The sequence below is a fragment of the Juglans regia genome, chromosome 7 (assembly GCF_001411555.2).
Source record: "Juglans regia cultivar Chandler chromosome 7, Walnut 2.0, whole genome shotgun sequence".
In the NCBI taxonomy this organism is placed as follows: domain Eukaryota; kingdom Viridiplantae; phylum Streptophyta; class Magnoliopsida; order Fagales; family Juglandaceae; genus Juglans; species Juglans regia.
This window is the reverse complement of record NC_049907.1, coordinates 13,417,912-13,554,684: the sequence shown is the minus strand read 5'-3', so window position 1 is coordinate 13,554,684 and position 136,773 is coordinate 13,417,912. Positions and strand designations below refer to the sequence as shown.

Sequence of the window (136,773 nt, the reverse complement as noted above, 5' to 3'; positions counted from 1 at the left end):
TTCTAACTTGAATGATTTATATAATTGCACCATGAGTAATATAGAAATGTAATAGATCTATTTGCTAATGGTAAATGAATTGATATTGTGTAAAGGCAAATGACACTAAATCAACATGCTAGAATTGCGAATTGTAATAAGTTAGAGGAAAAATTTTGCATGTTGTATGTGTGACTCATACGTAAGGTAGAGGACACAATATTTTATAATAGTAAGCGTGACAATATGTCAAAATATACTGCTGAAGCCTAATGTTTAACACAATCTTACATTTACCTATGATTTGTAAAGGTACATGTGGTTTTAAGATAGAGTTAGCAATTATAAATATGATGTTGATGGCTCACAAGCTATTTTAAACACACAAGCTGCTTCATATTTATATGGTACATGGGTTTATAACGGACTATAGGTAAATATAACTCATATATGGTATATGAGTTATTAACAATTGTGGCAAATAACAAACCAGATGGATATCATGGGTTTTTAACAAAATTCCATTGATAGGCTAACTTTGTCTTGGATTGAACCAAGAAAAATCATCGTCGGATAGTCACAAGTCAACTCTCTCGTGCTTATAATGCATTTCATTACATGCTACACCATAAATACATGAATTATGCAACACATGAAGAGGCACTGGTTAATGGAGACATGTTGGTAGAGAAACCAGTTTGGGAGTGGCTATGCAATCGGTGGGCGAGTGATGAATTTAAGGTAAGGTTCACAATTTTCTGCTCAAATTCATTGTACAACTAATGAATGAAGTTAAACCATTTTGTTGTTTGCAATTGATCACGATATTTAGAATTGAATATTTTTCTGTTATATTGCAGAAATTGTCCACCCAAAACAAAGAAAATAGGCATAAATAAAAGGGTCAACCACACAAGCGGAAGGACGTCGTTTGTTGTACTAATGGAAAGGAAGGTATTGACATTGTTTTCACATCGTAGATGTTGTCAAACACTAGTTATATATATATTATTCTTCAATGCAACTAGGTGGGTAATGTGAATGGTTTGCCAATGTTCATGTAGAAGGACAAGAATCTTATTTATTTCTACAAAGATGTGCATTGGTTGAATAAAAATGAAAGACTTATCACACCAACTACAGAAGATAATTATGTGAGTTTCCATTGTTTATGTATTATTATCTGGCACTTACATAATATTGAACTGTTTAGTGTATGGCAAAAGAATATTCTCCAACCATGGACATTTATGAGTTCAGAAATTGGTAGGGTTTATGCCCAAAAAAACCCGAGAAAAAGAATGTTTTGAAGTTTGTAATATTTGCATTAATCATTTATGTTTGAGTAATGATTAGGTAATGAAGTTGTGAACAATTTAAGTCATTTGAAAATGAAAAATGTTGTGTTTAAGTGATATTGAAGAGTGAAGTCACACGAAACTTTGAGAATTATGAGAAATTTTGGAAATTCGCATCTCTCTCAAACCTTGCTGACCCCTTATTTTGAACACTAAATGATAGATTTTCATATAAATGGAAAAACGCATAAGTCATATCCTTGATTGGACAAAAACTTGTTTAGTTTTGTGATACCATTACTGCTATCAGTTTCATCTTTAACTCAAAATTAAGGGTTGGCTCTTGAAGGACATAAGGGATCTTAGCCTTTGACTGTCACAATCAGAACTTGGTCAAATATATGTAATTATGCAATTAATCTTGGAAAAAGTATATTAGATGAACTTCAGAGAACAACTACATGTTTTGTTTTCCTGATTCAAAGATTAAGAAATAAAGCCAATGCATGCCTACGTCCGATAGTGCTCCGTAATTCTTGGAGTTCCATTTTTTGTATCTTTTTCGCTTTTAGTGCCTAGGGCACACCCATAGCGGCACCCCAACCCCCTCCCATGTCCTTGACACTGTCAAGGGACTTTGCTGGTGGGGTGGTTGCTTACAAGTCTTTTGTGCAAACGGTTACGAGGCAGGAACAATCTTCTTTCAAACTTTCTATGAGGTACTTGGTGGATGTAAACGGCGAACCAGGATTTGTTCTTACGAATTCTGAGATGACGAAAGCCACAGATGATTTCCGGTTTGCACTAGTGTTTAAGTGTTCGCGCTCAAGGCCATCCATTGACAAGATACGAATGCATGTGATGAAATCCTGGGGTCTAATGGAGATTCCTACTATTAGTTTTATGGATGCATACCATGTTCTAATTCAAATGCAATCTGAGAAGGACTTTGTACATGCTTAGGCTTGAGAGGGCAGAGTAATTGATGGTTATGTATTCAGGCTCTTTCGGTGGACAAAAGATTTCGATCTTCACGTGGAATCTTCTCTGGTGCCACAATGGATATTTCTACCAGGTTTACCGATGCATATGTATAGAACTGATTGTGTACATATCCTTGCTACTAGGTTTGGCCGGTACTTGGGCACAAACAATGCAATGTTGCACAATATAAGGGCTACGAGGGCACGTATATGTGTCGAGGTGGATCTGAAGGAGGAACCGATCCAAGGTTTTCCAATTGTTGTGTTTTCAAACAGGATAATCTGGCAGCAGGTACGGTACAAAAAACTTGGTTTCTATTGCTGTAGGCAAGGTCACACGAAGGTGGTTTGTCAGATGGGGGAACCTCGGCGTAATGTAGGTGGAACAAGGCATCGTGTGTATCGGAGGAAAATTTGGAAGGGAAAAACAATTGAAAAGGAGGGGGAGAAGGTGCAAGATGCGGAAGGAGTTGGTCCGTCTCAGCCTGTTTCGTCGGAAGTTCCCCTACTTCAGATTAAAGCGGCTAAGAAAGTTTTGGTTTTGACAGATGCGGACGGAAGTTTGCTGAAACAGAGCAAGGAGGAATTGGTTAATTTGCAAATTGTGAGTAACGATAAGGTTGTTGAGACGAGGCCTATTGAAGAAGAGCCTAGCACTACTTTGAGTCATGATGTGCCTGTTGTGTGTCCAGATGAACCTAGGATCGTGGAGGAGAGTTCGGCCTCACCTGACGTGGAAGGAGGAGGAAGTGCAGACCGTGGCATTATGAGGAGCCCTATGGTTGATCTGCTATCACTGGACAACGTACTCATTAGAGATGATTTTGAGGGGGGGCAGAATGCTCATATATCTGAGCTGTTGGAGTTGGAATGCAGGTCCAAAATGGTGGTTGATGATGCATACGTTTCTGGGGATGAAAATGAAGTATCTCTTTTGGATACTGAGGATGGTGGCAGGCCGTTAGTTCTTGCTCAGGAAAAGAATTATGATTCTAATCCAGGAAATCATGAGACGTGAGCGATGACATCTGAGACAAAGAAACACACGGTGAGACAATCATAACTAGTTTTATCCCAACCCTCTAAACTGAATTTATGATTGATAACATATTGGTGTGGAATTTGAGAGGGCTAGTCGATCTAGAAGTCGATTAAAACGGTTAGTGAAGAAGTATGGTGTGAATATTGTGGGGATTTTGGAACCTTTTGCTGATGTTGGAAAAATGCCTTGCTTGGCTTGCTCGTTGGGGCTTCCCCATTATTGTAGCAATGATGTAATGGAAGGTAAACTGTGGATTTTTTGGAGTGACGTTTACGAATGGAAGGTGTTGTCCATGACTAATCAGATGATCACTGGGTGGTTTCTGATTGGTGAGGAAAAGTTCCTTCTCACATTTATTTCTACAAAATGCAACCCACTAGAATGCCGTGATCTTTGGCATAGTCTAGAGGGAACTGACCCCAATGAGTCACCGTGGCTTGTTGTTGGGGATTTTAATATTATCAAGGCCAATGAAGAAAGAATTGGTGGGAATCCAAGGGCTTTGTCTTCTATGGAGGATTTCAATGCCTATATTGACCACTGCAATTTACTGGACCTTCAGGTTGTGGGATGTAGATTTTCGTGGTGTAATGGCCATGAGGGTCATACTCGTAGTTGGGCTTGGCTTGATAGAGCTCTTATTAATATTCCGTTTGCTTCTCATTTTCCTCGCGCTTTCTTTAAATATCTTAACAGGAAGTCGTCTGATCATTGCTCGATGCTTATTCATTTCCAAAATAAAGTGGTAAGCTACGGCCCTCCTCCTTTTCGATTTCAAAATATGTGGTGTTCTCATGCAGATTTCAAATGTTGTGTGGAAGACGCTTGGAAGGTTCCTTCTCAAGCATTGGGCCTTTTACAATTGGCGAAAAAATTGAAGAGAACTAAATTGGCTCTCCGAGCATGGAATAAACAAGTTTTTGGGCATGTAGGCTAGACTATTAAGGAGTTGGAAGAGAGACTGGAGGTCTTAGAAATTCGTTTGCAAGAGAGTTATGATCCTGAGGTTGAATGTGATTTTTTAGTCACTAAAATTGAGATGGACACTTGGGAACAACGAGAAGAAACTAGACTTGCTCAGTTGGTGAAAAGGAAATGGCTGATGGAAGGAAATCAAAACGTCAAATTTTTTCATGCTGTTGTTAATCAACGAAGGAAAAATAATGTTATCTCTCACATGCAACTAGAGGATGGCACGATACTGGACACTCCGGAACAGGTTCACCAGGGAGCGTTTAACTACTTTCAGAATTTTCTTTCAGCTCCATCTTTTGTTGAACAGGTTATCTTTCGCATCTAATCCAGAGTTCTATCTCTGAGGAGGATAATTTGTTGCTTGGCCTTGATCCTACTGCTAAAGAGATTTTTGCAGCCTTGAAGTTTATTCAAAAAGAGAGTTCGCCTGGACCGGATGGGTTTGGTTCAAGTTTCTATCTAAGTTGCTGGGATATCATTAAAGATGATGTGATAGAGGCAGCTACGGATTTTTTCTCTGGCTCTCCTTTGCCTCGCTTTTATACGGCCTCTTATATTGTCTTGATCCCGAAGGTGGAGGACCCAAAGAGTTTTGACAAATTTAGACCTATAAGTCTCTATTCCGTTGCTTATAAAAATGTTTCTAAGATGCTTGTGCAACGTATGACTCATCTTTTGCCTTAGTTGATTTCTCCTGAGAAGGGTGCGTTTATCTCGGGCCGCAGTGTTTTTGAAAATATTACTTTAGCACAGGAGTTGGTTCACTCGCTGAACATGAAGATGAAGGGAGGCAATATTATGGTAAAAATTGATATGGCCAAAGCCTATGTTCGAGTGGATTGGTCTTTTTTGTTGAAGGTGCTAGAATTTTTTGGTTTCTCATCTCGGTTTCGCAACTTAGTGCGGGAATGTTTTCAGTCTCCATGGTTCTCCATTATGATGAACGGAACTTTTAAAGGTTTTTTCCAACCATCCCAGGGACTTCGGCAAGGTGATCCACTCTCGCCCTGTTTGTTTATTCTTATGGAGGAGGTTTTGTCTAGACTTCTTCGTAAGAATTTTGAGGAGGGTCATATTGGGTGTTTCTCTCATCCCGTGGGAGCGTCGTGAGTTTCCCACTTGCTTTATGCGGATGATCTCTTAGTTTTTGTGAATGGGGGAAAGCGTTTGGTACATAGGTTGATTAAAACGCTGGAGGTCTATGAGAGGTGGTCTGGCCAATTAATTAACAAGGATAAATAAGCATTGTTTTTCTCCAAATCCATTACCTCGTCTAGGCATCAAAATCTGATGCGCTTAACTAATTTTGTTGAAGGTAAGTTCCCGGTCGTCTATTTGGGGTGTTCCCCTATTTCAGGTAGACTCACCGCGAGAGACTTAGAACCTCTTCTTGCGGAAATTCGAAAGAAGTGGCAGGGTGGAAATTGAAGCTTCTTTCCCAAGGTGGTAGACTCACGTTGATCAAACATGTTCTCTCATGTATGGCTACACATCTCTTGGTAGTTTTGAGCGTGCCATTGAAGGTTTTTAAAAAAATCAACTCTCTTCTGTCAACATTTTTTTGGGGTGAGATTAATGGGAAATAAAAAATAAAATGGTGTGCTTGGGATAAAATGTGCAAACCGGTCAAGGAGGGGGTCTCGGACTGAGAAATTTTCATGAGGTTCAAAAGTCTCTCCACATGAAATTTGCATGGAAATTGCTTTCAGTTGAAAATCAGTGGACTCAATTTTTTCGGGCTAAATATGCGAAAAAGGGTCACATTATACAAGCTGAAGCTCGTAGTGCTGCCTCTCGGTTTTGGCGTTCAATTATGTATGTTCTTCTAGATGTGGCTAACAACGTCAAAGTGAAGGTAAGAGAAGGGGGTCTTCATTTTGGTTTGACCGTTGGTTGGAGAATGGGCCGTTTTGTGTTTATGGGAATGATGAGCCAGCTGATTTTCGTATACATGATGTCTGGGTTGATGGAACCTAGGATGAAAATCATCTTGTTTAGCTGGTTGGCACTTAAAAGGCTAGCGAGATCATGTTTGGAATTGTGGCAGGAAGAGAAGGAAAGGATATTACAATCTGGAAACCATCAGGGGATGGCCTTTTTACTTCTGCCACGGCTTGGGATATCATTCGTATAAAAGGGACAGAACTAAGGGGGATGGCCTAGATTTGGCATCATCTTTTACCAAAAAAGATGGTTGTTTGTATGTGGAAAGCAAGATTTAATGGCCTGGCTGTCGATTCTCGGGTGCAGTCTATGGGAATTCAGTTCTCCTCTAGGTGTGATTGTTGTGCACGGGGTCAAGCTGAATTCCAAGGATGACAGGAGCTTGGTAAATAGTGGAGGTTGACTGCTGCATATCAAGAACTATAAAATCCACTGGGTAGTAAAATTTGTCCACCTGGACCAGCACATCCTCAACAATACCCCTTGACACCTTAACTGATCTGTCAGCCAACTATAGCATGATGGAGGTCTTTTTCAACTCACCCAATCCCAATTGCTCATACACAGAGAAGGGTCGCAAGTTCACACTACTCCCCAAATCAAGTAAAACTCTCCTAATGCGTGACTCACCGATCAGAATGGAAATGTTGGGAGAGCCGGGCTCTCCGAACTTCTGAGGAGTCTCGCTCAATATCAATGCACTAACTTGCTCCGTTAGGAAAGCTTTCTTCTTTATATTCGGCTTCCTCTTCACTGTGCACAAGTCATTCAGAAATTTTGCATATGAAGAAACTTGTTGCATGGCATCTAAGAGTGGAATATTAATCTTTACTTGCTTGAAGATCTCTTGAATCTCAGTGTGGTATCTGTTCTTTTGGCTAGCTGCCAATCTCTAAGGATAAGGAACCACAGGTTGGTACCCCCTACTAGTTTTAGCATCTGCACTCACAGACTTCTTCGACTCTGGTCTCACTATCTCCAGTTCTTTTTTAGCTTCATCAGTCTCTGTTGCATCTTTAAGTGTAAGAGCAACTACCTATCTGTCAATGGTCATCTCTGGTTGGGGAACTTCCTTTCCACTTCTCAAAGTAAGAACAGTCTTCACTGCCTCAATAACATCCCCTGAGATATTATGTACCTGTAGTGGTTGTTGCCAGTATTCTTGAGGATTAGGCTGAGGCTATGCTGAAAATTCCCCTCTCTTTAGAGTGCTCAATGTGGTGCTCATCTTATTGATGGTGCCCTGCAAGTCATTTTTGGCCTGAGTGTTTTGATTTGTTTGTGGTGGCCTGAATCTACATGAATTACTGAAGTGTATTGGCCATCTGTGTCATACTGTCATCTAGAGACTTCTTCGTAGATGATTAAGGTTGAGAACTCTGTGCAGCTACATGAGGCTGAAATCCTGGAGGTGCTACAAAAGGATAGCTCTAAAAACTCTGATATGGCTGATATTGGTGCTGAGGAGTAGCCTGATTAAATGGCTGTTGAGAAGGTGGCGGAGACCGGCCAGGCTGATCATTCCTCCATGAGAAATTTGGGTAATTCCTCCCCCCCAGATTATATGTATTGGAGAAAGGCTCATTTTGTGCTCTATTTACCTAGTTCGCTGATTGCATTTTTTCAGACCCATTCTCCTGAAATACTAGCATAATTGGGCATTCTTGGGTCTTGTGGTTTGAATCAGCACATAAAGAGTATGCCACTATTGCTTTCACGGCCTTCACTTTTTCCATCTCCATGACCTCTAATCTTCTGATCAATGCAGTTATTCGGGCTTGAAATTCAGTGTCTTCCTTAAGCTCATATTTGCCCCCACCATCAATAGCCCTCAGTGGCTATGCTGTCAAAGAAACACGATCAGTCTGAGTGTGACATTGTTGTGCGCTCTCGGCAAGATAGTCAAATAATGATAATGTTTCATCAGGTTCCTTGCTAAAGAATTTTCCATTGCGCATAGTCTAAACAAACTGCTTGCATTCTGGAGTGAGACTAGTGTAAAAATAATTCACTAGCCTCTAAGATTCAAAACCATGAGTGGATGTTCACCAAATCCTTAAACCTTTCCCAGCTGGCCTGGAAAGTCTCATCAAATTTTTGATTGAACTGGCTTATCTGCTTTTGTAAATACTGAGTTTTTTGAAAATGAAATTTTTTTTGTAAGAACTCACGTTGCATATCAAACCAACTAAAGATAGAATTAGGTCTCAAAGAATTAAACAAAATCTTCGCTTTATCCTTTAAAGAGAAAGGAAATAAACGAAATCTAATAAACTCATCAGTAGTGGCTCTATTGATAAAAGTAGTACAGGCCAACTCAAAATCTGTTAGGTGCTGATAAAGACTCTCAGAATTCATCCTGTGGAATTGAGATATCACTGACATCATGCCATGCTTAATAGAAAAATTAGGTGCGTTATCAGGTAAAATAATGCATGATGGTGTAGTGGTGCGTGTGAGCTGCAAATAATCCCTAAGAGTGCGTGCTGCAAGTGTAGCCATGGTTTGTTCAATTTGAATGTCCTCGTCTGTAGAAAAACCAGAAGAACTATCTATCTTTAGACTGTGTACACTACTCTCAGTACTCGATGTAACTCTAACCAACCTATTTGAATTGTCTCTCACCCATGACAATGACATGAAACATTAGTCCAAATAGTATAAGTAAAGTTCAAGGGACTGAGTAGTAGGTGACAAGTGAAATAAGTAATCAGAGATAAGATAGCGGAAGAAACATTTGAGATAAAAATAAAAATAACGAGTTTAAATTTATGTCAAGCAACTATTCATCGGCAACGGCGCCAAAAAATTGACTCATTAAAAAAATGAGTAGCACAAAGACTGTCTCAAGTGCAGGAGGATGTCGCGTAATGATTAGGAATAAATTCGTAGATCGTCTCCTCATTAAAAGTTACTTGAAATCAAACTCGTTTAAAATTGTGAAAATATTCACAAAGAGAAAATAAAAATGGTGATATGTGCAATGAATAGAAGAATGCAACGGGAATGAAAATGGCACTAGTCATGGACTAGATTCATACTTTAAGATTATTTTGAGTGTCGAAATGAAATGTAAGAGACTAACAAATTGAAATTAACAATCAAGGAATCAACAAAACTAAACAATCTCAATTAATCAGAAAATTAATTAATAAAACTGAAATTAATTAAGTCCTAATTAACCTAATATGTAATGAAACTAAAAGATTAACAAAATTAAACTAAGAACTAAGCTAGATTAGAAAATAATTAACATGAGCTGAAAATTGAAAAGCTCCAAAATTAAAATTCTATGGTTCATCCTTGCATTTAAATCATAAATTCTCAAAATCAATCCATAACAATTGTAATGTATATTTAATGGAAGCTTAAAGAAGCAAGAAAAATAACTAACATCAAGGAAAATAAATGGCAAATAAAATGCCCAAAGGTCTAAGCCAAATATCTCAAAAATACATCACAAATTTTAAACTAAAATTAAATAAATAATAGAGTGGAAAGAGAAGGCCAAATGAATGGAGATGAATGTGGAAAGTCGTGAAGGAGGCTGAAGAAACTGCAGTTTGGACCCCTCGAGGTTCTTCAAGCCTAGGCGTTCTTGCCTCTGTGCGTCCGTTTCTAGCGAGCTGTTAAAATAATTTCCTCTCGTTCGTGTCGTCCAAAACCCCTCACTAAAAAAAGGGATTCTTGCTTTTTTTTCAAAATGCTCCAGCGTCTAGCTCCGTTGCGTGCATTTCTTTTTTTTTTTTCTCTTTTCTGTGTGTTGCCCAACGTTCATTTTCAGAAAAAACCAAAAAAACTTTTCCTTGCTTCCGTCCAAACACCAAGAGAAAAAGATATGTTGGGTCCCTTTTTGACTTGCCTTTTGGTGCCTTGACTTTTCTCATGCTTTTACATGGCTTGGAAGGAAAAATAAATAACTAAAATAGAAATCAGGAAAAAAGAAAAGAAAATAAAAGGAAAAAAATAGAATATAAAAAAATGTGTTGTGCACGTGAAGAAATATTATCCAATTAAATCACAAATTATAAAATTAAGCATAAACTATACTATAAATCAATTTAAATCACAACTCGGATTTATACATCTTAACCATTTTCCCATCTAAAACCAATAATAATATAATGAAATAATTAAAATATATTAATTCTAGATGTATAAAATATGCAATAACTGAGCTCAATCAGGCATACACTTCCCCATCTTGTTCGCCTTATTCTAAACCTGTTACAACTTCTACCCTTCCAGGAGAATGCTAGTGGAATTACCACAGTGAGATTTTGAAAAATCTCATTAAGTTATGCCACAAACATACACAAAGATAACATAAGCATGTGTAAAGTAAACATGAACATGAATGCATGAGCATGAACATGCACTTTCATAAACCATATTTTTCTCCCATCTAGATTCCTTGTAAAAAAACATATGAACTTGTAATAATATAACTTTACACAAAACTTTTACTTCTTCTTCATTCATTCATGTCGTCTTATATTATTCAATACAAACACTTATGGATACCTCACGGTTTCCCCTAAGAGCCGTGTGCACCTACTAGTTATCGCACCCCATCACAGGCCTTTCGACTAGGTGTGAATAGGTCATAGGAGAGACACTCGGGCAGGTCGAGACACCTTCACATGAATTACCATAAACTCTTCGATGATCTTATTGCCTTCACCAAAATTCCATATCAAGTATGGCAGTTCATAATCCCTTCACTGTACACATATCATTTCGCACCCACTAGCGTTAAGCACTACGACTTTGTTCTGGAAATCATTTTGTCTCATTCGAAGTCTGTGGATGGTACTTTGTCAACTTAGGGGCATACCACTCTATCTTTAATCATTCCAAAGTGGATAGAGGAGTTCTACTAAGATATTCTCTCATCCTAGCATTGAGATCGTGTCAAAAATTTATTTAATGCACAACCCATAAAAATTTGCATGAACATGAGATAATAACACACAATGATCATAGCATGACTTGTGAATGACATGCAACATGGAACATGGCATCGTGCAGAAAGTTTAAAACAATTGGAATACATCATATAAATATGGCATGTAATATTTCAAAACATATGATATAGGCATGATTTGCAACAATCAAAACATATCACTTTTGCATGATTTGAAATAATAAGAGCATATGATATGGACATAGCATGGAAAAATCCAAACATATTTATACACAAACACAATCAAAACATATGCAAAGTTTACAGAAAAACATAAGTACATTATCCAAGCATAAGTTAGAGTTAACTTACAAACTTCCGAGTTATCAATAAAGTGCCAGGCGAACGAGCTGAAAAATATTTCTAAATATTATAACTATTTCGTAAAATCCTCAAATCCACCTAACTAATCCATGTACTTGGTGGATCTTAGAATCCACTTTCTAAATGTTCATAGACCTACTCGGCTGTGATAGCTAATAAACACAAATCTCTAAGTTGTAGAGATTATATACAGGGGCGGAACTATGTTGTAGGTTGGGGGGGTGCCCCCCCGCCCCAATGAATTTTAATTTTAAGTGTAAATATTTTTAAAATATTTAAGATTGCCCCCCCAACACTCAAACACATAGTATATCACTCAAATATCTTTAAGTCTATTAAAATAATAGTCTTGATTTGACATCTCTATCTCTCTTTATTTACCTTTGGTGTGCATTGTGCAGTTTGTTTAGTTTCATATCAATGATATCATATAAGTTTTTCTTGTCTTTCTGAGCTTACATATATAGTTACACAATTTTTTTATTTTTTATTTTCCATTTGGATCATTCTCGACTTCATTAAATTTCTTGCGTATCACCTATATATAATCTTCCTTTACAACCTTTGAGATCTTTTTAACCACATATTAAGCAGTTAACTAGTTAGAAGTTTCAAGAGAGTTTATCTAATAGTTAAAACAAATCTGGAAGATTCTTGCATATAAGAGGCAGAAAATTTAACTAGCTAGATGATTGATAAGATGTTTCTGGAGAGATAGAGAGTATGTGAAGAATTTATTTTCTTTTGTAAAGAATTTATTAGTTATTCACATGCTTTTTTTTGTTCACTTATTAATAGCAATACTATTATACAATAAAAAATCTAATGACTTTTATATTATTAGATATTTTTTCAAGTTTATCTTAATCTATAAATTTTTTCTAAAGCTTAAAAAAATATGAATAAATCGAGAAAAATTGTATAATTTTATGACGTATAATTATTTTTTTATATAGTTACGTGCAAAAAGTACATATTACTTATGCTGACACATACCGCACACTTTGCCGATCGCCCCCTGACACCAAATCCTAGTTCCGTCTCTAATTATATACTCGGGTTACTTGAAAATGCATGGAGTTAGAAATCCTAATGGGATCTGAAATCACATATTCCACCTAAGGTTGCTCCTCAAACATTTCTCACTTAGAATCATATTCGAGAAACTCCTAAAACATGAGACTAACACCAAAATGCATGTGAATTCGATCCAAACAAATCTAATATTTCAAGGGCCGAAACTTACTTAGCACATGGGTGATTCTTAGGTCAATATCATAACATACTAAGCATTCCTAAATATTAGTCTAACTTTGGGAATCCATATGGATTGAAGTACTCTTATAATCTTATGCCACGAAAATAGAAAAGAAGCTAGAAGGGTTAGGGTTTTCCTTACTGAGATACAAATCTCCTTGAGTGCCTTGCTTCAAAAATCACAATCCTAGCCTTCAACTCCTAGGCACGGGTGTGGTTGGTTGTGCTTGTGTTGTGTTTAGATTGAAAAGTAATGGTTGAAACTCCTTGGAAGTGTGCATGAAAGGAGAGAAGAAAAGGATAGGGGAATTTCAGAAAAAATGAGCCTTTTCCTTCTCTAGCATTTGTACTCGTGGACCATAAATGCTGGGGTTGTAAATAACCCATCCCGATTCTCTCTCTCTCTTCATTCCCCTCATCATTGCTTGCCTCAGAATACTACGGGACAACTGAACCTATTTGTGCATGGATGCCAAGTGGCAACCTTCCTCGAGCTCATTTCTCTTCCTCATTATTGTGCTTCAGAAATCTAAGGGGCAGAACATTAGTGCATGGGTTCCAAATGGTGACTTGGACTGCCAATCTTGAGTCCCTCTCTCTCCCATAATTGCTCAGGTACTTATTTCCAATATTCCTTCATGATTTAAAGCCTATTTTTGAGATTTCTTATGATTTCAAGCTTTGGGAGACTAAGAGTCCCTTAAACACTTTGTGCATGAGGACAAGTGACATGGTGTGGTAGAAAACTAAAGTGCATCATAATTACTCATTCAGAGTACATATCATCCAATAAATGCCCTGACAACATCCACTCAAAACGAATGGTAGATCATATTGGTTCAAATGGGTGGCAAGTGCATGCTTTGCAGTTTCCTTAAGTGGCTCATAAATGCACTGTAGTTTTCCACGAATTCCGTAATGGCTCCTCATTAAAGGTTCTAGTAATTACTTAAACATCAAGTAATAATTGATAGAGTGTCATTGCTGGTAAGTGGGCGGCAACATTAAAGAGACTAGGATGAGAATTTCGGCTAGCTCCTAATTTTATCTTTCCATGCAATCATCATCTCACTTTCTTACACTCCGAAATAAAATTTGATTTTCAATGATTGCCCTAACCTGTCATTATTAGCCACGAACCAAAATCGAATCATTAAACCTAAGGGTAGCATGGGCGGCTCAATCAACTACGCATGGGGACAAATATGAAGATTCTTCGTTGAAAATGGTTCGCTTACCAAATATCAAAGGAAAAGTGATAATGGATCTAAGGTGACTTAACCCTAGGTTACAATATCCAATAGCTTTTGTTCAGTTGGCCATAAATGATTAGAAATCTCAAAATGAAGTGGCATAGTGGTCTGCTACAAGTCTACTTCGAATTGGGCCACTCAGTCGGTTGCCTTGACCTTTCTTAAGCCTAAATTTCACTCCTTGCACAACTAATCTATCCCTAAATCAATGAAAACAAATTTCTAAGTTCTTTTTTTGACTTGGGGTATCACAATTATTATTATTATTATTACTATTATTATTATTATTAATGGATGAACATTTTATCAGTTTAGAACTTTGATACAATTAATGCTTAGTCTCTGACCAAACCTTTACTTGTTATGCTTCAACTTATTCCACTTATCGTGTATTTGATTCATGATTGTGCTTAGATCAAATAGTAATACCGGAGTGTTGCTGACTGGCTGGCATCCCTAGCACCACATATCCTCGTTAGGCTCTTTACTGAGGGATAGAGCGCCATATCTAGGATTGCAGTGGATACTATAATTTCTAGCTTTAGGACTTTTAGTTGTAAAACTTAAGTAATAAGATGTTGTTTATTGTTTGGTAACTATATATCTAAAACACTTTTAAATATGTTACATTTATTTGGAAACAATATAAAAATATGCTTTTTGAAGTAGAAACAATCTAAAAGTTCATTTAATTTTTTAAAGATTATGATCATATCTTTCATAGAAATCAAATCTTATAATCAAATAAGAAAAATAGTAATACAATTACGCTCAATATTCATAGGGCAAAGGGCAAAGCTATTATTATCTTAAAGTTGTATGGATATTTTCATCCATTGACAGTCTTCCTTATAACTCGAACTATGTTCCGCATTATTTGAAAAAGTACGTTTGAGGAAAACTTTTCCTGAAATGTACTTGTTAGCTTTTAGATTAAAAAATACTTTAATATGTATACAATTGTTAGAACTGCATAGTGTAATACCTGAACCAATTAGGAAAAAAAATCTATATCGAACAAATTATTTAGATCAATTTCTTTTTGTTGTATTTTTAAGTTATGAGTTTTCATTATCATGATTTTTAAATATCCATTCTTTTATTCATAAAATGACTTTATGTCGTCTTGGAATTTATTTTAAAAGCTCCAAATATATTACTTTTGTATTAAAGGGAAAGTACGACGAAATGTAGCAACTCATTCCATCTCTAAGAAGGGTTGTTACAAGTTTGGTTTTAGAGAAAAAAAGGTTAATGAGTTCTATAGCAAGCCCAAAAGGGGTTTTTCTTACTATGAATCATGTTTTATGTTAGAATGATAGTAAGTTATGCGTTTTATTTTTTATGTGAACCGATTGCTAATATCACTATCACACACGCTTCAAAATGCCACCATCGAATAATAAAAAGTAGAGCAAATGTCTAGGGCAACCCTGTATGTGGCCCCTTGTTCCTCAGTAAAGGATATGGCAATGACCCATGGTGTCAAGGGTCATAGTAGAGAAGACTATTCAAGGTTATAGTAGAGTTGCCTAGACCCAAGATTGTTCAAGATATCAGAAGCTTCCTTGGACTCGCTGGATATTACAAAAGAGTTGATTCTCTCACATTACAACTCCTATCACTAAGTTGACCATGAAGAATGATAAATTTGTGTGGATAGCTTAATGCAAAGCGAATTTCAAGAGCTGAAGACTAGAGTCATGAAAACACTTGTTCTTACTGTGCTTGCAGATACCAGCGTATTTGTGATTTACAATGATGCTTTACACAAGGATCTGAATCTATTCTTATGTAGCATGGAAGAGTTGCAATGTATGCCTCGCATCAATTTAAGGAGTATGAGCACAATTAACCAACTCATGATTTAGAACTAGTTGCAATGGGTTTTGCTTTGAAGATCTAGCAGCATTATCTTTACGGGGAGCATTGTGAAATGTATCCAAATCACAAAAATCTCAAATACTTCTTCACTCAAAAGGAGTTAAACATGAGAAAACATAGATGGTTAGAACTACTAAAAGACTGTGACTATAGTATTAATAGTCATAGCCTTGTTGTAGATGCTCTAAGCAGAAAAGTTTCTTCTGGCACTCTTGCTACTATGTATAATCCTTGGAGACATATTTTATTAGATATGGAAAAGCTAGCAATTGGAAAGGTACGAAATGTACAAGCAAAGTTTAGTAGCCTAATTCTTGGTCTGATAGCACTATATCATATTAAGACTGCTCAATTTGATGATACTAGTCTTTTGAAGATTAAGGAGATACAAGAAGGGAAGCAACTTGACTTTATAATTTCTGATCATCGATCCTTGTGGTTTAAGGGTAGGTTGTGTGTGCCAGGTAAGAAGGAAATACGAGATTTGATATTAAAGGAAGCACATAGGTCTCTATACACAGTACATCCAGGTAGAACCAAAATGTATCGAGACCTATGACAAGACTATTGTTGGAGTGTAATTAGACGGGATGTGGCCAACTAAGCAGCACAGTGCTTAACATGTCAACAAGTCAAGGCCGAACACCAAAAACCCTCAGGAACCAACTATTTTCAATCCTAGTTTGGCCATTGAATGAGATTAGCATGGATTTCATGATGGTTTTTCCTAGGGTACCTGGAGGACAAGACTCAGTATGGGTGACTGTTGATAGATTGTCAAAATCAACCCATTGTATACTGATTCAGATGACCTATTCAATGGGCAAGCTAGCGGATTTATATGTCAATGAGATAGTCAAAATACATGTTGTACCATCAAAGATAGTATCAAACAGATATTCACAGTTTATTATTGTAGTACCTGAACCTATTAGGAAAACTTTATGTCAAGCAATTTATTTTAGATCACTTTCTTTCCTCCTAGTATTTTAAAAAATTATTAGTTTTCATTTCCATGATTTCTAAACACCCATTTTTATTTTATAAAATGAATATATGTTATCTTGAAAATTATCTATTTTGTGTCTTCCTTTGTTCCTTTTAACTTCAATACTTCATAAATTCATCTTCAAGCATAGGTCTTTACAACACTTCTTCCTCCTTAGCTCAAGTTTTTCGCCACTTGGAGTGGAGCCTTGACTTAGACAACATGGGAAGAAGACTCAGAGAAAGTAAGTTCCTAATTCCATTCATTTTACCTAGAGATTTTCGTCCTACTCATAAGAAAAAGCAACCAAATTATGTTTTATGAAACTTCTGGAAGCCCCAACCATGAAGGAGGATAGATTTACAGATCCATGAAAGCTTCTAGAGCATTAGTCATTCCGAACGACTTCACCAAAAAGTCATAATGCCCATACCTCAATCTAAAAGCAGTCTTCAAAACATCCTCTGCCTTGATCTTAAGTTGATGGTACCCCAAGTACAAAATCAATTTTGGAGAAAACTTGAGCTCCCTATAGTTGATAAAAAAAATTGTCAATCCACATCAATGGATACTTGTTCTTAATTGTCACCCTATTTAGTTCTCGATAATCAAGACAAATCCTCATCAAACCATCCTTCTTATTTACAAAAAGAACTAGTGCACCCAAGGGTGATACGCTTTTTTATACCCCCAACTCCCGCTTGGGACTTAGCAAAAGGTTGTGACGTCGGAATGCACGCCGCAAGGGCAACATTCCTTGCATTCCTGGAACATTGTGTGTTTGTATGCCTCGCATACGTATATAAATAATTGCAATGGAAAAATGTTTAAGATACTAGCAGAAATTCGAAATATGAGTACCAGAGAAATATACTTAATTTCAACCAAAACAATATCCATAAGTCACATCAACATCATCGTAAAAAAATATTGCTGATCGAAAGTTGTTCATCACCCAACATAAAATAATCACCAATAATTTTATAGTAAGTTAATATCTTAACCGGGGACAGGCCCCCATGTTATTCCTTAGGCTGCACTTGTTCTCCATCCTCGTAACACTTCTTGTGTCCAAAATCTACACCAAAATCAATTGTTGTAAGGAAATATCAGTAAGTTATAACTATTGACAGCAACTATTAATGCAAGATAATGGTGATGAATATACATATGAATTTCAAAGTAAATAGAAGGAAGATCATACATACTTAGGTGCTAGCTTCCGAACAAAGAAAATAAACATAGTTCACTCTAAAGTTACCGAGCATTCAATGCTTAGATAATCACATAATATAAGTATCGTAGACCCTAGTTCCATTCAACAACATGGAAACGATTCTCACCAATCATTTCCGTTTATTAATGTGTACACTACGATCTCCCCTTAGAACGCCCATATGCACATCTTGGCTCCTTTCATTGCACCATGGGTAACGATAGTGCGTATGACTTTGTAACGAGTGACGCCTGGCTTTGTGCACCATTCTTGACCCCATTGTCTTCTAGCCTTCTCCAATTGAGAGTCATCAACTTTGATCCAAGAGCATTACTATCTCCAAGCCCGTTGTCGCCCGGCGACAACTCAGGGAATGTCACTCAATTATTAGACACTCTCGAATAACAGAGAAGCTCCATCAAGACAATGACCCATCTGGATTTGGGGTTGTGACCCACTCACACACCCATAATCTCATCTTAAAAGCAGAAAGTAAACATTTTTATTGAATGACAAAACCCATTTTTAGCAAGATTGCCAGTAAGCCATAATGATATATTAAACATGCAGAGAATGTCATAAGAATGAGAACGAAGGTGTAGTAGTTCATAACCAACATTATGCTACTACGATAACGTTGTAGCATACCTATGGTCATTAACCAACATTACTAGAATGTTGTAGTGAAGAACCTACCTCAAAAGTGAGCTTTCACTAAGTTGCTTGTCAATAATTTGGCCTCCCTTGGTTCGTTGTTGATTCTGACGTATGAAAAAGTGAAAGGGTTAGCTCTGCCTACTTATTTAGAATTTTCGTCTTCACTCAAGGTTTAGAACAAACGATAGAGAGAGAGAGAGAGAGAGAGAGAGAGAGAGAGAGAGTGTGTGTGCTTTCTCTTGGTTTTCGAAAATATCAAAGTGTGAGTGATGAGTTCAGCGAGACAAGGCTTTTATGTGAAGAAGTCTACTTCTCACAGACCTTATAGTTCCTGACGTGGGTTGGATGGTGAATCGGCAAGAATCTACTATCCAGGTATATGTCGCTAGTGGGGTGATAGAGATGAGGATGTGCTCTGCGCATCTCAAAAATTTTCCCAAAGACAATGGATGCTCAGTCTCTCACTTATGAATGTTGCCCACGTGTTCAAAAGATTTTGCGCCTAGTCAGCCGCATGAATCCATTACTGTCTTATCCTACGCGTGCCTTCATAGAAAATATTGTCATTTGGGTATAAATTACTCATGAGGACACCTTCTTATTTTCAAAGGACTCTTGAGTATCCTACCAGCCATGCTATATTCCCCTCTATGGTCCACATCCTAGCATGGATTTTGAGGCAAGGACCTTATACCTGTATCCTACATTCCCTACCTTGCTCATGGCACACGTCCTTCCAACTCCAACTTGCTTCCCCATTGCTCACCCACATGCACTCACTCACTTCTTGTGACGCCTCCAATCTCTGCTTGGAATGTAACGGAGACTTAGAGCGTCGGGACATACAACACAAGGTTACATACTCCCGTATCTGATAGCTAATATACAATACATCCTAGAAATGCATATAGCAGTATACAATAATTGCAGGAAAGTAAGGGTGAAAATGAACTTATGCCAGAATAACTAAATCATTTCTATAATATAGATTGAACTATACATTTCAAAACATTAAGTAGCTTAATCTTAGTATAAAATATCAAGTTTTCCAGAAGGATCTAAACCAGTTGCTTCATGCATTCTATAGCACGAAAGGCTAGGCCATCAAAATAAGATCAAGTCTTCTGTCGACGTTAGTTCCTCCTCAATCCTTGTGATCCACCGGTCCATTGGGTCCACCTGCACCTACAACTTCTATCATTTCGAGTGAAATGATAATGGGTCCACAAAGGGTGAGATTTACTTGAAATTTTAGTAAGTTAGACAACCAACGTGCACAAAGATAGACTATGCATAAAGAATGGTAAACATGAAATGCATGCAATGCAGAAAATTGGTTTTGTCTCCCATTCAAATTTATCAAGAAAATAGATTTTTTATGCACATTTTCTTACAGAGAACATAATTTTATTTTCGTCGCAAAACCTTAGTCTTTCATTATAAAATCATGGAATTGACGTAACGTATGGTATCATCACAGTTCCCCATATGCACTATGAGTACCTGCCGGTGACCGTAGTACAACTCACGTTGAAACTACATTGTTTATAGACTTGTTCTCAATGCATTGGTAATATAACATAACATCGTAAAAATCATAATATGTATACCTACCAGCATTAGGTGTCATAATGTATGACTTCACTCCAGTGTTCTTTAAAAGGAACCTATTCGAAATCTATTGATTGTTTTTCATCAATTCAGGGGTTACCACTCCATATTTAATAATTCCAAAGTGGACAGAGTAGTTCCACTAGGATACTTTCCATCCTAGTCTTTGGGGTCGTGATAAAATAATTTTCATGCAAAAGCTTTCGAAAAAGAATGATTTTCATGAAATGCATATGAGCGGCACAAAAATGATGCTTGAATGCAAAATGATATGACAGTTATAAAAATAATAAAAAATGACATTTATCAATAAATCATAAATAATCGATCAATGTATAAGTTAGATGCCAACTTACAGACTACTGGAACTGTAAGCGAAGTACTGGTTGTGAAATAAATTATGCTAAGTTAGAATCTAACTAACTTAAGGAAAATAAATAGTGATATGAAAGAGAAATTACAAAAATGCCCTTAGACGTCTAAATGTTGCATGCTATCTAATAATCCATAACTTATCTCATGAAATGCATGGTGTGCACTCTAGTTGATGCCTAAATGAACTCACTAATTATGCATGCAAGGCAAAACCTCCAAGGAACATGCTCACTAGAATCCTCAAGGACATACTTAAATCCTAAGTTTGAGCAAGTTCATCCCAACACTTAGTCATGCCTAATGAAATCCTCAAATGCTAACTAAATCTCAATGATGCATGATATGATCCTATCACCGATGACACGCTAATTATCATGCATTCTTCTTATCCTAATTAGGAGGCTTTCTAAATGCTCACATTTCAAACCTAAGTAAAATAAGCTATTTTCCTCAAAACAAGATAGAACTTAAAACTAGTTATGGCATGTTTCTCATCTTAATCTAAACCTCCATAAATAATCTTATGATCAAACTATATCATAATTAATCATGTCATAGCTAATTTCCTCAAAAATACATTTAATCTCAACCCTATACTAAATATGCAACTAGGCTACTAAGGATCCTCATGCTAAAATAACTACTAACACCTTAAACATAAAAATAACAAGGAAACTAAGATCAATAGAGGAAATACTCACAAAGATTGGAGTCCTTAAGAGAGAAGAGAGGAAGTGAAGTGAAGTAAGGAAGAAGTGAAGTGAAGAGGGGATTATATAGCGATGGAGATGAGGGTAGCATTGGGCTTGGGTGCTTCCTCATTGGGCAGTTTGGGTGGTGGCTCATGATGCCTGTCAAGCTTAGCTCTTCCATGTAGGTTAGCGTGATGGTGTCTAGGTTGTAGGAAAAATTAACCAAAGGAGAAGAGAGAGAGAGACTTGCCGTGTGGGTGGTGGAGAGAGAAAATGTTGTGTAATTAATGCTAGGGTTTAAGCCCTTAATGACCGGCGGTTAAGGTTTCTCCAAGGGGTTTGCAATTTTGTCTTATTCCCTTGATTTCTAGTGGCTATGTAAGGCATACTCAAGTGCCATCTAAGGTGGCTCAATGGTGGTGATTGGGCGTGGAGCGGTGACCAAAACAAAACAAATAAAGGAAGAAAATATGAAAAATAAAATAAAAGGGCTGGCCGAAATTCCAAAGGATAAAATTGGTATTAAAAATATTTAGGGTTTCGGCTAGGATTTTTTTTTCCTAAATCAACCACAAGGAAATTTTCACAGATAAGTCACGGGACTGAAAACAGAATTATCCTTGAAGAAAAATATCGAGCTAAGGGTATTTTGGTCCATTGCACACAAAGTACATATGGTTGCCAAACGAAACGGTTTTAGGGTTTGACATGTCACCACACAAAATGACATGTACTAAGGCTTAATAAAAATGCAAGTATGGTGTTGTGAAATTTCGCAAGTGTACAAAATCATACCAAGTAATATAATGATAAGAAAGATGTCGAACCCACGAGGACTATTTACTTATTAACTATTGAAATTGTTCTAATTCTAAGTTATTTGAAAATCAAGAAAAATGTTGGATTTTAAATTAGAAAAATAGCAACAAATTAAATTAAATCAACAACTAAAGAATTGACCAAACACTTGAAAAGAAGAAGATTTCTCCCAAGAAGAAAACACTAAGGCATCCGACTCACCGAACCAATCCAATCCCAAATCTTAACCTTACAATCAATCAATTATCATCCTTTTTTAAGGCGAAATATTCTAACTTGTCTAAGACCCTCTCTCGAGTAGAATTAGAATTACTCAACATACGATAACCCGCGATATGTCTATGCAAATTTAAAAGCATTTGAGTACATTAAGATTAATAATATTTCACATAAAATCCGCACAAATCACGTTGACACATTCCTGTCTTTCGTTCAATTCATGACATACATCATACGAAGCTAAACTACATACATCATCTCTCGAATTAACATGCACAACAAATCATTCAACTATTGGCCATATAAGTGAAGGTATTAAACTCAATGATGTATACTCAAAAGGAATGCTAAAATTATGATCACAACGAAATAAGATTCGGGATTGTCATGGAGAGGCTACATCGTAGCCTTAGCAATAGAAATTAGTTCATAATCTAATCAAAACAAACCATAATAATTTTGGAATTCATAATGAGAATTATACAAAGATAAGATTAAAGAGTTAAGCAGGAAACTCTATGTAGATCAAGAATCTCTATCGTTGATGAACTCCAATTCTATAGATTTTCGGCCTCCTGCTTGAGGCGCTGTTTTGTCCCTGAAGATGTTCATTTTTGGCTCTCCCTTTAACACAAAAGTTGTATTTTTTTCTCTTGGATTTCTATAGACACCGAAATTACCCTTATTGGAGTTGTCTAGAAAACGTTATCCTTCAATTACCGATGGGTACTTCAGAAATTTCGAGAATTGAATGTTTCCTATTCTCTTGATGACTCCTTCAATTTATTTATTCCTAAACAAAAATAAATAAAAATAAATAAAAACTCTAATAAATAAGAAAATTAAACACAAACTAGCATAAAATTAAGAATAAAAGTATGACAAAACTTATATAGAAATTAAGCACATCATATGGCTAATGAATGCAGGAAATGGATGATCAAAGAAGAGAAGTTTGAACAAAACTAGAGGAAAGAAATTGAACAGCCGGCCTAGCAAAAGTCAGTCTTCCTCTAAGTAAGTGAGCTAACCTTCTAAAATCTAGGGTTAACCTAAGAGTTAACCTAATGGAGTAAAGAAGTGGGGTGTTACACTTCCGAACTTACTCGCTCGTTGTATTCCTATTTCACTTACCTCATTGTACAAGCGAACTTACTCGCCTGTTGCATTCCTATTGCATTTACCGTATTGTACTTGTTTATATTTGTTTGCTGACATCGTATCGCCTATCTATCCTCTACTTGCCTGATGTCAATCTCGCATATCCTTTCGTCACCTTAATTTTGTTTGCCCAAAATGGAGCTTACTCCATTCGTTATCCACTCTTTTCTTAATCCTTTGCCCTCCTAGGGCCATGCTTGCTTGGGTCTTTGTTCATCTAGGTTTTTGCTCACCTTGACTATTCGGCAGGGCTTTCTCCTTTTACTCCCGAAACGAAAAATCTCTTCGTCTCGTACACAGGATGTTCTTTCCTTCTAAGGGCACAACTCTCACACACTTGGCCGAATAAAACTAGGGGTGTGGAAAAAAGGAAAACTAGTTGGACCGGACTGTGTTCGATCTGGTTTGTAAGCAGTTCGGTGCGGTACCGGTTCTTAAGAACCAAAACCAGTCCTAAACCGGTGTGGTACCGGTTTTCATATTTTGAAAATCGGTTTAAACTGAACCAAACTGATATATTATATATTTATAATTTTTTATATTATATGTTAAATTGCTAATTAATACAACATGAAATTTTAATCTTATTATTCAAGTCTATTAATCTTATAACATAAAATTAATATAACATGAGATATAACATAAAATTAATCTTATTATTTTTAATATAACATATAAATTTTAATCTTATAATATAAAGTTAATATTAAGAATCGATACCGAACCGAATCACTTCCAAAACCGGAACTTCTGGTTTTTCCGGTTTCGGTCCAGTTTTTTTGGTTTTACAGATTATCTATGTTAGTAATAATATACTAGTATATGTTAACTACTATAAAATAATGTACTTATACTATAATATAAATAGGCTAAAAGACGATATAAAACAAAAAGACAAACTCCTCAGTCAAGTGACTTGGAGTTGGAGAGGAAGCCATGATTATATATATATAGAGAAAATCTATTCTTAAGCCGGTTTGATATCCCACACCACACACCGGTTCAATACGTGGCCAACCGAGTCTATTCAACCATTTAAAGAGAAAAAGTAAAAAAAGGGCTTAGAGACTCCTCTCCCAACGCTGCACATTCTCTTTCCCCCTTCCTTTTTCAAACTATGTTCTCTCCCCCCCTCCCCTTTGGTTCTTTCGTCCTTTTTTCAATGGTGTTCTCTTCCACCTCCATTCCAACTGTGTTCTATTTGTTCTTTCGTCCGTTTGCTAGCTTTCAGCCTCTAGTCCTAGTTTAAAGCTCCATTTTTGCAACGTTGTTCTGCTCTCACTTCAACCCAAATCTCATTTGAGTAGCATGACTATTTCACTTTTCGATCAAGTAATAACTCAAGATTTGAGAGAAACTCGTGAGACTGATGTTCTTTCGACAAGTTCTCTAGGCAAAATCATCTTGAATGAATTTCTTGTTGAGATCAAGAAGAAAGCTTTACTGAGTTGTGGAGGAGTTAGTTGCTAGCTAGGTTGTATATGGGAGTGGATGTTCACAATGAAGTTGAGTGAGATGGTGGTTGTCGATAATGAGATTAAGTGAGATAGATAGGAGAAAATAGAAATGGAGTTGAAGAAATAGTTGGAATAATGAAGATCGCATTTGGGAGAGATAGGGATTTGGGGATGATGACTTTGGATTTTGGGGAAGGTAGGGAGTGAGATCTAATTTTGATTATTCCACATTTTATATATTTTGAATAAAAAAAATGACCTGGCACCTGTTTGTCAGTTGGAGTGTGGTGTGCAGTTAAAAGGAGGCTGTAGTATAGAAGATCCTCATCTAAGAAATAAGTAAGGAGTTCGATCTCTTGGCCGTTAAAAGTAGACATGTAGTAGTGTTTTTAGCGGTGAAATATGATTCCTTCCCATCCACTTACAAAAAATAAAATCCCTGACAAGACCCGTAATATTCATCTTCTTCTAATTTTACAAATGTTCTTAATTTTCTTAGAATCTCTGAAAAACATACACATGTTTACACATGCAAGTTACACACACTAGCAGAATCAGCGACATTCACATCCTTAAATTGAGTTCCCAAATTCAGTAGAGTCTCAGCTTTTTGTTGCTGACATGAACAACCAATTTTGAACGATTCAGGGAACGTGTATAGAATCAGGAGACATTGATATCATTTGGAGGAGGCTGGAATTCGAAAATGTTTCCTCTAGAGCAGGACCCCTCCCACTACCTCCATCAATGCTTTCTTTAGTAATATGTACCAACTCCCTTGCAACATCCATCATACCAAGTTTTCCATCTCTACCAAACAACAAACACCTCGTTGCAAGGTCTGCAACTATCTCTATTTGCTCTCGACGAAAAGGCGGTTGCTCGTGATAATAAAGGAATGGATCCACAATCTCCTCTAGCTTTCCACACTTTATTTTTTTCAAAGCTACAGTTGGCATGTCAAAGTGATTTGAGCCTGAAATAATCTGGAGAAGAAGAACTCCCAAGTTATAAACATCACTTTTGTGCAAATCAGACCCATTCCCAATGCTTGAGGTGAGTAGACCGAGCCCGGCAATCTTCACTAAAAAATCATCGTCTAAAAACAAGCAACTGGATCTGAGATAATGGTCGTAGATGGGAGGAGAAATCTCACTTTGCAGGAATGCAAGAACACTAGCTGTTTCAGCCGCAATGTGCAACCTCTTGTACCAGTCAAGACCAATGTTATGTTCTCTACTATGAAGTAAATGTTCCTCCAAAGTACCATTTGCAGGATACTCATAGACCACAAGTGGGGCATAGCCAGCATCGATACAGCATCCAAGGAGACGAGCTATATTCCGGTGTTGAATGAGGGATAACACCTCGATTTGGGATAGAACTTGAAGTAAATCTCTTTCATTGTCACAGTGTAACTTAAGCACAGCTATGTGGGATCTATCCCCAAGAATCCCGGCATAAATTGAACCATTACTGCCAGCTGCAAGTGTTTGACCCTTTTCAAACCCTTTAGTGGCATGATCCAGCTCATGGTAATTGAATAATCGAGTCCTACATGCTTTGCGGAATGAGATGGTGCTGTGAAAGTATGCCTGGTCCGTGTCAAATTTCCCCTGCTTAACATGCCGCTTGATTAGATAGAGAAGTGCAGTCAATGAGGCAACTATCAGAACCGAAGCCAGAACTCCTGCACAATTAGGAGGCCATGAAGTTATTTGTTATTCTCTAAAGGACAAGAAATGCTACACATTCATGATGTGGGGTATCTATCCAAAAGTGGGAAATTTTTTACTTGACTCTGCAGTCATCACCAAAAAAATTCTCTTATATAAAAAATGCATTTGCTGTGTGGACAGGATATATTTTCAGTACCATCTTTCTGATTGAACATATATTGCAATTTTTAATCAGAAAACAAAATCTTCAAACTACCATTCCATACTAAAACTGCAAAAAGATGAGGGTCTGATTCTTGGATACTTACCAGCCACAATCACGACTTTCCTTCCACTGGTTTGTTTATCGTAGCAGTCAGTCCCGAATGCTTCCCGTCCGTCCTTAATGCATGCTGTCAAGACAGGTCTAATACACGTGAATATATAGCTATCAGAAGGTATCTTAAGCAATTTCAGTAGCAATGACAATGTGACAAAATTCAAGCAAGTAGAGGAAAAATGTGTACTTTCAAGTGATTTGGGACCCCTGCAATTGGATTTCCAAAAGGATTAATAGCCTATCACCATAAAGAATACACGGATTATATTTATTTATTTTTGTTATGTTCAGTGAATTTAAGGAGAGGGTGTATGGATTCCATTGGTTCATACAAATCTCATTTCCTTGGATATGTAGTTAAATCACCAGCTCCAGCCAAATGCCTGAATGCATCCGTTTATACTGGTACATTCAGATACTTATCATCATGCAGCATTCAGACAATTATTATCATGAATTTGGCATAATGGAGATCAGAGTGGTCCAGGCAACATACAGATACATATTATCATAAATTTTCGTGGTGTCTTCTACTAATGAATCGCAACGCAAAGGTAATATCATGATGACTGATGAGCCATAGTCTTCAAAGATATATGCAATAATGAGGTGAGTGAAATGCACCAATTATAAATTAGCACATATCTCACTCACACGTTTCATGTACTTCTACCATGAACTTTAAAATACCCTGCACCCTTGTTAGGGATGCAACTTAAACGCACAAGACTGTCTGAAAGCTCTGTTGATGATAGTTGCCACAAATCAAACACATAGGATGCTTAAAATGAAATTTAATTAATAATCACTTTCAAGGAAAAGCTCATGATAAATGAGCAAAAGTTGAACATAAAAGAAAGCAGTTGAAATAACAACTCACACTTCAAGCACCCTACTCCATTTGCAAATCCATCGCCAGAAAACCCATCTTGACACAAGCACCTTACCCCTGCTTCAATTCCTGTAGCATTCACAATATATCCATTGCTAGCACATGCTCCCCTTGATGAATTCCTTGGAATAGCCCATTCCAACTTAACTCCACGCTTACCTGCACTAGCCCCCCTCAGAACAGCCCAACTTCCGAACCCTCTGCACCCAAACTTGGAAAAAACGGTAAAGCCATCTCCAATATGCCATATACTATGATCAGAAAGTGGATAGCAGCAGGCAGGGGAAGCATCACTGCCATCACAACCGGGCATGTTAATTGTTTCGCATTCTGCTTTGCATAAAGAAGAATCCTCGCAATCATACAACCCAATGACATTGTCAACCGACACGCTGAAGTAATTACTTCTGGAAAAACTGAAGGCATGCAAATCCTTATACTGACGACAGGAAGAGAGACCTGGAAAGTCGACCAGTACACCATCAGTGAAGAATTCGAGAATCCGATAGCTTTCAGAAGCAATATTGAGGAAAGGAATGGTGGAGTTGGAGCATGAGAGATGAAAAGCATCAGAAACCGACCCACATGAAGTGTTCAAATAAAATGGGAAAGAGATATTAAAGCTCCCACATTTCTCATTGCACTGAGTTGGTTGCAAAAGGGGTTGCGCCTGTTCATTTTGTTGAGGTTCAGGGAGAGACAGGGACATGGGCAGTTGTTTAAGAAGCCCAAGAATAATAACGAAAATAGAGAGCAGAGGAAACATTTGCTGTAAAAGGGTGGGCGTACCAGAGGGAGTAATGAAAGAAGTGAGTAATAAAGAGTTAAATAGGATACGAACATTGCCTTTTTGCTGCCATTATAGTAGTTGTTGAACAATGTGAGGTGTAAGCAGATATATAACTGACCGTCATATCTCTAACCAAGATATGGTCATGTCAGAAGAGAGCTTCAATCAGATAGAAAGAGATGATAACGTGGCAAGATCACAGATAAAGTAGAGAATTGAGGAGGGCATAGAAGTTGGGAAAGGGTGAGAAGATTGGTCTGTGGAATGGCCTACAGCTTGTACCATATGGGACGGTGTGCTCTATGTAAGCATTGCCGATGCGAGTGTGTTTCATTTCCTTTTAGTGACTCTTTCATTATGGAAATGGTTTACGAGATTAATGCAATAGTGTAAAAGTGTCGTATAATTTAAAAAAATAAATAAATATAAAATTTATATTAAAAAAAATTAATTTTTTAATAATAAATCTTATTCTTTTCTAAAGCGACTACATGATATTTATATACTTCATAATTATAAATAATATTATTCTAATTATTCTAATTATATATATATATATATATATTCATATTAGTATAGTAATATAAAATTAAAGTAATGTTGTTCGAGAATTACGGTGTGCCAGATCTATAATCTGTGTACTATATATTAGTCTCGAAAATGCAAATTTGCTTCTATTGTAACTAACAAAGACCCCCAAATTCCAAGACCACGCGTGTTGGGTACTCTTTAACTCGCTTCTCCAGTCACTATGCAGCGACATTTGTGCTCACACAACGTTTGGTTTGCTTTGCTTTGCTTTCATCTCACATGCGAATGGTCAAAACGGAAACACGATTTTTCTGGGTACTCTCTTCTTGGTAGTGTCGTTGTGATTGTGACCTTGGTATTGGAATGCCAAATTTGCTGGGTCATGTGGCAGAATTTCACAGGCTCGTAGCCTCATCACAAGGTCTCCGTCACTGTGCTTTCGTCTACCTCTCCGGCATTAAGCCGGAGATTAGAGTATTGTCGGGTGACTGGCGGTCTTTGAGGCTGATGGGCTTCATGTATACAAGAAATTATGATTATCAAGAATTTCCAACCAATTATTTTTCAAAATTTTTAAATATTTCTATACTTTTCTGGTAACTAATTCACTAATATTATTCAAACATAAAAATCAATATAATTTTTACAAGCTTTAAAACGAAAATAAATCTTAAAAAATTGAAAATTACTACAGACACAAAGAAATTACACAAAATAAACCCACAAACTGATATAGATTCATGAAATCCGTTAGATCTATTTTATAATAAAAATAAATTTACAATCTGACATTTTATATTAAAATACATCAATTTATAAATTTATTTTTATGTAATCATTTTTTTACTAAAATATTTTTGTAAAAAGTTATATTCAAACAACTTGATAACTTTATTTATCAATTTTTACAAATTCCAATACAATGCTTATTTTAAAAAAAAATTATTCAAAAATTTCAATTTCTTTTCTCAAAACCGTTTGAATCCTCAACTCATCTCAACTTATTATTACAATTTTTTCAGATTTTAACATAAAATATAATAAACAATTCAACTTTTTAAAATTTTAAAATAATAATAATATTAAAAAATAATATTCTAATAATATTTTATCATCTCAACTCAACTCAGTTCAGAATATAAATGCAGCCATAATCTCAAATAAATTCTCAATTTCTCAAATATCTCTAAACATTTTTTGTTATCAAGTAGTTCTAGTCAAAAAAAAAAAAAAAAAGCAAGCTTTCCAGACGGTAACGTTGCTCTAGAGATTAGGGATGAATGGTGAACCTAGGGAATCTGGATTCCGGAATCCGGGGACCATGAACCCCACGCCTCCCAGTTCCTACGGCCATATCCTTGTACGATATTAAAGTTTATTAAAGATAGAAGATAGACAGACATGTTATATAAATTTTACATGTTTATTAAATATTTAATATTGTTTAAAAAATGTATACAAATAGTAATAAAATAGTGTAAAATGTAAAATCTACTTCATGTATTTTTCTCTCTTTAACATAAATAACATCCTCAATTGTTTTCCAACTCCAAACCCCTAGTTTGGGCCTTAGAAACTCTCAACTCGGTCTCTGTTTTGAAATTATGTATAGTCCTCCTATCCAAATCTTAGTTGAATAGTTTTAAGTAGGTGTGTAATGGGTCCGGTTTTTTAGAGTCATGAATCAAAAATTTTGATCCATCCTTTTTCTGAACTAAAACAGATTGATTACCCCTAGGGATCGGATCGGACCAGACCATTAACTATCAGTTTGATCGGTCCAATTGATTCGATTTGCTCTATATGAATTAGGAATATTTTTTTCCTATTTTCATTTCTTGGTAGATAAATTAATACAAAATATTAATTAAATTAGTAAAATTAAAATTAAGTGAGCTATTTAATGTGGATTATGTAACTAACTAATTAAAAAAGAATTAATTATAATTATATTTATGATGTTTTTTTTTTTTTTTTGAATCAAACAATCTATCATCTTTCATATATCGGTAAACTAGTCATTACAACTCTTATCCTGTAACACAATAGAAAAAAAACCCCTCAGGGCCATCCTCTATCCAGACCAACTCTTCACTAGACATAATAGCAAACTGAGCAAGAAAGTGAGCTACTCTATTTCCTTCTCTAAATGTGTTTAAGTATCCAATTTGGATGTGTACAAAGAATTCCTTTAATATCTTCTATAATTTGTCCATGCCATTCCAAGCACTCCTCTCTATCATTCACAGCTTTAATCACCTCCAATGAATCACCCTCAAGTACTACCTTCTGTATATTAACCTCTGCACATAAGCAAAGGGCCCTCCATAAAGCAGTCGCTTCAGCAATCACAACAGATTGGATACAATCTTTTGGCAGGCATAGAGAAACCTGTACATTCCCTTCCTCATCTCTAACCACCACTCCAGCTCCCATCTTTCTCTGGTTTGCCTTGAAAGCAGCATCCCAATTTACCTTGACAAAGCCTTCTTTTGGAGCTTCCCATCTAACCATCCTTCTCTCCACTGCAGTAGGTTTAATTCTCTATATCCCCTTCTGTTGTGCTTGTTGGAACTCATTGAGATTTGCTCTTGCTTGCTGCAATACACTTTCAGGGCTAGTAAACTTCCTTTCAAAAATCTACCCATTCCATCTAAGCCATATATATCGCATAACAGATACCACCAACTCCATATTTTCCACAGGCATTTCAGTTATTAATTTCCTCCATACCACAGCCAAATCCACCTCAGATGACATCCACTTCTGCACTGGACTTTCCTTCTCAGCCCATACATCCATTGTTGCAGGACAGCTCCATAAGACATGGCACACAGTTTCATCTTCCCTTAAACAAATAGGACAAACTGGCTTCTCCACCACCTTTCTTCTATAGAGGTTCTCATTAGTGGGAAGGCAATTCTTAAGGGCCTTCCATAAAAAAATTTTAACCACTCCCGAGGTATTAAGTTGCCACAACTCTCTCCATCCTTCTTTAATCTTCCTCCCATCAGATGGTTCCCCTTTCAAATCCTTCTTTCTGCTAATATCAAGATGGTAGGCACTCCTTACACTATAATACCCATTCTTAGAGTAAGCCCATATTCTTCTGTCCTCCAAACCAGAATAGCTCACAGGGATATTGCAGATGACTTCAGCTTCCTCATCATTAACAGTAGCCTTCACTACCTCTCTATTCCACTTACCATCATTCCCAATCAACTCTGCCACCTTTGCTTCAGCATTCAGATACTTAACAGGAGATTGCACTCGATGAGAAGGTTTATTGGGTAGTCATTTATCATCCCATACTTTTATATTTAAACCATTGCCCACTCTCCATACAAGCCCTTCCTTCAGCAACTTCATAGATCCCCATATGCTTCTCCAGATCATAGAAGGTCCATAGCCCAGCTTAGAGTTCAATACATCAGAATTTTTAAAATACTTAGCCCTTAACACCATGGCAGCAATAGAGTCTGGTTTATTAACAAGCCTCCAACACTGCTTTGCTAAGAGAGCAGTATTGAAACTTTCCAACTCTCTAAAACCAAGTCCACCAATCATCTTTGCACATCCCATTTTCTCCCAGCTAGTCCATTGAATTTTTTTCTCATAGTTTTTATAACCCCACCAGAATCTAGCCATAATACCAGCTATTTTCTTACACAACCTTTTAGGCAACCTAAACACACTCATATGGTATGTAGGAATGGACTGAATAACTGCTTTAATTAAAACTTCTTTACCAGCAGGAGATAGAAATTGATTTTTCTAGCTTTTGACCTTCTGCCAAACCCTGTCTTTAATTCCTCTAAAAGTGTCATAACGAGCTCTTCCAACCATAGTAGGCAACCCCAAGTATTTTTCACTGTAACTTTGCACCCTTGCCCCAAGATCTTGCACAATCCTCACCTTCTCTTCCTGTATAACTCGGGAGCTAAATAACACAGTGGTTTTTTGTAGATTCATGCAATGACCAGAGGCTTCTTCATATACCCTTAGGATTTCGTTCACTTTCAACCATTCAGTCCATTTTGCCCTTGCAAAGATGATACAATCGTCAGCAAATAGGAGATGAGAGACCCTTATACCTCCTCTTGCAGCAGCCATTCCTTTAATTTCACCATTTTCCTCAGCTGCATTAATAAGGCTACTTAACCCCTCAGCACACAACAAAAACAGGTATGGGGATATTGGGTCCCCTTGCCTAATGCCTTGTGAGGGATATATAACATCACCTGGCCTTCCATTCACCAACACAACATAAGATACAGAAGTTATACACTCCATAATCAAGCCAACCCATCTCTCCCCAAAACCCATTTTCTGCATAACAGCTTTTAAAAATACCCACTCAACCCTGTCATAAGCTTTTGATATATCCATCTTCAGTGCCATACTTCCTCCTTTCCCCTTAGACCTGGTCTTCATTGAGTGCAATATTTCATAAACTGCTATCACATTATCCAAGATCAACCTACCAGGAATAAAAGCACTCTGGTTTTTAGCAATGATCTCATCAAGCACCAACTTCAGCCTGTTTGCAAGAGTCTTCGAAATTAGTTTGTACAAAACATTGCACAAACTAATTGGTCTGAAATCACCAACCTTCTTAGGGCCACATAAGTAAAATTGATAGATTTGTCAAGTACACCCCCATTTAGAAAACTCAGCACTGCATCACAGACCTTATCCGCAACTGTAGGCCAAAAGGTTTGAAAAAAGCAAGCAGCAAACCCATCAGGGCCAGGGGCTTTCAATGGACCCATTTGCTTGAGGGCTGCCTCAACTTCCTCCCTATTGAAAAGCTTTTCCAACTCATCATTCATCTCTTCAGTGACTCGAGTCCCAATGGATTGTATCCCCTTCATCACCTGGTCACAAGAAGGGGCTGCTGTTTTATAAACCTCAGTGTAATATTGTCTAAAAGCCTCCACTACCTCCTCATTCCCATCCTTTAATTCTGAGTTAGCATTCAAAATAGAAATGATTTGGTTCTTTTTCCTTCTCTGCTTACCACAAGCATGAAAGAACTTAGTATTTTTATCTCCTAAGGAATACCAATTCCTTTTTGCCCTCTGCCTCCACCTTATATCCTCCTTCTCCAACAATATTCCCACCTCTTGTTGTAATCTGTGAAGTTCTGTAACATTGTGTGGCCCTTCTCTATCTTGCAGCTCCTTGATTTTCTTGTTCAATAATTCAATATCCTGACATCTCTCCCCATCCCTTCTTCGAAAAGTACTGCTCAACTTACCACCACACTTTCTCAACATTTTCTGGACACTCACAAGAGGTTCTCTGGCACACTGAGTAGTGTCAACCCAAGCTGTTTTGATTACCTCTTCACATTCATCCTCTCTTATCCAACTTGCCTCAAACTTAAAAAAATATTGTCTTCTTGAACCAAATCTCCTATCCTGCCTCACATACAGCATAATTGGAACATGATCTGAACTACTTGTTGTGAGCCCTTCCACTTTAGCATTCCCAAACATATTAATCCATTCACTGTTAACAACAAATCTGTCCAGCCTTTCCTCTGTAAAAGTGTGGTCTGAATGTCTGTTACTCCATGTAAAAATGTTACCACTCATTCCCACATCCACCAGTTTGTTCACTTCTAAAGCTTCCCTAAAACCCGAAATCAATTTCTCCTCTCTTCTATTACCTCCCCATTTCTCATTTTGTGATAATAATTCATTAAAATCGCTAGCTACACACCATGCCCTTCCATCAAGTGGATTCAACTGCTTAAGAAGCTCCCACGATTGCCACCTCTTACTAGCATCTGGATGTCCATAGAATCCAGTAAAACACCAGCTTCCATGATCCCCAACTGTAACAGAGGCACTAATATGCCACTGTGAGTAACTCTCTATCACTACATCATTTTCCACCTCCCAAAACAAAGCTAAACCACATTTTCTTCCCAGTGGATTAATAGCCAAACACCCTTCCATCCCCAACCTCCTTTTTAACTTTTCAACAATAGTAGCTTTAATGAGTGTTTCAATGAGAAACACAATTTTGGGCCTCTTATTCTTCACCAAAAGGTAAAGATCCTGAACTGTTCGAGGGTTCCCAAGCCCTCGGCAGTTCCAACATATGGTATTCATAATGCCAGGTGGTGCTGCACAGCAGTCACCACCCCTAGTCCATCATCACAGACCATATCATCATAACTTTTCATTTTCTTTCCTTCCATACGCATATCATCTCCATCCCCCACACACTCAGTGCCTCTCTTCACCCCAGAATTTATGCTAGAAGGCTTACCTGACTCAGGCCTAGTTCTAGCCCTTCTCTTCCATCGTGAAGATCTTGTGCAATCCTGGTTTTGTTCAATTTCATTGGAGCTTAACTTCCCAGTCAGCAAATTGTTCTTCTGCAGCTCATTCACCTCTTGATCATCATTTCCCACACAAATTGTGGGTATAGTCACTATTTCTTGAGGTTTCATAAGCAGCTCCCGATTTTCACACAATTGAGAATGCACATCATCCACTCCTTTTCCCTCCTCAGATGCCTCCTCAACCCTCTCCTCCTCCTGAGCCTCCCCTTTCCTCTCTTCTTCATCAACTTCATGAAAAGGATCTGAATAGTCACCCCTCTCCTCTCCTCTTCATCCCTCTTTTTGCTCTTCCACCTTGACTGCACCTCTTCTATTTTGAGGAAGAGCTCGAACCCAAACACCATACTGACCTACACTCCCCTCACTCTCCTTACAACCATCCTTACCATGGACAATTCTTCCACAGCTAAAGCATAATCTAGGTAATTTTTCATACTGAAAAGGTACCCAAATTTTCCTTCCATCCACAGCGATAGTCCTGCCTCTGGCTACAGGTCTTCTCAGATCACACTCCACCTTTACCCTCAAGCATTTCCCCCACGCCAAACCATCCTTCTGCACATCAACTTCACTAACCTTCCCTATCGAACTCCCAATCAATTCCCCCATTTGTTTATTCATATAACTCAATGGTAGATTTAACATCCATAGGTACGCATGGTCAAAATCAAACAAGCTTGGTTGCAATCCACCATTAAAATCAAGCAGAACAAAAAGGTAACTGTCAAACAACCATGGACAACCATCAAGCACCTTCCACTTATCTCGTCGATTAACAAAGGTAATCACATAGCAATCACCTCCAATTTCTTGAAATTCAAGGGGCTTACCAACCTTCCACACTTTTTCCATCATAGATCAAGCAACTTCCTTTCCGATTCTGCGCTCAGAGATTATCTTCCCAACCAAGCTTCTTTCCCCCTTCAGTTTCGTCGAACCATGTACACCTTTCCCAATCTCAATTGGACAATCCTCCTCATCATTCAGCTTCAATCTCTTCCATACTTCCTCCATTTCCTCCATCACACTGCTAAGCCTGCACTCGCAAGCAAAGAGAACCTTCCTTCCTCAGTAGAGGAAGAAGACGTAACCGCTTCACCTCAAAGGGTTCTCCACAGTGGGAAAAGCCGTTGAGAGAAGAATCTTTTCTTCATGGTCCATATAGTGTGTGTTAATATATTTATGATGTTAGTAGTTACTAACTTAGTACTTTAGTATTTATTCATAATGGCCTATATTAAAATTCTATCATTTTATATATGGTTAATGAATATTAAATAATAATTGTCCATAAATTATTCATGTTTACTTGCAACTTAAGTATCTTAAAAAAGAATTATCTAATTACTTTTATTAGGTGTAAATAGTAGAGTACATCTTATATGGTCTGCATATAAGAACATATATTATTTCACATAATTTCTCATAGGATATATTAGTTCATTGATAGCATATATTATTTTACATCTTATATGGTCAATGGTGATAGATAGATGAAAACTACAAAATTAACTTATACAATTATTATATAAAATTATATTATATATAAATATTTAAAAAATTTATTTTACATCTTATATGGTCAATGGTGATAGATAGATGAAAATTACATAATTAACTTATACAATTATTATATAAAATTATATTATATATATAAATATTTAAAAAATTCATATGTAAGTGATCCGATCAGTTTCGATCAGGTCAAGTCTAATAAAACCACACCCTAAAACCGGACCGATTATTAATTTTTGCAAAGGGTAAGGATTGAAACCAACCAAACTCCTTATCGGTTCGGTCTGGTATGGACGAACCATTCGGTCCGGTTGGTTTGTTCGGTCCGGACCAAATCACTTACACCCTTAGCTTTGACACTCTAAATCAATAATATAAGATACAAATATATTAATATAAGTCGGTTTAAGTTTTCTCACATGACCTTCTTAAACGAGACATGGCTGCCATTTGGCTACAAATTCAGTCATTATAAATTACTTCATTGTCATTCTTAATGTACCAACAATAATTTATAGAATTCTAGAGTGTGCAAGTATCACGTACTTCCTTTAAAAAAAAAGAGAAAAATCTGAAATTCATATAAAAAAAAATCAACATTTACATAATGAACCCTATTTTTTTCAAAGAGTATGCGCAAAACTTAAACACTGTATGACTATATCTAACATTACTCTAAATATACTTCTTTCTAGGGGTTTAAAAAAAATTGAAAAATCAGTTGAACCAGACCAGACCTGATCCAGTGCGGTATCGGTTCTTAAAAACGAAAACCGGTGCGGTACCGGTTTTCATATTTTGAAAATCAGTTTAAACCGAACCGGACCGGTATATATAAATTTTTAATTTTTTATATTATATATAATTTTTCTATTATTATTATATATTATATGCTACATTTCTAATTAATATAACATGAAATTCTAATCTTATTATTCAAATCTATTAATCGTATAACATAAAATTAATATTCTAGTATAATTAGACACTAATTATGCTATTTTAATCTTATTCTTCAAGTTTATTAATCTCAATAATAAGTTAGACATTACTTATATTAGAGAATAACCTCCTGCAGGAATAAACGGTCTCCCCATGTTAACGCCCTCCAATGGAGATGTGCCACGTAAACACTCCATATTTCCAACCGTGTGGCTGCATTGCAAAGGAACAAATTTTTGTTAGACTCCCATCGACCGCATCACTCCCTCCCTCCCTCTCTCTCTCTCCCCTCTCTCTCATGAAACCCACTCCCTTCCGTCGAGCCCCATCCACTCCCTCCCTCCCTTCCATTGACCCCGAGCCCAAGCCCGAGCCCGAGCCCCACCATGTTGGGGAAATCAACACAGCTGAAGGGATAAAAGCGGTAATAAAAGAGTACACTCACGCACTCAGTGACACCAAGAGTTTAACGTGGTTCGGCAACTGCCTACATCCACAGAAAAGAGCTTCACTAATAAATAATGGAACACAAGAAAATATTACAGAGGAGGAGGATTACACTCCACTCAACTCAACTCTCTTCTTTTCTCTCAGAGCTCTCTCGGCTCTCTCTCTTTTCTTTTCTCCTTGGGGTGTGTTGAAGCTCTCGCCTGAAGCTTCAATTTATAGGAGCCTCAATGTGTGAATGCATTTATTTGCATTCATTAGGTAGTTGGGCGCTGGGGGTTGAGGGTTAAGCGCTGAGCAGTCAACAATGACTGCTCAGGGCATGGACTTCAACAATTCTCCCCCTCCATGCCCATTTACCTAGATGTTCTCCATCCCAGCTATGTCTCTGCATCTTCTCACTTGTAACCACCTTCATCAGCATGTCCGCTGGATTCTCTTTCGTATGGATCTTCACAAGCTTCAACAACTGTTGTTCCATCGCTTCGTGTATCCAATGATAGCGGATATCAATATGCTTGGTGCGGGAGTGGTACATTGAATTCTTGCTCAAATCTAGAGCACTTTGACTATCACAATGTACCTTGTAGTCCTCTTGACTAACCCCTAGCTCTTGGAGAAAACGCTTCATCCACAACATCTCTTTCCCAGCTTCCGCTGCGGAAATGTACTCTGCCTCTGTTGTAGATAAAGCAACACACTTCTGCAACTTGGACTGCCAAGAGACAGCTCCTCCTGCAAAGGTGAAGAGAAATCCTGAAGTAGATTTCCTACTATCCAGATCTCCTGCCATATCTGAATCTGTATAGCCTTCCAAAACTGGTTTAGCTCCCCCAAAACACAAGCACATATTCGATGTACCTTTCAGGTACCTGAGAATCCACTTGACTGCTTCCCAATGATCCTTTCCTAGATTTGAAAGGAATCTGCTCACCATGCCTACAGCATGAGCAATATCTGGTCTGGTACAAACCATTGCATACATTAGGCTTCCTATTGCTGAAGAGTAGGGGACTGCTTCCATTTCTTCAATCTCTTTCTTTGAAGAAGGACATGAGCTCTTGCTTAATTTGAAATGGTTAGCAAGTGGAGTATTGACTAGCTTAGCATCTCCCATGTTGAAACGTCTGATGACCTGTTCAACATATTTTTGTTGTGATAGCCACACCCTTTTGACTTTCCTATCACGAACAATCTTCATGCCCAAAATTTGCTGTGCTGGGCCTAAGTCCTTCATGTCAAAGGACTTGGATAGTTCCTTCTTTAGTTTGTTAATCATGGACCTATCCTCACCAACGATTAACATATCATCAACGTAAAGAAGGAGTATGACAAACTTGTCATTCTGGAACCTTCGAACATAGACACACTGATCTGCAACAAGTTTCTTGTAACCATGACTCATCATGAATGAGTCAAACTTCTTGTACCATTGCCTCGGCGCTTGCTTGAGGCCATAGAGACTCTTCTTCAGCCTGCAGACTAAGTGATCTTTCCCTGGAGCTTCAAAACCTTCTGGTTGCTCCATATAGATCTCCTCCTCCAAATCTCCATGGAGAAAGGTTGTCTTCACATCCATCTGTTCGAGTTCCAAATTCAAGTTGGCTACCAATCCGAGTATGACTCGGATCGACATCATTTTCACCACCGGAGAAAATATCTCGTCAAAATCGATTCCCTTCTTTTGCTGGAATCCTTTGACAACCAATCTGGCCTTGTGCTTCATCAACTTTCCTTGACCATCTTTCTTCAGCTTGAACACCCATTTGTTCTTTAGGGCTTTCTTTCCTTCAGGAAGTTTCACCAACTCATAGGTCTGATTTTTCTGCAAAGAACTCATCTCTTCTTGCATTGCCTGCACCCATAGGCTTCTATCAGCATGAGTTTGAACTTCCTGGAAGTTCTCAGGCTCCCCCTCATCAGTAAGCAGAATATAGTCTGATTCCGGATATCTCCTCGACGGAATCAGTAGGCGGCCTTTTGCCGATCTTCTTGGTTCATCAACCAAAGGAGGTTCGTCACCATCTAACCCTTGTGGTGGTACACCAGCTGCTGGTGGAGAGGATTCTTTCTCCCCCTGCTCGACACCCTGAGCTTCTTCTTCTGCTTCTGGATCTCGATCCTGCATATTCTCATTATCTGTGGCGAACTGTAATGGTGCAGGATTTGGAGTATCGGAACTAAGCTCTCTTGATGAAGCTTCAGTTCCTACGTTCTGGTTTTCATGGAACACAACGTCCCTACTTCTGACAATTTTCTTTGTCACTGGATCCCATAATTTGTATCCGAATTCTTCATCTCCATATCCAACAAAGATACATGGAGTTGACTTGACATCGAGCTTCTATCTCAGCTCCTTGGATATGTGTGCAAAGGCTTTGCACCCAAACACTCTCAGGTGAGAGTAAGAGACATTTTTTCCAGACCAAACCTTCTTAGGAATTTCAAATTCCAGTGGTGCAGAAGGTGATCTGTTGATCAGGTAACAGGCAGCCAGAACAGCTTCACCCCAGAATGGCTTTGGTAACTTGGCCATACTGAGCATGCATCTTGTTCTTTCAATGATGGTCCGGTTCATTCTTTCGGCTACACCATTGTGCTGAGGGGTATATGGGACCGTCTTCTCATGTCGAATACCGCGATCAGCGCAGTATACAACGAACCTTTTGGAGACATATTCTCCTCCATTGTCCGTTCGCAGACACTTCAACTTCTTTCCTGTCTCTCTTTCCACTAGGGTGTGGAAATTCTTGAAGTGCTCGAAGACCTGATCCTTTGACTTCAAAACATATACCCAGACTTTTCGTGAAGCATCATCAATGAATGTCACGAAATATCTATTACCTCCCAATGACTCTTCTTCCATGGGACCACATACATCAGAGTGTACCAGACTCAATAACTCTGATCTTCTCTTCGTAGAGGATTTAAATGAGACTCTGCATTGTTTGCCAAACAAATAGTACTCACAAGAGTTTAACGATGTTCCTTTGGCAACTTTGATTAGTGCCTTCTTTGCAAGCGTATCCAACCATTTCTCACCCATGTGTCCGAGTCTCTTGTGCCACAGATTCGGTGATGCCTCGTCTTCCACTGCATTGAGGCTATCAAAACCGATTTTCACATGGGTCTTGTACAACGTACTGCAAATATGTCCTCGGGTGACAACCATGGCACCTTGTGACAGCTTCCAAGTGCCTTTGCTGAAGTAGCTGTCATAGCCCTGTCGATCAAGGGCTGTCCCGGAAATCAGGTTGAGCCGAAGGTCAGGAATGTGTCGAACATCTTTCAACACCATGGTGCAACCAATGTAGGTTTTTATCTGCACTTCGCCAACACCCACGATCTTCGAAGAACTAGCGTTCCCCATCCTTACCGTACCAAAGTCTCCTGCTTTGTAAGTAGTGAAAAATTCACTGTGGGAAGTGGCGTGGTATGATGCTGCTGTGTCTACCACCCACTCAACATCATGGCTTGCAACGTGCAGACACGTCTCGTCACTGGTGGAGAGTATTGCCACATCTCCAGAAAGAGTGACAAGGGTTTCACCATCTTCTTTCTTCAGCTTACTGCTTTGACCTTGCTCCCTTAAAACTTGCGTCAGTGTTTCCTCATATGACCTTCTTTGCCACAATGGTAACATTTCATGTTACCCGTCTGCTGGTTCCTGCTACTGTTGGACCTTCCACGTGGTTGAGGCTTCCCTCTGTTTCTGCCTCCACTTCTCCCTCTATCATTACCTTGAGGCCTTTCTCTACTCTCGGTGACAAGGACATGAGTTTGATTCATGCTTGTCTCTTTTCGTCTGGCCTCCTCATTAAACAGGGCATCCTTAACCATCGTCATAGTAAGTTTGCCATCTGGAGTAGAGTTACTTAGGGAGACCACCAGCGTCTCCCAACTGTCTGGTAATGAACTGAGAAGTAGCAGGGCTTGTTCTTCATCACCAAGATTCAGGTTGACGGACCCGAGCTGGTTAACTAGGTTTTGAAACTCGCTAGTATGCTCGGCAACAGAGGTATCGCTTTTCAACTTCAAGTTAACAAGTCGTCTCATCAAGAGGGCCTTGTTTCGAGCAGTTTTAGCCTGATACATGTCCTCTAACTTTTTCCAGAGGTTATATGCATCCGTCTCCTGGGCCACGTGGTGAAAAACACTATGGTCAATCCATTGCCTGATCTGACCAATAGTCTTCTTATGCATCTTTTTCCACACTTGATCCGTAACTTCATCTGGCTTCTTCCCTTCATCTTCCAAAGGGTCAAACAGATCTTTACAGTTCAAGAGATCCTCCATTCGAGGTCTCCAAAGACTGTAGTTTGAGGCAGTCAGCTTTATCATGGCGCCTGATGCTGAATCCTCCATGGATTTAGATTGTTCTAAATACAAAATGCAAGTACAGGATCTTTGAGGTGGAATATCGTAAAACGGACAGTACCGTTGTATCCGAAATGCTTGATTTTGTTGGAAACGGGTCTTGTTTCGTCAAAATCGGACTCAGATAGCACAAGGAATGAGCAAAAGAACCAAAACAGGAACTCTGTCGCGCGTGCAGTGCGTGGCGCGAACAAAACGCGTAGGAGCGTGTAACTCACGCGCTGAAACTCCTCTGCTGCGCGTGGAACGCGTAGGCGCGTGTAACTCACGCGCCGAGACTCATCTGGTGTGCATGGAACGCGTAGCGCGCGTGTACCTCACGCGCTTTATGGAGTCAGGGGACACGTCAGGCGCGTTAACTTCACGCGCAGGGTCTTCTCTAGAGCGTGTGTGGCGCGTGTATGCGCGTGGGACTCACGTGCTCGATACTCTCTGGGCACGTGTGACGCGTGTCGAGAGTGGGTCTCACTCTCCGATCTTCAGACTGCGCGTGGGAGCGCGTGCTGCCTCCATTTGGCGTCTGGTTTTCACCGCTTTTCTTGTCTCGATGAGACGAACACAGTGGTATGCTCAAATCTGGATACTGAGCAACACACTAAAACCAAGTTTTCTGAAATAAAAACTCCTTCCAACAAACGCTCTGATATCACTTGTTGGAGAAATCAACACAGCGGAAGGGATAAAAGCGGTAATAAAAGAGTACACTCACGCACTCAGTGACACCAAGAGTTTAACGTGGTTCGGCAACTGCCTACATCCACAGAAAAGAGCTTCACTAATAAATAGTGGAACACAAGAAAATATTACAGAGGAGGAGGATTACACTCTACTCAACTCAACTCTCTTCTTTTCTCTCAGAGCTCTCTCGGCTCTCTCTCTTTTCTTTTCTCCTTGGGGTGTGTTGAAGCTCTCGCCTGAAGCTTCAATTTATAGGAGCCTCAATGTGTGAATGCATTTATTTGCATTCATTAGGTAGTTGGGCACTGGGGGTTGAGGGTTAAGCGCTGAGCAGTCAACAATGACTGCTCAGGGCATGGACTTCAACACACCACTCTCTCCTTCCCTCCCATTGAGCCCTATAGTCCCACCCCTGCCTCCCTCCCTCCCTCTTTGTTCCCAGGAAAACCACGATCATGAAAAAAAATGGCAATTCAAGACATCATCTCACACTGGGTTCATCACTTTAATTCAAGAGTATTGGTCAAATCTCGACAGCTTCAACACAAATTTCATACAGGAAGCTAATACACAAATTCAAAACAAGAATTACTCAAAATTACTCAAAACAAGACTTTAATATGATCTCCATAAGAATTACCCAAAACAAGAGGCAAAAAAATATTATCTACCCTTAATCTCCATAAATCCCTACAAATAATAGGAATAAAATACAAAATGTTATCTTCAAACTGTGTAAATTGCAGATATGAAGACGTCAATGAAGACTGAACATTGTCTGAGAGGGCAACAAAGCATGGGCTGAAAGGGCTGGAGAGGTTCGCCAGTGTGGAGAGGTGCGCCAGTGTGGGTAGTGAGTGTTTCATTCATTTCAGAAGAAGATTTTCATGCGGGTTATGTATATTTGATTTTACTATCCTGTAGTGTGGTTCATGGAATTTGTATGTGGATTACTGATGCGTCTGCATCTTATTCATTATCGTTGTATCCATGAGAATGGAATTACCGTTCTAAAGAGGGATTACTTATATTCTACTATTATAATTGATCATTAAAGAATTAGTAATTATTAATAATAAATACTAAATTCTCACAATTAAGTTTAGTATTAAAAAATTATAATATTAAACATATATAGTGTCACACGTGTAAATGGTAAACCGGAAAACCGGACCGGACCGGATCAAAACTGGAAAAATCGAAAGTTTTGATTTTGGTGATGAATTAGTTCGTATCAGTTCTTAAATATCCAAAACCAGTATATACCGGTTCGTTTCCAAAATTTATTCAAAACCGAATAGAATTGGACCAATTTCACCCATACTTCTTTCATATTCGCTTCTCTATTTGCAAATTATAAAGATTGTCTCGCCTCTCTCTACCAAAACCAAGAAAATACTAATAGCTAACTTGTCTTTCCAATTCTTATTTTTTGTTTTTATTTTTTATTTTGTTTTCTTTTACATAAAAAATGTCAAACTTATCGCTTTTTGCCCACCCAATGTCTTAATGTAGAGGATTATCCTCAATGTATTTCCAGTTATCTCTATTGAGATTTTAATATGAAGTAGCTTTTCTCTAAAAAAAAAGAAGCCTCTAATCTACAACCTCCTCCAAAAGTGCAAAACATTACACACACCATACAATTCGACTACTCATCATCAAGTATTTCAAAAATAGCTTTTGCTACCCCTACACTGACGGCGTGTAAGTCTCACAGACTAGTATAGTTTCATGCACTACCGATGAGCCACTGGAGATCTTGTTGTTCCTCTAAATATCTTGTCCGTCCTTGCTTTCCCAGAATAAGGACATGGAGGCAGTGTTAAATACGTTGTCGTATATGTAAACATCATATTATTACTAACATAAATAATCTGTAAAATCGAAAAAATGGAATAGGACCGGACTGGATTGAAATCAGAAAAATTGAAAATTTCGGTTTCAATGGTGAATCAGTCTGGTATCGATTCTTAAATTTTTAAAACCAGTATGCAATGGTTCGGTTATAAAAAATATACAAAATTGGACCAGTTAAACCCATTTCAATGGGGCCTATAAAATATTACTATTCACAACTCAATTCAAGTCATCTCAACAGTCAAACACATGGACCATTTTAGTCTTTAACCCTTTTCTATATTAGGTATATTTTATAGCTTTCATCTCTCCTGCCGCTTGGAACTAAATAACTTGTACTGCAATCATTCACATAATGGACAGGGTGAGGGGAAGAGCTGCATACATTAAATGCATGCATGTCTTCCAAATCGAGTTGGTTTCCTTGCAAAAATTTCCCGTCTCATTAGCCAGCAGACTCACTTGATGTTGCCTGCCTATCTTACTAAGGTCAATTTCAAATCCAACTCTGAGCTACCAAGAACAGGAGGTCGATCCCGTCACCATTTATCCAACTTATGCAAGACCAAAAGGTGCTTCTAAACACATCATGGAACAGAAAGATGACGGTTTTCATCACATCAGTGAAATTCTTGTGCAATGGGCAATGAGCTATAAGAACGTCCGATTAGAAGTATTCGCTACCCCAACAGGCTTCAGCTCACCTGTGTGGGGCACAATCCCTATGGGAAGAAGAGGAAAATTAACAAATACCTTTGGGGAGAAGTGGCCGAATGAAGGCCTATTCACTACTTAAAAAGATTCTTCTCTAATCTATTTAACTTCGAGTCTTCAAGTGCAGTTTGCATGACAAGTTTCAAGATAGTCTATGACCAAATGTAATATGGTACATACGCCTACACGACAAGTTTCATGAGTGGACTTGAATTAAAGACTAAAATATACACAAGGGGAAAATCAGAAATCTCATGCAACAAAGGTTTCCTTTAATTGCATAGTGTTTATCAAAGCTCAAGTTCTAGTAGCCCCTTCCAAGCGTATTCGCTTGGGACCTTTTTCTTCCCCCTGGCTGCTGGCATTTATCACCTTATTTTCATTAGCCTCTACTAAACATCTTTTGTACGGCTTAAACACCGTTCGTCGAGCCTTGAGTTTTCCATGTCCAAGCCCTATTGTCAACAGCCCATCCTCTCCATTGTTGTTGCCTCCTTGATGGCTAGAACAAGAACCGCATGTTTCACTGATGAGGTCCAACAGTGATTCATTTCCATCTTTCTCATCTGCAGTTTGCTTCTCTTGTTGGATAGTGTCTTTTAGATGCCCCTTGTTCTTCACATCATTTGGAGGTAAAAAGCTTTGTGGTAACACCTCTCTAGAGAAGAGAGCTTGAAAGGCCAGCCGTCCCTGAGAAATAAAATCATGCAAAAAGAGCAACAATTAATCTATGTGTTATATAATAAGAAAATAAGTTGAGTTTATTTAATAAAGTATTCATTACAAAAAAATACTGTGCTATTACCCCTTCAGAGACTGACTTCCAGGAATCACTCATGTTGCAGGCACTTCTACAGCGACGATTACTGCTCTCAGAAGCTAGATGGTTTGCATCAGGTTCTTCTGGCTCCTCCTTTCCTTTCTCATTCGTCTCAAGCATTCCTTTCTCATGCTTCTCCAATGCATCAGTCTCTACTTCGCTGCTAGAAGTTGTGTTGGAACCACATGAGGAACGGTCAACCAGTTTTCTGCCTTTTGCTTTGTTTGAATCGTGGAGCTCAGTGGCTGATATAGCCTTCTGTTGATCAGCAGCTTTTGACCCAGTGTTTAGCTTTACACCTCCACTCTCCTCAGAATCCGACGATGACAGAGTTGGTGATTTTGAAGCTGAATGTTGAACCTGTCCAATTTCTGAATAGTCTTGCTCCAGCTGTTGCAAGGGATGATTTTGAAGAGTACTCTCTTCTCTGTCTGTCTTGGCTGCTGGGGCTTGACCATCTGTAGGTGGAACTGCAAGGGTGGATGCATGAGTGCAGGTATAAGGAGCATGAAGAGGGGCACATATGGGAAGCAGACCATGGGCTGCCCACCATGCAGTTGCAGCCGCTACAGTAGCAGCAGCAATAGCTGCCATACTTGGAGTAGAACCCATTTGCCTCAAAAAACTTCCTCGGATCCCTGCTGGAGAATCTGCAGAATTCTCAACATTTGCATGGGGCCAAAATGTTGCAGCAAAACTCGCTGCAGCATGGGCTGCCGGATTTTGATACAAAGCAGATACAATAAGACGTGACAAGGTGGAGGAAATGTGAAATGATTGGTAGTCATCTTGGTTATGGAAAGTTGAGGTGGGAGGAGGGAAAGCTGGAATTGATTGATCAGCAGAAGATCTGGGAATGTTAGTTTGACTTTGAGCAGTTGCAGATGCAGCTGGATTTGTGAACAGGTTAGGGTGTCCATGAACCTCTCCCATTGGGTGAAATATGGAATCTTGGAATGACATGTCTGAGGAAGGAGTTTGAGTACAAGTTCCTAGGCTCCCATCTACAACCTGCACAGGGACATGCCGTGGGTAATTTTGAGTGGCTAGCTTCTCATCCATAGGCATTGCACAATTCAAATCATCTGTTTTTTCACCTTGAACCGATTTCTCATGTGGAACATTAGAATTCTCCGACTTTGAGCCTTTATTAGTGCAAGTACCCTGAATTGTTAGTTTGGCATCAGCTTTCTCTGACTTCTGATTTCCTTTATGTTCACTCGTGACATAGGATTCATTTGCTTCATCCTGAGTTATTGAACCTTTAATTGAAGGGATAAACTCCCTTAACGTGGATGAATTTCTGACTGGAGCAGGAGCTGGTTTGGAACTTTTGCTAGGTGAAGAAACAGAGGAATGATGCGCTTCCTGGAGAAGGGTAAAGACCTCTGAGCAAGAGTCATCCTGATCATCTTTTGCACTTTTTCGTTTCTCATCTCCAATAGGTTTCTGTTGCAAAAAGAAAAATGCACAAGTGATGTTTATTGAGAAAAGATAAAAGGCTAAGTATGGCAAACGAATTTAAGAGAACAATTATGAGATATATTAACAACTTCAGGCAGTGGCTCTTTCTCGAAGTCGCTGCTTGTTTAAAATGAAAAGAAGAAACTGATGTCAAAAGGTTCCCATCCTTTGCTCCCCACCTGTGATGTGGGAGCACCAATGCTTGTTTTTCGAGGATAAGGATTAGTTGGTCTCCTTTTAGGGCGTGGTGGCGGAATGTCTATTTCAAGAGCTTGCCCTATTGGAACACCTTTAATGACCGCCTCCTTCTCCAACTGAAAGCGAAGAGGTTGTTAGCAAAGCCACCTGAGTTGTATACTCAACAGGAGATAATGTTTAAATATGGAAGTCATTTAATGCACTAAAAGCAGCAGTGCAACTTCAAAGGTAATCTAATGGAAGAACTCAAAATGCTTTCAAAAGGTCCAACGCTGTGTTCTAAAATTTTACATTGTCTGCACACATTAGTACCAAAACAATGACAAAGCACACAGTTAAACTTTGGAAACAAACTACCTAATGTATAAACGAAGAACAATGTTGAGAGATCAGTAACCCAGGATGGAACAAAATAAAATATTCACCTTGTGCCTTGCATAGAAGTTTTAAAATGCAGGAGAACAGGGCCTAGACAATTTCAAAATGATAGTGGTTTGCACATATAGGCCACTACAAACGACTTTAGAAACTCACAATCACATCTGGAACTTTTGAGCTGAAGTTAAGAGATCCATCTCAGGAAATGCACTAATGGTAGAAAACTAAAATGAGAAGGGAGATCCATTGATACCATAAAAATTTTTTCACATCCACCTTATATAATATATATTAACTCGTGAAATATCTTGTCAGACCAGAGGTATCTGTCGTAAGCACAAACTTTGGTGGCAAGTACTTCATTTGAATTACTCTATTCCATACTCTATCACATCAACGGTACAGACTGCTCATGATTGGCTTTGCTAATTGATGAGATTGAGACACAGTATCAATGATCCTAAAGAAGGTAGCACAAATCTCTGCTTAATTCAATAAGACACATTTCAGATCAGTTCTTCCCACATTTTCGAGATAGAATCATTTCCATACACTTCAATTTGCTTAATTATTATTTTTTCAACCTGCTCTCAAGAACAGATAGAAATCCAAGACACTGCACCATGGATTCATTAGGATTGACCTTTTAAGTGTGAACCCACAAAACCTATGTCCTGAATGACTAATGTATATTTATTTATGCTTTGGCCTCGCAATTTTATTTGATTTAATGGTACAAAAATCCAAATACATAGTAATTTATTAGTGCTACTCAGATGGTATATTGTTTCTGTTGGGTTTAACGTGAAGCATCCGCAATATTATTGAATGGATGGTCTTCCTATGAATCCTATAATTATGTCTATGATGTGATTTCAAACAAGCAACAGTCTCCCAAAGTTCTGAGTAAAGTTGAAAATAAAAAGGACATAGAATCAGATTTACTCTTTCTGCCATATGAAGGTGGCTTCAGTTACGATAAGTGTTAGGCCCCTTTGGTTTCATATACAAATGTTCCAGCCCTGGTGGAATGAGAAAAGACACCATTATTGCACTGCTAACTTGAAGGAGGACTACACCGAGCTCTTGTTTCCCTCAGTACAAGAGGTCAATGAGTAATTTACGGTATAGTTGCATCCTAGATGTAGTTGAGTTAAGTTCAATTTAAGAGCATGCTTTTCAATTAAAAATTTGATTTTGGGGGGGAGGGAGAGAGAGAGAGAGAGAGACAATCAACTTCAAACTTGTGCCGGAGAGGTCTGAGTGAGATTCTGGCGATGCCTGTGCTCGAGATCTTCAAATAGACCTGACAAACAAGCCTGTGGAGGATGGGGGAGGCACGTCATTGCACTGGGAGGGCCAATACTCTGTAGGCTGTCACAGAACATGCCGGCGAGCTCTGGGTTGCAGTCTGACACCACGTCAGGAGGGCTGCCACTCTGTGGGCAGGCACAGAACACGTTGGTGATTAAATTTGTGGAGGATGTGGGGGTCGTAATGGTACCGGGAACTCTGCAACAAGGGGAGACAACACAGAATGGGTCGCAGGAGGGGTTTGAGCAGGAACAAGAGCCACAAATGTTCAGTATGGTGCTTGGAAAAAATATATTAATGGGAGAGTGAGAAATCCTGGCAGATTCTGCTAAAGTTCTTGTAATTTTTGAGAGTGAGAATGGGAAGGAGAAGGGGAAGGTAGAAGGGGAAGGAACTTTGATCCTATTTGGGTCAAATAAAAATCGAACAGCGGGTGAGGAGCTTACAGGGGATGATCCTATGCCAATATGTACTATTTCTCCTTCTCTATCCTCTGATTGGGTAATACAAAAAGTGGAGGAAATTCAGAGATGTGTAGGGATATCATGTGAGGGTTATGAAGATCAATTGAAGGCACTTCTAACAGCAATTGAGGCAAGACATTATCACCATGGAATAGGGTTAAAAACAAATAGAGAGTTGAGGAGGCTAACTTGGTCTGTTAACTATGATGGAAAGGAGGGGAGTGCAAGCCATGGAAGGAACAAAGGGAGGGCTAGAGTAGTTGATAAATGAAGCCTAAGATTCTTATTTGGAATGTTAGGGGGTTGAACGAGATCAATAAACGCCTTCGAATAAGATATTTGTTAAGACATTGGAAGATGGACATCATTTGTTTGATGGAAACTAAATTGAAGCTTATCACAAGAAGTACTATCCGGAGTATTTGGCGCTTGCCAGTAGGTAGGCTGGTCATATCTACCCTCGAATGGGGCATTGGGTGGAATATTGGTAATGTGGGATAAAAGGGTGAACCTCGACGATTGTTTTCCACCCCCATCTGATGTACCAATGAAATCACATCACCTGCCACCCCTATACTTTGCCAACCTCCCATATAGTGACTGTGAGCATTGTGACACCTGTGTGAGATATGCTCTGTTTCCGACACAATGGGTTTATTTAAACTCCATCCTTCCTCCCAGCTTTATGCACTCGTCCACCGTGGCTGCCAACCATCCCACACTAATTCTCCCCAACAACACAACTCAACCCTTTTCTTTTTCTCATTTATGCTAGCACAATGACACCATCATCCACCAGGAACTCAAAGACCTTCGATCCGACCAATAGATGTTTCAATATCACCATATTCTTCCATTGAATCAAAGATGTCAATACCACAGCAATAATTTTTGAATCATACCAGAAGCTATAAAATCCACATGACCATGATTCAGAATAACCGTGATCACAATTTTATGTGATTATGTGACAAAAGAATGCTTGAGAGTAGTCACAATTATCTTATGCTAGTATAGAACTACTAGATATTTCTTCTGCATGTGAACTAAACTGTGAATTATAAAAACCTAAGAAAAGTTATAAATTTAGTGAAATTCTCAAGTATGTTGCAACCTAGAAAAAGTAGGTTGACAACAATAGAGTCTATAACTACACTCCATCAACTCACAGCATCCAAGAGTTTAAACTCTGCCTAACCCAAGTACCAACAGGCCACCTCATATCATATTACCTCACAATCCTTACAAGTAGGTCTTTACTGTCCATACATCCATATAGTTAAGCCACCTTTACCATAAAAATGAATACAATATACATTTTTTGCCTACCAATTTCCACCAGCAGCCAGCTCAATAGCTCTGTAGCCTATTGAATGACTTTCTCATCAGAAAACAAGGGAACTCCCGATTTTATCCGACTATCCTAGTAGCTGCATTTCCAACACTAGTCTTCATTTCTATAACACTTAATTACCGAGCGCTTGGATAAAAAGTTGCTAGCATTTCATTCAACGAGAAAAAATAAACTTTATGCTAGATTTGTTGACCTTGTGGGGAAATACAAGAAAAGAAAAGAGGTATAGTCCAAACACACCATTGCCAAAAAGGCTTGGATCAGGAATCAAAAACAAAAATGAAATTACAAGCCTGAGGGAGTTCAAGGCATCTAGATAAAGAAATCTTCTGCAGCTTGAGTGGAAGGATGGATATCATCCTTCATCCAAAACCATAGTACCAAGAGGTTATTGAATGACAACCATTATATTCGCATGTTAAATCACAACTTGTTCCTAAGTATTAAACTAATAGGAAATTTTAATATTCTAATGCTCCAGTTTCATGAGAACCCAAAAATAGTGTCAAAAGCATAAACTTCATAGATAAGAAAGGGTATATTCAATCATTTAATTGTATCATAAGTGAAAGTAACTAGTTATCCACAACAGAACCTCTCATGCAATATCTCATCTCACATGCTCTAAACATTTTTTTAATGATTCGGTTTAGGCAAAAATAGGAGATTCTGTTTGTGCAGATTTTGCCCATTCCTTATACCTCAGTGTTCTCGAGCTATATATTCTATATACAAGAAAAAAAACCTCCACTACAATCACCTTGAATAAGAGCCATTGTTTACCTCGAACGAAACAGGCTTCCTAGAATAACTCAAAACTTGAGCAATATATCTGCACTTGCTTATGTCAGTTTATTCCACTTGATGCTCAACTCAATTGCCAAGGCAATAGAGGAACGGAAGATTTTTACATAAACCTTTTTCCTATCGAATTCAAATTTTATTTTATTTTATTCTTCCTTCCCAGATTGAAATGAAGTATAAACAAATATGGCAACAGTTCTCTTCAAGCTATGAATTTCTAAGTCACTATATTCATTTTTTGACTTCTTGCTATTTAGTTTTTTTTTTTATTGGCATTGGGAGTCCGAGAACTGCGTCCTGACTAATCTCGGGGGTGCACAAACACTCGGCAAAGAGTTTTCCGCAAGTGTACCTCGGATAATTCAAGGGAAAAATCTCCCGGTCCAATGGCCCCTAGAGATTGTATGCACCCAATGGGATTCAAACCTTAGAAGTAGAGGGAGCATACCTACAAGCCCAAGGTTGTTACCACTTGAGCCAACCCCTAGGGGTTTCTTGCTACATAGTGACCCCAATCGTTTGAACATCTATTTTAAGGGATATGTTTTGAACTAGAGGGGAACTGAAGAGAAATCTTGTAAGTGAACCTAATCCCATTCCCGTCATCCTGAAATAGGCAGTCTTGGAAGGAAATATACAGCCTCTACTGCTGTTGTAGAAGTTTTTTATCATCGTGACTCTGTCAATGAATATAGTGCTTTTAGATAAAAAGCCTCACAACAAGGCTTTTTTATTCCTTACTGTTAAGTTAGACATGCACATATTTGTGACGACCCAAGAAAGTCCCAAGGCATATTTGGGATCATATTCCAAAAGGATTAGTTAATGGTACAATTGAAGTCCCTTGGAATCATTATAAAGAGCAATAACTTCTACCTCCCAAGTATTGTAGGATCCCATCCGCCACCTATCCTCATTCAATATGGGGTATCACACGCACTCGGTGATTTCAAAACCCTCATCTTACTTTCACTCTGTTCTTATAAAAGTAAGTGTTATTTGAGACAGCAAAAGCTTTCAACAATTTTAAATGATTATCATTGCGCATAAGAAGCAAACATAAGAAAAACAACATAATTTTTCCCCTTACAAGCACTAAACTTGCTGTCAGGGTGTTTCATAGTTAAAAGAGAACACAACTTATGCACATGACAATCAAGCTGAAAGGATATAGTAAGGCAATAAAACAATTAAAAAAAGTAGACAGAACCATAACTGTGAGCAAAAGTATAAGTATTGTTTACAACTAGCAAAAAGCCATCTCATACAAGCATGATGTGAGAAGCTAGCGATTGACCTTTGAAAAGAATTTCTGTGCATGACTCCTGATCTGCACAGCAGTCTTTGTTCCTATATGTTCTGCGCACCACCAAGTAAAACACAAAAGGAGAAAACAACGAATCTCCAATTATGAGAAAAAATACATTACAACAGAATTTGATGGCATTTCCTGGTAGGAAATATCCAAGGGATTCATTCAGCTTAAGACATGTTTTCAAATATCCTAAGTTTGAACCATAGATAGCATACATTTCAATTTGCATTTCCCACCCGACTAATAAATAATTGTATGTACAACAATAAACTTAAAAAAAAAAAAAAAAAGTTAGGTGCAAGGGAAGTAAAACCTTCTATCCGCTGCCAAGCTCGGCCATAAAGCTTCAAGGCTTCTAGAAACCTATTATGCTCCTCCTCTGTCCATCGCTCTCGTTGCTTCGTAATTGTATATGGTTTTCTTGTCTACCATTAACATAAATTCGTAATTTACATATTTAGGTTCTAACATATGGATTCAATTTCAACAAGCAGCCAAAATAAAAATAAAAATTTGAAGTTAAATCATCCCCATATAAATCGTCTATTATCACCTTAATAGCAAGTTCTTCACCAGAGGAGTATGTGTCCATTGCCGGACTCGGGCAACCAGCGGCTGCTTCAAACCCTCTCTAATGAGCAACGGGTATAACGAAAATGTCCATTCATTTCCAACCACATCGAAAGCTACGATTATTAAAGCCACCGTCGTCAATAACGAAAGCTGATATGCCGATGCTACTGCAAAAGAAAAACAAAATGGACAACAATCCGTAGAGATCCACCTCTGTATTGTATAGGCACAGTTTGGAATTTCAATTCACAAGTACCTTTAGTTTGAATCATATTGTCAGATAAATAAATATTTAAACCCTTTTAAAAATATTAAGAAACCACCGGAGCATAGAGAGACTCTTCTCGGAAATAATTATTAAAAGAAAATTTCTTAATCAGAATCCTCACCAAAACGAACCCGAAGACGCCAAAACCTTAAGAAATGTAAAAAAGAAAGAGAGAAACTTTAATCAGTATACATGAATCCATCCACCTCTGATATAATTCTTTAATACGCATACACTACCGCTTCAGTAATGGTTTTCCTTTGTTTGTTTACCGGGAAACGTAAAGAAAAAAAAAAAAAAGCAAAGGAAGAAGAGTTCCAAATCTCAGATTTTTCAATCCACAGCTCTGCCAAGCATAATAACTCTTTAACTCGGTTGAGGTAGGTTTTGAAGATGAAAAAAACATAAAATAACAGACTCTGCATATGGTTTCCACTTCCTTTGCTTGTAATTTCTCGGTAACCAAACTGAGAGCAATAGTTGAAAAGAGATCCATAAATTGGAAGAGAAAAAAAAAGAAAAGAAAAGAGGAAAGTACTTTCGGAGAATGCCATGGTGGATGTGAACTCTCGAGACAATGACGGCGATTCGGATCGGGCATGGGTGGGGAGTGAGCTCATGTGAGACATGGCGGCGGAGAACCCATGGTTTCCTGCAATGGTGGGATCGGAATGCGTCAAACTTCGATCGGTCAATCAGAAATAATCGAATTCCTCGGAGAGAGACAAAGATAGAGAGAAGGAGAAGAAGAGAGCTACAGAAGGAAGAAGAAGCAGTGAGAGTTGCCGTGAGACAAACACACCAGAGACCTTTTACAGTTGGAGAGTCCCTCCGCAAGCAATCACAGCCAGTATTTTAACTTGCGTATTTTATTTTCTTTGTTATTTATTATTTTCGTTTTTTTTTTTGAGGCTGTGAAGCACAGACACGAGTGGGTCACGAGATGACGCCAAGTGGCGACGATCTAGTGGCTGCTTCTGACGACGCCCAACCCCTACATTTCTTTTCTTTTTTTTTTTTTGGTACCGAAATTTTTCTTTTAAATCTCATCCACAAACTGAACTTGGGTTCCGATGTCCGTAAAAGCGCCTCCAGTTGTCTCGTGGGCCCCATAACTGACGTGGAATCCGAGAACCGGTAGTTGCCGGTCATACCTGTGAAGACGTATGTCTTTTTGATCTACGTAGCAGATTGGGCAGCTGGTACGTGGCGTTTGGTGAGTTACTAGAAGCTGATAATGTTTTGAGCGGTGCTACTCTGCACCGCTAATTTTGATAGTTAGGTCAAAATTCTGTTTTTATTTTTATTTTTTATTATTATTTTAAAATATTTTAAAAAAATATGAAAAATATATCAATATATTAATATTCATTTTCTTAATTATTAAATAAAAAAATTTAAATATATGAAATGTCAAATTAAGAAAATAAATTGAATAGATAAAATAATATTTTTCTAATGTTTCGCTTGAACAAGACGTGGCGTTGTACGTACAGGTACAGTTCTCAAAGTACGGTCAAACAGAGGAATTCTGGATAGACAACGTCCGACACTATTTGTGTGGTTTGAATAAAATGGGACAAGAGAAATGATTTACAATCACACGTTTGTACATACACTTTATAAAAAGTCTCATAATTAAAAAAATGTGATTTTTTTTTTATAAATCTATATTTTTATAAAAAATTTGTATAAGACTTGAACATTAAAGATTTATATCTACCATTATTTATTGGATAAATAGATTATCATTATTAAATGAACAAATATATTCTTGAGTCCATGTGTATGTTACACTTAATAAAGTATTTATATAAAAACCGAAAAAAATAAAATATTTTTATAATATTTTTTCATTTGGAATATAAGTTTTAAAATTTAAAATTTACAAATCAAAAGTTATTATTTTAAGTTATGTAGATGATATATTCTATACATCGATTCGAGAATAGAATAACTTTTAGGCTCCATTTGGATAGTAAACATATTTCATGTCATCTCATCTTAATACTATAACTTTCTCAAATCTTCACATAAAATATAATAAATAATTTAATTTTTTTAAATCTCAAAATAATAATAATATTAAAAAATAATATTTTAACAATATTTTATTCAACTTCAGCTTTCATCTCAACTCATAATTTAGGGGTGTAATATGAATAAAATGAAACTTTGTTTGTAGCACTTTAATCTTCAAATTTAAAAAATCTTTTTATTTCTATGTTTATGCTTGTTTAGAAATTAGGTTATATTTATTAATTACAAATGGATACGGACTTTGTCATGAATTTGATAGGTGAAAGTGTATAAGTAATTATAAATATTATTACAAGGAGTAGTGATTTTCATGAAACGACTTGTTTATTTAGCAATTCATAGGAGGGTTAAAAATTTAACTCTTTTAATTAAATCAATCTGATTAGGATTATACCCTATAATCACTTCCCCATAGCACAAAACAACATAAATTTGGATATGAACCCAAATTGTCATCCTTGCTAAGCATCACCTACTAATAGTTTTTCCACTCGATTTCAAAGGCTCCACTTCTAAGACCCAAGACCCGGAGAATAATCGATCAAACTACTATTAGGTACGCCATATAACAAATGGAGAGGACATTCTTCTTGCCAATACAGTATGGGTCGGGATTTTCACCTATTCATTATTTAAGTCTCAATACTGAAAATGTAACATCTCGTATTTTAGTATATTTTTACTGAAAGAATTATTTTTATGGATTTAAAAATTTATTCTCTTATTTTAAAATTATTAGATTTTTAATTGGGTTATTTTTAAGATTTTTAATTTGGTGAAAATTAATTTTTATGTGCTTTCTTAATATTTATTTATTGTTGTACATTTAAATTACTTTGCATACTTAATTAATTACTGTGAGATTTAATTATTTCAATTTGACTTTACCATTACGTTTAAATTATTTTGGTTAACTTGTGGTTTTGAAATCGTTTCCGTTGGATCATTTTTGTGACTCAAGTTATGAGAATTGGACCTCATTTCTTTTCCCTCTATTTTTCTTTTCCTCTTTTCTTTTCCTTTTCTTTTTCTTTCTTCTTCTTCCTTCCCCTCCCGCGCGACCCAGCCCCCCTCTCTCCCGTGCGTTTCCGTTCTTCTCCCAGCCCGCCGCCGTGCGCCGGTGGTGGTCGACACCGCCCGGCTCCCCAGCTTCCCCACCGGCCGGCGACCCCCTCCCTCCGTTTCCAGATCCTCCATCGCCGCCGTTAGCCACCATGAGCCCATTGAAGCCGCGGCATTCTTTCCGCCGCTGCGCCGCCGTCGCACCACCATTAGCCGCCATCTTCACACCACTTCATCCTCGACCTCTTGGCAACCCATTGGACCCAACCCCACCTCCGATCCGTCACCGGTGAAGCACAACCAACCCCATTTCCGTTTTGGGTGTTTTTGGCCTTAAACCACCTCTTGTGCCGCCACCCACGGCCAACCTTCACCACCACTAGCTTCACCGACATCCCTAGGCCCTACCCTATCATTTTTGGGTCTTTGTTTGTCTCCGTTGAAAAGTGAGTGTTTGAAACCCACGGCCACAGTGTATTTGACACTGTTCTGTTGCTGTGTTGCCGCCTCTTGCAGTTTCGTGATCCTTCAAAAATTGTTATATAGCACTATAAGTATTTTCCAAAGAATTCTTGTGAATTTAATGTATTTTTGCATTAACACATTACACTGTATTTGAGCTGTTGATTGGTTTTGCCGGATTGAGTCCGAGGAGTACGGGGGTTGGATGGATTGGTGATTGAAGTTGTTTGGTTGGATTTGATTGGGTTGGTTATTGATGGTTGTTGATTAGTGTCGGTACATGTACATTTCATGATTTCATGCATGATCATGTTTGTAAAGGAAAACTGGGTTTTCGTGTATTGCATTCATGTTCATGTGTTTATGAAAATTGGGTTTTCATGTGAGAATAGAATTCGGGTGCGTGTGTATCACGACCTCAAGCCGAGATGGGGCATTATCTCGGTGGAGCTCCTCTGGTTACTCGGGAGCGGAATATACTGAGTAACGTCCCCTGGACTGTCGCCAGGCGACAATGGGATCGGACGAGAGAATCGTGCCGACTCCGTGGTCCTTCTGCTGGCGGGGACTAGAGGATGTCTGGCCATGAACGCGCTGGGCGCGGAACTGGGCATCGCTCGTTGTGTAGTGGGTGCTTGGCTACGAACGCGCTGGGTGCGGAACTGAGCATTGCTACGAAGCCAGGACGTGCGGATGGTCCCTAAGGGAGGCCATAGTGCATAGGGTAATAACAGATTAATTGGCTATTTTCTGGGAAAATAGTGTGTTGGATTTTGTGTAAACCATTTTCTGTGAAAATGTTTTACGGATATTTTGGGCCAAATGGGGATTTTGGCGTGTGTTGGAAAATTATCGTTTTCGGGAAAAATGATGTTTTGAGGAAAATGCATATTTCATCATATGCATGCATGTTGGTTGCATTAAATGCATTTTATTCCTGAGGATTACTTGGGTTATACTTACCTGCGGTACCATTTTGTGGTAACGCAGATTTTGATGCAGATGAAAATGAGGGTGAGCTGAGGAGTCGGCTCTGCCCGAAGAGTGATTTGAGATCACTCATTTATATTTTGGGATATGTGTTAAACTTTATTTTGGGATGACTGTATAACTTTTTAAATCCTTTTACTGATGTTTACTTGTATTTAAATTCTGGTACTTAGTAGACTTAATTATCCGCTGCGTTGTTGTTGTACACTGTCGCATGTACACACACTTGGCACTTTCGTTGGGATGTGTGACCGTGTTGTCATCATCCCAGCGTCTCGATTCCCGTGTTTTCCTTACATGGGGTCGGGGGCGCCACAGAAGAGGCCCATTAAATCCGAGGAGGGCCCAACCCACATTCCATTGCTGACTAAATAACCACCCAGCGGCGATAAATGATAAGAGATGTTATTGTAACAATCCATTAAAGCAAGAGCCCTTATTCTCAAGTTTGAATTTGAATAATAGATATATCTATTATCACTTAAACAACAAAATGGTCCAAAAGCTCCGTATAAAGGGAGAACCCAGGTACTTAAAAGGGATTGGATTCTTAGAGATTATTATTGTTCTTATATTATTACTGACGTAAGTATTGGAGGCTTCCCATTGAATCCCGAAGCCATCTAATTTTTGGTTGCAGGTGATTGCGAGGTGGTAGAAGTGAAACACGTCCATAACAACAAACATCCATAGTTCACATGTAACGCCCCATATTCGGGTGGGGGGAGAATTACTACATGTCACTTATAAACATGTTTCCCAACACATCTAAAAATCTCCAAACACTTCATAAGCAAAATCAATCTCATAACTTCTAAATAAATCCATTACAAACTCCAAATAGTCTATACTGCAATAATAATAAATCAAAGGGTCCACAATCTTCCGGTTGTAATAACATACCAAATCGATAAAACCATAGGTCCTACTAAACCAAAATATAATTACATCTTAATGTAATAAACTGATACATCTTAAGTCTCAATAAATCTAAACATAAAAAAGAACTTCAAACTCTTCTTCTAACCATGGTACCCTTAGGTACTCGACCGCCTATCCATATCTAGCCAAACTCCAATTTCTATTCCTGACCTCCAGTTGGGTAATCAATATCATCTGAAAACTTCCCATTTTTCAATCTCGGAGCCCCGAGTGTACACATAAGAAATAACACATAAAGGACCACTTTGTTTCCAAAGTGGTTGCACTCATATCATATCATGTTGGTACCAACCATATCACGTGAACCAGTATTATCATATTAGAACCATATTCAAAATCAGAGTAAAAACATATAAGTATGCCAAAGGTTTTTCATATTCATATCATATCAACCAAGTGTTGAACATATTTATATCATTTCCATTTGATCATAAACAAACCCAAATTATTTTATATCATATGTACAAAAATTCACAGATATCATATTCGCTCTTCTGCACATTTCATAAACATGTCAAATGTTGCTCATGTCCACACTATTCATGTCAAAAGTATTTTTCTCTTCCATATAGATTTTCATGAGTGAATACAAAACACATATACTGAGGTCGTTTTCACATTTTCTTTTAAAAGTATATCACGCACATTTTACAAACCAACTTCATTTCATTTTCTTTTATTTTTTTTATGCAAATCTAGCATAAGAACCCCGCTTACCTGACTCTTGCAGCGTATTATCTAAACCTTGAAAATGACCTCTATCAGTCTCCAACTTCAACTTAGCAAACAACTGATATGACAAGACCAAATAACCACTCCTTCCACTTTTCCTCGATCCACTGAAATGCCATCTTTCGAAACTACATGTCCTAGAAACGTGATTGAATCAAGCCAAAATTCACACTTCTTCAACTTAGCAAACAACTGCTTATCTCTGAGTGTCCTGAGTACCAACTTCAAATGTTCTTCATGCTCGGTCTTCCTTTTGGAATATATCAGTATATTATCAATAAAGACAACCGCAAACTTATCCAAAAACTCATGGAATACCTTGTTCATCAAGTCCATGAATACTACTGGGGCGTTAGTCAGACCAAAAGGCATGACCAAAAACTCATAATGGCCATATCGGGTCCTGAACGCCGTCTTAGCCACGTCTTCTGCTCTGATCTTCAATTGATGGTAACCCGATTGAAGATCCTTCTTTGAAAATACCTGAGCACCCTGAAGCTGATCAAACAAATCTTCTATATGGAGTAGCGGATACTTATTCTTTATGGTCACCCGATTAAGTTCCCTGTGATCGATACACATTCTCATCGATCCATCCTTCTTCTTCACAAAGAGAACAGGAGTTCTCCAAGGTGATACACTGGGCCTGATGAAACCCTTATCCAACAAATCTTGCAACTGTTCCTTGAGTTCCACCAATTCAGACGGCGCCATTCGGTATGGTGCTTTCGAAAGGGGTCCCGTGCCTGGGACTAGTTCAATAGCAAACTCTACCTCTCGCTCGGGTGGAAGTCTAGATAAATCTTCTTGGAAAACCTTTGGATATTCACTCACAACAGGTATCTGTTCCAACTTCAACTCTTCTTTCGGTGCTTCAACCACACAGCCTAAGAATCCCTGACGACCATCACGTAACAATTTTCCAATTTGAATGGCAGAAATGATGGGTGGAACCAACCTCACTTTCGACCTTGTGAACCGAAATTCACTTTCTTTTGGGGGTCTGAAAACCACTTCTTTTTTAAAACAATCAATACTGGTGTGATAGGAAGCTAGCCAATCCATACCCAAAATCACATCAAACACAACCATGTGGAACACTATTAAATCTGTTGGCATCAGTCTTCCATCTATAGATAGAGGGCATCCCGATAGAAGCTCACTACAGACTACCGAATTTTTTGTTGGGGTCGCAACCACTAACTTGTGCTTCAACCTTTCAGTTTCTAAACTGCAAAATCTAGAGTAAGCCGTGGAAATAAAAGAATGTGTAGCTCCCGAGTCAAATAACACAAAAGCGTTATTAGAAAACAAAGAAAGAGTACCTGTGACCACAAACAGTCTTAAACATGAACCAAAATATTCAAAGCCTTAACCAAAACCAACCAATAGAAGTAATAATAACATAAAATCTTTAAAGAAAAACAAATGAGCCATACCGGTGATCAAGCCCTCCCTACCCTCAGCCTTCACAGGTGTCAAAGCAAAAACCAGTGCAGGCGTAGTAGTACGCTGGAAGTTGCCTTGCACTGTCCCTTCTGCTCTGGGTGGTGGTGGCCTGTTGCTGTTTAATTGCGATGGGTAGTCCCTGAGATAGTGACCCGGTTTGCCACAACGGAAACATAGTCCCGCTTCCATCCTGCATACTCCGGCATGTATTCGATTGCAAATTCTACACTGATATGCTTGTTGGGTGCCCTGAACTAGCCTCTTACCCGAACTACTACATTCATTCCTCTTTTTCCATGATCCCTGGTCCACGCCAGAATGATACCCAGTAGGAGTAGCCCTTTTTCTTTGTTCATGCAATGCAGCAATTCTTTGGAGGGTTCTTTCAAAAACTGTGGCCTTATTCACCATTTCTGAGAAGTTCCTAATCTGAAAACCCACCACACGCTCATAAAGTTTCTCATTTAGTCCTTGCTCAAATTTGTGCGCCTTCTTTTCCTCATCAGGAATCAAATAAGTAGCAAAACGGGATAACTCAGTAAACCTAGCTGCATACTGATGTACCGTCATTGTTCCTTGCACTAAGGTGGCAAATTCCATAGCCTTGTCCTCACGAAACGAGCTAGGGAAGAAGCGCTCAAGAAAGATTTGTTTGAAATGCAGCCAATTGACTATCTCTGTCCCCTTTGCTTCTCTGATAGTTCTTTCAGAAATCCACCCCCTCTTCGCTTCCCCAGTAAGCTTGAATGTGGCGTACGCCACCTTTTGCTCATCTGTACAGGTTAGGACTTGCAAAATCTCTTCAATGTCCTGAATCCAATCCTCCACCAGAGTTGGATCGCCTCTCCCATCAAATAAAGGGGGGTGCATTTGATTGAATTGCTCTACGGTACAACCCCCTTCATTATAGTTACGTTGGCGACCCGAGGGATTCTGCACAAGGTCATCAATTAATTGATGTGCAGCTGCTCGTAGTACTTTGGAAGCACTCGGGTTTGCTTCCCTTTCGTTCTCATTTGCATTCAGGTCCGACATGCTTCGTTCACGACGACGGGGTGTCATCCTGACAAAAATAACTTGGATATTTAATTGTCTTTAAAAAAAAATAGAGTTTATATGAACATAAACATTAGTGGGATTCGTAAAACAAAACATATATATTATACTTCAAAAATATAAGAATACCTATAAAAGAGAGAAGAGAAGTACGCACAACGGTAGTAATAGTCAATCTCCCAAAATCTAATACCTTACCCCGTCTGACTATTTAATAACTTAGTTCATAGACCTGTGAAATGCCACACCTCAAAACCATTCCTAAAGCCTACGAATTCTAAGAGTTTCCCACATCTACAATATTCAACCCTATAGTTCGCTTCACTATCATAATAAATCTGGAAATGATTTCTTAAACACTATCTATACTCTGAAATATTACATACTATAGTCTGCAGAACCTCAAATCTGGCTCTGATACCAAATGTAACGCCCCATACCCGGGTGGGGTGGAGAATTACTACTTGTCACTTATAAACATGTTTCCCAACACATCTAAAAATCTCCAAAGACTTCTTCATAAGCAAAATCAATCTCATATCTTCTAAATAAATCCCTTACAAACTCCAATGTTCTATACTGCAATAATAATAAATCAAGGGGTCCACAATCTTCCAGTTGTAATAACATACCAAACTGATAAAACTATAGGTCCTACTAAACCAAAATATAATTACATCTTAATGTAATAAACTGATACATCTTAAGTCTCAATAAATCTAAACATAAAAAAGAACTTCAAACTCTTCTTCTAACCATGGTACCCTTAGGTACTCGACCGCCTATCCATATCTAGCCAAACTCCAATTTCTATTCCTGACCCCCAGTTGGGTCATCAATATCATCTGAAAAAAAATAATGAAGATAAGGGGTGAGTTATCAACAACTCAGTAAACAGAAAACCTATACTAGTGTGCAAACATGAGCCATTTTTAAAAAATTTGATATGCAGAAGCAAAACATTTTATTTTCATATGCATAACTCAACACATATTATCAGAAAAATAAGAGTGACACTTCAATCTTTTTATATTCATAAACCATTTTCATATTCAGGAACACTTTGGCATAACATAATTGAATATCCTCATCTTATCATATCATAACGTATCATATCATATACCATGTTTAACCCCCCGTGGTAGGGTTGTGCTATCCCTAGTGGCCAAACCAGGCAGTATCATATTGTGAAAACTTTCCATTTTTCAATCTCGGAGCCCCGAGTGTGCACACAAGAAATAACACATAAAGGACCACTTTGTTTCCAAAATGGTTGCACTCATATCATATCATGTTGGTACCAACCATATCACGTGAACCAGTATCATCATATTAAAACTATATTCAGAATCAGAGTAAAAACAGATAAGTATGCCAAAGGTTTTTCATATTCATATGATCATATCATATCAACCAAGTGTTGAACATATTCATATCATTTCCATTTGATCATAAACAAACCCAAATTATTTTATATCATACGTACAAAAATTCACAGATATCATATTCGCTCTTTTGCCCATTTCATAAACATGTCAAATGTTGCTCATGTCCACACTATTCATGTCAAAAGTATTTTTCTCTTCCATATAGATTTTCATGAGGGAATACAAAACACATATACTGAGGTCGTTTTGACATTTTCTTTTAAAAACATATCATGCACATTTTACAAACCAACCTCATTTCATTTTCTTTTATTTTTTTTATGCAAATCTAGCATAGAAACCCCGCTTACCTGACTCTTACAGCGTATTATCTAAGCCTTGAAAATGACCTCTATCAGTCTCGTCACCTATTCATAAAATAAGATATATAAACTAAGTGTTAAAAGACAATTGACACAACTTCTATCTAAATAAATAAAACCCATAATCCCAAACCATATTATAGCAAAAACAACTCACTATTACAACCATATAGTAATCTGGACAGCCCGCATTTCAACCCAAAGTACCATATACTAATCTCAAAATTGTCCAATACACCCACTAAAATCAACGTCAAACACAAGCAATCAAAATATCAACCCCACTTCAATGGCCCCTAACTCCAAGCAATCATTACAAACCAACCAAAACCACAACAATGCAACTCCAAATAATTTACACTCCACTCCATCAGTCATACAAAACCTGAATGGTATATAAAAAGAAAAAGTCACTACACAACCCCGAGAACCCATTAAAAACACTGCATGTCCCACTCAAATAAATCCAAATTCAGAACATTCCAACACATGATGTTCGCTTATACAAAGAAAATGCCCAAAGAACAACCACAGACTACACTAAATGAAAACATGACCCAGAAATTTCATTGGAGTGAAATGAATTAATAGAGGTGAATGCGTATGTACAAGCGAGAGGAACAGAGAAACAAAGAAAGAATGGGTTACCGGCAAAAAATGTCACCAGTGGTGGCTTCAATGGTTACAAGGCTTCAGGGATTAACGAACAAGCAGCACCACAATTACACAGCAAACCAAAAGGAAAACTGCACTGGAGAGAAAGAGAGAGTGTCGACAATGAGGGCCCTGAGTTTCAGAATTAAGGTATAAAATGAGAGAGAGAGAGATATATATATATACCTGAAGATGAAACGCAGCGCAAAAGGGAGAGAAGAGCCGAGTCTAAAAGGAGAACACCAACTGCAAAACAAGAGAGACGCGGGAGAGAGAAACACAGTGATTTGCTACAATGGAGGGATGCGACAGAGTGAGAAACTGATTTTGAGGGAAAAATCGAAAGTGAGGTGATTTAGGGCATGAGATTCGGAACTGCAAAACAGAACCAACGACAAGAAATAAATTGAAAACGGAAGGAAGTGAGTAACGTGGGAGAGAGGGATGCTGGGGAAAACAGAAAGAAAAAGAAACTGAAATGAGAAAGAGAGGGAGAAGGAATTGGGAGGCAGCTGAGGAAGAAGACAAACCTACCCAAAACGGCGCCGTTCTGAAAACCTCCGAGAAAAGGCTGGGCCTTTTTGCGCACTGGTCCGAGCCTCACAAAGCTTGGGCCTTACATCACATGCACACAAGAGAATCACAATATATAAAAGGGGACACGAGCATATTATGTGAGGAGGCATAATGAGAATTGCTACAGCTACAAAAATATTACACAAAATAAACTCACATACTGATGTGGTTTCATGAAATTTGTTAGATCTACTTTATAATTAAAGTAACTTCACAATCTAACGTACCAAATTAAACCACATCAGTTTGTGAATTTACTTTTGTTTAATCTATTTCTGGCTAAAGTATTTTTTGAAGCAGAATAGAGACGAGAATAAAAGAAATAGAGAGAGGGAGAGAGGAGAATAAAAGAAAAACAAAAAAGAATAGCACTAAGGGATCTTGTAAGGTGGAGGAAAGGCAAATGAACCCCTCCAACTATTCATGTTATTGTTGTTTGTGCATTCTAGCTTTGGCAAACCGTTGTTTATTACTATTTTGCTCGATCAAATTATTTTCAAGCACCCATCAGTTAGAACTATTTATGCGAACAACATAATTCTCATACTAAAGGTCCGATGCTTTTGCAACAATATATATATATATATATATATATATATGCAAGTACTTTGCAACGAGTGGCGGAAACGTCTTTTGATAAATTATTGAAGATTTATACACATTTATAGCATATATGTACCCACACATGCCTGAATCTAGGCTCTAGAATATTATATCCATGTTTCAGATATCTATATCTCATTTCAATTAAAATTTAGGGGTGATTGTTATGAACTTGAGTGTAATGGTGTCGTGTGGTTGGAACAGATGCGGTGTCGTTTGAAGATGGAAGAATAAAATGATGTGTTTTATTATTTTAGTTAATTTGTGCATTTCACCTTAAGCGATGCATTTTGTGTCTATCATTTAGTCTTTATCATTTCATGTTACTTTATCTTATGTTCTTTTAAGTTAGAGGGTTAAGCTGTATGGATCTATGATGGTATATGGCAGAGAGAGGAAGGGAGGAAGGGATTATCTGAAAAAATTATCAATAGCTTTGATCTGTAAGGAGGTTGGGTTCCCTCGAAGAATCCCTTATCAATATACGTGTGACTCTCTTTATCATTTTCACAAACACCTTTCAGCCATCTCTTATTTACAGTACAACACCCATTGTTATAGCTCCATTCGTGTCCCAAGTTACATCCCAACAATTTACAACAAGGTTCTAACAATGACAATTTGTGTTTGTGGGGTTGTGTTCGTATCATATTAAGTTATGGACATTTGACTATATGGGTCAACTCAAATCCGACTCGTTAAGCTAAACGCATCAAAATTTCAAACTCGAACCCACCTTATTTAAATAATAGGTTATGTCCTGTCGTCCATTTTGACCGATTAAATAATTAATTAGAAATAGGTCAACATAACACGACTCATTTCAACGAATTTTAAATAAATGAGTTGAACTAACACGCATAACTCATTTGTTCTGATTAAAATAATATCACATAAAATTTAATAAGACAACCTATTAACAAAAAAATAGCAACACTTTTCAAATTTAAACCTACAATAAAACTAATATTACAAATTCTACAGTAGCAAATATGAGCATATGTCTAGAATTACAATTTCAACAATAAAAGTATAAGCATATTGAGAAATACCAATAAATTGTAATTTTGAAATAAAATGTAAACGGGTATTGGGGGTTGATTTCGGGTTAAGCGGGTTGGCGGTTGACCTATTATCGATCAGTTTATTAATCATGTCTTAACAGGTCAATCCGTTTTGACCCAAACTCGCTAATTTAGTATCACTAGGATTTTTTTAGTAACAGGTTGTACCCGTTTTCTCAGTAAAGGTGGGATTAATCAATACTAATGGGTACAACCCCGGTTTTTTGTTTATTTTATTTTTTACATTAAAGCCAACATTGTTTATATGATATTGATGTAGCATTAGAATGATTTTATAAAATAAAATCAAATCAAAATGCATGCGACATATATGATGCAATCCACTACATATTACATTGTTTGAATTAATTTGCTAAGAATATTATAAAACACATGATTGCTTTAATCAAACTCCAATACACAATAATAATTACAAAACTTGGTCTTCTATTTTTTCATACTTCTTGTTCCTTCTTGCTGCCGTCCGTTCTATTTTTTCCAAAACTTGGTCTTCTGTTAATTAACTTAGCATGCTTCATAGCTTTTTCCTAAGCTGCGGCAAAACCTGTAGTATAAGAAAGCAAATATTAACTATAAAGTATTAATATGAGCTTATTAATTAATTAGAATGATCAGAAACGTGACCATGCTGCATGTAACTATAAAGTATGTTGCATGCAACTAATTAATTCCCTTAACCACATAAAATGGCAAATTATCTAATAATTAATGGATTTTCTGTTAAAAAATGTAAGAAGAAAAGTCCTAGCTATTAAATCAAGGATTGCATTGAATTTAGATTAAAGACTACAAGAATACTACTGTACGCGGTAAGAGATGGGAGAACCTTGTAGTACATAAACGTCATTACAATAGATCATCTGCATAAGACATAAAAAGAAAAAAAAAAAAAGCATGCAAAAAAGACCCAACATGTTAGATCTGGGCTCATGTTAGCTTATGATGCCCACTTAAAAATAGAGAAATGCTACCTCAAGAGATTTCAAAGTAAATTTACTGCATGATGCAGTACATAGCGGACTTTATATCTACTTTTATCATATCAAGTCGATGAAATTTTTTTGTGGTTAAAAGTATTTTTGAGATTGAGGAAGCAATGCCCATATCTACTTTTATTCAGATGGATTGAGTTTAATTACAATTACGATTTTTTCAAAACCTGTTTTTAGTTTTGTAGCATGACAAACTACGTACACACGAGCAATTCTTTCTTTCTTTTTAAAACCTGCTATATTTCCTTTACATCTTCATCATTTTCAAAGCCGAAACCTGATCAATTTCCACCATAACAGGGAAGGTTAAGAGATGCTAAACTTTCTCATGTAAAAAGATTTGAAAAAAAAGGTGCAAAAATATATTTGGGTTATTTAAACCTCAGATAATTAAGATACTTTTTGTCTCACATAATTCCTTTTGTTTGCTGTGCTTTTAAAAGATGTTTTCCATTTTGTAGAGATAGTGGAATCGAGTCTTATCTCTTTCTTTAATATCGTTTTCATAGGTATTCAAACTTTAGATCAAATGGTTCAATATGTAACCATCTAAAGCAAAAGATTGTGTGCAAATCTGCGGTTTCTAATACTATCATCAGAGAATAGATTAAGACCTACCCAACCTAGATCTGCTGAAGAGAAAGCTACAATCAACTTGGGCTTTTTTCCTTCAACATTTTCCCAACAACCAAACAAATTCATTAAAAAAGGCAAAATAGAGAATCAACGAATCCATAAACAAGTCGATACCCAATACATAACTCATAAACAACCCAAACCTTTATCAACCAATTGATTACCCCATCCATTCCTCACGCAAAAAAACATAGTTACAGGGAGGGAGAGAGAGAGAGAGAGAGAGAGAGAGTACCCTAACAACGCCCTAGAGGTAAAGGTTGATGGCAAAGGTATAGTGTTTCAGAGGATGATGGAGATGACGGCGATGGGGTCATAGGGTCATGATGATGGAGGCTAGGGTTTCTGCTGCACAACAATAGAAAGAGAGAGAGAGAGAGAGAGAGAGACCACTACAACAAATTTGAGATTTTGGGACGAAATTATTTAGGGACGAAATTTTTTTCGTCCCTAAAAGTCATTTTTTGGGACGAAATTTAAATTTCGTCCCAAAAAATCGATGAATTTAGAAAACCGTTCGAACGTCAAAATAACCGATCGAACAGTTTTTTCTGCGACGAATTAAATCGTCCCAAAAAATTTTTACCGTTCGAACATGAAAAAATACGTTTGAACAGTAAAATTTGGCGGATAATTACTTTATTATGGCGGGAAAAGTTCAAAAACGTTCGAACGATAATTTGTTGTGTTCGAACGGAACATATTTGGTGGCAAATCCTGGCAGGAAGCTTTCTAAACCGTTCGAACGGAATATATTTAGTTAGAACATATTCAAGCACCACATTTATACATTCGAAGGTATAATATTAATCTCGGTACGAAACTCAAAATATAAAAAATATCTATCATATATACAAATTCATTAATTAATTTTATGTAATTAATTTTAAAATATTTTAATGATTTCTTTTACGTTAAATAAGATATTTAGTAAATAAATATTATCAATCACATACATATTAATCAACCAAATAAAGCAAATTATCAAAATGCCATATATATTGTTCATAATTACAACAAAAGAAAATATAAATAAAAGATAAAAACTATGATGCGAGGTCTCTACACACATCCTCGACTGCAGCTAATTGTGTCTCTACTTGTGTCAGTCGAGTACTAACTGTGACCTGAGTTGCATTATTGGCATTAATCGCTGTACGTAACTCATCAACCTCTGTACGTAACCCAGAGACGGTAGCCATAATCTCTGTACGCAACTCAGACATGGCAGTATGCACTGCATCAATCACTGCTGATGTGTGTACACCGATCTCAGCACGCAATATGTCAGCCAGCTCCTCGCGAATATATGTGCGTGATGTCTCAGGCTGTGTAGATGTCTCACCGGCCGATACTCCAGTATCTCCTGGCTGCCCATCTCTCTGAATCTCAGCCCTATCTGGAACAGCTCCACGAAAACGAAATCTAGAGTGTCCCGTGCTCCGTGATAGGGTGGTGCTGTTGATCGGTGCCATCGGAAATCGAGAACGCTCGGCAGGTTCGGGCACAACCCCGGCATGTAGCAAAAATCGAGTGATGAGGATCCCAAACGGCAGTATATCTGTCGTAATAAACCGTGCCTCTGATCGGATCCTCTCAAATATATAACCAACGAGGTCGATCGGGATGCCACGAGCGACCCGTATCATAAATCTCGCTCGATCCATGCCGACCTCGGTCTTGTGCTGCCGTGGGTCAATATTGTTGGCAATGATCAAATTCATAATCTTGAAGAAAGAAGATAAATCTGCCTGCCTAATACTCTTGGAGCCATCATACACTGGAGCATCTGGACCAACAATCAAGTCCCTGACCTCGTGATCAGCAAGTGTATCTATCTCATCTGTGTAATCTAGTCCCTCGTCCTGAGACTGAGCTGCATCACCTGAGGGACCAGACTCTCTAGGCGGGAGGTTTGGATAGGCATCAAGAAGCCTAGGAATACCCAGATATGCAGCGAGTCCATCCGCTGAAAATATAACAGGAGCTCCTCGGACAGAGATCCTATATGCCCCTCCATCGTCTGGGCTAGCAGCACCGAGCTCTTTATAGAACTCAGTAACGATCTCAATGAAGGAAATGAGCTCCATTCCTTCTTCTCGCTGATCTAAGATCGGTGCCCAACCACGATCATTAAATACTGATGGGAGGGAATGACCCTCCCATATAAGAGCGACAAAATCAGACAGTTTTACCTGTCGCTCAAGTAAAACGGTCCGCTCTCGAACTGTTTGGATGGAAGATTCTCCTGATCTACCACGTTTACGGCCCCGAGAAGACATTATTATGATCCTGCAATTAAAAAATAAAATATACATTCAAGATTAGTGATAAAATCTAATTACGACTAAAAGATTTACAAAATTATATACTAATAGCAATTTAATAAATTAATTGATAGAACATATAATCAATTAAACGATGAAAACAATTTAATAAGCTAATAAAATGTTAATGGATTTAACTTAATAATTACCGTTCGAACGTCTAAATATATGTTCGAACGGAAAATTAATAACGTTCGAACGTGTCTATAAAGTTCGAACGTACAGGTTTACCGTTCGAACGTACTGGTTAATACCGTTCGAACGTAAAACAGATCTAACTCGGCCATGGCTGAGTCAACTCAGCAGCCATGAAAATACTCAAAAATGTTTCGATTCCGTGGTTTCTTCGACTCAAAAACAAAGTACTCTTCATTTCTAAACATCCTACGATAGATTTATGTGTTCTACGGTAATTATTAATGAGAAAATATAATTTTAAGGAAAAAAACCAAATAAAACCATAAAATTATAAAATAAACGGTAAAATGAGTTTGAAAGTACATACCTTTAGTTGGGAGGACAAATGTTGTACGTATGTGTTGATCACGACGGCAGACGGCGGTGAAGAGCGTGCGTTCAAACGTTTTCTCGCTTTTTCAAACGGTGGAGACGGCGGCGTGAGAGGAAGGAAGCCCGCGATAAACTTATACCTGCAGAACCGTTCGAACGTTAATATTAAACGTTCGAACGTTAATGTAAAACCGTTCGCCCGTTACTGTTTCACGTTCGAACGGAAGTTTTACAATATTATTAAAAAATATATTAAATGTATACTATATTTATATTCATATAAATTATTATAATATATATACTATTATAGTAGATTATATATACTGTAATCTACTATGTAATATTATAATATATATTATAATAGTAGAATACTTTAATTGAAAGCATAATATCTTATAAAATATTTTCTTATAGTATAATAGTAATATATCATAATACTTTACTATCAAAGTGTTATATATGAGATATTAAGATATATATAGTACTATATAATAGCATGTAGTACTATATGGTATGAGTTTATACTTAACTAATATATGTCATATTACATATTCCATTATACTTTACCTACTAAAGTTATATATGATATTATACAACATATATAGATAGAGTATAGATTACTTATAATATACTATCATCTTATAAATTTCTACATACTTTATTATGTGACCTTAGTATATTTGGGGCTATATATATGTGAGTATATATTACTAATACATATGATCTTAATAATATATATGATAGTATAGGTCACTATATATATGATAATATATATTACTATATATACTATATAATTAGTATAGATTACCATATATATGATAGTATATATTACATTATATATGATAGTATATATAACTAATACATATGATGTTATAGTACTTTTCATTTAATGATGAAAAAAGTTATATTTAATCATAAAGGATATGTGTTCGAACGGTACTCATAAACAGTTCGAACACATATGTTAACGTTTGAACGTAAAATAAAACATTCGAACGGACAAGGCAAATGGCGGGAAAACATCCCGCCAATTAAAGACAGCTGGATTACCGTTCGAACGTAATTTGTTATAGTTCGAACGGATTATTGCAGTGGTGGGAAAATATCCCGCCAATTAAAATATAGTATCATCTAATATGTCTACATATATTAATGTTGTTCTTTTATTCAACATTATAATGAAAAATAAAAAATAAAACTTTGTAATACCGTTTGAACAGTTAGAAATTAACGTTCGAACGATAAATTTTCGAGCGGGAATAATTCATTAACGTTCGAACATACTTTTTATACGTTCGAACGTGAAAATTAGGAGGGAATTTTCTCCCGCTTAATATTTTCACATTCGAACGGTTAGTAAATAACCGTTCGAACATGAAATGTTCTTCAAAAACACGACAGAACCTCACAATTCTGTTTCTCTCCGCGCTGTCGTCGCTCCGTGTGCTCTGAAGATTACCCTTCGCATATCAGAGGTATTTTTTCTCAAACTAGCTCTTAAGCTCAAAAAAATTGTTCATCTCACTCCATTATTCTCGGATTAATACTTGTAGGATAGTTTGTGATTATTTTCAGATTATTCTCGGGTTATTTCCTTTTCATCTTCAATTTGTCAGGTATTTCTTTTAAAATAGAAATGTATGATTTGAACTTAATATTTTGCAATGTTAGAAAGTTGTATGCTTTGAAATTGGTGTTTGTGTTTGTTAGAGTTTGTAATTAATGGAGTTTTCGGCGTTGTTGAAGACGACTGGAATCTGGAACGAATACGTTCGAACGGATTAGGATTACCGTTCGAACGTATTAATTTTGTTCGAACATAGGGCATCATCGTTCGAACGGGTAATGAAATTTCATATACATAATACAAATAGTTTGGGATAGTTGTGTAAATTATATGTACTACTACCATTTAATATTGTTAATTCTAGATAAATAAAATTATTATTCAAATTAAAATACTACTAAAATTTTAAAATAAAATATAAATTTTGGTAGATTTAATAATACTTAAATAGTTAAGATTTAATAATACTTAAATACTTCAAGATAAATTAATAAAATTAATATTCAAATTAAAATACTACTAAATCTTTAAATTAAAATAGAAATAGTTAAGATTTAATAATACTTAAATACTTCAAGATAAATTAATAAAATTAATATTCAAATTAAAATACTACTAAATCTTTAAATTAAAATAGAAATAGTTAAGATTTAATAATACTTAAATACTTCAAGATAAATTAATAAAATTAATATTCAAATTAAAATACTACTAAATCTTTAAATTAAAATACTTAATTATAAACATGTAAAACTAATATTTAAATTAAAATCTGGAATAAATATTGAAATAATACCTACTAATTATGTTTTTGTTGTATTGTTGTGTAAATAATATGTTGTTATTGTTTGACATATATTAGCATATTTTGTATTTTTTGTTCATCAAAATAAACCTTAGACCCGTTCGAGAGTTATCAATTCGGATCAATTCGGATGGTTTGAAGAACGGGTAATGAAATTACATATGCGTTACTCAATAACAAATGAAAAAATATTAATTTCAACTTTGATATAGTATATGCTTTACTCAATATGTAGGTTGTACAATTGCATGCGAATAATCCAAATGATATATCTGATGAACTGTATGCATTGGCGCGTGGCCCATCGAGACGCGCTGCTCGATATTCTGCATGTATTTCTCGGGGAAGTAGGTATCACACACTGGATCGAGATTGTTATAGGAAAACCCAAAATAGTGGTGTCCTAGTCAAAGGAAGTCATGATGGAGAAAATATTGATTTCTATGGGGTTATTGTCGATATAATTGGAATGAAATATTTGGGAGAGCTTGCGGTGTATCTGTTTAAGTGTGATTGGTGGGATTTAAGCAATCCTCGTACTGGAGTTCGTGATGATGAATATTTTTTGAGTCTTAATACATCAAAAAAATGGTATGAAGATGATCCTTTTATTTTGGCTTCTCAAGCATCTCAAATATTCTACTTAGATGACCCGAAGTTAGGAAATCAATGGCGAGTAGTTCAAAAATATTCTCCAAGAAATATATATGATGTTATCCCTCAGGTGGAAGGACAAGATGAAGAAGAAGATGACTCTTCTACTCAAGAAGCATACCAAGAGAGTCAACCCGCGATAAATTTGTTTGTGGATTTGAGCCAGTATGAGATGATTCCATTAAATAGAGAATATATTGAGGCTGAAATTGTTGATACGACAGTTGAGGAAAATGTTGAATCATCTGAAGTATCTACAGATGATGAGAGCGAATTGTCAAATGAAACTGATACAGATTCTGATTGACCAATTAAGTGTTAACATTCCACTTGATGACAAATATTTTACTTATTGAATGTATCAGTAGTTTAAAATTATGCCGCCAAAGAGGAAGGAAGTTCGCAACCCATCTCCACCTGTTTCTAGCTCTCCTTCAGACTCACCATTAGAGATTGATTCTACAGAACAAGGTAAAAATTTAATACTCATAAAAGTTATTAATTAAGGTCCTGTAATAGAAATATAAATGCAATTGATTACAATGTTATATTTTATAGAATCTACAGTACAATCTCGTCAAGGTCGAGGCACCACTAGAGGGGTGACGTTGGAAAAATATCGGAAGGTGGGTAAGATCAATGTTAACATTCCAGACGAACATACTGGGGGCGAAGGACAACCAGCAGCTTGGCTTGCATCACATGTGGGTGCTCTTACACGAACTTACGCACCTTTGGCAACGACTTCATGGAAAAAAGTCCCCCAAGATGTTAAAGAGCTTATCAAGAAGCGTTGTTTGGTAATGTTTAAAATATTGATTTAGTAGAATAAATTCCTATACTTTACTTAAATTTAGAATATTATAAATGATAATGTGTTTGTGACTATTTTTTTAAGGATGATTTCGAATTAAATTTTGGTCGGAGAGAGGAGCGTAAGACTGTGGAAGAGCTTATGGGTAATGCGTTCCGCAAATATAAGGCGAGGTGTCATGAGCATTATAATAAGTTTGAGAAGAAGGAAGATGCACGCCAACATCCTTTCCAGGATGTCCGACCTTCTGAGTGGGAAAAACTTTGTGACATGTTTGAGGATCCATCATATCAGGTATAATGAAATTTATTTATTTTACTTGTCATATCTGTCATTTCGCTTCATAATATTTTCAATTTCTTTACAGGAGCGAAGTTCTATAAACAAAACAAATAGATCAAAATTGAAGATTAATCATCATGCAGGCTCAAGATCTTTCCATCGTCTTTCTCAGAAATTGGTATTGCTATTTTTTTTTATTGGATATAGTTAATTATTTGGACTCATCATAATGACTTTATATCTTTAACACATTTATTGTAGCAAGATTCAGATACTAATTATGATCTGACAAAATTATATTCTGCATCGCACACTGATCGTAATGGAGAGTGGACTCATCCTGATGCCCGTGAAAATTATGTAAGTTTTATAACCTGTTTGAATTAAATATATTAGAATATTTATGAAGATATTAATTCTTTATCTTATATATGGCTAGGATAAAATGGTTGCCCTACGTGCTGAATCTGCGTCAGATCAAAATTCCTCAACAAGTGATATTGAGATTTTTACACAAGTCCTAGGTCAACGTTCAAGATATTTGAGGGGTTTGGGTCGTTGTGTAAAGCCTGGTCCCTCTTCCTCTTCTTCTGGGAATGCATCTATGACTTCTATAGCGCTAGAGAATGCGAATTCCAGAATCGAAGAATTGACTGCAAGACAGCATGAGTTAGAGGCTCAATTGGCAAAACAAGCAGATATGGAGATGCGCCTCAAACAACATGAAGAACAACAAGAAGAGTTCAGAAGACAGATGCAACTCCAAATGCAGCAGCTTATGCAACAGTACAGACCTCCAAACAACTGATGGATTTTGGGATTATCTATTTATGTACGAACAATACCTGTCTCGACTGTTATTTATTTACTTTGCGCTTATTTTCACACTTTTGTGAGTGTTAAACAGTTTCTAATGTATTGTGGCAAATAGTATGAATGTCTATTTGGTTTTCTATTATTGATTTAAATTAAAGAGATATCGTTCGAACGAACGTAAAACGTTCGAACTCTATGTAACGACAATAGCGTTTGAACGAACGCCAAAGGGAGTGGCGATGCCATACGTAAAAAGGAAGAGACTCATAGAATGGCAGAGGCAAATAGAGCTTTTGCACATTTTCGTTATTAGAAAAAAGCCTTGTTCTTTGGAAGATGTTCGTCGTGTTCGAACGATCACACAACGTTCGAACGTAAATAATTTCAGTCCTGTTTGAACATATCCTATACCGTTCGAATCCATATAGCGCGTTCGACCTGACCATTTAACGTTCGAACACAAAGACAATTCATAACGTTCGAACGAATTTATGTGTGTTCGAACATATTTCGAAATCGTTCAAACACGTTACTACTGTTCGAACATAAAAATTTTCCCATTCGAACTATTTTCTGGGACGAATTTAAACCGTGACGAAAATTTTTTTTCGTTCGAACAGTTTCCTTCAATTTCGTCCCAAAAGAAATTTTTTGGGACGAAATTGTGATTTTCGTCCCAAAATACCTTTTGGCACAGTCATATTGGAACGACTTTGGGACGAATTTTTTTCGTCCCAAAAATTTTTACAGGACGAAATTGGGGTCTTTTGGGACGAAAATTTTCATCCCAAAAGACCCTTTCTGTTGTAGTGGACTCAGGGGGAAGTTTTTAACCCTTAGAAGAAAAAATGACGCCATTTTAGGTTATTAAAACGACGTCGTTTTGATGTCGTAATTTTTTAAAAAAGACCTGGGTACCGGGTTTTGCAACCTAGGTTTTGGCCCGGGTTTGATCCTGGCCGGAACCTAGAATCGGAATCCGGTTTCTCGGGTTCCAGACCAGGCTTGAAAAAAAAATTGATCCAGATGACAGTTCTATTGGGAACAATAATTTCTTTGCAAATGAAATATAGTTTGTGCGCAAATAAGTATATATATCACTTCTTTTTGTGACTAATGACTTTTGCCGCAAAAATAATCACTTAAAACAGATTTTATAAAATATTTGTGATGTCATTCATTTTAACGAAAAAGTTAATTTTTCTACCATTTTAACACTCGCTGCAAAATGTTTTGTGGCAAAAGCCCACATCTATTGTAGTCAGCTAGCGTCCTTTGCCATTAAGATTTGCATAATTATTAGTTGATGAATAGAAAAATCTTTTTTCTATAAAATAAGGAAAAAGCTACTCGAACTGAGAAATGTTACTGAAAATGTCGACTGACTGAGGTGGAAAAGCCACCTGGCATTTTACGAAAAAAAAAACCCTCGCTTGTATATCCTCTCCAAGTGAATCAAAGATCCTTACTTGGTATCGGAGCCCCTCTCTCCCCTCCCTCACATTACCCTCCTTCCCATGTGAATAAAAACCAAGCGACAGAGCCTGGGTTCCCTTCCGGCATTTTACACTTCTTTATTTTACATTTCTGATGCGGCAAACTTTGTTGTTACTCTTCTCGATTTCTCTAATTTTCACTTCTCTTTTTTTATGTTTTCTTGCTCGATTGGTCTGAAGTGACATAGGTGAATCTGAAAGTGCGTTCTTATGAATAGTCTGAAAGTGTATTCTTGTGAATCTAAAATTGTGTTCTTGTGAATCTTTTAAGTGTGTTCTGAGGAGATGGACAGTTAAACGAGGGAGAAATTTCGTTCAGACTGGTTTTAGTTCATCGGGTTTTGTTTTCTACCTTTTTATTTTCCTTTTTTTTTTTTCTTGTTTAATAGTCAATTGTGCCAGGTGGCATGCCAGAATTATTCAGTAGATTTTCTCGATCTTGTTTATCGGTACCTATAGCATTACCCTTAAAATAAACTCAAAACTAAAGAAAAAAAAATGTAAATAAACAAGATTACATTAAATTGGGAGAGTGATAGCTGGGACTCATTGCCACTGTGGAACTCTCACAATAGTTGTAGCGATACAATGGGAGGGCTTCCACATCTTGAGAAGCAGAAGTCATGAGTCGTCCCGCCATTTCGTGCATTTCAGGATTTGTATTATGTGAAACATACGAGAGTCCCAGTTTGGGCTTTGGTGAATTAAGGCTTGTATTTGCTGATTGTTGCCAATATTCTCCAGTCTTGGGGCTCCGTGGGTCTGAGATTGCTTTTATGGACGGTGAAGGGAGTCTCATTCTAATGTTACATGGGAGAGACCTATTTTGCTCGCTTTTGGGTAGGGGTGGTAATATGTGATACGACCCGTTAATCCAACATGAACATATATAACATGAAATTAGCAGGTTTGGATTTGATGTTAATGGGTTCAGATCAAAACGGGTTGATCTGTTAAGATATTGATTCGTTAAGACACAATTCACTAACGGATCAACCCGCTTAAACCCTTAGTGACCCGTTTAAATTTTTACTAAAAATTACAATTATATCATTTTTAACCTAAAAGCAAAAATACCCTAGCCCTATTTCGTATTTCCTAACTCTCACTCAGACTCTTGCTCTCTCTGAGTTCTCAGTTGAGTCAATTCTCATGAGTCCCTCCCACACTTCCTCTAGATTGTAGTTTTTGTGTTTTTATTGTTTGGATTGTAATTTTGAACTTATGTAGTTAGTTTTATATTTTTTAGAGATATTGTGATTTTAACTTTTATGACTTTTATCTGAAATTATGTTAATCAAGTCAAATGAATTATTTAGGTCAATTCAACTCATTTACCTAAATGGGTTGACACGGGTCGAAACGAGTTGTGTCGATATATATTTAATTAATTCATAACGGGTCATGTCGTGTCAACCCATTATTTTAATGGGTCGGGTTTGAAAATTTGACCCGTTCAACTTAACGGATCTTGTTCGAGTTGACCCATGTCGTACAATATGGGGGGGGGGGTGGAGTTTTCACCTCCGGGGCGAACTCCCCCGCCCTGCCCTACCCACTTCAATAATGGATTACAACCACTAGGCTAAAAAATTATTTTTCAGTCTAAAAGTGATAAAAAATACATTTTTGGACCTAAATTGTAAATTTAAATCTTTTAAATATGACTATAATTTAAAAACTAATTAGCTAGTGCATATTTTGTGTAAGTTGTAGTATAATAGGGTGATCATTTTATAGGTTGCCTTGACAATACATCATGTCAAGGCAATACAAGAGTCAATGCAACTTATAAAAGGGTCATCTTACTACACTACAATTTACACAAAGTATTAAGTAAAATTTCATTTTAATACATATTACTATATTTATATATAGTAAAAACAATAAATATGGGTGACCGCTAGTTGGAGCCATACCGTCCCCCGCCCCTGCCGGTGTTTTGCCCTGCGGGGATGGTTGTCCTCTCCACCATGCGGGGGCGGGGCGGGGCAGTGGGGTGTGGGCCCCCACTACCCACCATACTTGGCACAATATGAATACAACGCATTAACACAATTTGCCACCCCTACTTTTGGGGCTCCTAACAGTGCAGTTTCGGCTTCAATAGTGGTAGGGTTGGTGGTCAAGAGGTGTTTGTAGCATGAATGTTTGATTATTCCATTGGGGTCTTGGGGAAGGGCTACTGTAATGGAGAAGTTACTCCTGACAGCGACAACTTAATGTATTTTAACTTCTCTTGGCATGGGGGGTCCATTTGGCTTGTGTTTTCTAGTGGCTTTTGTAGGGGCGGGGGTATGGGGGTTTAACTAGAACAGTTTTGTTTCGTGCTAGCCATGTTTAGTCCATTGTATTCGTAGCACAAATGAGGAAGTTATGGTGTTGGTCGGGAGGGGTATTGATCTGTTTGGGAAAAATAATGATCTTGATGCATTAGGTGATGGTAAGGTTTGGGATTAAGTCAATGCTTAGGGACTGATAAAATAAAATAAAATATAGAAAAGAGAGATGGGAAGAGAGAAGGGGGAAAGAGGATTTCAGTGCTACATCTTTTATTTGAGTGCACAATTGAGGATTTGTATTGTTGTATAGTGAGAGGGCCTATTTATAGAGAAAGAGGCCAAGTGAAATAAAGAAGTATTCTAATCAAAGTAAGATACATCAACTTAATCTAGATAGTATTCTAATCAAAGTAATATACATCAAACCAAAATAATATCAAGTCAAAGTGATTTGATAATTATAAAACTCAATTGTAGATAATCTTAATTTGATATTATCTCCAACATCCCCCCAAATTTAAGGTAGAGAATTTTGAAATCTTGAATTTGAAATTTTAGTATAGCTTTCATATCTATTGATTGATAGTCGATGAGATGATGAAAATTGTGTTGGTGATTAAATGACTGGCAACTGGAACATCAAATATGGAACTATGACCAACAATGAGACTTTATATCAATGTTTTGAATACCGTACCGGATGGCGTATCGGTCAAGGCACTGGAACGAAATATTTCAGTACCAGTACCGTTTCGGAATAGTCGATATATGAATAAATTATATATATAACAATTATATTCTAAAATAATAGTTTATATATGAATAAATTATATATAAATACATACATATATATAAATTATAAATAGTCTAGTCTAAATTAGGGGTCAAAAAATGAACTTGTAGTTTGAAAAAATGGAAAAAAAAATGAAGGCCGAAATATCGGCCGGTACAGGCCGAATTTTAGGCCGGTACAGGCCGAAATTTAGGCCAAAATGGCCGGTACTGGCCAGTACGGCCGGTATTTAAGCCGATACGAAATACAGGTAGTATCTGTACCAGCCCAGTGGTCGGTACGGCAAATATCGGCCGGTACGAAACGGTTTTTAAAACTTTGCTTTATATGGCCATGGTCATCTATAGGATCAAAATAAGATGGTTGAGACCCAATAAAGGAAAAAAAAAGAAGCTCACAATTAATAAGGATACTCCAAATGCATGGATGTGAGACGAGACATAATTGTCCAAATTAGAATAACTTTGAGCCATTGAGAGAAGTTCAATGCAAAAATAGACTGAAAATATGAAACTAGCATTAAAATTTAAAATAGAACAACTACCGAGGTGTGGACGGCGGGACAGAACACCTTGGTGGCCCATGCTACATCTTTTATTTGAGTGCACGATTGAGGATTTGAATTATTATAAGTGGGAGAGCCTATTTATAGAGAAAGAGATCAACTGAAATAAGGAAGTATTTTAATCAAAGTAATATACATTAACTTAATATTGGCAGTATTCTAGTCAACTTAATATACATCAAACTAAGATAACATATCAAATCAAATTAATTTGATAATTATGAAACTCAATTATAGATAAGATCAAATTAAGAATCTTAATTTGATATTATCTCCAATACAGGCCAGGGCTTTGTGAGGAACCGCTTGACTTGAAAGGGAACAAACCATTCCTAAAGTTGAGTGGAAGGAAAATATGAGAAACACTCTAGTGGTCTAACAAATTAGCAGTAGGCGCTGCCATGGGCAAGCAAGCTTCTCACAATTGCTCGGCCGACGCGCTCCAGAGCAAGATGGAGATAAGTGTCCTATTTTACGAAAGGCAAGCACACAAAGGCAACTTAAGGTGAAGGCGAGAACGAGGAGCCATAGAGGCCAATAACTTTGACAAGACAAAGAGTTACCCTGCCAAGGCGAGAGCAAAAGTTTAGGAGATATTGGGTAAGTATGAGAGCTTTATTGAATTACATGAAAGTGCTTAGAAAAGTGTCAGTATTGCACATAGAAGCCCCCACTCCCTCCGACAGGTCACATCCAAAGTGGTTCTACGATGAAAGGTGAAGACTTGGCAGGTCATATCGTTTGCATGCAATACTACGACTAAAACCACGATCGAGACCCTCTTTCAAGGAAAGTCAGGAGAACTGAGCATGCAAACACTGCTTGGCAATCTACCTCTGTCATCCTACAATATGGCAGGGAAGGATTAAAGAAAATCCTTACCATAGATCCGAAGTAAGAAAGGACATCTGACAATTCCACTGTATTTAAAGGACCTGGAAGTGGGATAAGATCTCAATTTTGAGACTTTATTCACCAAAGAGCTCATGAAATGAAATGCTTTGAAAAATAAGGAGTAGAACAATGATGAGAGGATTTCCGATGTAGAAATATTGGTTAGTTTCAAAGACAGTGCTAGAAAATGTAGGGTGAATGTTGTGAGTAGGAGGCATTCCATTATCTCTGTAACTTCTCTCCTCCATTCTAAAAGAATTAATAAATATTTCGGTCATTAAGTTTATGACTATATTTACGCATTGATTTACAATGTTTTGAATGTTTGAATGTGTTAACTATTTTCAATACATGACTCTAAATCCCTGTGTGGGAACCCAATATCTCGGTGTGAGAATGTCTATCTCTATGTGAAAATTCGATAGCGTAAATCTATAATCATAGGACAATACAAAGAATTCCCCGGACCATTCCTATGAAACATTGCCACATGTTTCACACGAGAAGGAGAATGCCACATGGTGATTAGGGTGGAACAGTGTTGTGATTAGCCTCACCTGGTAGTTGAGATGTAGGATCCCCCAGCGTATCATGTGTTGGTTGGTCATATAGAAGCATCTTTGGTGCAACAAGTATCTCTGTGGGAGAAGTTTGTATGATGAATATCTATGTAATGAGCAGTTGTGTGGTGGAGGAATGTTATTTGGGCTACAACAGGTTGAATACTAGTTTTTACGACATTTTATACTTATATTGGACACAAATTATTCCTCGTCATATTAATACTAATGTGTTTTTATATTTTGCACAAAATAAAGGGCACGTCCCAAGAGGGTGATTCCTCCTCGTGCCTATGTATGTACTTATGTTATCTTAAAGGATGATTCATTGTTACGTTTGAGGATGCACATAGCTATAAGAGTGAGGTTGATTCCTCGGCAGGCATATACGTGTCTGCCCGGTTTTCTTCATGAAAGTGTTCGTAGCATCTTCGACAGCATGATCTCTCATTAGCAGTCTTGTCATAGCTACCTAACCTACCTTTGGTTTCTTTCCTAGGACCATAGATTTTGATATAAATCCAAATCATAACGTGACACCCAACAAAGAAGATCCAAACCCGCTCGAGTCCTGAGTATGGAGACCAATAACCACCGTAGTTACCTTGTACCTTCCGTTAGAATATACTATGTTCAGTCTGGCGACTACTTGTATTCGATACGCTAGTTTAAGGCAACAAACTTTATGTACATTTAAATGATGTAATATCTCTGGATTTAATGAACAACAAAAGGCCCCCTTTTGTTGTGAAGATTAATATTCTGGTAGTTAATAGCTAGTGTTGTCACTACAATGTATTTTGCTTAAATTCCTACTGCAATTACATGGATAAATATCTTTCACATAGGAGTTAATAATAGGAAAGTACCAAAAAATAGGAGTTAATCTAGTACCATAAGCTGAAATTTAGTGTTAGGCTTGAACTGTGCTTAGGACTAAGAGACGGGATAACATGCAATAGGCTTGGGTTATGTAGCAAGATTTGAGGATGGTGCAACCGAGAGCCTTGCTAGGAGAGCAATTGTTGAGTGGTCATGAGGGACAATCGTCCGGTGGAGGAAGAGATAAGAAACTAGCAAGAGAGCTAAACATTATATTGGACGTGCTAGAAGAATATCATGAGATGTACTCTTGTCACATGCCAGTTCAGTCTCTAGGATCCCCTAGGGAGGAAGTAAGGGGATGTACGTATAAGCGATTCTTGTCTCACTGCTACCTGGGATTCTTTGGAAACAAGCGACAAGTGAGGGTAGAGAGATGGATATCCAACATTTAAAGGACCTTGGAGGTATGTGTACGCACCATGGACCAAAAGGTATTATATCCGAGCTACCTGCTCCAGCGAGAGACAACTCTATGGTGGGATACCAAGAGGCAACTCCTTACCATGGAATTGGGAGCCACAGGGAGGATCTCATGAGAGAGGATCGAGAAAGAATTTGATGAGCAGTGTTTTTCAGAGATTATAAGGAATCATAAGTCAAAGGACTTTGCTAATTTGGTCCAAGGAAGTATGACGGTAGAGAAGTATGCCGCCACATTTATGGAGTTGGGAAGGTTCACTCCTCATCTTATCTCTACGAAAACTATAAGGGTGGAATGATTTCAAGATTGATTGTAGGCCCAAATTAGGACACAAGTAGCCTAACTGAAAATCATGGATTTCCAAAAATTAGTTCATAAGGCGTCCATAGCTGAACGAGAACAGCAAAACTTGTTGGTTGTATCCCCGAATCTAAAGAGATGTATATTGGCAGGAGAAGGATGCAGTGCAAGAAGCCCATAGAAATTCGTGACAAGGATCAGTGGGCCACCACCAATCGCTCCAGCATTAAAGGACACTTGCCAACAAATGAACAGAAGATGCAGACAGCCCCCATTCTCTAATGAGGGGGGTGAAAATGACTGCGCCACACACCCATTGTCTGGATGCACCTTGGAAGCCATGCTGCATTGAAAGCCTTACTTTAGAACACAACATTGCATTAAGTACCCAGGCAAAGCAGCTATGGGCAGGACAAGCAAACCCTGACACTGAGTATAGATTGTCCCTCTTGAAACATTGTATAAAAGCTACATCTCAGCTACAAGGAATGCTCTCTAGAGTCTATTATTCATAAAAACCAATACTATAAATAGGTGAGACTGACTTAAGCATCGAAGGTTTTCCAGACCAACCCGAACTCACATTCGCCTTTGTGTTTGCAGGTAAAGATCATGATCTAATAAGTGTAATTTTTACATGATTTTTATTACTGTTTTGCTTATTAAAATTGTTAGTTTTCCTTTATTTCTTTTTATTTTATTTTATTTTTCTTTATTTGCTTGTGTTTGAAGGAATGAGAATGTTTTGTGCAAAAGAAGGGCATTTCGGTACATTTAAGGTCAAGAAAGGTCATAAGGGTTTAACATAATCCCGAATTGGAAAGCGTCTTTGCACAGTCTTGAACATTCTCACCATATCTCTCGCATCAGAGATCAGATGGAGCTGATTCAAAAGGCTCTGCAAGCTAACTTAATGTGCTACAATTGTTCTTGAAATAGAGTTGTTGTAATTCTCACGTTTTTTAAGCGAACAATGGCCTGCAATCTAAGCCTAAAAATCTACAGAATTGACAATGCAGATTGGGGATTGATTTTCTTTCCTTGTGAGGATCGCTTCAACCAAAAAAAAAAAAAAGAGTATCAAGGGTCTATGACTTGGCTTTGGAGGGGAGCAGGCATACATCAATGAAAAGCCGGGTTTTTGAGTTCTTTTTCTTTATTCTGTATCTCTTTCAATTGCTGGATGTTAAACTCTTTGATTATGTTTTTAGTCAATTTTATTATAAACTAAATTCTATTTTCTATGGCTATGATATAGCCTAACTATGATTATGTGATTCTTTCTTCAATTGAATTAATTTAGTATTTATTTCATATTTTTGAGTAGTTCATTCTGGACTTAATGTTTGTGAATGATTGATCACCGTTTATATGATTTGGGATTCAATTTGAGACTGAGAAGTGATGACTATTTCAGTCTATGTTTGAGATACCATAAGGAGTCTGTAGGATAGAGATATCTATAGACTTGTGTAATCTTTATGAGGGTTTCTTTTTTCTTAATGAATTTTGACAGGTTTAGAATTTTCACAGAGATGTAGAAAATCTGCTTGTTGGGATATTTTGTTAATGCTTGAGAAAAATTAATGAATAAGTTAGAGAGACTTGATTATCAACAATCGAAAATAATTATAATTAATTCAATTAGAAAATTTGCATAGGATTAGTTATGATGAATAAAAAACTCTAGAATCTTGTTTTCTTGATCTCAATTTGCTTATTTAAATTTGGTTATTTTAAATTTTCTTGTTCAACAATTCATTCCTATTCGAATTATCAAACAGATCATAATTTAATAAATGGGGCAACATCTACCATAAGGAGGCCGGCTATACATGCTAATAATTTTGAGAGTAAGTCGATTAAAATTCAAATGATACAATAAACTGTTCAATTTGGGGGTTCTCGCAGGTGGATTCTAATGTTCATATGCAAATTTTCTAGAGATTTGTGACACCTTCAAGCACAATGGAGTGACGAATGATGTTATTCATTTGAGATTTTTTCCTTTTTCACTCAAAGAAAAAGCGAAAACCTGACTGAATTCTCTACCACCTAGTGTCACTACTACTTGGGAGGAGTTAACACAAAACGTTATGGCAAACTATTTCCCTCCGGCCAAGAAGCAAAGCTAAGGAATGATATTACAACATTCACTCAATTTGAGAATGAATCCTTGTATGAAGCTTGGGAGAGGTACACAGATTTAATGTAGAAGTGTCCTCATCATGACCTTTAGGTATGGGTTTAAATCCAAACATTCCACAATGGTTTGGGAGCTACAAACAGGTCCATGGTTGATGCAGTAGTTGGAGGGGCTTTAATGACAAAAACTCATGAAGCAGCTTATGAACTTTTGGAGGAATTGGCATCCAACAACTATCAATGGTCTTCGGAGAGAGTAATGCCAAAAAAGGCAGCTGGAGTTTTTGAACTTGATTCTATTACCACATTGGCGGCACAAATGGCAACTTTATCTAAACAACTGGGTAAGATGAATGTTAATGCTATTTAAACTAATTTTGTGTGATTATTGTGTAGAAGATCATTGTTCGCGAAAAAATATATCTGCAAATGCACAGAATCGTAACAAGTAGTAAAGTGTTTTAAAGAAAATAGATATTGAACTTACATGGAATAATTATTCTATTGAGGATTGAAATTGATTAAATTAATTATTATTTGAAAAACCAAAACTTGAAGAATGGTTTATCTAAATTAAACTGAAGAAAAGAACATTAAAATTAAGATTTTAAAAATAATAATAATGGATTTAAAACATTTGATTTCACCTAGCAAATCCCACACAATTTATTCTTCCTTGTTATATAATTTCAATTATCCTAAATTCATGATAAAAATCTCTTAACTATTCAATATTTTCTCTTGAACAATACCAAAGATATCTCCAACTAATAACTCCATATCGCTATGCGAATTTAACTAATTGGAGATTCATTAAGTTCTTTGGATTTTTCTTGGAAATCACACTAGTCGTGGTAAAGTATCTATGCTTTCACTCAACTGGTGTTTAATCCTAGAGCTTTAATCACAAATCACTTCTCGATCTCATTGCAATCCAAAAGATCGAACAATAGTTAACTAGAAAATTGTAAGTATTAAGAATAAGGAATAAACACTTAGTCATGGAAATATTGAAAATAAAATAACTTGGAATATAAACTGTATGTTCAATATTAGGCTACATCAAAAATCTAGAAAATAGAATTAGTTCATAATGAAATTGAAAATAAAAAGAATAAAACGGGTGTTCTTCGTTGAAGTCAGTTGATGCAACATGCAAATCTCACCTCTGCCCTACAGTTCCACCTTCTTGAAAGAACCTAAAGAATAAATTTTGGAACTCTAAATTCAAACTCGGATTCTAAAACATAAAAACTCTCGACCTCGATTCAGAACTCCCTCTATTCATCCCACAAGTTGAGACTAAATCGATGTCAAAATTCAAATCCAGAAACAAGATAATTGCGGTTACAATCTAGCCTAAAGATCTAGAAAATAGTTTCTATAGATAAATGTTAACACAAAAGAAATCATCTCAAGAATAACGGGATTATTTAAAATGGAAGATTCAGTGATATGTGGCTTGAATTGCGAAGTTTAGGAGGATTTGGTCGCCAACAGATTGATTGCGAAACTCAAATTTGGTGGTCAATAGCAGATTGATCTTGGTCAGGAGGAATTATCCTATCGAGTAGATGTTCTGTGCACTAAATATAACTGGCATGGAGGTTACAAATGAATGGGTGTAGAGGTCACAAGGACCACACGACCCTCTCCTTGCCTACCGAGTGGAAAGACTCCTGAACGGGATGAAAGACTCCTCTCGCCTTTTCTAGTTGTTGCACACGATGTCATTTATGTTGGTTTTTTAAGTTGGTCGTTTAGATTAGTCACCCAATCTAACCACCTAGAGTCTTGTCGCCAAGTTTTCGCGCCTTCTGGTCACGAGTCTCCTCGCCTACCAAGAGGTAAGTCTTCTCGCCTTTGGGCGAGAGAAATCTCTTTGTTACCCAAGGGACAAGGCTCATTGCCAAATCTCATTGATTCTCTTTAGATCTTGCTGCCTCTCATCGGTTTGGATCCGTAGTCTCTTCTTTTGTACCAAAATGCTCTCCTTTTGTACTAAATCTTCTCATTCCTTCAAATCCAAGAAAATAAAGAAAAATATGTAGAAATAAAATAAAATCAATAGTATTGAAGGGAAAATGACACTTCATAAATAAAATAGTGATAAAAATCACATAAAAATAACACTAATCAATCACTCATGTATCGTTCACCAAGTGGGAAATCCTTTTGGTCAATCAAATTCTGAACAAGCTAATTACATGTCCAATTTTCAAAGTCAAAACAATCCTTATTCAAGCATGTTCGATCTTGGACGGAGAAATCACCCAAATTTTTTGGGGAGCAACAATCAAGGGAAAGCTAGACCACCTCAAAACTTTCCACAGCAAGAAAAGAAGCTGACACTTGTGGAGATGTTCATGCAATACATGCAAAAGACAGATTTGGCAATCCAAAACAATTCGGCTTCAATTCGTAACCTTGGGGTTCAAATTGGTTAGTTTTCAAACATTCTTACAGAGAGGACAACAAGAACTTTGCCGAGCAATACCGTTACCAATCCTAAGGAACATGTCAAAGCAATACCATTAAGAAGTGGGGGGACAATTGAGCAGCCACAAACAACAAGTACCGAGCAAGATAAGGTTGGAAATCATGTGGAGTTCGAGCCAAAGATGGAGGAATTGGAGCAGCAAGTGGCCAACCAGCAAGCTAGAAATTCTAACGAGAATAAAGAAGCTTCATAACCCATTAATACTAGAAGTTTACATCTGAAACTAATTCTACTTCAATTTATGATCCGCTGATTCCTTTTCCTCAAAAACTTTAAAAAAATAAGTTTGATAATCAATTCTCTAACTTTCTTAGTATTTTTAAGCAATTGCATATTAATATTCCTCTTTGGAGCAAATGCCTAAATATGCTAAGTTTTTTAAGGATATTTTACAAACTAGCGGAAGTTGAAGAGCATGAGACAGTGATGCTATCAGAAGATAGTAGCGCAATTTTACAAAAGAAGTTGCCTAAATTGAAAGATCCAAGGAGTTTTACAATTCCTTGCACTATAGGAAGTTCTTTTTTTGAAAACTTCTTATGTGATTTAGGAGCAAGTATTAATCTTATGCCTTTTTCGATTTTCAGAAAGTTAGGTCTTGGAGAAGCAAAGCCTACTACGGTCTCTTTAGAATTGGCAAACCGGTCTATCAAGCACCCGAGAGAACTCGTTGAAGACTTTTTCGTGAAGGTGGATAAGTTTATTTTTCCAGTTGATTTTATTATGCTAGACATGGAGGAGGATGAGAAAATTCTTTTGATTTTGGGGTGACCTTTTCTTGCTATGGGGAGAACTTTAATTGATTTCCAACAATGGAAACTTATTTTGAGGGTTGATGATGAGCATGTTACTTTTGATGTATTTAAGGCTATGGATTTTCCTTTCGAAGTACAAGGCCGAGACCTAGTGGTAGCCGAGACCTACAAGGCTGGATTTTCAAAGCTACCACTTGAAGCGTGTATTACTCATTCTACAACTCTTGAATACGAGAATGAAGAAGTCGGGGAGTGTGTAAGGTATATGGAAGCTGGACCATCCTTTCATCCTTCCATAAATTCAAAACTGGAAGAGCTAGGGTCTTCCATGCCGACATCTTCAAGTAAGGAACCACCCAAACTTATGTTCAAACCGATTCCATCAAATTTGAGGTATGCTTTCTTAGGCCAAAACTCTACTTTTTTGGTTATTATTAATGGTTCTTTGAGTGATATAGAGGAGGAAAAGTTGCTGAGAGTTTTAAGGGAGCATAAGATGACTTTGGGATGGACAATTTTAGATATCAAGGGAATTAGTCCTTCGATTTGTATGCATAAGATTTTAATGGAGGATAGTTTCAAGCCGATAGTTTCAACCGCAATGGAGATTGAATCCATCAATGCAAGAAGTGGTACATAAAGAAGCATTGACGCTCTTAGATGCTAGAATTATCTATCCAATCTCGGATAGTGCATGGGTGAGTCCAGTTCAAGTGGTCCAAAGAAAGAGGGAATAACTGTGGTAAAGAATGACAACAATAAACTTATATCAACAAGGACAGCCACGAGATGGCGAGTATGTATAGATTATTGAAGACGTAATGATGCAACTCGAAAAGATAATTTTTCATTGCCTTTTATATACCAAATGTTAGAAAGACTCGTTAGCCATGCTTACTATTGTTTTCTAGATGGGTATTCCAGATACAATCAAATCGTAATTGCTCTTGAAGATCAAGAGAAGACTACTTTCACTTGTCCTTACGAAACTTTTGCATATAGAAGGATGTCTTTCGGTCATTGCAATGCTCTAGCCACGTTCCAGAGATGCATAATGTCCATTTTCTCCGTCATGGTGGAAAAATTTATTGAAGTCTTCGTGGATGACTTCTCGGTTTTTGGTTATTCTTTTGATAATTATTTATCTAATTTGTTTTTGGTTTTGCAGCCATGTGAGGAGACTAATTTAGTTTTAAATTGAAAAAAATGTCACTTTATGGTTGAGGAAGGGATAATGCTTGGCCATCGAATTTCCTTTAGGGGAATTGAAGTTGATCGAGCCATAATAGACATTATTGACAAACTCCCACCACCGGCCAATGTGGAGGGCGTGAGAAGTTTCTTGGGCTACTCTCAATTTTATCGACGGTTCATTAAAGATTTTGCTGTTGTTACTAAACATCTTTGCAATCTTTTGATTAAAGATACACTGTTTGATTTTTCTCGTGAATGCTTGCATGCTTTTGAAACATTGAAAAAGAAATTAATTTCAGCACCTATAATTGTTTCACCGGATTGAAATTTACCTTTTGAATTGATGTGTGATGCTAGTAATTTTGCTATAGGGGTTGTTTTAGGACAAATAAAAGAAAAAAAAAATTGTGTTATTTATTATGCAAGTAGGACTTTAATGGAAGCTCAACTTAATTATGCTACTACCAAAAAAGAATTATTAGCTGTTGTTTTTGCTTTTGACAAATTTTGTTCTTATTTAATAGGCTCGAAGGTGGTTGTCTATTATACCGATCACTCCGCTCTTAGGTACTTGCTTGCGAAGAAGGATGCTAAATCAAGATTGCTTCGATGGATCTTGCATGTACAAGAATTCGATTTGGAGATCGAGTACAAGAAGGGTACCAAAAATTTGGTGGCAAATCACTTGTCTCGGATTGAGCCTAAGAGTGCGGATGATGAGCAGCAATTGCCAATTAATGAAGCATTTCTAGATGAGCATTTGATGGTTGTACAGGTTGTTCCATGGTATGCCGACATAGTTAACTACTTGGTGTCCCAAATTCTACCTCCAGGAATGACATATCAACAGGAATGACATATCAACAAAAGAATAAGTTCTTCTCCAACTTTAAGTATTATTTTTGGGAGAAACCTTTTCTATTCCAGCATTGTGCAGACCAGATAATTAGGAGATATGTACCCAAAGAAGAAATGGAGAGCATACTACGACATTGCCACTCATTGGAAGTGGGCGGCTACTATGGTAGAGCAAAAATAGCAGCAAAAATTTTGCAATCCTGGTTTTATTTTCCTTTTATTCTTAAGGATTTTCTTAACTTTGTTAATTTATGTGATCATTGTCAATGTGATGGGAATATTTCTAGGAAACATGAGATGCATTTGAATAATATTTTAGTGACTGAATTGTTTGATGTTTGGGGGATAGATTTTATGGGTTCTTTTCCATCTTTACATTCTAACAAATTTATTTTGGTGGCTTTAGATTACGTCTCCAAGTGGGTGGAAGCTACTGCCTTGCCGACCAATGATGCTAGGGTTGTGGTGAATTTTCTTCGGAAAAATATATTTTTCCGATTTGACACTCCAAGGGCGATAATTAGTGATGGTGGGAAGCATTTTTTGAAACAGTCAATTTGAAGCTTTACTTACTAAGTATGAAGTTATTCATCATGTGGCAGCACCATATCATCCTCAAACAAGTGGCCAAGTTAAGGTGTCCAATAGAAAGTTGAAGCGCATACTTGAGAAGTACGTTATAGGATACTCTCCTCTCTTTTCTCTCAGGAAAAGGGGTGGAGCGAGAGTTGGTGCTCGAGGCATGTGGGTGAGTGTGTGAGGTGGTTATAATAGAAAAGGAAAGGAATAGAAGGTGGTCCCTGTTGTATACAGGAAATATTCATGTGGTTACTAGCATTGATTGGTAGAAGGATTCATAAGCTTACGGTGATTTTGGTGGAAACTTGCTAATAGAGGAGAGAAGCTAACGCCGTAGGATGGAGGGTTAGAGAAAAAATGGAAGGGATTTTTATTGCAGGAAGAGGAGCAAGCTGTGATAGAGATAGAGGAGGAAGTGTCGAGTGAACTGGGTTTGAAGGAACAAAGGTCTTTAATGGGAAAAATCTGCTTTACAAGGCTGATAAGCGGAGAAGTGGTAGGAGCAACAATGGCAAAGATTTGGAGGATAAGTAAGGTTGCTCAATTCACTAAGGTGAGTTCAAATATTTTTGTCATTGTATTTCAAAATTTGGCTGACAAACAGAAAGTGTGATCAGGTAGACCTTGGTTGTTCGATAACCAGTTGCTAGTTATGAAGGAGTTTGATAGGTATACTCTTTTACAGAACATTTGGTTTGTTACAGAAGTCTTTTGGGTAAGGTTTCATAACTTACCACTATCGTGTATGACAAAAGAGAGAGGAGAACAAATAGGGGGCACGGTGGGTAAAGTAGAGGAGGTGGATGTGAGGAATGATGGAAGTGGTTGGGGAAACTTTCTAAGTGTTCAAATCATGCTGGATTTGACTCAGCCGTTGGCAAGAAGGAGAATGCTGAAAGTAAAAGGAAACAGTTTATGGATTCCTTTTAGTTATGAAAAAATGTCAAAAAAATGCTTTTCTTGTGGGTGTATTGTGCATGGGACCGATGGTTGTAGTAGTGGAGGAGAGTTTCAAAGGGAAAGATCAACAATATGGGTTATGGTTGAGGGCTAAGCATTTTCAAAGAAACAAATCCATTCTATAATGGGGTTGGCAGGTCTGATGGGGTAGTTGGTGGGGGAAGGAAGGGGAAACCTATTCCATAATGGGGAAAATGGGGATGAAAAAGAAAGGGAGGAAAGTAGGGGAAATGGAGTTGGTGAGGTAGAAAAAAGTGAGAGTTTGAATAATAGTGAAAAAGACTATACTAAGGGAATGCACAATAATGGGGAAGAACTAGAAGGGAACAAAAACAGTGAAAGGATAGGTGAAGAAAGGAGGAGTGATTGTAAGTGGGGTTTGGTAGAAGGGGTGGGGGAGAGACCTTATTCTCCATTACAGCAACAAGAAGAGGATCTATCCAGTAGGGGAGAGGGAGGATTGCAGGAGGTAGCAGTTATTTTTTAGGAGGTGAGTATGGTGGAGGTGGAGAAGCTTGTTAAAATGGGGGTTTGGAGGAGGAAGGCTGGAGTAAAATCCAGAAAGAATGGGCCATTGGCAAAGGAAAAAAAAAAAAAAAAAGGAGAGGCAGTGCTGAGGTGGAGGTTAAGGGTCTTGACAAGCTAAGTAAGAGAGGAAAGGTGGAAGTTGGAGGCAATATAGATGAAAAAACTGGTTTATTGGCGGAGGTTGGAAGTCAGCCCCGCCAAGTATTATGAAAATATTAAGTTGGAACTGCCGAGGGTTGGGGAATCATTGGACAGTACAAGATCTATGTTCTATGGCAAAGAAGAATAAACCCAACTTAGTTTTTCTTATAGAAACTAAGATTAAAAAAATTTGCTGGAATATAAAAAAAAGGCTGGCTTATGAGGGGTGTTTTGAGTTGGAGGCAGTGGGAAAAAAGGGTGGATTGATGTTATTATGAGACCAAAGGGTGAATGTGGAAATTGTAAATTTCTCTCAAAGACATATAAATGCATGGATAAAAGATGAGGGTGAAAGGAGATTGTTTCTTACTTGTTTCTATGGATACCCAGAGACAATAAAGAGGAAGGAAACATGGTTGATGCTAAAATCAGTGAAGCCAAAAGATGGAGAAGGGTGGTGCATAGTAGGGGACTTCAATGAAATTCTTAAAAATGATGAGAAGTGGGGAGGAAAAGTAAGACCAAAGGGTCAAATGGAGATGTTTAGGGAAGTATTGAGTGAGGGGAACTTATATAATCTAGGCTGGAAAGGGATAGGTATACGTGGAGTAATTCTCACAATGATGAAAGCTTTACTAAGGAAAGGTTGGACAGGGAAATGGCTAATCCTAAGTGGTTGGGAATTTATAAGGAGGCATGGGTTGAAGTAATGATGGCTAGAACATCAGATCATAAACCTCTAGTAGTTCACTTAATTACAAGAAGAGCAGGTACAGATGAAAGGTGCAGGTGGAAGCAAAAATCATTCAAATATGAAGCCAGTTGGGCCTTAGAAGAGGACTGTGAAGGGGTTGTAAAAGAAGTGTGGAAGAAAGGGGAAGTTGAAGGTCCATAGCATATAAGGGTGGCTGGTTTATTGTAGAGAAGTAGAGCAACCTTTCAAAGGTGGAAGATGAGGAGGAAGGGGGGAATGAAGGAAATAGAAGAGAAAACTAAGTTGTTAAAGAGATTGCAAACTGAGGAATGTCACAGTTACGTAAAGGAAATTAAGAGGGTAAATGCTGAATTGAACCTGTTATTAGAAAAGGAAGATCTATGGTGGAAACAAAGGCAAAAAATAATTGGTATAAGTATGGAGATAGGAACACTAAATATTTCCATGCTTGTGTCAATAAAAGAAGGAAAAGAAATTTCATTAAAGAAGTGGAGGATAGGGACAATAGAATGATTGTTGGTTTTAAGAAGATTGAAGAAACTTTCAGAAGGTACTTTGGTAAACTGTTTCAAACTACAAAGCCAGGTTGAGAAGTGATTGAGAGCTACCTTGTGGGATTGAATTCAAGGGTCTCAGCTAAAATGAATGAAAGGTTGCCCAGAAATTTTTTTGAAATGGAGGTGGAAGAGGCTATGAAGTAGATGGCGCCACTAAAAGCCCCTAGTCCAGATGGATTTGGGCCATGTTTTTACCAAAGTTATTGGAGTATAGTCTCTGGAGAGGTGTGTGAAGCAGCAGTGGATATACTTAATGGTAACCCTCTAGACCCTTCTCTTAATTACACTTGTATAGCTTTGATTCCTAAGTCAAAAAATCCAAAAAAAAGTGAGTTCAGACCTATAAGTTTTTTTAATGTCATGTACAAAATAGTTTCCAAAGCTATCACAAACAGGTTCAAAAGGGTCTTAGCTGAAATCATATCCTCAAACCAAAGTGCATTTCTCCTTTGTATTCCATTGCATATTCAATTTTAATAAATGGTTCTCCTTGGTATAAGTTTGAGCCTTCAAGAGGGTTGAGATAAGGTGATCCCTTGTCACCCTATCTTTTCTTAATCTGTGCTGAAGGTTTAAGCTCTCTTTTAAATAATTATGAGAAAATGCATATCACTAGAGGGGTGCAAATGGCTCGAAGGGGTACTAGTATCTTAGCAAATGATTGTATCTAATTTGGTAGAGCAAGGATAGAGGAGTGAAGAAGGTTACAAGAGGTGCTGAAAATATATGAAAAAGGCCTTAGGCCGGTTTCTCAACAAAGACAAGGTTGCTATTTTCTCTAATAGTAACAAAAATCAGCAAATAAAAAGGCCATTATGGAAGCTGGGAATTCTTTTGTTTGTGGAACCTATGAGAAGTACATTGGTCTTCATGCTATGGTAGGAAGATCAAATTTTAATACTTTTAGGAACCTCAAAGAAAGAATATGGCAGAAAATAAATAGCTGAGAGAACAATTTCATTTCACAAGCTGGTAAAGAGATATTGATCAAGGCAGTTCTGCAGGCCATACCTATATACACTATGTGTGTTTTCAAGCTTCCCAGGAGACTGTGTCATGAGATCAATGGATTATTTGCTAAGTTATGGTTTGGAAGACAACATGGAAGTAAGGGGATTGTGTGGAGGAAATGAGAAAATATGGGAATGCATAAAGGTAAGGGTGGTATGGGCTTTAGGGACTTGGAGAGCTTTAATATAGCCCTTCTTGCAAACCAAGGGTGGAGGCTTCTTAAGTTTCCTAATCCCTTGGCAGCAACAATTTTCAAGGGGACGTATTATAGAAAATCTAGCCTTTTGGAAGTCAAACTGGTTTCACAGCCATCTCTTATATGGAGAAGCATTTGTTCAGCTAGGTCTTTGTTAAAAGAATGGATTAGATGAAGGGTAGGAGATGGGAGAGACATTAAGATATGGGGGCACAAGTAGCTTCCTAGCCCTTCTTTTATGGTTTAATCACCAGTTTCTGTGTTGCAGGAAGATTCAAAAGTTGCAGCTTTAATTGATCAACATAAGGGAGAGTGAAAGGAAGATGTGATTAGATCCATTTTTAAAGTTGAAGAGGCTGAGAAAATACTTACCATTCCTTTGAGTAGAGGCAGAGCAAAAGATAAGATGTTTTGGGGGCCATCAAAAAAGGGTATTTTCTTAGTGAGAAGTGCATACTTTGTACTTATGGAAAGAACGAAGAGGATTAAAGGAGAGTGTTCAAGAGAAGTTAAAGGAGATTAAAGGTGGAGAAATATATGGGATTTAGAAGTACATGCTTTAACAAAAATGTTTTTATGTAAAGCTGGAAATGATTTATTGCCCACGAAAGTGAACTTGTTTAAAATGGGAGTTGTGAAGGATAAAAAATATCCTATGTGTGAAACTGATGATGAAACTCTTATGCATATATTATGGGAGTGTCATTAAGCAAATGATATTTGGGGAAGTGAAAAAAGATGTGTTCAAAAGTGGGGTAGATATGAAGTTGATTTCTTGCTGCTCTGGGAGAAATGTATGACTTCTCTAAACAAGAGTTAGTTGGAGGAGTGGGCAGTAACTCTTTGGAAGGTTTGGCTACATAGAAATGTTGTTTTTTTCTAAGACAGAATGGAATGTCCTATGAGTTTAATTTTATCTACAAAGGCTACTGTAAGAGAATACCAAGCAGTGCTGAATTCTAGCAGATCAAATAGTCAAGTGCATAATAGAGTTGAAAACATCCTAAGGTAGGAAAAACCAGAAAGAGGATATGTCAAAGTAAATTGAGATGCTTCTTTGAATAAAAAAAGGAGGAGAATGGGAATTGGTATCGTAGTTAGAGATGAGGAAGGGAAGGTTTTAGTTGCTATGTGTGACCAGAAAGAAAATGCAGAAGAGGCAGCTATTGCAAAATTTTATGCATTGAGGTTAGTAGTGGAATTGTGCAATAGTCTTAATATCCATAAAGCAAAATTTGAAGGGGATGCAGTGGAGATCATCATGGCAGTTTGCAGTGAAGAAGAGAAGCTGGCTTGTTATGGTTCCTTAGTAGAAAATGTCAAGTTTTATTTTAAGAATAGTTCATACTGGGCAATTTAGTTTGCTCATAGAGAAAAAAAAAAAAAAACATGGTTGCTCATACTTTAGCTAAAAGAAGCTTTGTTTATAGAAGGGAAAAAAGTTTGGTTAGAGGTTATCCCAGATTTATAGTTGGATGTCTAAATAGAGATTACAATTTAGATTGTATTACTTGATTTATCAATGAAATGCAGAGGAATTCAAAAAAAAAAAAAAAAAAGGGACGACCGTTAGTATCTCACGAAAGGATTGGGAACGAAGGTTAGATGATGCATTATGGGCTTATAGGACAACATTTAAAATACTGATTGGAATGTCACCTTATTGGTTAGTTTATGGGAAAACATGTCATTTACCCGTGGAGCTAGAACATAGAGCTTATTGGGCGATGAAGACACTTAATTTTAATTTAAAGGTTGCAGGTGAGAAGAGGATGTTGCAAATTAATGAGATGGATGAGTTTCACAATGATGCAAAAGAGAATGCTTGGATTTACAAGGATAAAACTAAAAGATGGCATGAAAAACATATTTTGAGAAAGGAGTTTGAAGTGGGGTAGAAAGTTTTATTATTCAATTCAAGACTTCGACTTTTTTCGGGAAAGTTATGATCTACGTGGTCGAGACCATTTGTTGTGACTCATGTTTTTCCATATGGAGAGGTTGAAGTTCATCATGAGACGGTTAATGGATAGAGGTTAAAGCCTTATGTGGATGGAGAATTTAGCATGCAAAAATTTTCCATCAATCTCGCCAATTCTAAATAATGATTTGGAGAATGTCTAGCTATAGACTTTAAACAAAGCGCTTTTTTGGGAGGCAACCCAAGTTTTTTTTGTTTTTCTCCTTACTTTTTGTTTAATCTTTTTCTTTTTATTTTCATCTTGTACGTTTACATAAGTTTGGGGACTCTCCAATGTGTTACACAGTTGCACTTTCAAGGACAACATTCATTAATTGGAAATCAGGGGAGGACTTCTTATCTTTTCTCATTCTTTTTCATTTTTCTTCTTCTTTTTCATTGAGGACAATGTGTTATTTAAGTTTGGGGGAAGAGAGTTTATATTTTAAAATTTATTTTTCTTTGCGTTTGGTTTGATGAATAAAAAGCCTATAGTAAGAATATGGCTGAAATTGATTATAATTTTTAGGGAAAATGCTTTTTGCTTGAGTCTATTTGTTAATCCTTGACTTGATTTTGCTTAATTTGAGATTTTCTATATTCAATGAATGTTTATCATGATCATTAATTGTTTTGCATTCTTAGAGAGATTTTATGTGAATATTGTAAATTTGTATGGTCTCAACAAACTCTAGAACTTGTTTGATGACACTCTAGGCGAAATCCAAGACAAAATATTACTTGGAAAATGATTTAGGCATTCTTTGAATCGATTGAACCTTTCAAGCTTACCTATTTATTATTTTTATCCCTAGTAACCCCTTTGAGCTTTGTTAAATTATACTTTGGCCTTACATATTTTTTTCTTCTTCTTTTAAAACATCACATTCCCTATCCTATTTGAGCTTAAACATTGATTTCCTTACCTTTCAAGAGAACTAAGTTTACACAAAATCAGAAGAGCAAGGACGGTGTGAGAGGTAGAAAGTTTACCACAGCCCATGTTATCAAAGTTATAAGTTTGGGGGTGTGAAAAGTCAACAAGGTGTTCAGAAGTTATTCGAAAAAAAAATCGAAGAAAAATAAAACTTTTCAAATGATCTTTGAATTCTTATACAAAAAAAAAAAAGATCTTTGAAAGTGCGATAAAGAGAGGTTTTTTGAGAGATTCAAAGGACTGAGAAGAAGTGTATGTGTTAGAAGTGAGTATGCTCTATTTGTTTTGTTTGTGTTCAAAATTAAGTTCATTTACTTTGTTTGAATCCTATCTTTTCTTTGTAGCCCTCACCTTAATCTTACATTACAAGCCTAATAAATACCTATTGATCCTTAGTAATATTTTTGTTTTACATTAGTGGAGAGTGATTTGGAAAGCAAGTCTATGGAGTTTAAATTATCAATTTCATAACTAGAGATCCACTATTATATATTTACTTGTTTGCATAAAATCGTCCAGGGAGCTAATAATAAAATGAGAATAATAGGTATGCATGAATGAGATGATTGATAATCAGGTGAAATTGAGTTTTGAATTAACTTTTGGATGTGTGATATTGAATGATTCATTTGAATTATAAACTTTAGGCAATCTTTGAGGCAACAAATTTTATAAATTAAACCAATTCATGTTTTTAGTTGTTTTTCTCTTTTCTTTGTTTAAGGGCTAGCAAATTTTAAGTTAGGGGGAATTTGATAAGTGTAATTTTTACATGATTTTTATTACTCTTTTACTTATTAAAATTGTTAGTTTTCCTTTATTTCTTTTTCTTTATTTGCTTGTGTTTGACGGAATGAGAAGATTTAATAGAAAAGAAGGGCATTTTGATACATTTAAGGTCAAGAAAGGTCAAAGGGGTTTAACGTAATTCCGAATTGGAAGCGTGTCTGCACAGTCTTGAATATTCTCACCATATCTCTCGCATCAGAGATTAGATTGAGCTGATTCAAAAGGGTTTGAAAAGCTAACTTAACGGGCTACAATTTTTCCTGAAATAGTGTTGTTTTAATTCTCACATTTTCCAAGCAAAAAAGGGCCCGCAATCTAAGCCTGAAAATCTACAGAATTGAAAGCACGGATTGGGGATTGATTTTCTTTCCTTGTGAGGATGGCTTCAACAAAAAAAAAAAAAAAAAGGGCATCAAGAGTCTATGACTTAGCTTTGGAGGGGAGTAGCCGACATCAAAGAAGAGCTGGCTTTTTGAGTTTTATTTTTTTTTATTCCGAATCTCTTTCAATTGCTGGATGTTAAACTCTTTGATTATGTTTTTATATAGGTTTATTATGAACTAAATTCTATTTTAACTAGGGCTACAATGTAGCCTAACTATGATTATGTGAATTTATCTTTAATTGAATTAATTTTGTATTTGTTTCATATTGTTGAGTAGTTCATTCTGGACTTAATGCTTGTGAATGTTTCATCACCGTTTACATGATTTGGGATTCAATTTGAGACTGAGAAGTGATAATTGTTTCACGTTTGTTTGAGATACCATAAGGAATCCATACAATAGAGATATCTATGTACTTGTGTAATCTTTATGAGAGTTTATTTGTTCTTAATGAATTTTGACAGGTTTAGAATTTTCACAGAGATGTATAAAATTTGCTTGTTGGGATATTTTGTTAATGCTTGAGAAAGATTAATGAATAAATTAGAGAGACTTGATTATCAACAATAGGAAATAATTATAATTAATCAAATTACGAAATTCGCATAGGATTAGTTCAACAATTCATTCTTATTCGAATTATCAAACAGATCATAATTTAATAAATTTTGATACTTATTAGTAATTTTTTAATCCTTGTGTGGCGATACTCTTACTCATTCACTTTATTACTTGTTACGATTCGTGCATTTGCAATTTTAACCAACATGATCCGAGTTGCTGGAACCTTGTTTGGGCATACAAAACATAACGTTAACACATGTATTTGAATTATCGTTTAAAATTAACATATCAAAATGACATTCAAACCTTAAAAATCCATTCCAACATGTTGGGATTATTTCCATTAACACAATTGTCTGATAATTATTTTCGTCCAAATGCAAAATAAATTTACGTTTGATCAATTTTTATACAGTTCAAACAATTTTTGGGGTATTTATAGACAAAGTTGCTGAATTAGATTCATGTCGCTCCTGGAATTAAATCTAAATTCTGTTAAAGATCTAACAGTAACCATTAATTCAAAAGTCTTAACATTGTTAATGGATATTACTTTGATTAAACCTTTAACCTCTAAGATCGTAACAAATTCCGTAGCTAAAAACATGATTTAGGAAAGATTTTGATCATCACATGATCATACCAAGAATTTTGGTTGATCCAAAAGCCAATTTAATATCTGTGGTACTCTGAAAGTTTTCATCATTTCTAAGTTCAAAATTGAAGCTTAGAGAGGAATTGCTTGACCGGTCTGATGACGTGATACATGTAGAATTAAATGTGCGTAAGCCATGATGTAGGCCGGCTTTAATTCGTGATCATATTCATCATTAATTAGTCAATTAATTTAGTTATAATTATGAAATCTTCCCTTCAATAAGAACATATATATATATATATATATATATATATATGTTAAATTTCTCACCTGCACCGACAGATCATTTTATAGCATATGCCTGCCTTTCAGAGGTACAAGATTTTGTACTTCCAACATTAAATTATAAAATTTGACCTTTTGAATTGAATGAATGCCATTTTTTTTTTTGAGTTAGTCTATATACAATCTCTAAATAGAAATGATTTATGCAAGTTTCATATAATTATATTTAAAAAAAATTAAAATTATAATAATATTTTTTTTAAAATGATATTTTTTTTCCATTTTACTATCATTTATCAATAAGACTACACACGTAGTCCCTTATTTAAGACTGTAAATTGAATTTTTCTAATTAAATAAGTTATTTTTTTATGACATTTTGAGTTGAAATTAGTTGTAAGAAAGTTCAAGTGCGAAATTTAAACAAACACACCGGTCAAAATGTAACAAAGTTTGGTTGTTGAATTTCAGCTATTTTTTTGTATTTTTGTACTAATTTTCAAAGATGGCACAACTTTGTACCCACTTCATCGTTACAAATGTTGTCAGTTTAGACATTTTGGGTAAGTTATAATAATTTAGTGGTAATATATTTTATATGGTAAATTAATTTGAATACATTGATGACACGTATTATATATAAGCATTAATATTGAAAATATTTTGTTATATATCAGTAATTATTTATTGGGTTTGTAATCTACACTTGACAGTTTTTTTTTTTCTTCATAAGATGTGGGATATTTTTTATATAATAAATACTGAAGAAGAATTATTTATATTAATAGAGTATATATATATATATTTAAGTGACAAGCATTTGGTTGGGTTGCGAAAAAACAAGTTAGTGAAGGAAAGTCGTGACTCGTGAGGCTGCAGTACTCACTCGCGCGGGTCAAATTAAGAAAATCAGTCACGTTATCCAGATATGCGTGGATTGTGCAAAATTATCACCTTATGATGTCAATCCAGCGTGCAAATAAGAGATTGAACAACATGAAGGTACAGTGTCCAGTTAAAAATGTTATAAATTATACTCTCATCTTATTTTAATTATATTAAGTAGTATATGATATATTTATCATCATTAAATGATAAAAAATATGTAATAAATGATCATTTAATAATGATAAATGTGTCACATCATACTTAGTGATCAGATGAAAGTAAGATATTGGTAATATGATATATAGAATTTTTCATTTTGAAATGATGATAAATGTACCACATACTACTTATTATGGTCAAAATAAGATGAGAATGTGGTGTATAACATTACTCTTTAAAAATAGATAGATATAATATGCGATCACTATAGTATTAAACATTATCAGTAAAGAGTGTGGATCTCAACATTTAAGACTGCCAAGTTCATATATAATGAATAATCTTCCTCAAATTACAAATTATTTTGACTAAAAAGTTATAGTAAATTGATCCAAATAACACTACATTGAAGATCAAACGTCCACAAAAAAAAAAAAAAAAAAAAGAAGTGGAAGAAGATTTCATCACGTTCGAGATTTGAGAGTTTGAGGGAAATAAATGCATGTAGACCTTATATTAGTATTTAATTAGAGCTTCGGTATTTATTATCCTCTCACATCATTTTTTTTTCTTTTTTTGTACTCTTCGGAAAGTAAATGAATTTTATTACTGATCATTCATATACTGTATATTTGATAAGAGAAAAAAAAAATTATATACGGTGTGTAGTGTGAAGATGATGAGTAGAATTTTTTATTTAATTATCTCTGCATGAAAATTTTTAGATAATATTAAATATTTATATAAAACTCAATTTGCATGCTATTAATCTCTCTTCTACTCAAAGAACTTAAAACAAGATATTGAAAATACAAATTAATAAGAAGTGAATGGTCTCTTAATAAAAAAATTGCATCATTAATTGATATTTATAAAAACATATTAAGAAATTAATTAATAATTATTCATTCTCATATTTTATATTTATAATTTTTTTATAAAGTGTGAGGATATTTTTTATAAGATATAAGAGTGTTTTTAATTTCATGCAGTGTGGAGTAGTACGTGACGGTGAACAGTGGCAAAATTTTTTCAATATCATTAATCACTGCATTCTGATCTTTCATAAAGCCAAATTAATACTATCTCAAGAAAGCAAAATAGTGGGACCCACGAAATAAAGAGGTTGCAGTTTAAATGAATTATTTATTGACATTTATTCTTATTTATAAGCTCAGGAATTAGCTCAACTCTGTTATCGGACCGCCATTTCAAAGCTAGTTGGAAATATTCAGAAATCAGGCTGCAGGAACTTTGAGCTGTTGGAATGGCTACGACGACAAAACCACAGCTGCTGTCTGACCTCGTCGCCGGCATGTCCCGTGTTCCCCCGAACTACATCCGACCCACATCTGACCGTCCAAATCTTCATGAGGTTGAATCATTGGATGGTGCCATTCCTCTCATCGATCTTCAAGGCCTTAATGGTCCTAACCGTTTTAATATAATCAAAGAGATAGGCCTTGCCTGCAAAAGCTATGGATTCTTTCAGGTACTGCCTTTACATATATATTTGTTTTCATTCTGTGCAGACACACACACACATATGCATGCATTCATTCCCTTGTACAGCACATATTGCACTGTTTATATATAATTTTCCTGTTACATTCTTAATTTTGAAGGTTAAAAACCATGGAGTTTCTGAAGCAGTGATCGATAATATGTTACGCGTATCGAGGGAGTTTTTTCATCTGCCAGAAAGTGAGAGGTTAAAAAATTATTGTGATGATCCAATGAAGACGACGAGGCTATCCACTAGTTTCAACGTCAACACCGAAAACGTATCCAGCTGGAGGGATTACTTAAGACTCCATTGCCACCCTCTAGAGGATTACATGCAGGAATGGCCTCTCAACCCTCCATCTTTTAGGTACTATATACAGAAAACTGACGATAAATGTGATTTTATTTTATTTTTTTACTAATTATAAGTAATTGGGTCTCAAGTAATTTTGCTACTTTAATAATTTGCAGAGAAGTTGTCGCTGAGTATTGCAAAAATGCAAGGAGTATAGCACTGAGACTGCTTGAAGCAATATCAGAGAGCTTAGGGCTGGAAAAGGAATACATAGATAGGGCTCTGGGAAAGCATGGGCAGCACATGGCCATCAACTACTATCCGCCATGTCCCGAACCAGACTTGACCTTAGGATTGCCGGGACACACCGATCCGAACGCCATAACCATACTCCTCCAAGATGAGGTTCCGGGATTGCAGGTCCTTAAAGATGGCAAGTGGGTTGCTGTCAATCCCATTCCATATACCTTTATTGTCAACATCGGCGATCAGATACAGGTAAGAAATTTATACGCTAAATTATTGTTTGTTTTATTTAAAGAATAATAACTTAAATTACTTACAACTCTTTCACAAATCTACGTTAAATTGAGGGTAGTTTTATAAAATAAAATAAAAAAATTGAATTAGAATTAAGTAATATGATTCTATTCATGTTGATTATAAAATGAGTTATGGATAGTTGAAAAGTGAATGCATAATTACGAATTATAATGGGTAAGTAAGTTTCACTTTAAGACTTTGAATCTGGATTTGGAATTTAGAAATCAATTATGATCTTATTAGGCATACAAATCCAGATCCAAATCCAGATTTTAATTAATATATCATCCAAACAAGAGATTTGAGTTTTAAAACCCAAATTGAAATATTCTTCCTCCCCAGATCTAACCCTCTAAATTTATTAGAGTTCACATGAACATTGCATGAACAGAAGTAAAAAAAATTAGTGCTATTTGAAAGCTTTACACCACATATCATCTACATGACATAATTTGATTTGCCTTCCATGTTTTTGTCATGTGCTACTTTGTCCTGTGTTTATCATTTTTGCATCAAATTTCTTTCATGTTTGTCAAAATAGAAATTTTATACATCAGTCATTATGTATTCACTTTCACATTTTATACCTATAATTTTTTTTTTCGTAGAGTGTGAGAATATTTTTTATAAAGTGTAAAATATGGGACAGTAAATAATAATTTACGAAAATAATTTTTCTTGTCAAAATAAGCTTTAAAGCATGTGTGGCGCCATTTTCAACCATCAAGATTTGACCGTTGTTGAATCGAATGGAAGTCAATTACGAACGTAGTGCTGGCTGTATTCATAATTAATTTGGACTCCGCTTGGTTAGTCGTTATATATAATTGAATCCGATCCATTGAATTAGAGACTTACGATTGTCAACGTGTACCTATTGATCTATATGAAAGATCACGAATTAAACATGAGATAAACTTATATATATATATATATATATCCTGTTCAGAGGTAAGTCGTACATGATCTGATCATTAATTAAAGGTTCAGTTCTTACAAAAAAAATATTTGATCTGTTTATTAATCAATATTTAATTTGTCGGCATTTTTTCTAAAAATAAAAACATTAACAATATTTGAAAATTCTCACCGAATTTCAAAAGAGGTGGCCGGACGTACTGCCACCAGTGTTGATTTTTTTTACTCGTGACAACAGTACTCTTAAAAGGGGGAAAAACCCAGAATTGGATATAAATCATGATATATATATATATAGCACTAGTCTGTATAACGTACATACGTATGCATGCTGCAGGTACTTAGCAACGATCAGTACAAGAGTGTGCTGCATCGGGCAGTGGTGAATTGTGAGCAGGAGAGGATCTCTATACCAACCTTCTATTGCCCATCGCCTGATGCCATGATAGGACCAGCTCCACTGCTCATCAACGTTGACCCTCCTCCCTACTACAGAAATTTTGCCTATTCTGAGTACTACCAGAAGTTTTGGGATCGTGGTCTCACTACTCAAACCTGCTTGGATGCGTTCAAGACCTCTCGTACTCCTTAACCTATATATATATATATATATATATATATATATATATATGCATGCATGCATGGAATAGTCATGTCCTTTTTATGTGATATATGCTTAATGGGAATTTTAAATTTCAAAATAATAATAATAATAATAATAATAAAGAGAAAGTGCGTCTAATTTATATTTAGGTTATTATAAAGAGGTGCATAGTTTAGTTTTCCTGAAAATTAATAAATGTTTAGTGCAATATTTCTTCTAGATGTATCTGTACTGATATTAATTAATCTAATAAAACTTCTGAAAAAGAATCACTGTATGTTGAAGAATAATGTTATATGTATTTACAGTTTTATTTATACTTTTACTTACAAAACTCATTTTATTAGTTTTCTTTTAAAATTCAAATTCTAAATTCTAAATTTTATTATTTTCAACATATCAATATATAATTGAGATGTGGAGAAATAAATTTTTTGTAATTTTTTCTTAAATACATTTAACATTTTCCGCACTCTGAATGTCATGTTAATCTTGGTTCATTTTCAAGTTTTCTTGAGTTCAAATTCATGTCAGCATTAATAATCTTATTGGGGAAATATATATTGATCTTGACATCAAAGAGTACGCTAATCTCGCCATTCGAAACACTTGCGGCCTTTTAGTAAATGAAGCTTAATTAATTACTTTATATCGACGATTAATAATTATTAGTCAAGTACACATTAAGCCGCTATTAACTATTTTGATTAATATGAAGTAGAAATCATTAGTAGCATCACAGTTATAAATCCCATTCTTTCCTATATCCCTTGTTTTACATTTGTATATCTGCCCCAACAAATGTAATTTTGGAGCCGTACTCATCGAGTTTCGTTTTGCTACTAGAGATAGATCACACTAATATATAGCACTTAACGATTCATTAATCCAGCATGTATTCGACAATAAAAGCCTGGATGAACAAGCTGTGTACTATTCCCCTCTCGAAAGTGGGTCCAGTACCCGTACCTTAAAAGTGGCCGTACACCCAGGATCATTAGCCCACTAAATAAAGAACCAAGGCCATGACCACAGACGTGTCCATATATACAAGATTCTGGCTGGATCATGATCACTCATACCGAATTAATGATGCAAATGAAAGGATCACCACGAACCATTCTCAGCAAGATGAGACCCGCCTGGAAGATGAATTCTGTCCGACACGGAAGCAAGTTCAAAGTACTAACAACCCACAATCCTATCTAGATCGGGAGGGAAGCTAAACTGTTAAGCAAGCCATATAAATTAAACGTTCACTCTATATATATGGGGGAGAAGCACATGTATACCTGAAGTAACTTCTAAATCATCTTTGCTAAGAGTTGAGATATCGCACAAACTTATCTTAAGGTATCGGAAGTATCGATCCCATGCTACTCGAGCCTTTCCTTGGTTTTCTTGGTGCAGGTCATTGGACATCATTGGCAGGAGTACGAAATACATCCTGAACAAAGCCGATCTCGTGATGTACTAAAAGAAGCACTAGCAATATAAGAGAGGACATCTTGGAGAGTTACAACTAAACAAACATATCTAACATATATAAGGATATTTTATAGCCAAGAGTGAAGATGATTGAAGGTTTCAAAAGATGACATGACTAAGAGACAACAGGCTAAAGTAAGACAACAACAACAAAACTAATAGCAGAGTACACAACATAGAAAGGACACGTGTAGAAAAGTGCAGTTGATTCAAATTTGGTGATATTGGGAGAAAGAAAATTCGAAAAGGCACGATACTCTGCTTCAGCTGAACTTCTGGACACTGTAGTTTGTTTCTTAGATCCCTAAGAAACCAATGAGTCACCAAGAAAAAGACAAAACCGGTAATCGATCTCCTGCTATCAACACATGCAGCCTAATCAGAGTCAAAAAAACCTCTAATTTGTGTAGAAGATGAAGCAGGAAAATATAACCCTTGAGCAGGAGTCCCTTTGACATATCTAAGGACTCGGTAGGCAACATTTAAATGTGATTTGCAAGGCTTGTCCATGAATTGTGATAGGGAATGAACTGAATATGACAAGTCTGGCTGAGTTATTGTGAGATACAATAATTGACCAATGAGCCTCTGATACTGAGATGGATCTTCTAAAAGATTGACCTCTGATTTTGTCAATTTAAGTTTTGAATCCATAGGAAAGAGAGCAGGTTTACAACCAAGATAACCACTGTCTTCCAAAACTTCAAGAGCATATTTACGTTGAGAAACAGAAATAACAGTAGTATTGCGAGCTATTTCTAAACCCAAGAAATACTTAAGCTGACCCAAGTCTTTGATCTTAAATTTATCATGAAGATAAGACTTCACTTGAGTTACACATGACATGTCATTGGAAGCAATTATGACATCATCAACGTAAATCGAAAGTGCTATAAAAGAGGAACCTTGTACCTTAGTGAACAAGCTATAATCAGCTTTAGATTGTTCATAGCCCAAAGATAATAGAGCAGTAGTCAATTTTTGAAATCATTGGCGACTGGCCTGCTTCAATCCATATAAAGATTTCATTAATCGACATATTTTGTGCTGCCCTTCTTGTGCAAAACCTAATGGTATCACCATATAGACTTCCTCATCTAAATCCCAACGCAAAAAAAGCATTATTCACTTCAAGTTGTTCTAAAAACTAGTTTTGGAGTATATGGACAGCTATGTTAATGTATAATGCCTTTGGAAGACAAGAGAGTGGACAAATTGAATTATGTTCCATTATCAGAATGAAGAGTCTTGACTTTAGATGCAAATTGTGTTTCAACCATAAGAAAGACTCAATTGTGTTGCCAATTTGAGACTTGAATTTTAACAAATATATCCAAGTACAATGAGTGAAATCATCAACTATTGTTAAAAAATAATAATGACCATTATTAGTAGAAACAGCAAATGGACCCCAAAGATCACAATGGATAAGCTCAAAAGGAATAGTGGATTTAATTGAGCTAATAGGAAAAGAAGGTCTATGTTGTTTGGCTAATGGACAGATTTCGCATTGATCATTATTATGATGAAAATTTACATCAGGAATTACATTATGTAATAAATGCATTATGGACAAAGACATATGTCCTAATCTACAATGCCATAAGGCAAGTTTATTTGCAGAAATTGAAGATGAAACTGAATTGAAAGATAGAGAAGGTAAAGATTGAGAAGCAGAACATGAAAAAGAACTAGAGTTCAACAAATATAGTCCATTCTTTTGATTAGCCACTCCAATCGTTTTCCAGGTAAGCAGGTCCTGAATTAAGCATTTGTCAGTCAAAAATATCATGGCAAGATTTGAAGTTGAGGTAAGTTTGTACACAGAAATCAAATTGAAAGTGAATGAAGGAACATATAGAACATGATGTAAGGTTAATTTTGCCGAAAGCATAATTGAGCCTATATGAGACACAGATACAGAATGACCATTTGGTAAGCTAACAGTGGCATTAACAGGTGTAGGAGGTGAAGTAAAAAAAAACAGAGAGCAGACCATATGGTCTGTAGCTCCACTGTCAACAATCCGATTTTGTGAGGAAAGGGAACTAAGACAATGCATTCCAACAGAACTAACAAAACAAAAATTAGAGAAAATACCTGCCATGTTGACACAATTGGAAGGTGGAGAGGGATTAGGTTGTGGAGAAATGCCTAGATGTGGATTTGATTTAATTTAAAGTTGGAGAACATTGAGAAGCTGTTGAAGTTGCTCTTGAGAAAAAACTTGGCCATAATTGGAAACTATATTTGCCTCTAGGGAAGTGGACACTTGATTAGCAGAGTATCGGTGAGAACTAGATTTAGAATCACTAGGATTCTTCTTCTTTGCCAGCCAGCCTAGGGGATAACCATGGAGTTCAAAACACTTGTCTCAAATGTGACCTTTGTGGTTACAATGCGTGCAATGAGGAGGTTCCCTCTGACGAGTAGAATTAAAATTCTTCCTTGGTACAACAACAACAATCTGTTCAGAAGACTTGTGAATGTGAGAGGTAGACATTGCAATATTGTCTTGATTCAGAGAAGTAGTACGAGAGAATCCACGTTGTCACTCTTCTTGAATGATTAAAGAGTAAATTTCATCCAATGGAGGGAATGGCTTCATAAGGAGAATATTACCTCTGGTAGTGAGATAATTCTCATTCAGTCCCATGAGAAAAAACATTGTAAGATTTTTCTCTTCACGAGCAGTGATGGAATCAAGAACTTTACAAGTGCAGGCAGTACACTTTCCACATGTATAGACAGGAATAAGCGAAAATCGATGCCATTCATTTCACCAAGATTCAAGACGAGTGAAATAATCACTCACAAATGATTGATCCTGAGTGAAGTTGTTAAGAGTTTGTTGAATTTCTAAAATTCGAGCTTCATTACTCTATTGAAATCGATGTTTCAATGAATTCCATATTTTCTCCGTAGTTTCAATGTACAAAATTACCTGTGCAATTTCTGGAGTCACTGAGGCACAGATCTAAGAAGAAACCGTGAGATTACAACAAAACCAAGCATTGTAGTTAGGGTTATCTGTTTTGGAAGTCAAAGACTGCCGTCAATGAATCTGATCTTATTACGAGAGCCAATCGCCATAAGCATAGCACGACTCCAAGAATAATAATTCTTGTCGTTAAGCTTAGGAGAGATGATTGCAATACTGGAAACATCTGTTTGAGTAATCGCAAATTGACTATCAACAGTACTTGACAAAGAAGAAGATGAACTCAACATATTGTAAGTCAAGATGAAATTAGAGTGCGAAGGCAAGCGAAAGAGATATTTTCTTCTGATACCATGTAGAAATCCTAGAATTAGAAAAGTATTTTGGGAAAGTCTTCTTCTCTTGTTCACAAACTCTTATTTCACGATGATAATGAACAGTAGTAATTATAATGAGAAACTGTCTTTATATACATGTTTAAAATAATTATAAGCTAACTAACTTAACGTAACTAAAGGATCAAAATATAACTTTTGCCAACTAAACTTATTAGCTCTAATACAACAACTCTTCAAAGTTTCTTTTAGAAAAAATCATATTTTATAAAAAGTTGTAGGTAAATGGATGAGCTGTTATTGTAATCATTGCTCATAAAAATATTTATTTTTATTTTTTAATATTATTAATATAAAGCCACATTTTTTTTTTCTCTGAGCCGAATAAGGGCAGGTGGTCCCTCACAAATGGTACTTTATTTTCAACGACATTCACGTTAGGTAAGGTCACCTACTCACCTTTCATTTTATATGAATCTTTTGCTTATTTTGAAAGTGCTCGTTTGGACTGGAATGTGGAAATTTTATCAATAATAATAAAATAATTTATAAATAATAATGAAATAGTTTAAGTTGTATTTTTTATAATTTTTTTAAAAAATAATTAAATAAAAAATATTATAAAGTGAAATTATTGATAGAATATAGTTTTATATAATTATTTTTAGTTTGGATATTTGAAAAAGTTAGATTTTTTTAAAAATAAGTTTAAAAAAGTTGTAATGATTAGTTTAAAAAATTTTGTAATTGAATTATGTCTGGAAATGAAATGAGATAAAATAAAAATTTTGAGATGAGATTTACTTCCAAACAAAAAATTATCATTTAATTTCATTCCTAAAAGACAGACTGTGCACAACGTAGAACTCATTTGATTACGCAATTCAGATGAGTTGAGATGTTTTATTAAAAGTTGAATATAATATTATTATAATTATTATTTTTGTTTTGAGATTTAAAAAAATTAAAATATTTATTATATTTTATATGAGAGTTTAAAAAAATTATAATAATTATATAAGAGGAGATGAGATAATATAATTTAATTGTGTACAACCAAACCAACCATTAGATACCACGCCCAGATCCTCTACCCAGCTTCATGCGTGGCCGAAGCAAACACCACAGGTTTATTCTCCAAAATATCTTTGGTGAAATGAGAAAATATCTTTGGTGTTTGATGTATCGAAATACCCTAAAAATTAATAGAAAAAATCAAGAACAATTTATTTTCCAAAATAAAGAAATATAGCTTAAATACTTTCATGTATGTCATTGATGTAAGACATTGGGACGTTGATATAATGGTGCCATAAGATATGTATTTTTAGCAAAATTTTGGGGCATTTATTTTCTATAAATTCATAAATATTATTATATATCTTGATATAGTATAAGTTATAAGACTTTAATTATGATATTTTTTTTCCTGTGAAAATAAAAAAAAATTATAAAAAAAAATAATAATCAAACGGTTGACTAAATTCAAACGTATCCGACAAATTTGAGGTTGGTAAACTGTTCTATCTTGACTAACAACAACAAGTACAAAAGAATCCAAGTTTGAATTTTCTGTTGGAAATATTTTTAAAATAATATATATATTATTTATTATTAATAATATTTTAGAGATTTATTTTTGAAAGTTGTGAATTAGTTTAGAAAGAGAGAAGTTATGGAAACTTATAATGGCTATATTATTGTGTTTTTGTTTGCAACCATAAGCCTTTAACTAGTTTAGTGGTATTGATGCTTCCCATGTAAACCCATGGACTGGGTTCGATCCACACCTCTTCCAAAGGAAGGATTGTTGTGGATTTATTTAGAGGCCTCTCCAAGAGGCGTGCTGCCAGCACCAAGGGGTGCATGCGTGAAGCACTGCAATGTTTGGGGTTCAAGGGGCGCACGCGAGGCACATGCAGCGAGGTGCTGCAATGCTTGGGAAAATGAAAATAAAACTCCGAAAGTGTGCGTCTCATTATTCAAACTGGTGCCATTCAGTTCAAGTGGAAGCAAGGCAACCATTGGACTAAGTGCAACTGTTGTGTCCTTTGGCAACAGGCACAATATATGTACTGGTTCTGAACAGTTTTCAGAATTACGAAAAGTAATAACTTTTCGTTCACAACCTTTGGTCATCTATAAATAGACCCATTGGCCTGCCATTTGAAGAGGACATAATATAATTTCGAATTCTCTCTCTTTCTTCCAAGTTCTTCACTTCTTCATATTATTAGAACTTGTTAGAATCTGTTTGTTCTCGAGAGAACAGATTTCTAATTTCTTGGTTGAATAGCAAAATTTCAGGGTATTCGGGGTCTAATTTCGTGTGTGCATAACGCAGTTAGACAAACAGACTTGTTCTGGGCTGAATTGTATCTTGGAGGCAAATTCGCTTGTAACCCGTGTGCATACCGTTATTGGTGGGGGCGAATATTGTCTTAAAGAAAACGACATTGTAACGCGCCTTGAAGCAAACTTTCTCTGACTAATGTGTTTTTTGCAGCCCCTTTTTTCCAACATTTTCAACGTAGAAGCATCAATGACGTCCACAAAATGTAAAAATTCAAAGAAAGAGCTAGCATAGGTCCCATAACCACTCTTTGTCAATCATGTAAATGTCTGGAAAAGATTAATTAAGCACTTAAGGGAATTAAAAAAAAATAACTTTAAATAAAAATGATATAATTAATCGAGAATCTATTACGCGATATTTGAAATTAAATGCTTGATTAGAAAGCTATTTGTTATTTTTACTTGCATGATTGCTAATTTTTTTCCTAATTTTTTAAATTTATATGAGGCGCTGGTTATAATCTTTCTACTTTTTGGATCTAAAATAAATATGACTATTTACCAAATACCGAAAACATAACTATTAAGTCGATCGGATATTTTTATTGAATATTTAATGTTGCGTAATAAGTTTATACCAACAATAATAAATATTGTATTACCCAATTCATATATTTATCTGTCAACAAGTTTAAATTTGGATTTTGGTGCAAACTCTAGAAAATCTCAACCCTTTGGCACTACGGATCCTTGCTAGGTCCTTTATCGAGGAATAGAACACCACAACTTGGTATTAGAGCGCACTTATACAGGAGTCTAAGTAAACCTATATGTTATGAAGGACGATACCAAAAATGTAGCATCTGATTTTAGTATTATAAGCTTGAGATTTTAAGTATCCTAGGTTTGATTTGCATTTAGAAATAAGTGATAGGATAGAAAGTGATAAGTTTATATTATGTGGCAGGATTTGAGTATGGTGCGACCGAGAGCCACACAAGAAGAGCAATCACTGAGTGGTCATGAGGGAGGACCATCTAGTGAGAGGAGAGATGAAGAACTTGTGAGAGCGCTAAACTGTATTTCAGATGTATTGGAACAACAACGTGAACTATATTCACATCACTTGCAAGTTCAGTTATTAGGATCCCTAGAGAAAAGCAGAAGGGATGTACGAATGAACGATTCTTGACTTAATGCTATCCAAGATTTTTTGATAATGATGGTCCAATGAAGGTGGAGAGGTGGATAACAAACATAGAAAGGACTTCAAGGTGTGAGGGTGCACCAAGAGTCAGAAGGTATTGTATGCGAGCTATTTGCTACAAGGTGATGTATCACTGTGGCAGAGTGCCAAGAGGCACGTACTTTGATGTATCACTGTGGCAGAGTGCCAAGAGGCACGTACTTACCATGGAGCTAGAGCTAGAACTATGGTAAGGATCTTGTGGGAGAAATTTAAGAGAGAAATTGACGATGAATACTCTCCTACTATAGTGAAGTAGCAAAAATCGAAGGATTTCGCTAACTTGGTTCATGGTAGTATGACGATAGAATAGTACGCCACTAAGTTCATGGAGCTAGGGAGATCTGCCCCTCATCTTATCCCTATGGAGAGTATGAGGATGGATTGCAAACTTGAGTTAGAACCCAAATAACATGTTTGGAGATTAAGAATTTCCAAAAGTTAGTACATGTAGCCTCCATTATTGAGCACGAGTAGCGCAATTTGTGGGTCATGCCCACAAGTCTAAGGAATAGGGCATTTTTTGGTGAAGGAAGCAGCCTAGGTGCCCCTCAGGAGTTTGTGTTACTGACAGGTGGACGACTACCAACTACTCCCGAAGTACGCATGGAAGGAAGGAGCCAGTAGTTTCCATAGAGCTCACGAGGGGGACTACTGACAGGTCTCGATCTCATGTTATCTTTACAGGCAGACATGACATTATGCCAAGGATTGTCGTTAGGCGCCACTAAGTCAAAGTTAGGATATTGCATTTCTATGCGAGTAAACTATTTGACTCAGGAGCTTTTCAGTCATTTGTGTCTACTACATTCATTGATATGATTGGTCTTTGGGCAAAACTAATGTGTCAAGGAGTCTCAGTAATGCTACCTAATGGAGGAATAGTGTTTTACACCAAGGTAGTTAAAGAGTACCCTTTGGAGATAGATGGGATCCCTTTGGAAGAAGATCTGAAAGTGTTTAATATATTGGGCTTCGATGTCATTTTAGGAATGGACTGGTTGTTTAGGCACTTTGCGAGCATAGATCGTCAGATGAGGACAGTAACATTCCACGTATTTGGAATGGAAGATAGGATCTTTCACAAAAGCAAGTTGAGATTGATACTGGAAGTAACTACCTCATAACAGGCCAAGAAGAATTTGGTGAATGAGGCTGAGGCCAACTTAAAGTGCTTAGTGCTTAAAGAGTAGGAACCTAAAGAAATCGAGAACATACCGATGGTAACAGAATTCTTGGAGATCTTTAGAGAACTGCTAGGGTTATCCCCTTTTTAGAGAAATTGATTTTTTGGTTGAGACTAAACCAAGAGCAAGTTTGGTACACAAGGCGCATTACAAGATGGCCCCAACAGAGCTAAATAAATTGAAAAGTCAGCTACAAGAATTATTGAAGAAATGATTTATTAGGCCTGGTATCTCACCTTGGGTGTACTGATACTATCAGTGAAAAAGAAATATAGAACCCTTAGGATGTGCATCGACTATTGAGAACTAAATAAGGTGACCATAAAAAATAGATACCCTGCTGATGATAGATGACTTATTTGACCAGATACAAGGAGCTACATCTTTTTCTAAGATTGATCTTAAGTCAAGATATCACTAATTGAGAATTAAGGAAGGCAACATACCAAAGGCAGCACCTTTCAGACTAGGTATGGTCATTATGAGTTTACAGTGATGCCCTTCGGATTAGCTAATGTCCACCAGCTTTTATGTACATCATGCATAGTGTGTTTCAACCATTTTTCTGGACTTGTTCATGGTAAAGACTGCGAGGTGTACACCGATCAAAAGAGTCTAAAACATCTTTTCGTATTGCACAACACAAGGGTGTCAGACAAGCCGTCTTATTTTGTGTTGTACAATAAGATCGTGATGGTGTCAGACGAATCTTGTGATGGTGTCAAACGAATCGTCAGGCAGTAGGAATGTCATAAGAGACAGACCGTGCACAATGTAGAAAGGACATATGGAAAAAGTTTGGTAATTCGAAATCGGTGAAAATGGGTGGAAGAGAATTCCCTTTGACACGTGGCTAGAATTTACAAGATAACTATTGGTACATGTATATGTTACTGGCAAGGAAAAAGAAATTGGCAAGTAAAGAGTGAGCTTGGGCAAAATCATGTGAGAATCACGTGATTGAGAGTGAACAAAAAAATAAAGCTACATAAAACGCACCATACGAGCCAAAAGATAAAACCTAGAAAGACATTGCACCGGACATGGACACTGAATTGATCGTATCCCATTAAAATCAAAATCTACAAAGATAAGTTCGAGCGAGATATCCGCATTGAACGAACATTATCAATGACAGAATCATGTTGGGAAAGGTAACCTACCATTTGAGTGCCATGAAGCGTGCACTCGAATGGGTCATGCCATAGTAGAACACCTCAACGTTTATAAGTAACCTACCAAGTATTTTCTAGAGTTGATTCATTCATTATTTATTACGGTAAGCCCATTTCTCTCTAACTTAGCCATAGACTCCCCTACAGGATCCAAAGGTTTGTTTATAGTTGCAGGTTGTTGAGTGCGTCATAGGCACTGCTGGAAATTGAATCAACAATAATGATGTGAAAAGACTCTGTAAGCTCATTTGTATGTCCATCAAGGATAGTGCTCCAATTTCATCTCCTCGTTTTCAATGATCATGTTTTGGAGACTTGTGCATGCTTTCACATTGCCATTAAGGTCATTGGTTTTCAACATTCAAAGTATCCCTTGATTTTAATCATAATTCAATGAATAATATAGAGCATGACCGCCACAAAAAGTTTATAATCCTCGTATGCTTTCCAAAATTTTTTAGAATTTGAATATAACTAGAAATGCCTCCCTCCAATTTTCTTCCTATAGTCCTAAAATTTTGTATAATTTCTATATATTACCTATTTTCAAGGATATGGTCTCACCACAATTAAATTAAAACTAAATTTAGGAGAAATAATAAAATTATTAATATGGATTCCAAAGTTTTTTGTTATACAATATTAGGTTTTTTTTTTTTTTTTTTTTATATGGAATCCAAAGTGAAAATATAATAAAAAAATTTTAAGTCTGAAAGTTTATCTAAAAAATAGTTGAAAGGTTTTATCATTTAGACTTCATTAAACAAGAAAAAAATTATTTAATGTCTCAATTATAGCATTATATGCTTAATGTGACACAAAAATATTTAGATTTTATATGAAACTTAATAAACTAACTTAATATACTTGAATTATGGATTTAATTGGTCTAGTTCAGTCCAGTTTTAGACATATTTTGAAACCAAACCAATACAGACTGATTCATCACCGAAACTGAAACTTTCAAATTTTCTAGTTTTAGTCTGGTTTGGTTTGGTTTAACCGGTCTTTCGGTTTTTTTTCACCCCTTACTAGTAGTGTCTAATTTATCTCTATACTATACTTATACTAGTGTCTAACTTATTTATATACTTTTTGATCAACTTATTTTTATACTTCATTATATATGGTAATAATACTAGGAGGTTTACATATACTAAACTATTTGTCTATTTATATTATAGTATAAATATATTATTTCAAAATAATTAACACATGCTGGTATAGTATTAAATTTAACTATAATCTATATAAGTCTTAGAATTTTTATGAGTATATATGATCAAATGTGTAAGAATATATTTATAAAAAAGAATAAGTATATATAGTTATTATGCCAAAAATGTATTTATCATTGGTGTGTGTGTATATATATATATTTATCAAAATTAAATTTATATTAATAGCTTAATATTAATATTCATGTTTAAGATTAAAGTTTCATATTATATTAATTAGCATATAATATATATATTTATATATCATATAAAAGTATTATATATATTCCGGTCTGGTTCGATATAAGCCGGTTTTCAAAATATGAAAACCGAGACAAAATTCGGTTTTTCTTTTCTCCCCTATCTAGAATGAAAGATGACATTTTAAAATATCACTTGATAATTTCTATGAACAAAAGAAATTCTCAATATTACAAAAATAATAATGAATGAATATTATTACATGAAACATTATCGACATAAATCTGAAACATATATTAAGTTGTGTTTTTAGAGTTTTATTTCTACATGTATGTATCAAATTATTGAGATCTAATTTTATATATAGTAATGTTTTTAGGATTTTTTTAATTTCTTTTTAATATACATAAATATGTCACACGATAGAAAAGTTGACCTCCTGCCTAAAATTTGTTGGCTTCGCCACTTAGTCCGAGCATAATTGCTTATCATGTTGAGAACACTAAGGCCTAGTTTGGATAGTGATATGAAATGAGATGATTTGTGAATAATAGTAAAAAAAATTTGTAAACAATAAGAAAGTAATTTGAAGCTTTTCTTTTATAACCCTTCTTTAATATATATTTTCATGCAAACTAATCTAGGCTAACATCCTTGGTACTCTTAAGAGTCAAATTAACTCAAATCACGTTAGTTAATAAAGACTATTAAAAGAAAGGCTATGTTTAGTTTCCTTTTTTTTTCTAATCTCAACTTCAATTGAATTCTTAAAATAAAGGCTATCGCACCCAGCAACCAGGATTGACGTACCATTCACCTATATTGCCAAATTAGGTGATCACCTAATTTGGCAATGAGTAATGCTACATACAGTCGTGGAATGCGCAAACGCCGTGCAGTCGCTTTGAAAAAGAGTGGGATCCACTATTAAAAAATTAATTTCTTTTCAGGTGGGTCCCTTATTTATTCACTTTTTTCAAAGCGACTGCACGGCGACTGCACGCTCACGACTGCAAATATCATTTCTCTTTGGCAATATATAAAGCTTGGATTGGTTGGCTTTTCCACGTGAATAAGCAAAAGAGGAAAGGACAATGCAATATCAACCATAAATCCAATGCCAATTGATGGAATAGATTAATCGATTTGTTGGCTTTTTTGTTGCACGTCTCTTTCACCAGCTTGTGGCTGTCGGGCCACCGTCGTTTGAGTCCTCGCCACACTTGACCTACTCCAATAACTTGGCGCAGCTTATAAATCAAACCAATCTATTAAACCTTCACAAGACAAGACGGAGTTCAGTATAAGTTCCTATAATGGCGTCTCAGACGGAATCGAACAGCTTAAACAATCTTGATGGTCATGGCCAAAAAGAAGAAGATGAGAGCTTCCTCTATGCCGGGCAACTCGTAAATTCACTTGTGCTGCCTATGGCCCTGCAAACGACCATTGAGCTCGGCGTTTTCGAGATTCTGGCCAAAGCAGGTCCTGGAGCCAAGCTCTCCTCCACGCAGATTGTGGCAAAGATGCCCACCACCAATCCTGAGGCGCCCCAGATGCTGGACCGCATCCTCAGGATGCTGGCCAGCCATTCCGTGGTTAGATGCTCTGCGGGTGCTGATGACGCTGGGGCTTTTCAGAGGCTCTACGCTCTTTCTCCTGTGTCTAAACAGTTTGTCCCTGACGAAGATGGGATCTCATTCGGCCCTATGATGGCTTTGCATCAAGACAAGGTCTTCGTAGATAGCTGGTCCGTGAAATATTAAAATGGGGTAAAATATAGACTCAGGGTTCAAACTTAGGATATATGTTCTGATACCATATGAAATCACCACTTCTTCCAAAAGTTTAAATTGATGGAAATAGGTAAATTTAATTATTTGTATTATATTCTCTCCATCTACCATATGCTATTACAATTGATGCATCCTTGTTTTTGTTTTTTAGCCTCTGATATAATTATGCTTCAAATCAAAAAGGAAAACATTATACACCACACCACCATCCCACTTTCATCCTATTATATATGATGTGGTACATTTATCACTAATGAATGATCATTTATTAGATAATTCTTTATTATCCAATGGTGATAAATATGCCACATCTTATATAGTGAGATGAAAGTAGGATGATGGTGTGGTGTATAACATTACTTAATCAAATATAGTATCTAACCCTAATATTCATAGGTTCCAATTGAAAGCTGCGATTCTTGAAGGAGGAATTCCATTCGATAGGGTTCATGGCATAAATGCTTTCGAATATACTGGTTTGGACCCCAAGTTTAATCAAGTTTTTAACAAAGCTATGCTCAACCCCACTACAATGGTTATTAAGAATATCCTCGAGTGCTACAAGGGCTTCGAGACACTCAAGCAATTGGTTGATGTTGGCGGTGGTCTAGGAGTTTCTCTCAACTTTATTACTTCCAAGTATCCCCATATTAAGGGCATTAATTTCGACTTGCCTCATGTTGTACAGCATGCCCCATCTTATCCAGGTATGAATTTTGATCATAATTCTCTACCTTTCCAATTTTGTTTAATTCTAATCCCGTCCATTTAATTAATCATGTCTTACCCCTCAACACTGCATGATACTTGAAATAAACTGGTTGTATCATAACTCCCTTAGTAAACCTATTACTTTGAATTAATTGACTTGAAAGTGACATGTTTCAACCTGTTTTAATGGCATGTTTAATATAAATGGGTTGATTACTTGATTCGATTAACACAGTACTTTCATGTGATCTTAGATCATATATTATACATACAACTATTATCATTTACACAGACTCATCACAGAATGAGTAAATATTCATGACAACAATTAAGAATATACCCTAAATTTTGCATGCATGTCTAAATTAAATTTGACGATTTTTTTTAAACAAACAACCACAAAGCAGTAAAAGGATTGTTAAAATTTCAAGGTTTAAATTCGCAATATATAATTTTAATTTATACAAGTTATGTTGGTCAATTGTTTGTTTAAGGGTTTATCTATAATTGACTCGTTTATTAACTGTGTCTTATCAAATTGACCCATATCAATCCAAAGTTGATAACAAGAAACCGTAACCTTTAATGTTTAGCTCATGTAAGATTCACATGGGTTAATTCTATCAAATATTTCTAGCCATAGATATCACTATATAATATAGGTTGTGAGAAACACCATGGTTTGTAAAATCAAGAGCAGTGTAGATAAAAAGCGTGTAACTCTTGTTGCAGGTGTGGAACATGTAGGAGGGGATATGTTCAAAAACGTTCCTAAAGCAGACGCAATATTTATGAAGGTGAGTTTCATATTCTGCTGGGATTTTGTCATGTATAACATGTAACTAGTATGAGGTGACGATTCTGTCTAGTTTGGATACTGAGGAGATATTCTTAGAATACCTCACTACTATTCATATTATTACTTTTCACTACTATTCACTACTATTCAATATTCTATCATTACTTTTTCACTACTATTCACAGAATACCTGAGAATATCTCATTACCCAAACGTAATCTAAATTCCCTTAGTCATCCAAATACATTCCGAATTTATTGTCATTCATATATAGTCGCACCAGTTTGGAGTGTCACATTTTAAATGACTTCTATATTATATATAAGTATTTGATTTATAAAATATAAGATGAAGATTACCAAGATGTGTGATACCATATATAATTGGATAATATTGTAGTGGATACTTCACAATTGGAGTGACGAACACTGCGTGAAGCTTCTGAAAAACTGCTATGCAGCAATTCCAAATGATGGGAAGGTAATAGTTGTGGAGGCAGTTCTTCCCAAGATGCCCGAGGTTAGCACTTCTATGAGGTGCACCTCACAACTTGATGTGCTTATGCTGACTCAAATCCCAGGAGGAAAGGAAAGGACCGAAGAAGAATTCATGGCCTTGGCAACCAAAGCTGGATTCAAAGGCATCAGATATCAGGAATGCTTTGTTAATACTTTCTGGCTCATGGAATTTTTTAAATAGTCGATTTCTTTCTAGTAATATTCGGAAATGCATCGCTCATGAACATTGAAATAAAACGCCAGTACTGAAGGTAAGTTCCCGCGATAGTTTTTCTAAACTACGTTTGGATATTGAACTGAGTTGAGTTAAGTTAAGATGATAAAATATTGTTAGAATATTATATTTTAATATTATTATTATTTTGAAATTTGAAACATTGAATTGTTTATTATATTTTATGTTGGAATTTGAAAAAGTTGTAATGATGAGTTGAGATGAGTTTGAGATCCAAAAGAGTTGACGTCTCCAGTTGGATATTGAGCTGAGTTGAGTTTTTTATGAATAATAATAAGTTGAGATGATGGAGTGAGTTTTGTGGGGCCCACCTAAGATGAGTTTAGATGTGTTTTGATGTTAAGATGAATTTAGATGTATTTATAAGAAGTTGAAAAAGGTTGTGGATCCTATGTGTAAAGAGATGTTAAGTTGAAAATTATTGTAGATTTCAAGTGTAAAGAGATTTTGAGATGAAATTAGTTTAGTAATTTAAGAGTTAAGATTTAGATATTAGACTCAGTTTAAAATTAAACTAAACTGAATTAATCACAAATCAGCCCACATTCCAAACAAGACCTAAATCTTCACGTTCAAACATAACAATTTTATGACTGAACTACAGTACACTCTTTTTTTGTTTTTTGTTTTTTATGCTTCTCAGTTTAAACTTTAAAGTCCAATTCTTGCTCGAACATGGTCCAGGGGGAGTGCCGGCCCAATCAACCCCAAGGCCATTGGTGCAATATTGTTGTTACATAATAATAAGAAAAGGAAATGCACATACGAAACGAATGCAATGTTCTTAAAGTAAATAAAGTTATGCAAGACATTTTATAATTTAATAAATCAAATTAAATAAATAAATAGTACCTGTAACTAAATTGACTCCTCCATCTAAACTTGACTTCTGCTCGTACTCATCATCATCCATACTTGGGTAGTTTAAAAACATGATATAAAATTAAAATAAGTTGAAAACTCAATAAGAAACCCATCATAATATAAACATAATAAATGTAAGAATTTTCGTAAAAGTTTTCATGCTGAGAACTAAATTTATGACATTTCATACCGATACTTATACTATGTATGACTTGTCTTGATTTATTAAAATTAATAGATTGATTTGATAATCTAATTGGCCAACACACTTAATATTATGTGCAAGATTGTGTACCGACCTCACATCTCGCAACCGTAAGGGGAGCGGCTGAGTAGTATTCTGGCATACTGCAATGGACCACGCTTTGGTTTGTGGCTTGCACATCAACCCTGAGTCTGCATTGATACCATGCATCTAAATGACCATCTTTTTTTGATATTTTCTTCCTCATCTTTTTTTTTTTTTTTTTTTTTGAAATAGACTTCCATCATTCATGAAAGTGAAATTACAATTGTGATCTAATACATATAGGGAAAATCCTAAATTACAAGTCAACTACTTACGGTTGAGGCTCCTCTAGTACACAAATTCCTTTGTAATTGGTATGGTCTTAACATCCCTAACTTTCTACAGACAAATCGTTTGAGAGACCACATTCTATCTAAACTAAAGATTTCAAACCTCACCCTCTAGAGGAGGAAATGACTTTCACTCTATGGACAAAATGTCCAAGATACTATTTCTTTTTCATTTTTACCTAATCAAAAGGAAATAATAATAAACATAAAGATAAATATGAAAATGACAAATTACACTTGTAGATCTGAATTTTCAACTTGAAGGAAAGAAAAATAAAAGAAACAAAGAGACTCTGGTGGCTTGTGAGGGACGCGCCACGATAGGAGTGTGACGGCCAATCGAGTCTAAAGAAACCAAGGTCCATCATCCCAAAAACAACGCGCATGGCGGTGTGGTCTCGCGTGGATCTCACGTGCTGCTTTGACTCGTTTGTATGACTCACGCATCGCTTCATTCGACGAAAGCCTTTGGTCGTCTGAAGCATCGGCAACCTGGGGATCCTATGGTGGGATGCGTGGTGGTCGCTGGGCTTCGAAAAACAGCAAATCGGAGTTTCTCCATACTTTGAAAAGAAAAAAAAAATTTGAAAAATAAGGGCTACACATTTTCTGGTCTAACTAGATGGGAGGAGGGAGGGAGGAGCCAAAGCTCCACCCCCTTCCCCCCGGAAATAACAATAAACATAAAGATAGATATGAAAATGACAAATTACAATTGTAGATCTGAATTTTCAGTTTGAAGGAAAGAAAAATAAAAGAAACAAAGAGACTCTGGTGGCTTGTGAGGGATGCGCCATGCTCGGAGTGTGACAGCCAGTCGAGTCTGAAGAAACCAAGGTCCATCGTCCCAAAAATGACGCGCATGGCAGAGTGGTCTCGCATGGATCTCACATGCTGCTTTGACTCGTTTGTATGGCTCACGCGTCACTTCGTTCAATGAAAGCCTTTGGCCGTCTGAAGCATCGGCAACCTGGGAATCCTATGGTGGGATGCGTGGTGGTTGCTGGGCTCTGAAAAACAGCAAATCGGCATTTCGCCATACTTTGGAAAGTAAAGCAAACAAAAATTGGAAAATAAGGGCTACACAATTTCTGGTCTAACCAGATGGGAAGAGGGAGGGAGGGAGGGAGGAGCCAAAGCTCCACCCCCCTTTCTCCCCCAAAAATCTGGGTTGGGTTTTTGGGCGAGTCTCAGTAGATAAAAGGGAGAGACAACTTTCTTTGTTATCTAAATGATCATCTGATTAAACTGATATATTTTATATTGCACTTGAACTTAAGAAAACTTATGTGTCTTATGCGATATGAGATGCATGACATGCATACTAATATAAATAACTGTAAAATGTTGAATCTGAACATGATACGAAAAATTAACATAATTGTGTGCTATGATGAATGACATGCTTACAAAAACCATGGCATGCTTGGTACATAAAAAGTGGCTATCAAATAACTGGCTTTAATAATAATCTATCTAAACTAGCTAATATGTGTTAATCTTAATTTATGATCAAGTTACTTATCTCGTTGCACTGCTTCCTGATTCTTATTTGGTAATTCTTCACCTATACGAAATACAATTCGTCACTAAGTTTTTTAGAAAAGATTGTTGTAATATTTTACTTAATTAAATACATACTGGAAAAACTAATCTAATAAAATATTTAGTTATATACTATTATTACTAAATATTGATATCATATAATTATTTAAATACTAATATCATATCTAACCTTTCAAATATAATTTAGTAAATAATATATTTTTTTTTATCTAACTTTATAAAAATAATGGTGTAAACATTTAGTTCGTAAAATAGACTTAATAATATTTAATATTATATCTTGTAAACTATTACTATAGTTTAATCATAATTCAATGCTTAATAATTTAAATTAGGGTTAATTATTCTTTGCCGCCTCAAATTTTCATTCAATTCACAATGTGCCTCCAAAACTACTAATTGTATCAACTTAAGTGGACTATCGAACTTTCAAAACTTCCCAATCTCCCCTTCCATCTACCAACAACATTAAATGTAACGAAAATTCATTGCATATGCTGCTTATGTTCATAACTGATATATTTTCAGCCTTTCACAATTAAATGCTCAAACAAGAACCAATTAACGTAGTTGTAATATGCAATTTAATATTGAATATTAGACAACCAAATCCAAGAAAAATATGTACTCATGCAAGATCAGAAATAAAAACAACAAGAATAATAAAAGAAGTGCAAAATCAACACAGGAAATTACGTGGTTCGACCCTAATGGTCTACATCCACGGCAGGAACAGTCTAGGAGTCTTTATTATTGAAGAATGCATCAAAGAACTTGAGTTTTTGATCACTTACAATCATAGATCACTATACAAAATATTCACTGGCTTCCTCGTATTAAACTCTAACGAAACCATACCATCTTGTATACTTGATCATCTCCTCAAGCTTCAAAGTTGATCTTGAAAAACTAGGGTTTGAAAAAAAATCCCTTCGTTTCTCTCCAGAACAGCGTGCGGCGTCAATGAAAGGTAAAGTTCTTTTTCCTTCAGCTTTTTTTTCCGTCTTCATCCCGTAGGCTATTGCCTTTTATTTATATAAACTCAAAAATTACAAGTTTGCCATTACTCAAAAAATTACAAGTTTGCCATCACTCAATATTACAAGTTTGCCATTAATCAATTTACAAAAAATGCAATTAATGAAAATACAAACATAAAACTTGGCACATCTTCAACAAATCTCCACCTTGACAAGTCTTTTAACCTTGCAAAAAAGATCTTTTTCTTCCTCTAGACTGTTCCTGCAAAGTAAACCGAGCTCTAATAGCTCCCCATATTAATCAAATTTAGGCAATGCCTAAACTTGGTAGCTGGTAGGGATTTTGTCATCATATCAGAAGGGTTTTCCTCAGTTGGAACCTTTTCTACTTTAACCTCTCCAGAAGCTATTAAATCTCTCACAAAATGAAGTCGAATTTCTATATGTTTAGACCTTTCATAGTATACTGAATTCTTGGCAAGATGTATAGTGCTTTGGTTATCACAGTGAACTGTGATAGCCCCTTTAAATATGCCTAACTCATGTGAAAAACCCTTTAACCACATAGCCTCCTTTATTGCTTCTGTCATAGCAATATATTCAGCTTCAGTTGTTGATAAAGCAACTACAGATTGTAAATTAGCTTTCCAACTAATAGCCCCTCCAAATGCTGTAAATACATACCCAGTCAAAGACTTTCTGGTATCCAAATTAGCAACATAGTCAGAATCCACAAATCCCTCTAACTCATTCCCCTGTTGCACATCCCCTCCAAACCTCAAACCTAGACACTGAGTTCCAATTAAATACTGTAATACCCACTTCATAGCCTGCCAATGTGGCTTCCCAGGGTTACTCATAAACCTACTTACCATGCTAACAGCATAGGTTAAATCAGGTCTAGAGCACACCATAGCATACATGATACTTCCCACCATGCTTGCATAGGGTATATCTTGCATAAATCTAATGTCTTCCTCGGTTTTGGGGGCTTGATTTATGGACAATTTTGAATGTTGTCCTATTGGAGTGCTAACAGATTTTAAATTAGACATGCCAAACCTGTTGAGGATCTTGGTGATATAGTTTTTCTGAGATAGATAGAGAAGTCTTCTTTTCCTATCTCTAACTATTTCCATACCTAATATCATCTTAGCTGGTCCAAGTTCCTTCATCTCAAATTCTGTTTTCAGTATACACTTGACTTCCTCAATTAGATCGGCATCCCTACATGCTATAAGCATATCATCTACATACAAGAGTAAGTAGATAATGTGGTTCCCGGAATGCCTAAAGTACACACAACTATCATAATGACTCCTTTTAAAACCATTGTCCAACATATGAGAGTCAAATCTTTTGTACCATTGCCTTGGGGACTGCTTAAGTCCATACAATGATTTTTTAAGTAAACAGACATGATCAATGTTGGACTCATTTACATAACCCTCAGGGGGTTGCATGTAAATAGTCTCATCTAGTTCACCGTGCAAGAAAGCTGTTTTCACATCTAATTGCTCCAAATGTAAATCTTCATAAGCAGTATAGGATAGAATTAACCTTATTGAACTGTGTTTAACAACAGGTGAAAAAATTTCATTAAAATCTATCCCTTCCCTTTGAGTGAAACCCTTTGCTACCAACCTAGCTTTATACCTAGGACCCTCAACTCCCGATATGCCTTCTTTCCTTTTGTAGATCCATTTAGACCCTACCAGCTTAGCCTTTTCAGGCTTAACAACCATTTCCCAAGTATGATTCTTTTTCAAAGAATCCATTTCCTCATCCATGGCATGTACCCATTTATGAGACTCAATACTTTCCATGGCTTCCTTGTAGGATCTAGGATCCATTTCTATAACTTCATTTGCTACGGTCAAAGCATAAACAGTCATTTCAGCTTGACCATACCTCTTGGGGGGTTTTATAACCCTCCTTTTTCTATCCCTGACCAAGTTGTAAGAACTAACTCCACCTTGGTCCTCATCACCTAAAGTGGAAGTTTGAGTCTTAGCATCCTGGCCTTCTAATTTTCTCAAATTATTGTCAGGTTGCTCCACCTCAAGATCTATCTTCTCTGGGTTAGTATTCTGAGTGGGTTCAAGTCTTTTAGTTTTAACCCGAGCCATTTCATGTTCATTAAAGACCACATCTCTACTAATGATACACTTTTGTATCCCTGGCTCATCAATCCATAACTTGTACCCTTTTACTCCCTCAGGGTACCCTACAAAGATACACTTCATAGCTCTTGGTTCCAGTTTGTCAGTTCGGGTGTGAGCATACGCAACACACCCAAACACCCTCAAGTAGTCATAGTTAGAAGGTTTTCCAGTCCACATTTCTTGAGGAGTCTTAAACCCTATGGCTAAAGAAGGACTCCTATTAATTAAATGGACTGCAGTTGTGGCAGCTTCAGCCCAAAAAGACTTAGGAAGTCCTGAGTTTGACAGTAAACACCTAACCCTCTCCAATATGGTCCTATTCATCCTCTCGGCTAGACCATTCTGTTGAGGGGTTTCCCTTACTGTTTTATGCCTAGCCATACCCTCATTCTTACAAAACTGATTGAATTCACTTGAGAGATACTCAAGCCCATTATCAGTTCTTAATTTCTTAACCTTCCTTCCTACTTGAGTTTCTACCAATTTCTTCCATTCCTTGAACTTTTCAAAAGTGTCACTCTTAATTTTAAGAATGTACAGCCATACTTTTCTGGAATAGTCATCAATTATAGAGAGGAAATAACTTCCCCCTCCATGTGAGTTGACCCTAGCTGGACCCCAAAGGTCCGAGTGCACATAGTCCAGGATTTGTTTTGTAGTATGAGTGGTTGTTTTAAAGCTTACCCTTTTGGCTTTCCCAAGAATACAATCCTCACAAAAAGGTAAATTTTCCAGCTTTTTCTCACCTAGCAACCCCTGTTTATGGAGTTCTAAAAGTCCCTTGTGATTCACGTGACCTAACCTTTTGTGCCATAGAACAACTCTGTCCTCACCCTTCTCAAGGATAGATGAAACCTCACCTATAACAGTATTCCCAATGAGGGTATACAAGCCATTTTTAATGACTCCTTTCATCACGATAAGTGAACCCTTAGCAACCCTCAAAGATCCAGATTCAGATCTAAAGGTGTACCCGGATTGGTCTAACACACCTAGTGAGATTAGGTTCCTTTTTAATTCAGGTATGTATCTAACCTCAGTTAAGAGTCTTTCAATACCATCATGGAGCCTTAGTCTCACCGACCCTATACCCTGGATTTTACAAGACTTATTGTTGCCAAGCATCACAAACCCCCCATCTAAACTAGTAAAAGTTTCAAACCATGTTTTATTAGGACACATGTGAAAAGAACATCCTGAGTCAAGGACCCATTTTTTTCCTGAATCAATCTCAGACACGTTTAGAACCTCGGCACTCTCATACCCATCACTCACAACCGAGGCATCCCCCTCCTCCTTAGACCCATTTCCTGTGTAAGGTCTCTTATTGGGGCAATCTCTTTTGAAATGCCCCTCTTTGTGACATAAGAAGCATTTTAATTGCTTCCCTTTAGACTTAGACCTACCCCTCACATTGTTTTTACTATTCTTTCCCTTTTGACCTCTTTTTTCAGCTTTCCCTCTCACAATCAAGCCCTCCCTAGCTTCAAATTTTATTTCAGACATGGCTTGTAATTCCGAAGAGTGTAATACGGCCTGAACCTCATCTAAGGTCAGTGTTTCCCTCCCATACATCATGGTCTCTTTCAAACTAGCATAAGAATTATCCAGAGAACTCAATAATAAAATTGCTTGATCTTCATCGTCAATTTTAATATCAATATTAGCCAAATCTAAAATAATTTTATTGAAAGCATCGAGATGATCAGAAATCGATATACCTACGGACATCTTGAATGTGTAGAGTTTTGTTTTCTTGTACAATCGGTTGGCCAGAGATTTTGTCATGTAGAGGCTCTCTAATTTCAGCCAGATTCCAGCAGCGGTTTCTTCGTTGGCTACCTCCCTCAGAACTTTGTCTCCGAGAGAAAGAATGAGTGTGCTGTGAGCCTTCCTCAAGATTTCTCTCTTATCCTTCTCTTCAACAGTTTCCATTTTCTTTTCTCCAAGAAGAGCTTCTTGGAGACCCTGTTGAGTGAGAAGGGCTTTCATCTTGATCCTCCACAGCCCAAAGTCATTTTTTCCATCGAACTTTTCGATATCGAACCTTGCAGTCCCCATCGAACCAAAGCTCTTGATACCACTTGATATATTTTCAGCCTTTCACAATTAAATGCTCAAACAAGAACCAATTAACGTAGTTGTAATATACAATTTAATATTGAATATTAGACAACCAAATCCAAGAAAAATATGTACTCATGCAAGATCAGAAATAAAAACAACAAGAATAATAAAAGAAGTGCAAAATCAACACAGGAAATTACGTGGTTCGACCCTAATGGTCTACATCCACGGCAGGAACAGTCTAGGAGTCTTTATTATTGAAGAATGCATCAAAGAACTTGAGTTTTTGATCACTTACAATCATAGATCACTATACAAAATATTCACTGGCTTCCTCGTATTAAACTCTAACGAAACCATACCATCTTGTATACTTGATCATCTCCTCAAGCTTCAAAGTTGATCTTGAAAAACTAGGGTTTGAAAAAAAATCCCTTCGTTTCTCTCCAGAACAGCGTGCGGCGTCAATGAAAGGTAAAGTTCTTTTTCCTTCAGCTTTTTTTTCCGTCTTCATCCCGTAGGCTATTGCCTTTTATTTATATAAACTCAAAAATTACAAGTTTGCCATTACTCAAAAAATTACAAGTTTGCCATCACTCAATATTACAAGTTTGCCATTAATCAATTTACAAAAAATGCAATTAATGAAAATACAAACATAAAACTTGGCACATCTTCAACAATAACATTCATTGCAAAGATGTAATTTCTATCTAATTTATTATCATTGACCATAAAAGAGGCCTTAAGAAATAAGTCATTTTTAAAACAAAACCATTGAGGCAGAGAAGGGTCATGCTACAGACTCACCGAGAGAGCAACGTGTAGTGGCGGGTTTGGGTGAAGATCAACAGCAGTGCGACTGGGGTTGATTGTGGCAGCACTTTTGAGACAAAGATAGTTTATGTGCCATAGGGAAGAAAAAAAAAGAGATAATGGTTTGCAACGAAGACTCACCGAGGAATGTTGTGTGCGGGATCTGAGGGCTGTTTGGGTGGTTTTTGACGATTTGGGGATGGCTACCTTGGGTTCACGTACATGGGTCCTTTAAGTGTTTGATGGCTCACAGTGGATGTCATGATTTAATGGTACTTCTTCTTGTAGCAATAGTAGGATGTGGAGGCTTTCGCAGTAGCTTGCCCCCGTTTCCCCGCCCCACCCCCGCTGTATAATTTATTTGAGAGTTTAGAAAAGTTGTAATAACTATATGAAATGAAATGAGATAATTTAATTTTGGGTAACCAAACCAACCCAATACCACGCCTAGATCCTCTACCCAGCTTCATGCATGGCCGAAGCAATCACCACAGGTTTATTCTCCAAAATATCTTTGGTGAAAGGAGAAATTATCTTTGGTGTTTGATGTATCGAAATACCCTAAAAATTAAAAGAAAAATTCAAGAACAATTTATTTTCCAAAATAAAGAAATATAGCCTAAATACTTTCATGTATGTCATTGATGTAAGACATTGGGACGTTGATATACATGGTGCCATACAATTCTCCAACAATGAATAGTATACATTTAAAAATGGTTACCACTACCAGAGGAGTGTGGAGTCAGGAATGGAAGGGGAAGCATCGAGAAATCATTGTGACAAAGATGTGTGTAAGAGGTTATGGAAGATGAAGGTTGCCCCTGCTGTAAAATTCTTTGTTTGGAGAGCCTGCAGTGAAGCCCTCCCCACTTGTGCCAACTTGAAGAGGAGGAAAGTCATTGAAGATCCCCTCTATCCAATATGTAGAATAGAACTTGAAACATCAAGCCATGCTCTATGGAGATGTTCACCTACAAGGGATATGTGGAGTAAAGGGTGCATCAAGGTCCAGAAGATGTCATACCAAAACGATTTGTTCTTCAATATATGGATGTCTCTAGTGCAGCAACTGGATCGAAATGATTTGGAAGAGGTGGCTGTAACATTAAAGGGGATATGGACTAGAAGGAACGAGTTTATGCATGGTAAAGGTTTCAGGCATCCCACCAGCATATCTCAAACAACAAGAATTGAGGTGGTTTCTTTCAATGAGGCAAACCAGTCCCACCAACCCAATCTAATACAGAGTAATAAGAAAGAACTCAAGTGGCAAAAACCAGCAGCAGGCCTCTTTAAAGCAAATTGTGATGCAGCTTTGAGTTTTAATACAAGTAGAATGGGGATGGGAGTAATCATTAGAGATCACAATGGTTGGGTTATGGGTGCACTCAGGGCGTCTCGGGTAATCACAAAAAATCCTTTAGTTGCTGAAGCTCAAGATCTCCTTTTAGCAGCAGTCATTTGCAAGGAAATTGGCTTGAAGCAGTTAATACTGGAAGGGGATTCAAAACAAGTCATTGATCTCCTACAAAAGGAGGGATCCAACTGGAGCAAATGGGGAATGATGATTGAGGATGCAAGACAAATATTGAACACTTTCAGTCAATGGACAGGATCACATGAGTGTAGAGAGGCTAATATGGTTGCCCACTACCTAGCTAAATCAGCTCTCAATTTCTCTGTAGACCTATATGATATTGAAGAATGCCCGTTTTGCATTCAATCAATTGTAGCTACTGAGATGTTATAAGTTTGGTTTTAATGAAATCAATTTATTTAAAAAAAATAAAAAGAAAAAAAAACATGGTGCCATAAGATATGTATTTTTTTTTTTTTTTTGAAAAGGACATCTCATTGATAAAATAGATCAATTACATAGTTTTACTAAGATAAGTATTTTTAGTAAAAGTTTGGGGCATTTATTTTCTATAAATTCATAAATATTATTATATATCTTGATATAGTATAAGTTATAAGACTTTAATGATGATATTTGTTTTCTGTGAAAATAAAAATTATATAAAAATCAAATAAAAATAATCAAACGGTTGACTAAATTCAAACGTATCCGACAAATTTGAGGTTGGTAAACTGTCCTATCTTGACTAACAACAACAATTATAAAAGAATCTAAGCTAGAATTTTCAATGAAGAAGCATCAATGACGTCCATAGAACATAAAAATTCAAAGAAAGAGCTAGCATAGGTCCCATAACCACTCTTTGTCAATCATGTAAATGTCATGGAAAAGGTTAATTAAGCACTTAAGGAAATAAAAAAAAATAAAATAAAAAAAAAACTTTGAATAAAAATGATATAATTAATTGAGAATCTTTTACGCGATATTTGAAATTAAATGCTCAGAAAACTATTTGAATTTTTACGAGCATGATTGCTAATTATTTGAAGTCATATAAAAAGATAATAAAAATCAGACTCGTTAAAAGTCTTGTGAATATAATTTTAATTTATTATATTGGTATGACAACGCTACGTTTTAACTCTCACGCTAAATCACAAAACAAAAAAGTGTCATATCATTACCATTTTCATAAGAGGTAATTTAGTTAATACGTCACTTGTACCATTAATTGGTCGAACTAATAAAATAATTTTTTTCCTAATTGTTTAAATTTATATGAGGAGCTGGTTATAATCTTTCTACTTTTTGGATCTAAAATAAATGACTATTTACCAAATACCGAAAACATAACTATTAAGTCGATCGGATATTTTTATTGAATATTTAATGTTGCGTAATACGTTTATATAAACAATAATAAATATTGTATTACCCAATTCATATATTTATCTGGCAACAAGTTTAAATTTAGATTTTGATGAAAACTCTGGAAAATCTCAAT

General features: G+C 36.3%; 7 protein-coding genes and 1 non-coding gene across 13 annotated transcripts; 2 read left to right on the top strand and 6 right to left on the bottom strand.

Moving 5' to 3' along the window:
* Positions 1-25,503: 25,503 nt before the first annotated feature.
* Positions 25,504-28,871, bottom strand: LOC108988286 (probably inactive receptor-like protein kinase At2g46850). The gene is made up of 3 exons (XM_018961507.2): positions 27,979-28,871; positions 27,088-27,171; positions 25,504-26,790 (listed from the first exon to the last, which is right to left on the bottom strand). Exons 1-3 carry the CDS (start codon positions 28,754-28,756, stop codon positions 25,745-25,747), a joined length of 1,908 nt encoding a protein of 635 aa, XP_018817052.2. The 5' UTR covers positions 28,757-28,871; the 3' UTR covers positions 25,504-25,744.
* Positions 28,872-31,456: 2,585 nt separating this feature from the next.
* LOC108988283 lies at positions 31,457-31,825 on the bottom strand. Its single transcript, XM_018961504.1, has one exon. The coding sequence runs from the start codon at positions 31,823-31,825 to the stop codon at positions 31,457-31,459; it is 369 nt and encodes a 122-aa protein (XP_018817049.1).
* Positions 31,826-35,429: 3,604 nt separating this feature from the next.
* On the bottom strand, positions 35,430-36,521 carry LOC108988285. Its single transcript, XM_018961505.1, has 2 exons — positions 36,020-36,521; positions 35,430-35,896 (listed from the first exon to the last, which is right to left on the bottom strand). The coding sequence occupies exons 1-2, from the start codon at positions 36,519-36,521 to the stop codon at positions 35,430-35,432; spliced, it is 969 nt and encodes a 322-aa protein (XP_018817050.1).
* A 9,725-nt stretch (positions 36,522-46,246) lies between these two features.
* Positions 46,247-55,993, bottom strand: LOC108988289 (protein LHY-like). Of its 6 annotated transcripts, none has more exons than XM_018961510.2 (9): positions 55,913-55,993; positions 55,693-55,806; positions 55,276-55,301; positions 54,867-55,053; positions 54,627-54,738; positions 54,296-54,357; positions 48,666-48,800; positions 47,008-48,471; positions 46,247-46,892 (listed from the first exon to the last, which is right to left on the bottom strand). In XM_018961510.2, exons 4-9 carry the CDS (start codon positions 54,903-54,905, stop codon positions 46,500-46,502), a joined length of 2,205 nt encoding a protein of 734 aa, XP_018817055.1. In that variant the 5' UTR covers positions 54,906-55,053; positions 55,276-55,301; positions 55,693-55,806; positions 55,913-55,993; the 3' UTR covers positions 46,247-46,499. The 6 variants fall into 6 exon arrangements, with proteins under 6 accessions (XP_018817055.1, XP_035547363.1, XP_018817054.1 ...); XM_035691470.1 differs by having other exon boundaries at positions 55,964-55,981; XM_018961509.2 differs by having other exon boundaries at positions 55,693-55,979.
* Positions 55,994-56,193: 200 nt separating this feature from the next.
* Positions 56,194-63,866, bottom strand: LOC109014655. Its single transcript, XM_035691421.1, has 5 exons — positions 63,746-63,866; positions 62,822-63,604; positions 62,001-62,434; positions 61,456-61,880; positions 56,194-56,308 (listed from the first exon to the last, which is right to left on the bottom strand). Exons 1-5 carry the CDS (start codon positions 63,864-63,866, stop codon positions 56,194-56,196), a joined length of 1,878 nt encoding a protein of 625 aa, XP_035547314.1.
* A 24,416-nt stretch (positions 63,867-88,282) lies between these two features.
* Positions 88,283-88,389, bottom strand: LOC118349141. The gene has a single exon (XR_004802131.1). It is a non-coding gene; the product is annotated as a small nucleolar RNA R71 (small nucleolar RNA).
* Positions 88,390-106,077: 17,688 nt separating this feature from the next.
* LOC108988287 (protein DMR6-LIKE OXYGENASE 1-like) lies at positions 106,078-108,716 on the top strand. The gene is made up of 4 exons (XM_018961508.2): positions 106,078-106,351; positions 106,485-106,732; positions 106,837-107,158; positions 108,459-108,716. The coding sequence occupies exons 1-4, from the start codon at positions 106,127-106,129 to the stop codon at positions 108,711-108,713; spliced, it is 1,050 nt and encodes a 349-aa protein (XP_018817053.2). The 5' UTR covers positions 106,078-106,126; the 3' UTR covers positions 108,714-108,716.
* Positions 108,717-122,091: 13,375 nt separating this feature from the next.
* Positions 122,092-124,934, top strand: LOC108988282 (caffeic acid 3-O-methyltransferase-like). The gene is made up of 4 exons (XM_018961503.2): positions 122,092-122,560; positions 123,003-123,313; positions 124,050-124,114; positions 124,516-124,934. The coding sequence occupies exons 1-4, from the start codon at positions 122,127-122,129 to the stop codon at positions 124,813-124,815; spliced, it is 1,110 nt and encodes a 369-aa protein (XP_018817048.1). The 5' UTR covers positions 122,092-122,126; the 3' UTR covers positions 124,816-124,934.
* Positions 124,935-136,773: the final 11,839 nt, after the last annotated feature.

Coding starts and splice junctions, on each gene's coding strand:
- LOC108988285 (XM_018961505.1), bottom strand. CDS start 36,521: ATGGAAAAAGTGTGGAAGGTTGGTAAGCCCCTTGAATTTCAAGAAATT. Junction 35,897..36,019: donor GGAGAGTGAGGGGAGTGTAG/GTCAGTATGGTG, acceptor CTTTTCATGAAG/TTGATGAAGAAGAGAGGAAA.
- LOC108988282 (XM_018961503.2), top strand. CDS start 122,127: ATGGCGTCTCAGACGGAATCGAACAGCTTAAACAATCTTGATGGTCAT. Junction 123,314..124,049: donor GCATGCCCCATCTTATCCAG/GTATGAATTTTG, acceptor CTCTTGTTGCAG/GTGTGGAACATGTAGGAGGG. Junction 124,115..124,515: donor CAGACGCAATATTTATGAAG/GTGAGTTTCATA, acceptor ATAATATTGTAG/TGGATACTTCACAATTGGAG.
- LOC108988283 (XM_018961504.1), bottom strand. CDS start 31,825: ATGGTTAGATGGGAAGCTCCAAAAGAAGGCTTTGTCAAGGTAAATTGG.
- LOC108988286 (XM_018961507.2), bottom strand. CDS start 28,756: ATGTTTCCTCTGCTCTCTATTTTCGTTATTATTCTTGGGCTTCTTAAA. Junction 27,172..27,978: donor TGGAGTAGGGTGCTTGAAGT/GTGAGTTGTTAT, acceptor CTGTCTTGACAG/CATGCATTAAGGACGGACGG. Junction 26,791..27,087: donor GAAAGTCGTGATTGTGGCTG/GTAAGTATCCAA, acceptor CTAATTGTGCAG/GAGTTCTGGCTTCGGTTCTG.
- LOC109014655 (XM_035691421.1), bottom strand. CDS start 63,866: ATGTCGGACCTGAATGCAAATGAGAACGAAAGGGAAGCAAACCCGAGT. Junction 62,435..62,821: donor TAGGGAGGGCTTGATCACCG/GTATGGCTCATT, acceptor TGGATTGGCTAG/CTTCCTATCACACCAGTATT. Junction 56,309..61,455: donor GTGGAAGGAGTGGTTATTTG/GTCTTGTCATAT, acceptor ACGTCTTCACAG/GTATGACCGGCAACTACCGG.
- LOC108988287 (XM_018961508.2), top strand. CDS start 106,127: ATGGCTACGACGACAAAACCACAGCTGCTGTCTGACCTCGTCGCCGGC. Junction 106,352..106,484: donor AAAGCTATGGATTCTTTCAG/GTACTGCCTTTA, acceptor TTAATTTTGAAG/GTTAAAAACCATGGAGTTTC. Junction 107,159..108,458: donor ACATCGGCGATCAGATACAG/GTAAGAAATTTA, acceptor TGCATGCTGCAG/GTACTTAGCAACGATCAGTA.
- LOC108988289 (XM_018961510.2), bottom strand. CDS start 54,905: ATGGACACATACTCCTCTGGTGAAGAACTTGCTATTAAG. Junction 54,739..54,866: donor GTGAAGAACTTGCTATTAAG/GTGATAATAGAC, acceptor TGTTAATGGTAG/ACAAGAAAACCATATACAAT. Junction 48,472..48,665: donor TTGGTGCTCCCACATCACAG/GTGGGGAGCAAA, acceptor TTTTTGCAACAG/AAACCTATTGGAGATGAGAA.